The 101,973-nt window shown below is 31.7% G+C and overlaps 1 protein-coding gene across 1 annotated transcript; it reads left to right on the top strand.

The window, feature by feature from the left end:
* Positions 1-1,886: 1,886 nt before the first annotated feature.
* Positions 1,887-96,994, top strand: eIF5B (eukaryotic translation initiation factor 5B). The gene is made up of 22 exons (XM_035367311.2): positions 1,887-2,208; positions 12,448-12,499; positions 22,951-23,613; positions 34,852-34,957; positions 35,067-35,167; positions 45,170-45,286; positions 45,371-45,521; positions 47,163-47,258; positions 47,375-47,742; positions 52,331-52,438; positions 54,658-54,768; positions 56,130-56,197; positions 64,698-64,839; positions 66,661-66,792; positions 67,279-67,461; positions 70,625-70,786; positions 76,586-76,717; positions 85,105-85,236; positions 88,908-88,984; positions 94,435-94,738; positions 96,450-96,611; positions 96,741-96,994. The coding sequence occupies exons 1-22, from the start codon at positions 2,159-2,161 to the stop codon at positions 96,846-96,848; spliced, it is 3,525 nt and encodes a 1,174-aa protein (XP_035223202.1). The 5' UTR covers positions 1,887-2,158; the 3' UTR covers positions 96,849-96,994.
* Positions 96,995-101,973: the final 4,979 nt, after the last annotated feature.

Genomic DNA, 101,973 nt, shown 5'->3' with positions numbered 1-101,973 from the left:
AAAGTCTATTTTAAAGATATTTTAAAACTCTTTCACACTAGCGAAACTTTTCCCTTAAGAACCGCACTCTAACTCGATAACTTCTCTTAACCTAAACCAAGCAGCTAGTTTGAAAGAAAATTTAAGCTATTTTACGTATGACTACAAGTTGGAGAAATTTAATTCCAAATAAATGAGCTGAAATGTTTTGTTGTTCCTAGTATTGGAAACTAGCACAAGAATCGCACGGAATCTCGTGACTTTCATCTTTTTCAGGTAGCCAACTTTCATTCCTCTTCATCATTACTTTTGTCTGCTAGAATTGTGAAACCATTTTTAGTTTTCAGAGATGAATCAGAAATGATGTCAGTCGGGAGCAAGGCCAACTAGATATCTAGTTGGAGGCTGTCAACTTTTATCTGTTTCTTCCAGTCATTGGGAAAGTAGCACTTTACCTTGCATGGGTATTTAATCTGAGGATAAAACACTTTACATGTCTTTCACGTATAGAATCCTTAAATGCGGATCAATAGATCTGCACTTTTGCGACACAAAATTTTATCTTTTCAAGCTCTGAATTTCAGCTTCCAGCATACCATATATAATTTTTAAATGAAATTCCGACCGAATGCCAGTACAACTCTTCCAAAAAAGCTCGCCATAGAAGTTCCTCCTAAATAAGGAGCTACTAAAGCTCCAATAGAGGTAATCTCAGGTAGCTCTAGGAGCTACTAGCCATGGCCTTTGTAAATTCAAGGAGTACTGATGAAATAGGGCGAATTCAGCTCAATTTGTTATCGAATTTGAAACAGAAACTGCCAGTGTTCAGTGTTTTTAATCTTTTAATCCCTTTGCTGTTTATTAATTAATTATCTCTGAGCCGCCTTAGCCATAGTTGTTACTTATTTAGCACCACCCAGGAAGCAAGTGTGAATTAAGGATATCACGGAGAAATTAATGGATACTCTTAAATCTGACCAGGCAGCAAAATCAACAAGCAAATCCTGGGCTAACATTCAAGACACATAGGAAATTCAAAAACCTGGTAAAGAGTCTGTGGCAAACTTCAGGCTGCAAACAAGTCACAATTGCATGGCATATCATCTTAATAAAATTGGCATCCTTCCGTCTAATGTATGTCAAAATCTCAGAAACGGTAACTGGAGTCGTGAAATTTAGCGAGCGTCCGCTAAGATAAGATAGTTATTTACGCTGCTTGTCGTGAAAGGGCCCTTTATTGGAATGCTAAAGCTTTCATGAACTCTTCTTGTGGAACGGTGTTTGATCACCACCGACTCTACTTAGAGATGGTGTTGGTTTGATACACCTGGATGCCTAAGCTGTCGTTTTACTCCAAACAGAACATAGTTGAAAGTTGCGAAATATTTCAGAAAGTAACTTGAAAGTAACTTTCAGACTTTGAAAATAACTTTTAGAAAGTAACTCTATTTCAAAGTTTCAAAGTTAGGATTTTTTTTTAATTTTAAATTTTGAAGAGATTCACGCACTATAAATTCAAGCCTCAAAGCTGTCTAACTGAATCTCTTTAATGAACTCCTTATAAAGACTACATCTCATATGTTTCTTTCTTTGTTGTTGAAATTTTTAACTTTTTACTTTTGTTCCTATGCTCATTTATTCTGATTCTTAATTTATAAATATATATTTTTTTTATTATTTATCAGTGTTCTTGTGTGATACTTGAGCTGTTTTACATGTTTGCATTGATCTTTCCATTAAAGCCATATGCAACAACATTTACTTGACTATTATTTAATCTCTTCGCTGGTTATTAGTCTTCTCATGATGAATAATGTAGAAAATAATGATATAACAGGTTTTTTTATTTCTGGAGATTTTAGAAAAATAATAACTTTAACTTTTTCGTGTTTCCGTAAGGAATCGTAATCGATAGGTTTCATATAAGTTTGCAGAGTGAACGACGTGTGGCCGTAGTGTTTTAAATGAATGTGTTTGTCGGTGTCGATGTTTGTAAATGTTTCCATCTGTTCATTTTATTACGAATTGAAATTTCTCACTTGAATGCTGAATCATATGAAGTATCTTAATATTTAGTGCATAACTTGTACTAGACCATTATATTCAAAGCACCTGATTGTATAATTTTTGTGAATACTCATATGTACATATGTGAATTTTAGAATTGATGTAAGAAATTATGGGTAAAGATAAAAAGCAAAAGAAGAACCCCCAGGAAGAAAAAGAAAAGTGAGTTATCAGAATTGTAACGTATGCTGTATTGTGAAATTGATCACATTAGACACAATATGTTAATCCGATTGTCACTCTTTTCCTATTTAACCAGATTTTTCTTTATTGTATCACAATTTTGTTAATGTCTGGCTTTTTTTTTACTTATAAGTATGTATCTTTTTCATGTGGGTTGCTGTGAATTTCTAAATTGGAATTTCGCTGTTACAATGACAATTTCAAACGCGTGCTATTGATGTGCAGTTGATCCCTGAAAGATCATGTTTAAGCTGCGCGGGTCCGCTTTTATGTTGATGGAATATTAATGAATTATATTTATAAGCTTTGGAGAATAGGAAAAAACCACCTAGTCTACCAAAATTTAAAAAAATTAAGAAATAATGAATTAGCTATGCCGTAAATGTATAATGTGAGCATAGCTAGTAATCTGTTTTGTAATTTACATCTTTAGAATTATTATAAAAAGGTTTTCAAAATCCTAACATGCGAATACGTGCCTATTTTATCTGGTATAATTTGTAGTGCTAGGAAATGTGATGAAATATAAAACTATAACATTAAGACATATGGGTACATAAAAATATACTTATGGGTACTACTTGGCGGTACATGGACACCAAGTTTGTGCAATTCTTTGACTGTGCCAAAGTAACAAGTCAAAGACTTGCACAAACTCGCACATCGACCTAGTTTCACTTGAAAAGAATCATCAGAGAATTGCACAAACTAGGCATTGCACACTCCCTTGACGTTACCCATGTACGTATCGATCTATACTCACTTAAAAAGTCAAAGGAGCAGCCAACAAAAAATATATCTCAATAAACTACATTTTAAATCAAACAATGAAATGACATAAAAAAGGAAAGTTATCGGTTAATCTTTGGACTATAGTAACAGGTAGTTTAGCGACATTTTGGTAAGGCGATAAAAGTTACTAGATAGGACTTTAGCAGTATACATGGATAAAGTCAAGAGTGTGTGCAATGCAATTCTGGGATGTTTTTTTAAGTGAAAATGGGTCGACGTGTACATGGATACTGTGTATGTGCAATTCTTAAAAACGTGGCAAGCAGTGGGCGATTCTGCACTTTCTCCCAATTTCGCACCTAATCTTCGTCATGGTTAAGCACTTTTGTTCCATAAAAGTTCTATCATAAGCGTAATTCGGCTAGCAGATTGTTAGAAAAAATGTTGAGTTAAAAAAAAAATGCCTTTACTTTGTGAAAACAAAATGGCGTCCAAAAAAAACTAGCAAGTTGCTGTAGCAGGGTTGGTTGCCAAATTTTCGCCAAAAAATCGCCAAGTTACCATAATCCAAAGATTAACCAAGTTATCATAACACTACACAAAGGAAATATCCATTTACCTTATTTACAGATTTTCGTGTCTTTAGTCAAAAAAAAAAAAAAAAAATTCCTTAACAGCATCCAAAAACTTTCTAAAATTATCTCAACTAGAATCTGTATACTGGCACCACCACAGAAATTCACAAAAATAAGAGTGAAAAATATCCTCCGTAGTGCTGGTATCCTCCGACGTTCGACTACACGCATTTCCTTCCTACAAGCAGGACACTTATAATGACTACCAAGTAAACCTTCATTTACACACCAGTCAAGTAATGCTTTTTTTTCCCTTTCATTCCAAATTGTACAGAAACTTCAAATTAATCTTACCACAGTTAGCCATTTTACTTAGGAAATTACAAATTAATTATGTACTTCTTATTGAGTCTGACACACAAACAAGCCTTTCCAAATCTTTTCCCATCATTCAAATTCACTGCAATCATGTAACCAATTAACATCATAATAGGGTTTTCATAGCATTCAACTACTCAGGTTACCATAAATAAAACAGCGATAATCCAAGGGGCACCCTTAAATCTACTCTAACCCACTGTTGTAATAATTTTGCAGTAATTTTCTGGTACTATCATTGTAGTGAATGTATGTATTGCAAATCTTTGTTTACAATACTGATCTTCTCCACATTAGTAGTCACATAGCCTTAAGTTGGGTGTTGCTGTAAAATGCAATTTTTATTCGAGGGATATTTTTATTATGTTGCTTCAGAACTGTAAATCTCGCACTACTACATGGTACATAACACACTGTCATTATTGGGCTAGATTCCAAGATTCATAGGAAAGTTGTTTCAAGAAAAAGATGAATTTTGCTTGATATAGTTTTACAGATTATTAAATATAAATTCATAGATACATTTAGTTGAGTTTTGATTGATATTTATGTATATATTTCATACATATATTTAGAATATTTGAACAATCTAATTTTATAGATGTATTTAATGTGTATAATTTAATAAATGTATTTTAATGAAGCAGTATTTCAACTATGTTGTTATAAATAGGACTTAATACTGTATACCTTAAAAAATTGATTTTAATTGTTACTACATAAAAGCGTGTACTTTTCTGATTATCTGCACCTCGTCTCAAAATTGTAAATGTTTAAATTAAATGTAAAAAGTGGTAAATGTTTAAAGAAATCTTTATGGCTATTATTTTTACAATTGATAGATATTATTCAGTGAAATGATGGTTAAATATAATGCATGCCAATTCACATATATTCAACATATTTGTGGTATGCTGATGTATGGGTTGGCTATTTGTTTCTTACATGTAATTCAAAGATATGCCAAAAATTTAAAAAATCCTTTCACATATTAGAACCAGAGATGCATATAGTCAAAAAAACATTTCCAAATTGAATTTAGGCAAGAATTCCCTTATGCTTTGTATAATATATGGAACACATAGTTTTAGTTTAATGCATAACATATAAATACGTGCACCAAACAAAAATGTTCATTTAGGATCTCGTAAATTGGTAGTTACATTAATAACCCTTTAAATTGGTAGTTACGTTTTTTAAGGGAAGAAAACTACATGTTTTTGCCCTCTTTGACTGTCCCAGAAATAAACGAATCTGCCTTCTGTGTTAGTCCGTGGCCTTCGAGATAACATGGCCTGGTTAGCTACGAGTGACGTCACGAAAGGCGTCTGATCCTTCCGTGACTTTCTTTGCTTCAGATTTAAATACGAGCGTTTCGTTCGATGTTTAGAGTGTTTTGTTTTTAATAATGCATAATAATTAAATTTCCAGAGACTTGACTGGAAAACGTATATAAAAGGTCGTATATTCATTTGCAGTTAAGATTAATAACTTAATAAATATTATTTTTTAAGAAATATTAACGAAATTTTCTATGCCATGTTTTAGGTTATCTTGTGCATTTTTTTTACACTGTATTGTAATAATTTGTTAGGATACACTCAAAAAAGAAAGTTTTGAAATAAGTAAATAAAAAGGCTGTTATTTATGAACATAAAAATGTCTTTACAGTTTGAGAAGGAGAGGAATGAAAGGAATGAAAAGATTTAGAAATATAAATAATTCACTAACAAAAGTAAATATAATTTAGCAAATTAAAAGACATAAAAAATTATTTTTCCTTAAAACTATAAATATTTCAGAGCTTCCAAACATTATGCAAATGCATTTTTAATTCATTTAAATTACTATCTAGTAAAATGAATAGCAGTTCAAAAGCCACAGAAAAAATTTAAATCCCCAATTTTTAAATTAAATAAATTACAATTTTGCTGCACCATTACAGAAAACGAATAATTTTCATATATTTATATGTTATCTATAGCAATAATTATAATAATATTTACATTATTACTTATATGTAGATGCATAATAAATAATATATTTACAAATAAAAGCCATCCATATAATGTTTTGCGAAAGCGTAAAATCAATAAATTTGCCAACGAAAACCGCAAAACAACTATACATAGAACAAACCATCATTTCTGTCTAATTAGCAAATACTGTGCAAGCTGTACTAGTATACTGAAGCAATAATTAATCGCAATTGATAATTTATTTTGAAAAATTATGAAGTATTATCAAATAATAAGGAAACAGCAAAAGGATTAATAAATTTAAATGTAAAAGATACATTATTGAAAATATATTTGAACTGCATCATACACTATTTTTAAAAAATAAAACAATGTCATTTACATACTCATATCGTTTCACCACGTATTCTTGACTTTTTAAAGTTTCCTTTCATCGATTTTTGTATGCATATTATTTTGAAGAACTTTAGTATAATTGTTTAAACAAATATTTGAAATGGTGCTCATTATTTTTTTTAATCTGCTAGAAAAGGGAATTCCACACATTAAACAAGTTTCATGAACATCAAACATGTTAATGTTTTGTACATGTATCTCGGTAAGTTTGACCAGTAAAGAATGCTGTTCAACTTCTTTACTGGTTCTTCTTTACTTTTAACTGGAACAACTTCATCTCCTAGATAAACTGCTATATTCATATGAAGTGATACAAAGATACTTTTCTCAATTTTAGGATGTGGATGAAAACTGAGCAATAAAATATAAATACCAGCAGCAGATTTGTGTAAAATAATATTTGAAGTATCTGAAATATTTAACTTATTCGGTAACATAGAAGAAAAATCCTCAAATGATGCTATTTTGTCCTTTCTCAAAAATTCATTAAAAATATGCTTCTCCATCTTAGTTCTTTTTTCCTCCCTGCTCATCCTCTGAGGGGTTGGACTTTCAGATAAGTATTTTGGACAACCAGAAAAACTGCATGGGTAAGCATCGTTATTTAATTTAGGATGCCTTCTGCACATCTGAATAAAAGTACCTTTGTTTGTTGGTAAATAATCATAGCGAATAATATCATCTTTTCGAAAATGTTTTTCACACACAACGCTGCGATCACTTGGAATAAAAATTTTCCTTGGAATTTTTTTGATCCATAAATCCCGTTTTACCGTATCTTTTTGAAATTTGAATACTTATTCATTGGTGAAATCGTAATTGGATTTGCATGCTGGAACGCAACATCGTGCAGGTATGATGAAGACAGCTCTACATAGACGTCAATCGTTATTCTTGTTAACAAATAAGTTAACTAGTAATCTCAATTTAAAAATGAAAATATCCTTAACAACATTACTTAAATTTAGCAATAAAAAAGACATGAATAATAAAAAAATACAGCACGCAATCAACGTAATAAGAAGTCTTCGCTTGCAATGTCCACACAATGCAGTGCGAAGGGTGAAAGTTCAGACGCCTTGCGTGACGTCAAATCACGTGATTCTGCAGCTGACCAGGCCATCTAATCTCAGACCAAAAGTGGGAACATATTTTTTTAACTTGATGTATGAATTTATGATGAACTTAAATGTCAATAATTTAAAGCTTGTGCCATGAGGTTAAACTTATTTGCAAAGTAGATACACTGCTCAACACTGAAAATGCAACACCCAGAATGAGTGGTCAGAAATTTATGCAAATTTTAGAGTAGACGCACGTCACTGAGTTATGCGAATGATGTGAAATGCACAGCTGTCCGACACATGTAAAGTAAGGTATAAGGGAAGGAACGTGCAGAATGAGCGATATTCGTGTTGTTATTTCTGCCAGACAAATTATCGAAGAAAGTTAGTTTTTGTTCCGGAGGATATGTGTAATAGGAGAGAATGCCAGGCCGCCGTCAATGAAGGCACTTCCAACAGATAGATGATTTTACGAGGGGTATGGTGATCAGACTGAGAAGGGCGGGTTGGTCCTTACGTCAAATCACAGCTGATACCCACATGGATGCGAGCACGGTGCATCAGCTATGGCGAACATGGTTGGAACAAGGAAATGTGGGAAGAAGGAGGGGTGCAGGTGCAGCCAGAGTGATGTCAACACGCGTGGATCAACGCATTTGCCGACAAGCTGTGGCGGTCCTGCAAGTCACTTGTACCGTGATTCTGCAGCATGGGCAAGATACCCTGGATGTTCCTGTGTCGGCCAGAGCTATTTCCTGTTGATTGGTTAAACGTTGCCTGCACTCACGCCGTCCGTTAAGAAGACTGCCATTGACTCCACGGCATAGACGTCAATGTTTACAATGGTGCCGGACTGGAGCGATGTGGATGACAGAATAGCGAAACATCGTGTTCTCAGATAAGTCATGCTTCTGTTTATCCAATGACAGTTGCCGCATACGTGTGTGGTTTCTACGTGGAGGCAGATCTAATCCGGCAGTAACTGTGGAACGCCCCACCGCGCGACAACATGACAATGGTTTGGGGCACTGTTGCCGACGATTCCAGGTCACCCCTAGTTCGTATTCAGGGCACTATGACGGCCCAACGATACTTGGAAAATGTACTGCGGCCAGTGGCAATTGCTAATGCAATTTTTCAGCAGGATAATGCCCGACCACACAATGCTCGCATCTGCTGACATGCTCTGCAAGGTATACAGATGCTTCCCTGGTCACCATACTCTCCTGAATTGTCAACAATTGAACATGTGTGGGATATGATTGGATGCCGTTTGCAGACTCTGCTCTGCTTCTTTCAGAAGACGAACTGTGGCAAATGGTTGAAAGGAAATGGAGAGCCATCCCTCAGGATACCATCCGCACTCTTATTGACTCTATGCCTAGACGTGTTTCTTCGTGCATCTCTGTCCGTGGTGGTCCTACATCCTACTGAGCCGACACTGTTTTCGATCTGTATTCTGACTATCATTTTGAAATAAAGATCACTTATTGCTGCTTGCTGTCTCTGTCTTTTTTCCAAATTTCATCACTTTCTGACCACTCCTTCTTGATGTTGCATTTTCAATGTCGAGCGGTGTATTTGAATTATAGCCTGGCACCCTGCCCCTAGGGATTATATCAGGAGACTAGTCCTCCAGGTTAGAGGTTGGGCATGGGGCCAACTACCCCACCCTGTAAAAAATCTCTTAAGAAATCCAGAGAATTATCAGGACTGCTTCTACTGTAAAATGACTTAGAAATGGTCTGAGGACCCTTCGCTTTGGAACCTGGAATGTCCAAACATTGTACTACAGTAGGGGACTGCAATTTCTTATGAAAGAATTTGACAAATATAATATGGATCTACTTGCCATTCAGGAAATGTGATGGCTTGGGGAAGGTACCATTGAGAAAAGAAACCACATGGTTTACTATAGCTGTGATGTGAAAAAACATGTTTTTAATACTGGTTTCTTATTGAACAAAAGTTTCAACACTTAGATATTGATTTTGTTCCTAAATCACCCCAACTTTGCAAAATCCGGCTAAGGGGAAAGTTTTTTAATAATAGTATTATCAATGGGCATGTACCTACAGAGGAAGAGGAAGAGAAGGACATTTTTTATGACGAACTTTCTATGTTATATGGATTTTGACCCAAGCATGACATTAAAATTTTTATTGGAGATATGAATGCTAAATTGGGTAAAGAGAATGAATTTAGACCAACAATTGGAAAGCATGGCTTACATGATAGTACTAATGACAATGGTCAATGACCAGTACTTTTTGCTGCTGAACACAACATAATAATTTCAAGCACTGTGTTCAGCCACAAGAGAATACATAAGATGACTTCGCGCTCACCTGATGGAAAAACCTGGAATCAAATTCATCATGCACTCATCGATTCTAGGCATTCTTCAGATATCCAAGATGTTAGAATTTATCAAGGCAATACTTGTGATTACGACCACTTTTTGGTTATTGCTAAACTAATTGTCAAAATTTCAAACGCTGAAAGGTACAGGGAGAGGCAAAAAAAGTTTGATTGTGAAAAGCTGAAAAATGAGGCAATTGAACGAAATTCCCAGTCCTCCCTCAGGGAAGAACTAAGATCTAAAAACATGGCCGAATTGGAAACTGTGGAAAATAAATGGAGTTTGCTCAAAGACTTGATCATCCGCTCAGCTGGTGATATGCTGGGATATATGGAGAAACCCTACCTAAGGGATTGGCTCGCTTATGAATGCTTCCTTGTAATGCAAGCAAAAAGAGCTGCTTATAAAAATATGAGCCAAAAGCGACATTCCAGACACTCTGTTGAGGAATATAAGAGATCTAGAAAACAGAAGATCCATCTGCTTAAGAAAAGACTTTTTCACAACTATCTATTTAAGGATGTTGAACATCTGAGGGGATCATCTGAATTTTTTTAAATTTTTTCAAAATCTGTTCTAGTTTTATTATTTTAAACATGAAATTCATTTTTTTATAAGCTGTGCAGTTTTTGTAAAAGTGCCAGAATTTGCACTAATTTGGATTTGACACTAAACCCATACGCAAAATGTCACAAAAAATGTATATAGTATTGAGTTTTAACAAACATGTATATACGTAAAAAGCAAATTTAAAGTTAAAATAATTAAAAAATGTGCAAATGGTTTCTGGCATATGCTTAGATGCCATTTGTATTTGCCCTCAAAAACGATTTCTTTACTTTTTCTAATATGAATTCGGTTAATCTTTGGATTATGGTAACTTGGCGATTTTTTGGAGACCAACCCTGCTACAACAACCTGCTAGTTATTGTTTGGACGCCATTTTGTTTTCATGAAGTAAAGGCGTTTTTTTTTTTTTTTTTTTTTTTTTTTTTTTTTTTTTTTTTAAATCAACATTTTTTTCCAACAATCTGCTAGCTGAATTACGCTTATGCATGAACTTTTATGAAACAAAAGTGCTTAATCATGACGAAGATTAGGTGCGAAATTGGGAGAAAGTGCAGAATCGCAAACTGCTTGCCGCGTTTTTAAGAATTGCACATACACGGTATCATCCATGTACATGTCGACCTATTTTCACTTTAAAAAACATCCCAGAATTTCACAAAAATGACATTACGCACACTCTTGACTTTATCCATGTACACTGCTAAATTCGTAGCTGGTAACCTTTATCGCCTTACCAAAATGTCGCCAAACTACCTGTTACCATATTCCAAAGATTAGCCATGAATTCTTTTGTTATGTTCAGTCATTTATCAACATTTTAGCAATTTTAATATTTTTGATTTTAATTAATTTGATGATTTTTGATTTTAATATATATGTATTTCATGATAATTTTTTAATATTGAGTAATTTTTGGGTTAGAGTAGAGAGAAGGGTACCCCTTGTATTTTCGCCAAGTGGTAGTTTATTTAGCTTGAGTAGTTGAATGTTATGAAAACCCTACTATGACGTAATCAAATGCATGATTGCAGTGAATTTGTAAGAGCTTGTTGTGTGTGTTGGTTAGGAAGTACATTGCTTGTTTTCTGGTTTATACTGTAAAATGGCTGAATGTGGTAAGATTAATTTGAAGTTTCTGTATGATTTGGAAAGAAAGGGAAAAAGAGCATTACTTGACTGGTGTGTAAATGAATTTTTACTTAGTAGCCATTATTCAGTGTCTTGTTTGTAGAAAGGAAATGCGTATGGTCGGACGATACGCCGCTACGGAGGATATTAGATAATTTTAGGAAGTTTTTGGATGCTGTTAAGGAATTCTGTTTGACTGAAGATGTGTTAATTCGTAAACAAGGTAAGTGGATATTTCCTTTATGTAGTGCAAATATGAATTTACTTCTTTATGTTATTTCATTGTTTGATTTAAAATGTAGTTTATTGAGATTATATATATATATATATATATATATTTTTTTTTTTTTTTGTTGGCTGCTCCTTTGACTTTTTAAGTGAATATAGTTCGATGTGTACATGGACAAAGTCAAGAGAGTGCACAGTGCCTAGTTTGTGCAATTCTGTGATGGTTTTTTAAGTGAAAATAGGTCAGTGTGTACATGGATACCGAGTTTGTGCAAATCTTTGTTTTGTTATTTTGGTTTTGTGTAGTGGCTGCTACGCAAGCTAAAATGATAAGTTGAAGAATTGCACAGACTTGGTATCCACGTGCCACCAATTTTTGCCAAGGGTACCTGTAAATATACTTTTACCATTTTTTTAATATTTGAATTTCATTAAAATTATGTTTTTTGCAAAAATAATATATAAGTGAAATATATTGATTTTTCACTGCAGCATTTAAAAGCATCTTTACTTTTCCTTTTAGAATGGAAAATTAGTGAAAAACAGAAAGTTAGACAATTTCATTTCTCTAATTTTCTGTTTTAGTGGTAAGTAAATGTCCCCATGTAAATATTTCAAAATATTCAGATATGTGTTAGTTTTTTTCTTCAAATTTCACTTTATGCTTTCCCCCCCCTTTTTTTTTTCAAAAACCTGATTTTTACTCTTACATATGTACACTTATGCTGACACCATAATTCTTTTCATTATAAGAACCAGTGTAAAATCTCTCTTTTTTTTTAATGAAAAAATATTTATATCTGCAGGTCCGATTTGAAAAAGGATGCACTGGATTTGCCAGATCTAGCAGAATCTAAAGTACGTATTTGGTGACGTGTAATTTAATTATGTATATATTTAATCGTGTAGTACTCAAGCCTGGAATATGTTTCGGATGACTTTAAAATGCGTACTCCTCAAATTACAGTGGCTTACAAAAGTGTTCATACACTAATAAGTTTCAGTGAAATATTGCTTTATTCCGTACTTTTCCGTTTCGCCCGCGCAAATCTCGCAAAGCAGACTTTGTTGGCGACAACATACAATATACACATAAAAAATGTCAACTAATGTTAGGTCTAAGAATTTTTTATTTTGAAGGCATAGACATGTTAATATGGTTTAACATTTTGTAAAAAGACAATAAATTTGTAAAAAGACATTAATTTAAGAATTTACTATGCTATCATGGTTCAACATCCTGATTCGCCAGTTCATATCACGTGACCCCAACTGAGCTCATCCCATGTAAACTATGCTACAAAAATCTAATTCTCTCAGTAATTATCTACATCAATTTTAAATTTGCAAGTTTAAATGCTAGAATTACTTCAATTCATAAATAGCTTATGTAAAACTGCAGTGCTTTATTTCGCTAGTGCATTCTCATTAGAATTGATGAACTTAACCCTTGACATTGCCTTTTCTATATTTTCGCTTTCGGGTGAGTAATGTGATGACATCTTAATTGACTTAATTACCGTGAGTGGCCTTAGGGCATAAAATTGAACTATCTGCTAAAGATTCTATCTAATTGTATGCCGGTATTGAAAGAAACAATCAATCTAATAAGAAATGGCTGGGCCTTGTTTTGAAAATGAGGTGTAAAAGATTACCAGTGAGGATATTCCGTTTGGCATCAGTTGTACCATTATTGGCGACTTTATCGCCTGCGCCGGCAAAATGGAAAAAGTACCCATTATTTGTTAATAAAAATTATTATTTTAGAAAGAAAATTTTTTAATAACATCTATACGTTTCTCTTAGCAAAACTACATTAATTATATAATGGACAGATTAAAACTTTTTTTTTTTTTTTTTTTTTAAATCAATGATAAAAATGTAACAAAAAAGTTACCTCATGAAAGTCTTCCTATGCTTTAAAGAAATCTGCACATGTTGGTAAATATAATAGTATTTATGTTAATATTTTGTTGTATATCCTGCAGTACTTAATGACAGCTTTCAAACATCTAGGCATAGCTAGCCAGTTTTTGTATAATATCTGCATCAATATTCCTCCATTCTTCCATCATTACAGTTTTTAGTTTGATTTTTGTTTTAATGTTGTTTCTTCGTATTCTAAACTTTAATTCTCTCTAAATGTGTTTTGTTGGGTTTAAATCTAGTTACTAAGGTGGTGTTTTCAGAACTTGTGAACAATTATAGACATCCAAAAGGCGAACGCTGAGGGCCATGTGCTTAGGATCGTTACTGTGATAAAAAATAAAGTTCTTTTCAGTATCCAAATTTTAGGCAGATAATTTTAAATCATCTTTTAAAATATTTAAATAAAGAGCATGGCTCATTGTACCATCAATAAATACTAAATTATTTAATCCTTATGCTGACATGCACCTTTACACTAGAACATTTTCAACCAAGGTTTTAGAATTAAGCTCCTCTTTGTTTTTCCCTCTCCATACAATTATACACTTATCTGAACCAAAAATGTTAAATTTATTTTCATTTGCATATTCAGATATGATTCCAATACACTTTGGGCTTATTTACCATTGATTTTGAGAAGAAAAGCCTAAGCCTTTCTATTTTTTGCACTTTCAAAAAGTTTTCTTTGAGCAGAGTGTCCATGTAATCCAGCTGATCTGAGCACTTGTCAAATTGTTTTAAGTGAAATTGAAGTAGAAAATTTTTTAATAAATTCTGTAGAAATCTTTACAACACTGATGGGGGTTTTTCACAGATTTTCTAACTATAAATCTCGATCACATCGAGTCATGTCAAATTCTCTTTGCTGGACAACCTCTTTTTACTTTATTTTGGATTCCATTTTCTTCTTTATAATGTTTTATCACATACTGCACTGTAAAATGGGATAAATTTACTATTTTAACGATATCCCGAATCAAATTTCCAATCTTGTGATAAAAAATGATCCATTTTCAAATGTTGTTTGTTGCTTTTTTATGACTATGAGCCATTTTTAAACATTAAATAAAATATAACAAAGTAAGCAAATAGCTGATCGTACACCAGAAATGTTTGGATTTATTTAAAATCACATCGAGATATGAAAAATATTGGGCTAGATATTCATATTCCATTCCAGGTTACAGCCCTTTTTCTGCAAATTCTCAAAGTGTGCGAGACACTTTAAATGAACATGTACTGCACCTGTTGTTTGTTTTCAGAAACTTATCAAGATTGCTAAAGCAAAAAATATTCATTTTTTTTTAATTTTTAAAAAATTGTTCAAATTTTTGTAAAATTCTATTAAAAGAAAAATTATTACTATGAACCTTTTTCTCAAAATAAAATGGATTGTGAGAAATCCATTTACAAGTATTAATTTAATTGGTAAATATTAAGATATTCTGCAGTTTTTATTGGATATGTGGAGGGAGGGAAAGGATTTTCAATTTCAAATGTTATGTACTATTTTTAATTTGAATGCTCATCAGTTTTCAAGTTTTTAATTATTAATTTCAAATGTTTCTACTAACATTATAACCAATTTTTGTATGGGAAGAAAGAAATTTATATCCAGGAGATGCAAAGTTTATAGTTAAAATAATAATATCTTTGAGGAAAGAAAACCCTAGCATTCAAATGAAGTGAAATTCCCTCAGTATAAATAGAAACTGTCTAAAATCACCCAGTTAATGTTTTGTACTTTTATTTTAATAGGGCAAAGAGTTGATTTTTTATGATCTGCAAAAATTTCAATAGAAAAACCATAGATTTTCTGATGTCAAGTTTTAAAAGTATTGGATATATAAGGCCCATATCACACGGCGTTTGTTTCACACGAACAACTTTTTCGGACAATTTTTCTGCCTGGTTTACTATTGAAAGAAAGATGTGCAACTTTTTTCTGCCTTTTCAAAAAAAATTGCAATTTGTTCATTTTCAACCAATCAGCTATCAGCTTGTTTTTAATGACGAACCAGTTTCCCTTTGTGTTAACCCTAAAGCGATTGATGGTGATTGGCTGTTGTGACAAAGCAGAAAAATTGTTCCAAACAGTTGTTCTTCTGAAACAAAACGACGTGTGATCGCAGCCTTATGAATAAAAAAATGGATATGTATTAGAAAAATTGTATAAAATGAAAAGCTACCTTAGAAACTGATTGAATTTATTTGGATTGTTGTTTTTCGAGCTATCTAATAGTGCAAAGATTGTTATCAAAATATAATTCCATTAACACAGCCATAACTTCAAAATACAAATCAATATCATCATTCGTTCTTATCATCATCACAATCATCACAGTGCTTTAATTTGTCAAAAATTGTACAGTGTCAAAATCCTTTATAGCATCTGTGTTATACCTGTAACAAAATTTTATACTTCACAAAACCTCTGTAAAATGTAGCATTCTTTGTAAAAGTGTAAAAAAAAAAATCTCTATAACATTTATATCACCACTATGTCAAAATTTTATATCCAAAGATTTTTTTTTTTAAATAAAAGCCACTAAATGAGCAGAAAAAGCTAAAAAATCTTTCAAGCGTAACAGCTGACTGAAGAAAATTTTATTTTAAATTAGAAAATAAAGAAAAGCACAGTTATTAATATAAGAAAATCTGTTAAATTGTGAGATATCTCATCAAGTCAATACTGCATTAAGTCATTAACTTGCTATTAATGAGATATCTGATTATAAATATTCTCGGATCATTCATTAAAATTTGGCTGATATTCTAACATGCAGCATGTCAGTACCTTGTTGTTTTTCACTTGCTCTGGAATGAACATGTTTCTGTATTTGCTTTTTATTATTTTAAGTTGTAAAGAAGGTTGCATATTGAGGTATGTTGACCCAAAACATGCTTTCATGTTTTTGTGTTTAATAGTGTCCATTAGTTTAAAAACTTTATCAATTTTATTTTCTGTGATTTTGAGTTCAAAAAATAATAATCTTTAATTCAGTCTCTGATTTGTTAATAAAACAAAATTTTTCCATTGACAAAGTCACTTCTGTTATGTCAAATTCCAACAAAGGATTTTTTTGTGAACAATCAAATGAGCTCCATAGAAAACATATCTTAAAATCTTCTTTTAAATTCTGAGCAGAACTGAAGATTTTCAGCATGCTTAGGTAGATCATACTCCAGAATAAGTTCCAGAGAGGTTGAAGGATGGAAATTGTTCATAGTCCTTCTCCAGTAAGTTGTTCTTCCTCCAGTTCTTGTAAATTGATTTTAGCAAAAAAACAGTTATTGAGCTCTTCATTTCAGATATGTGTTTTGCTTTTCCTTATAACATGATATTTGAGCCATTGATTTTTGCAGTGATATTGGTTAAAAATGCCAAGTTAGCAAGTCACTCCATGTTATCTAATTTTTTTATCATAATTGTCTTTGGATATGAAAAAAAATTTAATCTTCATTAACAATCCAGCAAATCTTATTAAAACTTTTCCTTACTTCAGCCACCTTACTTCTACATGGTAAATTATATCACCATACTCGTAGTTCAGCTCATCAAGCAAAACTTTAAAAAGTAGATGAATCAAAGGCCATCCTCATATAAAATTTCCAGTGTGTACAGTAACAATCATTATGATATTGAGGTTGAGCTTTAGTGGTCTCATTTTCTTGATGAATAATGCAAAGGTATGAATTAAATTTGTAAAATGTATCGTCCTGCTTATAGACCCCAATAAATAGTACAGTACAAAATCTGAGATCTGGACTCATCGGGACTTTCAGGATTTGGTATTTTTCTGGATATTAGATCATCAGTTTAAATCTAGTAAGATGGCATATAGAAATTATAAAATTAAATATATGAAATCGTGATTTATGAAATAGTGAAGTATTTATGATCTAAAGGGTATCAAAATTAACAAAAAAAAAAAAAAAAAAAAGCTTAATATTTATTTGTTTACCTTATTAACCATTTCTTTCAATGTAAGTTAAGTTGCTTCGTTTTTTGTGCTAACACTTTCTCTTTAATTCTGTAGATAGACATAATCTCCTGTTTAGTTACATTGTTAAGTCCTGTAACTGCTGTTTCGAGAATTCCGACTAACTTTTCAATTGAAATTTTTTCGTTTTCAGTAACTTCTCTGTCATCTTCACTATCGGTAGCAGTATTTTATGGATCTAGAACCGTACTACAGATTTCACCATTAATTAATTGGTTGATGATTGAGAAGCATTGTCAATGCAATGAAAAACTTCTTTCATATCATCTTCATTTATTACCACTTTTCCACATTTATTTACAAAATCCGTTAATTTGAAAATTTCACCTTTGTTATCCGAAAACCTTAAAATTAGCTGCTATCATCATCAAATTTAGTTATCCTTCACTGTATATATTTGGCTTTGCATCATGATCTTGGCAACTAATGACAAGTTGTTCCGTTAAATTTTATCTTGCTTCTTTCGTGCACTGAGACAATTAAGCTGGAATTGTATTAGTTATTTATTATACTTATGTCTATTTCTTGTGTATGCTTAAGGCTTATCCTAGTCGTGAATAAATAAATTCTCACTTAAGGCTTATTGAGGACCGGCGCTAGGTATATTACCACGTGATGCGTTCTCTGTGGGTCCTAAATTCTGCGGCCATACGAGCCCAGGTGCTGATTCTGGGTTTATGTGAATAACAAATCAGTTATTCTTAATTCAAATAGCCCTAAATGTAATCTTTAGGTCTATGAGTATCATCAACAAAATGTATTTTTAACATATGGAAAGAAATTTTTGGCAAACTTTTTCTCGTCAACATTTTTTAGTGCATTTAACTTAAATCTGTAATCATCGCCAAGTGTAGTGCCAACATAAAATGTTACATACTCCTTTTTTATTCAATTATTAACTTAAAAAAATTGTTTAGGCATCACTGTATGAGTCATTACTTAAGTTGTCATGGTTTGATAAATATACGGTGATGAAAGGAAAATTTAATAAATAATGAATGATTCACCAGGTTGCCGTGAAATCAACGATGTATCTATGTGGAATGTTTCGGATTCCAATGTGTGCCAAGCAGATATGCAGCAACTGAGGCAAATCACTGGTCGTTCAAATTTATGCTAAAATGATTGTTTCTTTAATAACAAGGTACAGTCAAAAGTCGTTAATTCGGATACCCATAATCCGGAATGATCTATAATCCGGACCTCAAAGCTACAAACTTTCTGCATCGTGTTGACGCATGCGCGTAAGACCTTTACGCGCGTTGGCTACGCGCATTACGCTAATCTTCAAATTGGATTCGGCTTATTATTTTTTGCAGACTGTTAGAGCAATTTTATAAAAGTAAGCTTGAACTTTTGATTATGTCAAATAGAATTTCTGATATACATTTACTAATATGTAAAGGATCTACAAAGTATGTTTCGAAGTCCATTAAACAAAAAGTGGAATTGATGCAAAAAATGGATAAAGCCATATCCTTTGTTTATCTAAACTTTAACGTTTGTTTATCTTTAACGCCACGGTGCGCAGTGAATTGGAAGTTGATCTGTCAGCACTATCCTTATCTTCAGAGCAGATGTTTTTATTTTATTTGGCTTATAATTCCTTACTAAATGTAGTATTTCATCTCGATGTACTCCGTCTTTGATATGATTTAAATCAAATTCCTCGTCATTATAATTCACTTCCGATAGCGAAGAAAGTGACACAGAGGTTATTGAAAACGAAAAAATTCTGTTTGACAAATTAGTCGGTATTCTCGACACAGCAATTATAGGACTTAAACAGCGGAACTTTGTAACTAAACAAGAAATTATATCTGTTTATAGAATTAAAGAGAATGTATTATCACATAAAAAACGAAACAACTTATATTGAAAGAAATGTTTAATAAAGTAAACAAATAAATATTAAGCTCTTTTTTTTTTTTGTAAATTTTGATACCCTTTAGATCATAATTGTTCTTTATTTCATAAATTACGGTTTCATATTTTTAATTTTATAATTTCTGCATGCCATCTTACCAGATTTAAACTGATGATCTATAATCCAGAAAAATCGATAATTCGGAATCGAAGTCAGAGTCCGGATTAACGACTTTTGACTGTATTTTATTTAGTGTCAATGTGAAATTAGGAATCGGGACTCTCCAGATGTTTTATTATGTGCAGAGGGGATAATCAAATGTACATGCGTAAAGGCTACGAGAAAACGTTGTTGGTGGTTTTGAGGTCCGGATTTTAGATCGTTCCGAATAATGGACGTCTGGATTTCGGACTTTGTACTGTATTATTCCCAATCATAGCCGGCGCACCACTGATTGTGATTGAATTTTTTTTCATTGGCACTTCTCTTCAGTAATATATTTTTTAACTGCATCATATATATTTTGCCCTCAAGTGAGTTTTGCCAAAGTCGGCATGATTCACGGAGAAGTGAGAAAACACTTTTATCATGAATATTAGAAGTTGCGGTCAGTCACTAACATCAGTGGATTCATCAAATTGCTGCGAAAAACATATTTTTCAAAATCAGATCTCATGTTGATGCTATTCTTCATATCGTCCACTCGTTATGCGACAGTTTTGTGATGGAGGCATATCTTTTGTAGCTGAGATTATTAGCTTCTTTCACAATGCCCTGTCTGAATATGCTTTTTTATGTGATGCAAGAATATAACTTAAGGATGCTTCTGTGTGATTCTTTGCTTCATTTTTTTAGGGTAAAAAGACTGCTTTGTCGAGTTCCCGGAAGAGATTTTAATAATTGAACTTTACATAAAGTAGAGCTGAGTGGATATATTATTGTTGAAATCCTTATGAACAGTTTTGTGATGATGTTCAGCATTCAGTCACTTTGATACTACTATTGAAGCATTGTATAATTTGCAAACTGCCTTTTGGCCCATGTTTGTAAATAACAGCTCTTCTAATTCATCGAAGTGGTAGGTTCTCTTTGTCATTCATATCAACAAGCACAACACAAAATATAGGAAATAATTAAAGTGGTGCTTTAAAACTTGCCAAAAACAACACATTTTTATAGCCTGTACTGTGAACTTTATATCAACTTATTTGACTGATAACTTATGACTGTGTGTCTGGACAGAATTTATTATTTTTGCAGACATGCAGTAACACTAGCATCTTATGAAAACAGACATGCTAATTCTAATTCATCATGCAGATAAAAAACATGGAAAGATTGTAGGTGGTAATGCACAAATAGGTGAACACAAATGTTATACCTGTGTATGTAGTGTGTAATTGACCATTTTTATGGTGTTTTTTATTTATTTATTTATTTATTTTATGTGGTTTTTGTCTTATGGGGATATTGGGATTCACGGACACCTAAAGATGGGATTGGGAGCTAGCAGGCATACACGAGCCACCAGTTGAACACCACTGTGGTAGAGTTTCAAGAACTTTTTGTATCTAAAAATGTTGGCAAATATAGTGTTGAAATTCAGCTAGATAAATGGCTAAAGGTCATCAAAAATGACTGAACTTACATCATTGATTAAAAGTATCAATTGCTTAAAATGTAGTTGTACTTCTTAATTCTTCAGAAAAGTAGAACTTTCGTATGTGCTCAGGGTACAATGTTTGAAGGTATGTTCCTGTTTGAAATCAAATCAAATACATTAAAAAAAGTGTATTCTGTACCTTTTACCATTAAAAGGTTTTGGAATTGGTTCTTTATATAAAGTTTTAGTAATAATATTTCATACCTTGCTTGTAAATTTCTCATAGGTGTAATTTAGTCTCCTTTGTGTAATGCATCAAGGATAATGTTCTCAGTCATGAGAGGCTAGACTGTTGCATTAAACCATTCCTTGAAATACTTAAATAATAAAATATCTGGCTGTTTAAAAGAGAGTATGTATAATTTTAAGTAATTTAGTACCTAGAATTAACTGTAATATATCTGCAACTTTAAGCAATTTGTTAATTTTTGAGTGTTTACATTATAGGAAAGTAACATTAATGAAAGGTTTTCTCTTAATTTAAAATAAAAATAAAACTTTTTTAAACTTCAGTTTTTTTGACACCAATAGTTATTTCCTTCCCAACATAAAATGGGAAAAACCAATTGTGCATTTGCTGGGATTTAAATGATAGGTCGCTAGCTGGATGTGCTTAACCATGTACCCCAGTAAGAGAGCACGCTCAGGGAAATTTGATAATTCCTTGCAAGTTAAGGATTTAAATATTATTATTGTATACAAATAGAAATTTTTATCATTTGTACATGCCAGTTATTTTCTATTTATTATTATTTTTTTATTATGGCATAACATACAATGGTATTCGTCAAAAGGGAAGATGCCTTGTGGAGGACTTCTAAGAGAAACTAGCTCATATCCATAGGGAAAACCAGAAAAACACCCATACAGCTAGTCCGTTCGCTAAGATTAGAATCCCGGGCTGAACTACCAATATTTAGCAACTTTAGTACTCGGCCACTGGTGGGCTGCATTATTTTCTATTGTTGACCTATTAGTAAATTCCTGCCTGTGAAGACTTCAGGGAGGTTTAACTTTAAAATTATTTTGTTACCATTTCAAACAAGAGAAGATATTTAGAGATCAGTAATTTGAAAATCAGAAAATTTCAATGAATAAATAGATTTGGATGTTTGGAGAAGTGAAGTAAGTTGATGGCCTGTCTTTTAGTACCTGTCAGTATCTTCAAGAAATATTATTCAAATAAAATGTTTTTTAAGTGAAGCTAATCTGTTGCAATAAAGGATCACTAAAAAGTCATACTAAATTATTATGTTAAATTACTAGCAAAAAAGGTAAGTATTTTTGTCATGAGTGAAAAGTTATAGACATCTAAATTGTCTCCTGGTTTAAAAAAGAATGTCTTTTCAGGGCCTGTCTTCTTCTTTTTCTTTTTTCTTGAATAGTGAACAGTTTTCCTATTCTTGTAACGTGTACTGTACATACATTGGTTGCATCAACAGAGAACTTTTTTTTTTTTTTTTTTTTTCAAATTTGTGACACAGTAGTAAAGGAGTAGTTGTAATTAATTGTAATTTCACCAACTGATAATTATATATATATATATATATATATATATATATTATAACGCTAATAAAATGCTGTTTTTCATTACTCCCAGTTTACTTATTTATGATTCCCTAAAAGAAACTGATTACTTTGCTGTATGTCTGAAAAATGTGGTATGTTTCCGTATTTTAAATTAATATCAAACAAAGGATGAATTTACCATTTATTAAAATTCAAATTGGCATAGATATCTCTTGCTTCTTTGATTAATCTATATATTAATATATACTTTTATTTTTTAATCATATATATATTGTCATAAACGTATTTATAAAATTTTAAATAAATTATTTTCTAGGATCACCAGGAGGATACTGGACACTCTAAACGTTCTAAAAAGGCTAAAGATAAAAAGAAAAGTTTTTCACCTCCTCTTTTAGAAAATTTCAGTGATGAAGAAATTGAAATCATAACATTAGAACAACAGCGCAAAAACAAGAAAAAACTTCCAAAAGCTAGTTTTAATATTTTAGAAGTGGAAGATTTTGAAACAAAAGACAATAGTGAAGATGAAGATTCTTTGCGGACTAAGATACAAGACAGCTCTGAAGCTGTTGAAAATACTGCCGAAGAAAAAAACAAATCAAAATCAGATGCTAAGGCAGGGAAAAAATCAAAGAAGAGAGAGCGCAAGAAGAAAGGGGATGATGATGATGATGATGAAATTCAAAAAATGTTGGAGGAACTAGCCATAGAAAATAAAATAAAACAACCTGAAGATAAAGTCAAGGATACAGTTGCAGTTGTACCTGATGCTAAACCTGAAGCTGCTGATAATGTTTCTGAAAAACAGTCAAAGAAGAAGAACAAAGAACCAGCTGCCAAAGATGAAACAATCAAAGAACCAACTGCTAAAGATAAAAATGAGCCTTCTGAACTTTCCACAGTTAAAACGGCTGCTCAGAAAAAGAAAGAAAAAAAAGAAAGGGAGAAAGAGAAAAAGGCTGCACAGTTTGAAAAGGTATATATAGCTGTAATTTTTGTTTCCTTAATTTCTGTTAAATAATTTTCCTACGAGAGATATTTTTAACCCTCTCACTGCGTACTTTTTTTTTTTTATCAAAATAGGTTCAAAAATTGCATATTTGTTTATTACATATTTCAAATCTGCATATATTTTAGAGTTAAAATACACATTTTAGAGTTAAAATATACAAAAATTTTGTGTAAAAGAGTTTTTTTTAATATAGAATTAGATCATAGAAAAAGGTTGTCAGAATACTGAAATTGAAGAAGAATGATATAAAAGGAAAATTTTGAAAATTAATATTGGTTAAATTATGATTTATTTTATAGAATACAAAGGTAAAACATGTACAGTGGTGGCCAAAATTGTGGATACTTTTGGAAATTTTTTTGTTTTTGAACTTTGTATGCTTATAGAAAATGTTCCGTTTTGCAAAATGCAAACTTGTATATATCATTTTAAAGAGAATTTATTACTGAATTCAATACAAAACACAAAATTCAATTATTTTCAATACAAAAAAGTTATATGTACTTTAATATAAATAAAAAACACAGTTATGAAGTGGTTTGTAATGTTTGTAATGTCTGGCCAATCACTGTTCTTGTTCTGAGAACCAATCAAATGTTAGTAACTGCCAGTAGAAGCTGACATCATGTTTACACTTGAAACAATTCATTATTTTGCTTTGTTCTGTAGAAGGAGGACTTGTTTCTTATACACTGCAATTACAAGTAGGAATTTTTGTAAAAATTTTTAATATTTAGTCAAGAAGCAATGACATCAAATAAAAGAGTAGATTAGACACCTAGAAAGAGATGTAATATTATTGTGTTACGAGAAAGTGGTCTTTCCTATGCTGAAATCGCAAGACAGGTGGGTGGTTCAGCGACTACATCTGGAGTCCAAAAGTTTTGTTTACGATATCAGGAGACAAATTCAATAAAAAAACAAAGAAGGAAAAGGCCGACAAAAGGTGCACCACATCTATTGATGACAGAAGAATAAAAAGACTGTGTCTCCAAGATAGAAAAATATTATCAGTGGCCATCAGAAGTGATCTGAACGATGCTGGTGTTTCTGTCAGTTCAAGAACAATCAAGAGACGATTAACAGATGTTGGACTGAGAGGTAGAATTCCACGAAAAAAGCCTTATCTTAATTTTCAGCAAGGAAAAAGAAGACTACAGTGGGCAAAGGAACACGTTAATTGGACAGAAGATCAGTGGTCACAAGTTATATGGAGTGATGAAACTAAGATATCGTTATTCAGTAGTGATGAGCGAAAATATGTAAGACGTAGAATAGAAGAAGAGCTACATCCTGACTGCATTTCAAGCAACTGTGAAGAACCCAGTTAGTGTTATGATTTGGTCATGCATGTCAGCAGATGCTATTGGTCGCCTTCATGTCATCGATGGGACACTGAATGCCAGAAAATGCATTGACACTATTCTAGAACCAAAACTTCTACCTTCCATCAAAGATCTCTTTCCCAACAATGCTTCGTTTATTTTTCAGCAGGATTCTGCTCCTTGCCACACAGCCAAAATATCAAAAGAGTGGTTTCGTACAAAGAGCATTAAATTGTTGTCATGGCCAAGAAACAGTCCTGACCTCAATCCTATCAAAAATTTGTGGCACTGTTTGAAAACTCTTGTCCGAATGAGGCGCTCATCAAATAAAAGCGAACTAATTGAGGCTATAATTGTTTCCTAGCATCATGTAATAACGAAAGAAGAGCTTAAAACTCTTGTTAGCTCAATGAAATGTCGATGTGAAGCTGTAATCCAAAATAAAGCGTACCCTACTAAGTACTGATAACTCACTGCAATCATCACTATCTAATGTATATGGATAACTATTATCGTTTAACTTTTTTTGTATTGAAAATAATTGAATTTTGTGTTTTGTATTGAATTCAGTAATAAATTATCTTTAAAATGATATATACAAGTTCGTATTTTGTGAAACATAACGTTTTCTATAAGCATGCAAATTTCAAAAACATAAGTTTTCTAAAAGTGTCTACAATTTTAGCCACCACTGTATACTAATAAAAATATTTGCATATCAATTTTGCACCTCTGTCAAACCTTTTCAATAGAAACTGAATTTTCAGATTCATTACTATCTGCAGAGGAATCCAAGAAATTCTCATCAATTTCGCTATAACTATCTTCAATATACTTGAAATCAGTGTCGGAAATATTGTCAGGAATATAGGTTATATCACTCACGAAACGCTTCCTGCCAGACATCTTTGAGCTCTGAAAAGCACGTGCAGAATGCTACATTACATATTCTTGTATATTTGGCAGAAATGTGAACAACTAATGGCATCTGTTATCCCACATCTAAATAAATAATTAAACATCACAGAAAAGCCGAAAGGAAACCTTGAATGGAGAAAAAGCGGGTTGCACAGTTAAATAGATGGCAAAAAGTTATCCCCGCAGAAATTGGAGGGTTGCGTAAATTTTGCTACTTCTATGTTGCCCGTGGAAATCGTGGGATGCGCAGCGAGAGGGTTAATGTGTACTAAGCAATATCAGGTAGGTAAAACTTTTTGCATCAGTTACATAATCTTACTAATTTTTACCTGTAAAAGAAAGGCATGTCTTTTTCTCTTATTCAAAGCAATTTTTAAATCATGCATTGTTTAGTCACTTAACTATTTGGATTTCACAACCCTTTTACCATATGCACTGAAAAATTTATATCCTTAATAACAACAACAAAAAAAAAAAAAAAAAAAAAAAAAAAATTCTTATTTAACTGGACATAATAGGAATGGGATTTGGTTGGTGGTTCAGTTTTTTCATTCTGTAATAAAGGCTTTCTGATGTTTTTCTTAAGATATCTCATGTTATTAATATAATTCAGCTTTTCAGATTTATTTCTGTAAGAGTTTTAAAATTAATTATTTTTGCAAGAGTATATAGTTAAAAACAGTCCTTCAACCTTCTATGATGTTGAACTTGCAAACAAAAAGCTTATTAAATCAGATGGTATCAAAGCTGTGCCAGATGGTATCAAGGCTGAGCTATTAAATATTAATGAAATGAAACTAATTAAAGCAATCTATTTCATTATTCATTATACAATGATATGGGAAAATGATATGGGAACAAATGCCTACTGATTGGAAAAGGGGTCTGTTTGTCATATTTATTAAAAAAAGGAGAGAAGTTGGAATGTTGTAATTACAGAGGAATTAATGTATTGAATATAGCATATGAAATCTTCTCCACCATTCTGTATAAAAGATTGCAGAGATATACTTCTAATATTATTGGGAGCTATGAATGTGGTTTTCAGAAAGGGAAAACAACAATTGATTAAATATACTCTATCAGAGAAATTTTGGAATGAACAAAGGAATATAACATTGACACCTATCACGTTATTGATTGATTTTAAAGCTGCGTATGACAGTTTAAATAGAGGAAGATTACTTGAGGCTGCGTATGACAGTTTAAATAGAGGAAGATTACTTGAGGCTACGTTGAAATTTAACATCCCTAGGAAACTGATCAGCCTTACGAGAATGACACTTAAGAGTGTGAAATGCAGAATAAAAATTTTGTCTTTTTTCTTAGAGCTTTTTATATGAAGAAAAGTCTGTGACAGGGAGACTCATTTTCTTGTCTATTGTTTAACTTGGCACTGGAAAAGGCAGTGCGAGACTCTCAACTAAGCACAAGTGGAACTGTTCCACAATGAACAATTCAACTGCTAGCTTTTGCAGATGACATTGATATCATTGAGTGGTCTGAATGGGCTGTTTTTGAGGCATTTTTCTTGCTTGAATATGCAGCAGGGAAGATGGGTCATAACCATCAACGAGGATAAGACCAAATTTATGATGATAACAAATAAAATCATGGACCTACTCCCCCTTCAAAGATCTTAATTATATTTTTGAGACTGTTAAACAAGTACAATAATTTAAAGTTTCAATGACATTAAAATTGAAATTAAAAATAGGATACCTGTGGCCAAACAGATACCACATTAAGTCCAAATTTAATAGCATAAAAACCAAAATAAGTTTATACTAGCCTGATAAGACCTGTGGCCCTATATGGAAGTGAATGCTGGACAGTTAACAAGGCAGAGGAAGATGTGTTGATATTTGAAAGAAAAATTCTAATGAGGATTTTTGGACTGGTGACCAAAATGAATGGAGAATGTAAGAAATATAACGAGCCTGATATCGTCAAAATTGTAAAAGCATCTCGTATTAGATGGCTAGGCCATATTTATAGATATGATGATGCTTTTCCTACTAAAAAGATGATTTTCTCAAAAATAGAGGAAAAGTGACAAAAAGGAAGGCTACCTTCTAAATGGCTAGATAGCATGGAAAAGAATTTGAAACTGATAGGGGTAAACCGATGGGAAGCTGTGGTGTCAGATAGAGAAAATTGGAAGAGGTATGTTCTAGAGCTCAAGAAGAGTATAGTTAAAATTCAGTTTAAATTTAGTATTTATTATATTTAATTAAAAATTCCATGTAAATTATGTTTGATATTAGAGAATGCATTTAAAAAATAATAAGGAACTTTATGTATTTGCAGCCATTTTATAAGCATAAAAGTACTTTTTGATTAGCAGGATGCCATTTTGCAGCAGATGTAAATGTTAGAATCATGAAAGGAATGACATCTTACTAAAGTTAAAGACAACTATTGAAATTTACAAGCGTGAACACATTTATTTTAATTGGGATTTGTAAAGTGATTTAAGATTGTCACAGTTGAGCAGAATTTTGCCAGTATAAGCTCTTGGTGTCAAAATAAAAAAAAAAAAAAAAAAAAAAAGGTTAACCCACAAGAATCATAAGTTCTCAATCATATGGACCTCTATAAGCTTTCAAACACTTTTTAATTCTTAACAGCTTAAGGTAACAAGTAAAGATACATTTTTTGGTACTTTTCTGATTATCTGTACCACTGTCTTGAAAAGCTGGTAAACACTGATGTTAATTTTTCACCAAGCTAAGACACAGAGGACAAAAATGGCAGCATACTAAAAATTAAACAAAACAGCAAGCAATTAACAAAATTAAAAATGCAAAAACATCCATAATAAAACACTTAATTTTTTATTCACTGTTCTCTCCATGAACACAGCAATCTGTGTTAGCCTTAAAAAAATCAGAGAATTTACAAACTTGGCTCTGCACACACTGTTGTTCTCTCCAAGTACCTGACAATCTGTTTTCCCTTAAAGAAACATCAGGGAATCGATCACATTTTGAGCTATAACATTTCAATAGTACAACTTAATGAAATGTGAATTTTTACATTTTCTGTTGTTAAATAAAATGCCATAGTTTTGAAAAAATTGACTGCTTCCTTTTTCATTAGCTGGCAAACTGTACAATACCTTGCAAAGGAAAAAAATGTATTTGAATAAAAAAAATCCTAATAAAGAAATGGCTATTGAATTTGAAAGCAGAAAATAGTACATTTTGTGTGTTGACATAGTGTGTTGCCTCTTGTATACTTTTTTTTGGGGGGGGGGCTGTTAATCAGAAAGAATTCTTCTTTTGGCAAAAATAATTCACACTGAATAAGATAGAAGTTTTGAAAAAACTTTCTTTAGAGAGTAAACCTTTTGGGTTTGGAGCTGGAAAGCATTACTTATGTGACATGTGTATAGTAGTAAAAGGTAAATCAGCTTATTAGCTTTAGGAAAATAAACTCATTTTAATATTCTCAAAACATTAATTGTATAATGATGGTTCCCAGACATAAATCATAAAATTCTTTGTTTTGGCTGTTTGAACTGCAGAGGTTGAAGAAAGTACTAGATTTACTTGAACATTTCTCGCTTTCACGTATTTTCTTAATTTTTTCAGCCTGTGATCTATAAATTTTTAATTTATGGTAACAGCATAGAAAGTATGAATAATTAGCAAAGTATCATACAGAAATTTAAAAAATAGCCAGTTACTGTAATTTGTTAATCAGCATGAAATATAGAATGCAGTAATATTTGTACATTTATGTAGATCTACTTTTTATTCTGCCAGAAGTGAAATACACCATGTAATTTTCTTCTTTCGATTTTTCAGGTGGTCAAATTAATAAAATTAAGTGAAAATATATGAGTAAATATGGTAACAGGAAAACCTTGAAATTAGTAATATTTCTTATTGTTTAAACTTGAGAATATTGATGTATTTGCTAACCTTAACTCACATGTCAGTCTCTTTTGACAAGTAGTTGCTTAAAATAGAGATGCTTGTTTGTGTATCAGAATCATGAGGTATTTTATTAGAAACAAAAATTGTGTATTAAGGGTTCCCACTAAGACAAGAAATTGTGTAACAGTTTTTGTTATGATTAATGTACTGGTTGTTTTGTAAGACTGATTGGCTAATATATCCTAATTTCTTTTGTACTCACAGTTATAGAAATTTGATAATTATGTTGAGAATTTCACTGTCAAGTCACTTTCCCAGCCACAGTTCCTTACAAACTAAACATGACATGGAAGGATTTTAAATGCTTTATTCTACTCAATTTGCTGGTGCTACAATACAAATTGAAATTATCATCGAGAGCTAAAAAATCTGCATTTTATGATAATGAATAATATTTAATTTACAGGAATACTTTATAGAAATAAATATGGTGATGAAATTTAGAAAACTCTTTTGTCAATAAAATTTCTGAAATTAGCAATGAATTCTAGCAGCTTATTATTAGACTTAAAAAAATCCCAAAATTTACTGTTTCAATTGCATGAAATAACTGGTATTTCAGAATTAGCTCAATTACTAGTGTACATCAGATACATTTATTAAGAAAACATAGGTAAAGAATTGCTACTTTGTCATCCTTGAAGAAATATGCAAGAGGCAAAGACATCTATAGGAACAGATCATATATAGTAATAGAATAGTTGATGAATTTTTTTAAAAAACTGAAGGTTTAAAATAGAAGAATTGCATTGTAATGTGCACAGATAGTTCAAAAATGATGATAGGGGGAAATACTGGTTCTAGGTCATTTGTTAAAGTTGTTGGTAATCATCGAGTAACTTTTACACACTGCCTAATCCATCAAGAGGACCTTAAAGTTGGGGAAAGAGCAATGGAATTGAATGATGTGCTTCAGGATGCTATTTTATTAGAAGCTATGCCTTTAACAGTCATTTTATAGAGTTAAGCTTTTCTTTAGGGTCATAAACTAGATCAAACTCTTAACAGATGTTAAGGAAATTATTGCTGTGTCTGAAATGAATTACAGCATCTTGAAAAGGTTAAAATAACTATTTTATTAAAATCAGAACTTAAACATAAATGCACATCTCATGCTCACAACATCAGCCACCACTTGTGTACTGCAATTTAAAGTAACAGTAATTTCAGAATTTAAACTAAGACTAGTTTTTGAAAGTACACAATTAAATATAATTCTAAATTGGCTCAGAACTTCTCAATAGTGTACAATTTAAATGACAGGAGATATACGGTAAAGCTGGCTAATTTCAATCTTAGAGTTGGCTAAACCTAGTAACGTGGCCTTAACAGCCAGAAACTCGTTCTGTCTTGCAAAATCAATCCAAACTACCACTGTTCAATAACTTTACCTCTCGGCTGCTGGTGAGCCTATTTTTTTAATGTAGAATTCATACATTAGGGATTACTGCCTAATGTATGATTTAAACATTAAAAAAAATAGAAGAACTGATCCAATAAGCCTTTCTGAAGGGGGGGGGGAAAATGAAGAACTGAACCAATAAACCTTTCTGTCAGCCATGAAAAGGAAAGGTTGTACAATGATTTTCCGAACTAAGCGGTATTATGAAGCTGGAATCTGCCAATTATTTCCTGAAACAAATCCAGGCAGATCATGAAGCAAGTTTTGTGAGGGCAGTTATAACAAAAAAATTTTCTGATTGAGATAAGGGATGCTTTGCAATTATTAAGATTATGGATATAGAATCAGGAAAATAATTTCCAGAAACATAATGAACAGTTCATAAATGAATTTTTCTGTAACACTTGAAAACATTCCACTAGTAACAACTTTATTCCTAATTAAAATGTTGTAAAAATATGTATTTAATACATATATAATTTAATTCCTTTGCTGTTTTCAAGAAACTGTTCTTATCATTTAATGTTATCAGAATAGCCATGGAAAAACATGATCACAATCGAGTTTCCCCATGTGTAACACGTATGCGAGCACACTATAATTGTTTATGAAATAATGTAGCATTTATGATCTTAAAAGATTCAAAATTTAGCAAAAAAAGCTTAATATTTATTTGTTTTAATAATATTTCTTTCAATGTAAGCTGTTTAATTTGTTTCATTTTTGTGCTAATACTTTCTCTGTAATTTTATCAACAGACATAATTTATTGTTCAATTACAAAGTTTCATTGTTCAGTTCTTGTAATTGTTGTGTCAGTAATTTCTACTAAACTTTGAATCAAAATCTTTTCAGTCTTAAAAATCTCTCTGTCACTTTCTTTCTTTACTATTAGTAGAGTTATTTTCTGTTTTTAAAAACATGGTCATCACAATGGAAAACTTCTTTTCTTTCCTCTACATTTCTTCACAAATTCCGTTAATTGGAAAATTTTGCTTTCTATAGCATTCTAAATATATGCCAAAATAAGGTTGTTATTTTGCCTGCTTTTGAAATCAAACTTTCTTAAGCACGAATTACATCAGCGCTGCTACATAGAGCGAATACCAAATATGCTTTTGCTTTGCAGATCCTGCTACATCTCCAGAATTGTACTTTTTATATAAAATACTGTAAGTCAAATTCAAATGATAATTGTGATGAGTGCTGTAATAACAGTAGCCTGAAGAAAATAATAATCTGGATCAAATCACAACCACTGAAGGGCTTAATGTGTGATTAGAATACTATCATTTAGTGTTTCCTAGCTAGCAGGTATTTAAAAATGATATATAGGAATCTCAATTAATCAAGAAAAGAAATCGCAACCGGGCTTCAACTGTTTTTTCAGTGAGCAGTTGTTCCATATTTTAGATTTCTGCAGCCGCCTTTTAGAATTAAAAGTTTTGCAAAGCATTTCTAGAGTAGATATTGATTTGACAGAATATTCTGAGAAAGTTTTTGTGAAAAGAGGATTCACAGATTAATTTGCTGTGGTGTTTGCTGGATTATTCATTTATTGTTTTCATACAGTTCTTGGAAGTATGAATTACAAATTTATGTGTAATTTCCCCCCGCCACCACCACCACAACCTTCATAGCTCCTAACTTTAACATTAGTTAGCATGAAAGTTAAGAATCTGGAAATATTTTTAATTATATGTTAATGTTAAAAATAAATTGCAGATTACAAGTACATGGAGGTCTCTTAGATAATTATTTTATATGGAAGAGAAGAAATTGAAGTTTATTATAATTAGTAAAGAAAATGCATCAATTGCAGTTACAATTTATAGCAAAAAGAACTGCTGTAAATAATTCAAAACAGGTTTGGCAAATCCTTCTTAACATAAGAGAAATATTGTAGATTACTAGTATTATTCGCATAATAAATTCTAAAATGCAGTTTGCCTAACTGTTTTAAAGTGCAGTTTCTCTGAAATTACTTAATCCTGACCGTCGAAACCATATTTATATGGTGTTGCTAAGCCTTCTGGATGCTTTGGAAAAAATCATTTCTATAACTTTGAAAATGCATCTTCCTGAAGCTTCCAGAAATTGTTAATCCAGAAATTCCAGAATCACAAGCTATGCAGTTTATATATAAAATACGTAATCACAAATTCAGTTCTACAGAAATACATGATTAGGTACTTTTTAGTATCTAAGTTTAAATACTTATGTTAGAAGAAGTCATCAAATTTTCAGAATTCAATAAACTCTGGCAACCATGCCATAACAATTCTTCAGTATTAAAAATAATGGAGCATTTTTCTTCTGTATTCTAAATACCATTGATCTTCATAGATAAATCTTGTTAATTTGTGTTTTAAATTAAATTTTAAGATTTATGGGATTGCAACATAACAAATTGTGATAAATTTTCTGCAGTAATCTAGTAATTTGCCTTAAAATTCTTAACGGAAATAGTTGTTTTGAAATCTTAAAGTGATCCCCATAAAATTTCCAACAGGGGAAAAAAAAAGAAAAAACTTGTTTGTAAATAGGTTTATTGATTGATTTTCAAGATAAATAAGGAATTAAACTGCAAAATATGCAAGTAGAATACCCCCAACTCCTTCCAGTTGTAAGTCATCATTCTTTTTCTTCTATAAAAAAAATCGCTAAATTGTGCTAAGATAGTTGCACTAATTAATTACAGTTACCAACTCTCCTGGTTTTTCATCACATCACTTGATCTCCGGATAGATTGCAAAATCTCCTGGTTTAAAATTTTTATCCTTTAATAATACAAATATTTCCTAGCAATAAATGAAATGAATTAGGTAAATTTCATTCCTCCACCTCTGGTGAGTTTCAGAGTAAATTTTATTAAATTTTATTTCATGTGACTTTTATTTGTTATTGCATTTTATTGATCTTATTAAATTTTATTTGATTTGAATTGTCTTAATCTACTATGGACAATTGCAGATTTTTATATGAAGATTCAAGCAATGTTTAATTAGTCAATATTTGAATTTGTTTGCTTCATATGTGGTACTTTAATAAGTTTATCCACACAAATACGTGATACATTAATTATTAATTCTATTTTCATTGTATTTATACTTTTGTAAATGTAAAAGCTTTCCTTCACTACTCGGGGGTTTTCTCAGTATAAAAGTATAAGAAAATAAAAAAATTTAGCCAAAGAACATAAAATTTAGAATTTTTAATCAGCGTTATTACATTTTATATCAGAATTGTTATTACAGATAGTTCATTAAATTATAAATTCAGTTTGGAGTTTATTTGAAATGGTGCTACCACACAGTGGGAAAAAATCCCAGTTTTTAAAATTTCAAGGTTGGCAGATATGCATTATATGCAAGTATCTAAATTTTTTATTTAAAATGGAACCATAAAAAAAAAATAAGTAATACAATATATAATATTACAATAATACACAAAAATAATAGTGGAATCTAATCAATTCTAATATTAATAGAGGTTTATAGCAATATATTTATGTCTATTCTTTAATTCCTTGTTAATTTATTCTGTTAAAGTATTTTTAATTCACTTTAAAATAAATTGGCTTTACTTGTTTTTAAAAATCAATTTAATTGTAGAATGCAGCCAAAAAGAAACCCGATAGCTCTGAGCAAAAAGTTTCACCACCACCTACTACACCACAGACGGAAGATACAGCTTCTGTTCTTGAAAAAGACGATAATGGTATTTAAAAAATTTTATTTTATTACTTTCTATGCAGTTAAGTGTTTGAAATGCTAAATTAGGTTCTTAACATCTAAATTGTATATTTTCGTAATTGCATTATTTGCAGAAGAGGAAGAGGTAGAAGTTAAGAAAAAGGAAACTAAAGGGAAGAAGAAAAAAGGTGAAGAAGATGATAAAAAGGATAAAAAGAGACCTGGGAAGAAACAGGTAACTAACTATATTTTATATTCATTCTTCAATAGAGTGATTGATGTATTTTGCAGTAGAGTAAACTTATGATACATAATGGTATTTTTAAAAGTGAGAAGAATAAATAAATGAGAAAATTTTAATAATTTTTCTTTTAACCACTCTAGCTGTTAATAAAATTCTGTGTATGTAACATTAGTATTTTTTGGAAAAAGAAAGTGTTTATCATATATTATTTTGTTCTTTTATAAAACAAATCATTATATTTTTCATATTGCATTGAAAGTTCACTAGTTGTTGCTTAACATCCTGGTACAGTATTGTTACAAAATCTACAGGTACAGTGAGATAGCTTCCCCTGAAAGCAGTTTTAGGGTTGCCATAAAATGGCAAGGGAAGGCAGGGCTGCCACATTTGGTGACAAAATTGGGGATATGCCATGGATGGATGGAGAACCTTCTGGAACAAATTCTTACCAGTTTAGCCCAGAATGTTCTCAAACACAAGCTGAAAGCTATATAAACCCTGCTGATCCACAATCAGAGTGTCTCAGATTATGTGCCTCGTCTAACGAGCTGATAGTCAGTCATTGAGCGAGTGTCTCGAAGTCTAGCACCAAGTTGGTAGTCGAGTGCATCGAAGAGTCTCTTAGTGTATTGCGGTTAGTGCATCATCGAGAGAGTGTAAGTTCCGGGAATGACTGAACCGAAGAGTCAGGAGCTGTGCTCTGTGTGTCATTAAGTGCATCGCGAGTTGTAGTGGGGAGAGTCTCGAGAGTACGTGGAGTTCCCAGAACGACCAAGGAGAGCCGGGAGCTGTACTCTGGTGCTTTGTAGTGAAGCTGTCTCCACCATGATAGCTTGATAACCTGAAAGCTGTGTTGCTGATCGTGTCAGCGTGTTTCTAACAGTTCGATGACTGGGAATGAGATTTTGAAATTGTCGTGATTAATACCGGCCAATAAAGTGTGTTTCGATACTTCATCAAGTGTCATCGTTATTCACTCCAAATTCACACGAACCCGGTACGAACGTGAAGGAAGAAAATAACGTAACATTTGGTGTCAGAAAAGAAAAACGTAACAATTGATGTCAGAAGTGGGATTTGTCAGTGAATGCCAGTGACCCGCCTGCAGAGGAAACAAAGACTTTGGTGGACTTCCTAGCCGAGATGAAAGCTGGACAAGAAGAGGTGAAAGCTGGAATGGAAGCCCAACAGGAAGAGATGAAAACTGAAATGAAAGCCGGACAGGAAGAGATGAAAGCTGAACTGAAAGAGATGAAAGCCGAACCGGAGGAGATAAAGGTTGAGATCAAGAGTAAATACAAGCCATACAAGAAAAGATACAAGAGAAATTTGAACAGATGGAAGTGGAACAAGAAAAGATTAAAAGCGAGATCGTGGAGCTTAGAGAGGATACTGGAGCAAAAGTAGCAGCTGTGGAAGAACAATTTTAAGAAAAATTGAGAAAATTCTGGAAAGAAGTAGATGTTTCGAAAGAAAACCAGACTGAGCCCAAGAACGAAGCTGAAGATTTCAAGATTCCCCCAGTGTACTCTCATAATTTGATCAAACTAAGCACATACGATGGAAAATCATCATGGAGTGTCTATAAGACCCAGTTTTCCATCGTGGTGGAAAATAACAAGTGGGATTCCCACATGAAGGCTTCGCAGTTGGCTGCGTCACTGTGAGGAGATGCTGCAGACATATTAGGGGTCCTCTCCAAAGACTAGATTTCAAACTTCAACGCCCTCTCGAATGTGCTGGAAATGAGATTAGGGGAAAAGTGCACAAAGGACTGTAGCTCTCTTCAGTTGAAATCTCGTCAGCAGAAAATCACGGAAAGCCTTCAAGAACTGGCGACTGACATCGAGAGGTTGGCGCATCAAGCATATCCAGACTGTCAACCTGATGTCCGAGAAAATCTGGCCTTGATGCATTTTGTCAATCCCATTAAGGATGCGGAAATTCAGAAAGCTCTCAGATTGGCAGATCTGAAAGACCTAAAATCTACCTTGGTCTACGCTATGAAGTAGCGCAACAAGCGATTCGAAGAGATCACCATCCTATTAGAGCGGCTGAAATAGAAGATCCAAATTTTGATATTTCGAAACTAAAAAAAGAAATAAGATAGATTCGGGAGGCGTTAACAAGACCTAATAAAAACAATACTGGGAGGAAAATCATCAAGTGCTGGAACTGCGAATTGGAGGGACATCTCAGCAAGAACTGTTACGTGAATCAAGACTGAAAGAGAGCTCCTGCGAAACAAAACTAGGGAAACTAAAATGCGGCAATCTCATGGGGCGGTGGTTGCCAGGCAAAGATGCAGCCCCTCTGAAAGTTCTTCAAATCTCCTCAATGAGTGGCGGAGATAATGGACTGTTTGTTGAAGGATACGTGAATAAGCATCCTTGTAAGATGATCATAGATATGGGAGAAAATGTAACCATCGTGAGAACAGATGTAGCTCGAGAATTCAGCGAAACGTTGTGTTAGACTCCGCCCTGTGTTACTTTAGAAACAGTGACAGGTGATAAGATTCCCATTGAAAGTAAAATTAACATCGCCATTACCTTCGGAAATGAGACCTACCAGCACTTAGCTTTCGTCGCTAACATCGCGGACGAATTAATACTTGGACTGGACTTTTTGCGGAAGTACGACTTCACGCTGGACTTCAAACGTAACGAAATGCACTCTGCGAAAGAAGATATAACTGTGTTTGAAATGAAGAGCAGCATTTCATCAGCTCACCAAGTAATAACAAAAACAGTTGTCACCATCCCTCTGATGACAGAATTATTAATAGCCAGCTTCACAGAAAAGAATAGCCTCAGATTCGGACTAATTGAATGCCCTGAAAATAGCCCAAGAGAAGTATTAGTGGCCTCCTCATTAGTAGACTTTTTGAAAGATTTCATCCCTGTGAGAGTGGCGAATGTTAGCCACAGACCGAGAAACATCCAAAAGGGTAAAGTGCTAGCAGCATGCACTCCAGTTACTTGCATTTACAAAGCCCCACTTGAAATTCTGACTGAGGCAACTAGTAATTTAATGGAAGAACTTCTGCAGAGTGCAAATTTAACCCACGAACAAAGACGTGTGGCAGAGAAAACAATTAAAGAATTTGAAGATCTATTTTCTAGGCCAGAGATGTTGGCCGCACAAAACTAACGCAACAGTATTATAAAGCCTTTTGTATTTGATTACTTTGTAAATTCTACATTCATATGTATTCTTTAGAATAATGGTTGTTGTTTTCCTTTAGAATGCAGTTGTGTACCTTGCCTTTTGATCAATTTTTTGCTCATTTCTGTGTTTTCATCAGTGTATGCCAAACATTAAAGTCGCCAGTGCTCATGTGAATTCTGCTTCTTTCTAAAGTTTAAGATCAGAAAATGTTTCAGTTTCTGTAAAAAATCCTTCTTTTAACCCTCTGAAAGGCCAGGGTTTCCACTAAGAAAGCACAAATTTCCCAAAACTTCTATGAGAAAAAATTATTTTCTTGGTTTTTAATGTAAAAATTATCCTGGTATTTTATACCTGGATATGTGTACTTTTAGTATATTGCCTTAATTTCTTTGATGTAGCTTAATATGCATGTATATATATATATTCTTAATAAATAAAATTTTAATCTATTAACAATTTTTGGAATTTTTTTAATTGTGTATATAAATGTTTTTTTTAAATTATCATTTTTCCAAAGCAGGAAAGTAAATTATTGACATAAGTTTGTTAAAATCATATTAAAGCTTTTTGCAGTTGTTCACATTTTAAATTTGGAATTCCGTTTGGGCTTCCTACTAAAAGCAATTTCACTAGAAAACTTATAAGTTATAGTAATTCTCATTTTCCAATTCTTCTTTTTCAGTGTTGCATATATGAGATGCACATTAATATCAGACATAAAATTTGACAAAAAATCAATCTTTAATTTAAATTAGTTTTTTGTAGAAAACTTTCAGTTCTCAGGATATGAAGTGAAGGTGTTCTTTTTCAAGAACTGAAGCTGTTCTGGCAATTTTAGTAATAGTTATTGAAACAGTTTTAATAATATTGCATTTAAAGTACAGTCTCTTGGTCTAAAGCTGTTTAGAATTGTGAATAATAGGAAACTGACTGTAGTTTTTCCCTTATTTTTCATTTTATTTATTTAGTTTGAGGGAGTAAAATTTTATTACAAAAAATATTTAATCTTTTTTCATTTGTTGTTAAAACTTGTTGAAAACATAACTGTGTTTTATAAAATTTTGGTGAATTTTTGATACTATAATGAAAGTTAACACGTAAAAGTATTGTTATATCCATTTATTTCATTAATTATTCATATTGTGCAATGAATTGAATTGGTTGGTTTATTTTGAAGCTCTATGTTGAGGAATGTTTTGCGGAAGACAGTAAAATTTCTATATGCTTACATTTACTTAAGATATGGAAAACTCCATGCAGCCAATCTGTTAAGTTGCTGGAAATACAGCTCAAATATAATTTTGTTTTGCTCAAGATAAACTAATACAATACAAAGTTCGTAATCCGGACTCGTGTGGACTTCGATGATTCCAGATTAAGAGTTTTTCCGGATTATAGATCATCAATTTAAATCTGGTAAGATGGCATGCAGAAATTATACAATTAAAAATATGAAACCAAAATTTATGAAATAAAGAGCAATTTTGATCTAAAGGGTATCAAAATTTACAAAAAAGGCACAATATTTATTTGTTTACCTTATTAAGCATTTCTTTCAATGTAAGTTGTTTAAGTTGCTTCATTTTTTGTGCTAATACTTTCTCTTTAATTCTATAAACAGACATAATTTCTTGTTCAGTTTAAAAGTTCCACTGTTCAAGTCCTGTAATTGCTGTGTCATGAATACCGACTAACTTGTCAATCGAATTTTTTTCATTTTCAGTAACCTTTGTCACTTTCTATCAGAAGTGCGCATGGGTAAACGCTTTACGCACATGCATAGCGGATGCGGACATGCATAAGTTTGTGGCTTTGAGGTCCAGATTATAGATCATTCCGGATAATGGACGTCCGGATTATGGACTTTGCACTGTATAATTTTGCATGTTTAACTACTTGATCATCTCGATGTTACGCAGGTCAGTCAGAAAGTTTGTTGCACTACTGCATAAATATGTTCCATCCAAAACTATTTGGATGACACTGTGTGGCAACACTTCAGACATGTACCTTTATTATGTGAAGTAGTGGTTTTCCCGTGGCAAGTTTAGTTTTTCTGATAATCAGTCGCAAACATGTCTCAACAGCTGCAAATAGCGTCCAAATTGAAATGCGTGCAGTGATTTGTTTTTTTTGTGGGGAAAAAGGGGCAACTGCACTGAAATTTATGGGCAGTTGCATGAAGTGTATGGTGAAAATGCAATCCTGTCAAGCTATCGTGAAATGTTGCAACATGTTTGAGAATGGACGTACAGATATTTACGATGCTGAGCGCGAGGGAAGACCATCAATTGCAACAAATTCGGAAATCGCTGCTCCCGTGAATGAATGCATCCTTGCAAACAGACGCATAACGATAGACGAAATCTCAAATGAACTGGATATTTCTCATGGAAGTGTGCATAAAATTATTGCCGATCACCGTAAATTTCATAAAGTTTGTGCTCGATGGGTGCCACGTCTATTGACGGAGGAATATAAAGGAAGGTGTTTTGAAAGTGCATTTGCATTTCTGCAACATTACCAAATGGAAGAATAGGAGTTTTGGGACAAAATTGTGACTGGAGATGAAACTTGGATTAACTACTTCTCACCTGAAACGAAACGTAGCTCGCTCGAGTGGAAACATTGCACTTCCCCAACACGAACAAAGTCTCAAACTGTTCCGCCTGATGGAAAGGTGATGATGACGCTGTTTTTCGACAGAGAAGGCGTGGTGGATGCAGAGTTCATGCTGAAGGGAGCCTCAAATAATGCATCTTCTTATTGTGAAACACTAAAACGACTGCAACAATCACTTAAAATTTGGTGGCCAGGCAAACTGTTGAACAGCATTGTGCTCCTGCATGACAAGGCAAGACCACATGCAACAAAACAAACGTCGGACCTTCTGAAAACGTTTAGGTGGGAAGTGTGGAATCACCCTCCATATAGCCCAGACCTTTCACCTCCTGACTCACATGTGTTTGGCTCCATGAAACAAGAACTTTCAAAGTGACGGTACCATTCGGATGCCGAAGTGAAAGCTGCAACCCAACAATGGTTATCGGACATTGGATGGGATTGAGAAACTTGTACCATGCCTCGGCAGATGCTTAAATAACGGAGGTAATTACATTGAAAAGTAGATTTTGAATGGAACTTTTAAGATATAAACAAAGTTATTGTAAAATTTTGCTCCTGTTTTGTTTTCTTAGGCTGTGCAACTTTCTTTTTGACTGACCCTCGTACAATACACTATATATATATATATATATATAATCTTAAATTAACTTAGTGCGAAATCGAGTTATTCTACTACTTGCACAATAGCTGCAAAGTAAATTAATAATAATTTATTTACTAAAGAAATATTGATTATATTATCTCCTAAGATTAATTTTAGTAGAATTATCTAAAAAGAGTGAATTCATAGTTAGTAAGTTTAATTCCGAAAATGGTTTTAAAGTAACTTGAATATAATATTTTTTAAATGTTTAACGGGGACTTGAATTAAATCATGAATAACAAAATTTCAATTGTAAAAAGAAATCAAATTAAAAGCAAGTAATCATTGCCATTGATCGGAAATTAGTTGACTTTTCAAGGGAAACAAACCAACTCCCGTTCAATGAACAATAATTAAGAAATAAGTACGAAGGTGTTTCGTCCTTTACTCAAGTAATAAGGCAATGCTAAACTGGCAATCTAAGTTAGGCCAAATATTTTCATGAATTGAAGGGATCAAGAACCAATGCAAAGCACTAAAGAGCTCATTCTCATTTTCGCTAATTCAATTTTGAGTGAAAAGCAATTTTGCAGTAAAATTGATAAAATACTTGAGTAATTGACCCCCGACACCCTCGTGTTTATGTATTTTAATTCAAAATTTTTTGTAAAAAATTAAACATTGGAAATTGGCACTATGGAATAGAACTCAAAGTAATTGAAATAAACATTAGAAAATTACGAAATATAATGCAATCTTTGCAAAAACAAATCGAAAAATAAAAATTTAAATTTAAAATATATATAATAAGAAAAGGGAATGTACATGAAGATATAAAAGACCAGAAAACGCATTAATTAACTTACGTTCTTTCTAGTGGGAAGTGGGCAATATGTTCTCTTTGTGTCTTACTCAGAAGGGTTGTGTTTCCGAAATTCTTTATCGGCAGCAGGGGCTTTCAATTATTTCAGTCGGCGAAACTTGTGTGAAGTAATTTATGGGAGAGGGAGTGACTAGGAATGTTTGAGGGACGTATGTTGTGGCGTTCTTATTTGAGTGAAACTGTCTGCTAAATTTTTTTTAATTTCTGGCTAATTGTCCTCTTGTAATGAGGAAGAAATTAAAAAAAGGAATTTTTCACTGTCAAAGTGCTATTTGACAGGCTAAAGATTATGAAATAGGCCCATTTTTTTAATAACAGCATAAGTCTGAAGACAGCTTTTCACATTATATACAGCTTGTAATTACACTATGTACAAATCCTTCAACTGATAGTCATCCAACTTATACCACCTTCTCAGGTTTAGGAACAAATTATCATATCCCTATCAGTTAAATGATTTAGAGTGAGTATTTAACACCTGCTTCTTTTAAGGCAATGGTTAATAAATTGATTAGGTATTAGATTATTATTATTATTATTATTTTTTTTTTTTGAGAATTTTAATAAGGAGCAAAGTTTCGCATTGTAGATCTATCGTATCTGTGCAAATATTTTTAATTCGTTGTATTTGATTTATTATTGTATTATTAATTACTTTTTTGGATGTGTTGGAATTCCAATTTATTAATTTGTTAGTATTGAAACTGAAGTTTCTTGTTTTGTCAAAAAGTAAAATTTATATATATATATATACACACACACACATATATATACAGTATATATATATATACACACACACACACATATATATATACAGTATATATACACACACATATATATATATATACAGTATATATATACACACAATAAACCTTTACTGACAGGAGTGGTTACATCATTAACTTATTGCACATACAACAAAATTGTGTTTCTTTAAGTTAACTTTCTGTGGAAATAAAACAAGTTAGGTATAGTTCAGATTAAGAAAGTATGCATAATTTATGCAAATCTAAATATTATTGTAATTAAAAGGGGAAAATGAAACAAATTTTAATTGAAAGGATTTCTATTACTGCTTGATAAGTAGGTACATAATACAAATATTTTTTTAAATAGCTAGTGATTTTTGCTTAGGACAGTGCCTGATGCAACTCATTAAATGTATCACAGTAAGGAATGCAAAGTTTCTTGATACCTATCATAAAGTGCCCTCTTCTTTCTTCATATGAATCAACCTTCATTGCAAAATCAGGCACTTCCTTTTTTAATGATAATTTAACTTCTTTTATGTTGAAAGCTGTTGATCATATTCACAATCATTGGTTTTACTATCAGCTGGTGTTATAAGATCATCCAGTTCTTCATTTGTCATTTCATGATCATCATTCTTGACAAATTTTTTTATTTCTCCTTCTTCCATACCTGAAAATCCTTTGCTGTCTGTTGCTTTTGCAGTTTGTAAGATTTCCTTGTTTTCGTTTTCAATTGATGAAAATCTTTTAACATTTGTCGATAACTTCTTGCTTTTAGAGCTGATATCAGCAAGCATTTATTGTTGATGAAGTCTCTTGTTTCCATGGGAGTTTAATTATTTCTGCGCAGTGTCTTATGATGTTGAATTGCTCCCAAAATGCTATTAGTATGCTGTGTCCTTTGTTTAGTGCTTTATTTTCAGAGATGTAAACATGCCTAACATGACTTTAAATTTTTTTATGATTTTTTGATCCATTGGCTGCATTAAAGAAGTTTGTGCGATAAAAGAAATAAAAACTCTACATTTAAATGCAGTGTTGTGAGGGCTTCAGTACCATGCTCTGGAGCATTATTCTGAATTAGGAGAACTTTAAAGCTCAAATTTTACTTTTCTAAGTAATATGTGACTTATTTAATGAGTGAATTTCTAAACCAGTCATTAAAGAGGACTATTCCAACACAGTCTACGCTCTGTGATGTACCATGTGTAATTGAAATTCTCTCATAGGACAGATAAAATGGGGACAGTTAAGAATACAAAATCATGTTTCGGAAGTCTGCGTTCAGCCAGGGTTTACTATATATGCATATATGTGTGAGCAGATAAATGCTTCAGTCAATCAAAATATTAGAATTTGCAAGCTGAAACATAAATTAATCAATTAGAATGATACCAAACTGATTTATTCTGAACTAGGCTTTCATTGAAGCTGCTGCTCTTTTGTTCTTCAAATATCTTACAACAATGTTAAAAATATGAATGCAATTATTCAAGAACTTGTGTACTTTATTTGTGCTTGTTTAGCATGTTTAATTCAAGTGTAGTGCCTGGTTCTCATAATTGTTAAACAGAAAAGTAAATAGAGCCCTCTATATGAATGAGATAGAGTCTGGCTTTCGAAGAGAGAGGTCAGAGCTTGAGTCTGGTGAGCTTGCATTTCTATTCTAATTAATATAGATTTTGTAAAAAATATAAATGCACTCATTGTGTTGTGAATAAAATCAAAAAGATTACTTTGGATGTCATTAATTATGAACAAGCTACATTCACGAATGGATCCTGAATTAAGAAATTCTTTTAATAACAGTAAAAGAAAGTATGCAGTCAGCCATTGCTGCTACATCTTTATAATATCATCAAAATCTAAATTTTATGTGCACATATACACATATTATTATCATTATTATTATATCAAAATGTATATTGTGAATAAATGTGTTTGGGAAAATTAAACATTTTGTTGATTGTGTTTCTTAGATTGCTGCTATGCAAGAGGCTCTTAGAAAAGTAAAAGAAGAAGAGGAAAGGTTAAGACTAGAAGAAGAAGCAAGAATAAGAGCAGCTGAAGAAGCAGAAAGATTACGTCAAGAAAAGGCATGTTAAATACAGTTATCAGGAATTTTTAAACTAATATATTTTGCTGTTTATAGTTTGCTTATTGACAGGTTTTTATTTCAGTTGCGGTTAGAACAAGAGAAAAAGGAAAAAAAGAAGAAAAAAGAAAAAGAAAGACGTGAGAGACTTAAAGCAGAAGGAAAATTATTAACTAAAACCCAGAAACAAAATCGAGCTCGTATGGAAGCCACTCTTGCAGTTCTGCGACAACAAGGTAACAAATGCATAAATTATTAAAGTTTGGAAAACTAATTTATTGTTTTCTTGCTTCCCAAAAAATTTTGTATTTTATTCTAAAGAAAATAATGTGCTTGTTGGTTATCTGATACCTGCCAGTGCTTTACAAAAAATCTGTTAGTTCCTTTTAGCAATGAAATCAAGTTTTTTTTTTATTACCAGTGGATATAGCAGCAGCATTCAAAATGGCATCAAATAGGCTTTTGTTACTCTCAACAGTCTGTTTCTGCCTCCATGTGAACTCTGATAAGTAAGCAGACAAGTGATGATGAACTAATTGTTACTTACCCTTTTATTCTTCTACTTTTCCACATATATTGTATTATTTGCATGTAGATGCCAGTCTATGAATCAAAATTGATGCTTAAGGGAAGGAAGCCATCTTCCTCCTTTCTCATTCCCTCACATCTGAGGGTAAAAAAAAAAAAAAAAAAAAAAAAGGAAGGAAGGAAGGAAAGAGATAACATTAACAAGAAAAGCAAAAAGCAAAATATATAAAAAAATAAAAATTGTCTGTGTAAAAGAACCAAAAACAGTTTTCTAGGATAACTGAACACTCATGGGACTCAGAGTCACAAGGAGTGTTTTTGCTGATTTATCAGCAGATACTGAATAACCAATATATACCATAATAGGTTTTCAATGGAATCTTTCACATATTGCTATACATGATCTAAACTTATGCAAAGTCCTTGAAAAAGTAGCTGCGGACTTCATTTTCTCAAATAGTGATTCTAGAAGAGTGCTTCTCTTTTCAGACCTTCGCAAAATAAGGTAGATTGAATATGATTGGATAGGTAGGCTGTTAGGATGTATGGCATCCCATAATTTAAACAGAGCATAATATGCTTGCTTTAGTTTCAGCATATTTTTTGTTGAAAAGAAATTTTTTTAAATGGCTCATAACTGGAGATGAGAAGTGGATACTATACAATAATATTACAAGGAAAAGATGTGAAGTAAGCTGAAAGAACCACTTTTTAGCAATATGAAAGAGAGCTACATCTAAAAGAAGTAGTGCGTTTTGTATGGAGGGACTACAAAGGAATTGTACACTAAGAATTCTTTCCACCAAATCAAACAATATATTCGAAAAAATACTCTTCCCAGATTGCAGTTTTAAAAGCAGAAATTGAAAAATAGAACTAACATTTGTTGAGGTTTTTGTCTTCTATCATGAGAATGCTCAGCTCCACATTTTGACGAATATCAGGCAAAAACTTATTGAATATAATTGAGATGTTTTGTGTCACTACCCACATTGACCAAATTTTACTGTCTCAAGATTTCATCTCTTTAGCATCATTTTTGGCGATCTATTCATCACTTCTTTAGAGACTGCAAATTGCAGCTTAATAATTCCATTATGAATAAACCTAAGAACTTTTTTAAAAAAAGAATTTCCCAGCTGTTGGAGATAAGGCAAAATGTCATAGAGAAAAGGATACTTTTATAATTCAATGAAATTTGTTTGCAATTTTGAACTACTCCAATTTTATTTATCATATAAAAAAACATGGAATAATGTATTCAGTAAATAATAACTAAATTTTTTTTCTGTTAGAAACTGAAAAATAATTTTTTGCTTTTGAAAATAAAATCATATTTCTTTCTGTAGGTGTTGAAATTCCTGAAGTTGGAGAGAAAAAAGAAAAGCTTCCAAGACTTGGGGATCGTAAAAAGTTTCAAAAAAAAGAGAAGAAAGTTCAAGATGGTGTGTAAAGAATTTACATCCTTTATCTTCGTAAATATATATAATCATATAAATTTAAATTATTTCTTTACCTGTAATTATATTTAATCTTTTTAACTGAATTTGAATGCATTTAGAAACTTCAACAGAAATGCCTAAAATTGAAGAACTGCCCTCACCAGAAGTACATGAATCATCTCCCGAAATTGAAGAGCCTGCAGAAGAAAAAGCAGAATCTCCTATTGATGAAGATGAAAATATTAAAGATGCTTGGTATGAAACATCTGATGAGGAGAGCAGTGAAGAACAGGGTCTTGCAGATAAAAAATCTGAACAGCAAGTTGCAGACTTAACATCTAAAAACTTTAAAAAACATAGCGAAAGTGAGGGTAGTTCCTCTGAATCTGAAAATGCATCATCAGATGAGTCTGACTCTGAAGACGAAAGTGATAGCAGTAGCAGTTCTGAAATTTCACAGACTGAAAAAATAAGGATGCGAATTGAAGTAAGTTTTATAATATAATTAAAAGTATAAATTTATATCTTTTTTGCCATATTTCTTTTGCTTTATATTTAGCTTGAGTTGTTTATGTGCTTTTGTAAAGTTAATATCAATTATTGACAATATGTATATAGTACAAAGTCTGAAATACGGATGTCCGGCTGAACCTCCTGCACCAGGAATTTTTTTGTGAAGAGGCAGAGAGAATTAGATTTCTAGAGTAGCATATGCTTCTTACATGAACGTGACTTTTTCCTAATAAAGCAAGGGAGTGTCCTGATTCTTAATTTCACTGCAGCACTAAATAAAAAAATTTCAAAAAAAAAAAAAAAAAACCCTCCATATTCAAGAAATAGTCATTTATTTTGCATAAATTTGTATGATCAATAATTGAGCTCTATGGCTGACTTATTGCTCGACATTCATCTCAAGCCAAAACATTCTACACTGGTTATCATAAATTAAACGAAAATCATAAAAATAGTGATAACTCCCTCAAAAATAAGCCAAACCGTGTAAAATTTGAATATGTTGCCAAGTAAGAGGAGCCGAGTAAAACTGCAATATGCAAATTAGTGGCACTGCACTCAGAATGCGTCATCTGTGAGGAGAATAAAAGTCCATGTTTGAGAGCAAGCCCACATATTTCACTGTGATAGTCACATCAGAAATCTGAGATAGCCAATGACCTCCAGGCATCATTTACCTGCATAACTACGATGGAGAGCCATTGGGAGACTAGAGGCAGGATAAAGTCGAACAGAAGGGGCCAGATGGCTAAATGTGACTCCTCCTGAGGTTCATAGACTTTGCAGGCAATTTCAAACCACAGATTCGGCCTCTAGGAGGTTCAGCCAAGGATGGCCATTTGCTATGACGAGCGCCGATGACCGATATGTGACATTATGTGCACGCAGGAATAGAACCGCTACTCCGACTCTTCTTAGATCCTCCCTTGCTACAGCCACCGGAAGGTTGGTGTTAACGTCAACTATGCGTAGAAGGCTTCACGAGACGACCAGCCATTTGTGTGTCGCTCACGTCACGCCATAGGAGGGACCGTTTCCAGTAGGCATGACAATATATCCACTGGACGTTTGATCAGTGGAGGGCTGTTCTCTTTATGGATGAGTCCAGGTTTAGTCTAGAAAGCGATAGTATGTGTTATTTGATATGGAGAGAACCTGGAACCCGTTATCCTCCGTCAAACATCTGTTAAAGAGGCAGTGTCTGTGTTTGGGGTGACATCTCTTTGGGTGGACGCACAGACCTCCATGTCTATCCAACGGAAACCGTGAATACTCCGGCTTATAGAGATGACATCCTTGATGCTTATGTGCGTCCATGTGCTGGGGCAATAGGTGATGCTTTCCTGTTACAGGATGATAACTCAAGACGACACAGGGCTTGCATCGTAGATAATTATCTTCAACAGAAAACAATTATGCACATGGAGTGGCCAGCTCGATCCCCGGACTTGAATTCTATCGAGCACGTTTGAGAATGATTTAGAGAGACGTCTAGCTGCTCTCAGTCTGCCCCCTCAGACCCTTGCCTCGCTTGCAACAGCTTTGCAAGACAATGGCTCTCACTTCCTATGGAACTGATAGACCGCATAATTGAAAGCATCATGCATCACTGTATATGCTGTATTGCTTCTAGAGGTGACCATATTCCCCATTGAAGGTACTTTTTCTATGGCATACTGACACCTTCAATTTGTTCATTTTATACATGTTCTAATTTCTATATTACCATATTTGTCATGTAATTTCTTTTTATGTTATTTGATAGCTTACTATTTGTTGTAGTATATTGTGGGTAAGTTTCATAAAATTCTACATGTAACTTTTTCAGTAATCGTGATTTTTCCTTAATTTATGATAACCAGTGTATTAAGGTTTATCAATGATTTTTATGCATGCTGAATATCATATAACTCTTATGCCAACTTAGTGAATCATTTTGTATTATATTTTGCTTTCATCCCCACATGACTACTCAGAGTAGCTTGAAAAATGAATCACACAGCAAGTCTAAAACAATTACTGTTTTCAATATCAGTCATTGAATATCATGTAACATGGTAACCTTTTATGCAACATTACACTTATTGACGATTATCAGCCAACTGTTTTGCAAAGTGCTAAGTGTGTTGAAGAGGAAAAATTTAACAATTTCTTAAAATAGATTTTATAAATGGTGTTCATAGACCGAAATTCATAATCCATTTCGTGCTATTTGACTTTAAAATAACTGATTTGTTGTTCTGATAAATTCTGATTTATTGTTAAGGGTATTTTTTGGTTATGCACTCTGCCTTTTGGTGCATGGCAGTTGATAATCTGTTGGCCATCACCTGTTATGTCATGTGTGTTTGCTATCTATAAACTACGCTTATTGACTCGAAATTGTTTACAATTCCTGCCAGAAAGGGCCACCTTAAGTACATGTTTGAATTTATTTCATTGGGACTCAGATGAGCCATAAGCATATACCAGAAATAGCTATTTTAATTAAACACATCCCCGCTTCAAAGATACATTTTGCACAATTTTGCATCCCTCTCCCACATGCTACGTCATTCTTTCTCTGCAGTTTCTTTCTTTAACCTAATCGCTGCTCAGGATTAAAACAGAGACTTTTTGGCTGTAAATACGACCAAAGTTAGTATCTATTGCTTTTTTTTGCCTGATGCTGCTTGACCATATCCTTTGCTTCACCTTCCTTCTCTGCTGTTGAACATGTAAACTTTGTATATAGAAATCGTGGGGCATGTGTAGCAGCCCTAGTGTTGTACCAGTTTTAAGCAAAAATATATTTCTGAACAATTGTTTCTGTGTACAATAGAAGTGGTGTTTTAACCATCAAGCCAATTGTAATTTTCACACCAGTCATCATCTAAGCAACAGTCTTCTCAGCCATAACGAGAGAGGATATTGGTTTTATATTCTAAAAAAACCACAGCATCGCATGGCTATATTTTTCTCTTGGCCAAATTAAGGTCCTGTTGTACAGACATTTTTTGGAAGCAGGAGTCATGAAAAGTGTGCAACGCCTTCGCCGGGAATTAAACCATGGACCTCTGGAAAATGCACCCAGCGTGCAGACCAACACACCACGAAGGCATGCTAGGAAGGTGGGAGAAATACCTTATATACTCCCCCTTTTAAAGGGCTGAGTTTGGGGTTTTTAGGGGACCCAATTGCCATATCCTGGGTGTGGAGAATCATCATCCACCATCCTTTTAGTTTGGATGCCACTGTAGAGATATTAGGTATTTTTTGGAAGCAGGAGAGATGAAAAATGAGCAACCGCTTCGCCGGAAATCGAACCATGGACCTCTAGAATATGCGCCCAGCATGCGGACCACCAAACCATGAAGGTATGCTAGGAAGGTGGGAGAAATACCTTATACTGTAAGTAACTTGATACCATGCCTTGTTTGGTAAGTGGAATTAAGCAATAGAAAATACCGAAGTCCAAGGAGTAATGTGCGTTATTAAGTGTTTATTCTGTGCCATAGGTTACCTCGAAGCACCCGAAATTCATTTGTTGTAATCTGAGATAGTATTTGTCAATTAATGCATTTCTTTCTCAAATAATCTGTTCATGATCTGAAGTTCTATTGTTTACGTATGAATAGGAAAGTATCTTTTATGTTAGAAATGTAGCAAATTCATCTTCCAAAGAAACAGATTCTCGTATCTGTGTGTGCAAACATACCTCATAAACATTAGCTGTCATGTTACCTGTCATAGTAGATAAAATAAAGATTAGGTGGTAAAAAATTAACAATAAAATGTAAACTAAGGCCAAATTGATTGTTGTTGCATGCTGAAAGCTGCTATATTCATATATACTCTCACTTTTAGTACTTACAAATGAAATCAAAGTAAAAAAAAAAGTATTTTTTAACTGTTCCTAACATCCATTTTATAAAAAATCGCTTGACATGATTTCGATGGGCTCTAGATATCTTCCACTGTGCTATTAAATACAAGAATAATGATTCATATGTGGCTTCAACATTTTATTTAGCAACTGATTGATGTTTAAAAGTAATTCTTTTCTGTTCAATTTTCTATACATAGTATTTAGAATGGAGCTGATGTTTAGGTTGATTAATAACCATTCTTGATGCAACCCACTCTTAACCTATTTGTAAAATTTTCAATTGATCTGCCATTTACTCTTTGCATAAGTGAAAAATAAAAATGCTAACTTCTTAGTTTTATTTATCTTTCGAATTTTATCTATATTAATTTTAATAAGATTACAGAAATCATAAATTGAAATCTAATACTTTTATCCATTTATTGTAATGCTTCATAATGCAGTCTGTACTTTGCAGCATCAGAAGGGGGAAAAATTATATTTTTTTATTGAGAGAAAAGGTTTTTGTTATTGCTTTATGTAATAAATGTTTACTCTTTCAGATTTTAAATTTTGTGCTAGTTTGTTTAATTTTCTTTTTCCTTATTCAAATATATCAGTATTTCCTTTTTCTCTTTAACTAACTATATATAGAATTTGTACTCATGTGTTAAGGATTGAAGTTTATACATTCTTCATGTTTTCATTTTTATAGAAACGAAGACAACTGGCTGAGAATAATAGAAGCATATCCAAATTACGATCTCCTGTTGTGTGTGTTCTAGGTCATGTAGATACTGGAAAGACAAAGATACTTGATAAAGTAAGTCTGGAATAAAATGTGCAATATGATATCAGTTTGAAAAACTATCCCTATAACAATTCTTTAGTTTTAACAAGCAGTATCACCATTTTTATGTGCGTTGTGTTGGCTGTAATTTAATTTCAAGTGTTTTTTTTTTTTTTTTTTTAAATATATATACAAACCGTGTTGTTAATACATTGCATGTACAGCAAAATCAGGATCTGCAAAGTTAACACTCTGTGAAAAAAATGTTTTAGGTTTAGTTCAAACTAAGAAAGTATGTATAATTTAAATATTGTTGTAATTAAAAGGGAAAAATTAAATAAATGTTAATTGAAAAGTGTTTTGTTACTGCTTAAATAAGTAGATGTATGGTAATTTTTTTTTTTTTTTTTTTTTTTTTTTTAATAGTTTGTGATTTTTTCTAGGGACAATATTTTGCACTAAGGAGCATAAGGTTATTCAATGCACTGTAAACAGTGTCCTTTTCTTTCTTCGTTTGAGTCAGTATCCACTTTACAAACATCTGTCAGCTCCTGTGCTTTTATTAACAATTTGTTTAACTCCTTGTAAGTTAAAGGCACTTGGTCATCTTCACTATTGCTGCTTTCATTTTCAGCTGCTGTTATGAGATCATCCAATTTTTCATGTATCATTTCTTGATCATCATTTGTGATTAATTTTTTAACTTCTCCTTCCTTCCATGTTTGAAAATCTGTTGTGCAGATTGCTTTTGCAATTTGCATGATTTCTTTAGTTTCATTTTTAACTGATGTAAATCCTTTAAAATTTTTGACAACTTCTTGGCCTGAGCTGATGGCAGCAAGCATTCAATGATGATGAATTCACTTATTCTTATGAACGTTTAATCATTTTTACCTAAGCTTTTGTATTCCACTTCTGTGCAACAGGTAATGGCTCAAAATATTTTTCCTGTAATACATGTGGGGTTTTAGTTCGATAAAATAACTCTTGAAGTCACCTGATGCATTTCTACAAAAAAACAAAGTGAGTCTATCCTTAAAAGCTTTAAAACCTGGGATAATCTTTTTGCTTCTTTGTGATATAAGCTGTTTTTCCATTCACTTATGAAATAAACCTTTCGTAACTTCATTGGGAGTATGTTGCAGAACAAATGTCATCTTTAATGAATTTCTAAAATTGAATTTTTCTGCCACTTCTTTACCTGCAGAACCAGCATACCCTTGAAACTTTACATCATGCAAGTTAAAATGACAGCCAAAGTTATCCATCTATTTTACTAGCAGAATTCTTGAAATTTGAGCAGCCTTTGCCCAAAGTATTAGTGAAGCTTTGACACCAATTGAATCTTTTCTGCATATTCGCATATTGTTCTCATGCTTGATTCATTTCTTGCTAGTTTTCTGGAGAGCATTGAAACATGTGTACTATTTTTCAGCTTATCTAAAATTTAAATTTTATGAGGTAATGTCAAAGTTTTGTGTCTTTTTGCTGCATTATTATTTTCATTCCGTCTCTTAGATATCATATTGAGTTTTTGAAATAGCTGTTGTAAGTGATTGCAACATGGCCTGGGTCATTCAGCCAAACAGGGTTGCCAGATATGCATGTGAGTGGTCTCTTATAATAAATATATTGCTATGGCATTGTAGCCAATGCTGTGCAGCATATCACATTTGAATGAAATTCAAGAGTTAGACATATTAAATGGAAACATTTAAGATAACTTATATGTGCAAAATCGCATTCTGCAAATCTGTGCTTGGCAAATGTTTATTGTATAACCTCACAAAATTAATGATAGATGTAAGGTTTCATTGAATATCTATTCTGTATGTTGTATTATATGCTGATAAAGTGTATCATTTTTATTACATCTTCTGTTTTTGTTCTTAATTTTGACTTCTTAATTATCATTTTACATTTTATTCTTTCTTGTTAAAATTCATTTAGAAAATGTACATGAATGTCACAAAAATAGCTTCAAAAATTTTAAAAAGCAGTGTAGTTCTTTTTTTTGGGGGGGGGGGAATCTTGTATGCATGCATTGAGAGACAGATTGCAATTAAAAAAAAATACACAAGAATTATGAAAATTTCTTAGTTAAATATAATATTAAATATGAAGAAATTGCAGAAACATGAAATAATAGCATTTAGTATTCTCATTATATATTTTAAGTTTGTAGAACTTTCGGTAAGATTTCATCAATACAGAGAAATGGTTATAAAACAAATAACATTTTCTTTATGCAGATTCGTAGCACACATGTTCAAGACAGTGAAGCTGGTGGTATAACTCAGCAAATAGGCGCTACAATGGTACCACGTGAAGCACTTCAACAACAATGTAAATCTGTAAAAAATGTAAGTATTTTATATATATATATATATATATATATATATTCTGTTGAAGGACTAAGGAAACAGCAACCTTTGTATAAATTTGAAATCCAAAATTTTTCGTTCGTGTGTGAAATTATTTGGCTACCGATATTTTTAACAGATAATTGTTTTGACCATCAAATAGATAAATAGATTAGAATATACTTATATTGTTATAATAATGTTTGTTAAGTAATTATTTCTAAAAGAATCTTTAGCAATTTCTTTATTATAATGGTCTGTAGCTTGAAAATTATAGGATAGGTATTCAAGCATTCAGATTTCAGTAAAATGAACAAAAGGGGTTTTATCTTCTGAACTACATAACTTATTAATCTGCCTGTAATCAAAGGGTTGTTGTTAACTAGATTTGTAATATTGCTTATTTCTTCTTCATTTTCATAACTTTCCATTCATTTAGGATGATTTCAAACTATTAAAATAAAGTAAGAAAACAATAGTTTGATAATTTATAACAGGTGGTAATAAATCTGATGATCAAATAAAAGTGGTAATGCTGCTCAGAAAGTTAATGAAGAAATACTTTTTGTAAATGTAGAAACTTAAAAAGAGTTTTAAATTTATATTATAAATAATTTTTATAGTGTTTGCAGGATTTAAAACTTACTGTGCAGTGAATAATTAACATGTTTTTGGTCACTGATTTTTTACGAACATATCATCATGGTTTAATAAACTATAGTTGAAATCATATTTTGCTTTTTTAATATCCAAAAATGTGTAATGTGAGGCAAAATTTAGTTTGAATTATTTTATAAATATATTACAAAGTTTATTTATAAGTTGGATAACTGAACTAAAAGTTAAAAATGAAAGTGTAAAATTTGGGGGGGGGGGACAACCTTAATTTTTTTACAGGAGCAAAAAATATTTTTGCTCCTGCTTTTTGCTCTTAAAGAAGAGGGACCTGTATCTGACCACCCTTGAAATCAATAGTTTTATCCAAGTCTGCCCAAACTTTGCTTCCTTTTTTGCCTAATTTGAAATGTTGAATAACTTAATGATATGAAAAATTACATTTATAGGAGTAAAGGCAATTATTGCAATCAATGCTAATCTTAATTAAATGTCATACCAAGTCTGTATATAGTGTTTTCTATTTTATTTTGCTAATTTGAATGAATGACAGTGCATTGAAAAGCAGTTTTATAAATAATTATATAGTGACTTAAATGATAACAATAAAATACTAGTTCAGTATTCAGTTGTTAATGACTCATTACATACTCTGCATCTCTCTCTCTCTTTTTTTTTTTTTTTTAAGTTTTAGGTCTGTTTTACCTAAAGATGATAAATATTAAAATATTCTTTTTGATTTTCAGTTTTCAGATCTTGAACTGAAGGTTCCTGGCCTTCTTATCATAGATACTCCTGGTCATGAATCTTTTAGGTATGCATCTTCCATGTTGATTGGTAGCAAAACTTTTTGTATTGATACATAGTATCAAAATCTCAGAAAATTGTTTGTGACTTTATATAAATGAAATGCATGTATATTTCTTGAAATTTCATAGTTTGAAAATTTACCCATTTTTATATTTTTGATAATTTTATCAAGCTGTTCTCCATTTTTCGAGTCTTGGATGCATTTATTCTGAAAACCATTTAGTGTCAAAAGCTGTTATGCTGATGTTAAAATCAATATAAGTGTTCAGACGACTGTGGCTTCTAATCCTTTATAATCATTGCTAATAATTAAGTCAAATTTAAGGCATTCATAATCAGTATTTCTGAGAATACGTTTTTGTGATTTTTCAACCTTAATTCATTATGCTTTGATGAAATAATTCCAAATTTTCTCAAAAACATTTTATTGGACTTTTCTGTATAAGCCATTCCATGCATTTCCATTACTATACCTATGTATTTTTCCTTATTTCTTTCCCCATACCTTTGCTTTGATGCAAGGTGAAATAAATAATAAATCTTTGTGCAATGTATTAAAAATTAGTAATGATAAAAATTGCATTATTAATTACAGTGGTGCATCAATATATGTCATTAATTCCATTCCAGATTCTTGGATGTATACCAAATGAACCCTTCCAATAGGAACAACAAGAAGAATTTCTCCAATAGGAGAAAATAATTAAACCATTCTTATAAAAACCCTATTGTTATTATTATAATATTGTGTAATTCTAAAATAGAAATAGAGTGTGTGAAATTACATACTACATATAAATGAAGCATACTATACTTTATACTGTACATATATGCTTTTCATTAACTTTCCTAAAGCTCATTGTTAATGAATTTACAAAACATTAAGGAAAAAAACTCAAAATCACTTGAAAATTCTGAGTTATAGCGAGGGTTGTTTACTAAATAGTAGCAACAAGCATACTTATGCTCATGGACAGTCATAGAGTTGAGTTGTCAAAAAAGAGGTAAACAAGTGTATTGTGCGCAGTTGCCACTTACTAAACTCGAGTCATGTACGAAGGGGAAAATTTTACATTAAAACTAGATGTACAAGAAGTTGGGCATATTTCAAAGTGGGTGTGTACTGAGGTACCTCTATATTTTCATAATTAAAAATATGGTAACTGATACACAGAGGATACTTATGTACAATAAAAAATTAAGATGACAATCCACAGTTCGACAGTTTTCATTTTCTGTAGGGAGAAGGTTGCCATTGAGATTATGTCTGTTAGTGATCTTTAAAATTGATGTTCTCAGAAATACTAATCATTTTCACAAGTGATTGCATCAAAGATTTCACTGCGTATGTATGTATATATATTTCTTATACATACATACATGCACATATATGTATACACACAGCACACATTAATATCAAGTTAAGAACTTGAAATTTCTTATAATGCAGCTTCCTTTAATTAAAGATTTTATTTTCAGGACTAATTCATGCATTTTCATAAATTATTAATCTGAATAATGTTTTTGAATGTTTTGTATTCAGTTTTTCTAGATTTTCTCTTTTTACAAGTCTTTTTTTTTGGGGGGGTATAAATTTTGCATTTCAATTAATATTGTGAAATGACGGGACGAATAAAACGTTTATTCAACACTCATTAATTATCCAGGTTAATTTTAAATACTTATGCCTTGAAAAGTTCTATTTAAAGCATTAAGCAAAGTATGATTAATAGTTTTTATTTGTTTATCCTATTATATATTTTTGACATTTTAATTATGTTTCATATTTCCCTCTTAAGAATCAAATTTGTCAAGTATTTTCCATCTTTAATAATATAAATAATAACAGCAAATAGTAAAGCATTCTCACTCTCGGTCGTCTTTTATAACTTTTAGTTCCTATACCAGTGGTTCCCAAACTGTGCACCACATCCTCTTCACAGAGGTGCAGTGAAATATTGTAAAAGCTTCATAATTAATTGAAGCATGACATTTGGCCTAACTAAACAAGAAACAAAATGAGAAACTAAAAATATCAAGATTTTTTTTGTATATAGTTTGTCTTGACTCTGCATAAAAGTAAGGTCCTGGCTCAGAATATTCTTGCAAATGTGAGCCAGCTACGCTGTGCCTCCTCCTCGGTAGTGCCGTATGATTGCCCTATACCTCATGGCAATCAAACCTTAGAACAATCCTTTCACAGCTCATTCTGTAAAGAGAAACTGTTAACTTTTCTTTATATTGTTGCTAAAGTTAGCTCATTGTGTCCTTTGATTTAAGTTTGCACTTAACGACTTTCAGAGGTCGTTTTTTCCACAGAGTCATAAATCTATCATTTTCGTTCAGATCAAATTTTATGCAATTTATGCTTATCACAGAAATGCCAGTCAAACCACCAGCAAAAGTAACAATTTCCTCACCGTATTTATTAGGAAAATGCTCCTGCAGTTTCACGAAAACATTCAGAACAATAATCTTAGTGGGACCGCATTCTGGTTTTCCAGCCTTATGAGGTTTTGCAATTATATACATATATCAAAGAAGAAGCAGATGCCATAACAATTGCTTTCTTTTTCTCCTGGTCAGCAAATGAATGAATGCTTAAATTGCTTTCCTCATTGAAAGTGGAGTGAGCTTGAGATTGCTGGAATTTGCTGTTTCGCCAATGCCAGAAAAAGGGGATGTCTTCATTTTGGTCATCGAACAATTGACATGGTATTAAATATTAAGAAATTTTTAAATGAAAAGTTGAATATATTTTTTTTTTTTCTTCCATTCTCTTGTTCAACTATATTTATATTTCACACTCCATGTCTGGCTGCTATGGAGAATTACAAGCCCTTATTTGAAGCAGATCATCAATTGCATAGTGGACCTGCTGCATTATGCATAGAGAAGCACTTCAAAGCATCGGAATCTTGCACTGAATAAGGTGCATCTGTGAATGTGGTAAATTTTATAAAATCTCATCTATTGAAAGGAAGTTTTTTTTAAAAAAAACTGTGATGAGGGTATTGGAGCTGAACACTTGTCTTTGTTGTACTATGGCAGTGCACTTTGTTGTACTATGGCAGTAGCTTTTTCATTGTAATGTTTTAGCATGCACTTTTGAATTGCGGAATGAAATGTTTATTTTTATCAAAGACGAAGGATAAAGACCCAGAAGATTTTGCATTGCCAATTTTTTAAAGAAACTGGCATATTTATGCAACATTTTTGAAAGCTGAATTCCTTTAGTCTCTCTCTGAAAAGAAAAAAAATATGCAAAAATATTTTTGAAGACAACAGAAAAAAATATCAGCTTTTATCTAAAAAAGAAAAAAGCTCGGACTATGGAGAAGAAAAATGAATGAAGATACTGTCAAGGATTTTTCTTTTTAATGTTCCAACGCTTTTTGATGTAAAATGAACTTGATCTTGCCCAAGATATAAAAACAATTTTTGAAGGGCACTTATCACAGCTAATTATCTGGCTTGAGAAATACTTTCACAATGAAAATTTCTTTAGTTATGCATTTTTTTAATTTTGCATTTATTTAAGATCCATTTAACACTAGTGCTCCATCTGATTTACTTCTGCTGAAGAAGAGAATTTTATCAAGTTATCTTGTGACAACAGTTGAAATCAAAATTTGGCAGTATAGTATTGACAAAATTTTGGATTTCAATAAAAGATAAAAATCTCCATCTAATTGATAAAGCTCGGCAGATTTTAATTCATATTTGAAGTTGTATGTGGATGAAACTGGTTTTTCAGTGGTCACTGTAGTAAAAAGCAGGTACAGAGCAAAAACCAACTTGGAAAAGGAAATAAGAGTCACCTTGTCCAATTTAATTCCATCATTTGAGAAAATGTGTAGTGATTTTCAGGCTGATTTATCACACTGATTATTAGTTTAATGTTAATAAAGTTAAAAAAAAAAAGTTAACGAAGATACAGGAGTTTTGTTTATTTTTATCCATTACTTACAGTTAGTCATAGTTAGGATAGGGCGCCATGGAAAATTTTAAATTGAAAATAAGTGCCTCAATTCAGAAAAGTTTGGAAACCACTACCTTATACAATTTTGGTACTGTTCTATTATCAGGACCGAGTTCAGAAATGTGTGTGTGCATATATATGTTCATGTATGCATTTATATAAGTTAAAATGTATGTGCGTGTATACATATACACAAATATGCACATACATACAAACACATGTTCATACATTTCTGAGTTCAGTTCTGATATTAGAACAGTACTCAGTTTTTCCCATGAGAGAGTAATCTCTTTTTTTTTAAAAAAATTTAAACAATGTTAATAATTTCTTTTACATAAATGAATGTATACAAAGTAAAAAACAGTTGAAAACCTAATCCAGTTGCACATTGGTAGCAGCAACAGGTGATGTTAATAATGCAAAGTAAATTAAAATAAAAAAATACATTTAAAGTTCATCCCATATTAAATTTGGAATAAACTACATGTAGAATAAAAAAAAAAAAAAAAAAAAAAAAGAAGCATAGTGGCAGACTGCTAGAAATAGGAGGGTGAAATATGCCCAAACCAAAAATGACGACGAAATTTACATTCTTCACTGCATCATCACCAAGGGATGGGTGCAGCAAAAGAAGTAAACAAATAAAACAGCCTGTTTCTGAACTAACAAAAACGCAGAGTTTAAAATTTTAAAATAATCATAGAAAAACAATCAAAGTCATCTGTGTCTTTATCAGTCCAACCCCTACAGGCTGAAGTAAGCAGTTCCAAGAGTTCGAAATTATAGCATCAAAAACGTTATATTAAAAAAGAATTTTTAAATAATAGACAAATTTAAAAATATATATTTTGAGTAAATCAAGTCCAAAAACAAACATGGAAAAAATAATAATCCATTACTTAATAAAACAAAACCATATGCAAATTTCATAATCCAAAATTATAAATATAAAAATATATATATATATATGCAAATTTTCAAATTACAAGTTGAAAACATAAGGCCAAGTTAAAAAATTATAGCAAATCATAAACATGCAAAAAAAGCTTAAAAATCCAGTAAATATTTTTCACTATTAGTGGATTGATTCCAAAAACATGTAAAATGGAAGAAATCCAATATGCAAAAATTAAAGAAATAAGTGAACATTTGATCTAAAAAAAATAAAATAAGGATAAGTTCTTGAAATCTATTACACAAAAGCAACAGTAGTTTTGAAATGAAAAAATATGTATATACCTGTATAGTAGCAACACTAAAATGTGTTAAGTAATGAAGTTTGATAATGTATGAATTTCAAACTGATTAAATTCTAAAAAAAATTAGAAAAAACTTCTCTTACAACATAAATGTAAGTAAAAATAAATAATTTGTAAAAGGGAAAAACATCGAATTACCTGGATTATAAATGGCAACAAGAGCACCTATTTGAATGAAATATTAATTTGCTTCAGTTCAACAAATGGAAAAAGTTAGGGATAAGTTGTAATGCAAACTACAACTTATGATGTAGTCAGAGCTGTTCCTATTAAATTGTAGGCAGAGTTGTGAGCATTTTCTTAGTTTGCTTACAGTTTATTAGAAACAAGCTTAACTACATCACAACTTTAATTATTTAACTTATTAATTTTTTTTTATTTTTCAAAAGACTTTTATTTTTTCAAAAAAAATCACAATGCATTACAATTTTTAAAAAAAAATTATTATTTTATTATTAAACACTATAACATTTTCCATCCATTTACATTCGAACTGAAGCAAATTAATATTTCACTTAAACTCAGATTGGCAGCCTTCATAGGATTCATTAACCAGGTAGTTTGATGATTTTTCCTTTTTCAAACTATTCATTTTTATGTCTACACATTTTTTGTTACAACAGAAGTTTTTTATAATTATTTTTTTCAACTTTAATCAATTTAAAATTCCTAATTTCTACTACAATTTATTCTTAAGCTATCTACTATACTTCTTAACTATCTATTTCTATTATAATAAGCTATTACTATACTATACTTCTTAACTATCTATTATAATAAGCTATAATTTTAATCTTTGTAACTATACAGGCATATATGAGTGTGTTTGTGTACATATATATATGCACACACACACACCAAAGTGCCATTACATCATGACTACCCCCCGTCTATAACAATGAGCTCACCCAGGAACAAAACCACTGCATATGTGTGGCTGATGTTGGAGTATATAAAGCGATTATGCATTGTCTTTCCAAACGGGGCATGATTAGTGACATAATGGGAAAAGCAGCTGATTTATCAGACTTCAATAAAGGTTAAATCATTATGGCTCGGCGACCAGGACCATCTATATCAGAAATGGTGCATTTAGTGGACTGTTCATGTGCAGCTTTGCGAACATATATCAAAAGTGGTGTATGGATGGTGAAACGACAAATCGGCGGGAGATTGCTATGCATTGTTTACTGTGACCAATGAACTGCAATAGCCGAAATTACTACCAGCTGCAACAGTGGCGAACCAGACAGTGTTTCTCAACACACTGTGCAACATACATTGTTGTATATGGGCCTGTGCAGCTGGAAGTCGAAGCATGTCCCTGCACTGATAGCACGGAATTGGACATTAGAAGACAAGAAACATCGGAATTGGACATTAGAAGACAAGAAACATCGGAATTGGACATTAGAAGAATGGAAGAAAGTTGTATGGTCCAACGAATCATGTTTTCTCGTCCATCACATAAAAGGGCGTGTGGTAATACGCTGGTTTCCAAACGAAACCCTGGCTCCTGGGTCCAAAGTTGAATGTAGACTAGCCGGTGGCAGGAGTATTATAGTGTGGACAATGTTTTCATGGGGTGCATTAGAACCCAATATGCCCATAGAACAATCTCTAACATCTGTGCACTACACGAACGTCATTGAGAACCAGGTTCACACATTCATAACAATGGTATTTCCGGCAAGAGATGCTATTTACCAACAGGATAATGCACCATGTCTTAAGGATCGAATCGTCAGGGAGTGGTTCGAGGAACATTTCAATGACTTTAGAATCATGTCTTGGCCTCCAAATTCACCTGATATTAATCCAATAGAGCATTTGTGGTCCTATCTGGAAAACCGAATTCATGCTGCCATGCTACTCCCTCACAATGTGCAGGAATTGCAGGAGCATTTGGTGAGTGCTTGGTACCAGATACTTAAGACTACATATCAGCACCTTGTTTGGTCAATGCCATGCCGGATGCTGGCAGTTTTGAGGGCTAAAGGTGGTCATACTGTAATGGCTCTTCGGTGTATATTTTTTCATTTCAAAATTTCTTTTGCTTTTGTGTAACAGATGTCAAGAACTTACTGTTATTTTTTATTAATATTATTGTATTTTATATTTTTCAGACATTTTTATATTTTCACTTTTTTTTTTCATATGTTAGATTACTTCTGTTGTACATGTTTTTGGACTTCATCCACTAATATCAGTTTTTTTTTTTTTTTTTTTTAATTTAATTTTATTTTTTAAGAATTTTAAGCTAGTTTTCTCATTTATGATTTGCTATTATTTTTTAAACCGAGCCTATATGTTTTCAAACTTTGCATATAGTTTTGTTATTTCCAGTTTCGCATTAAAGATTTGCATATGGTTTTGTTTCTTTGTATTATATCTCCAAATTTTTTTTTTAATTTGTCTATTTTTATGCAATTTTTTTAATAATTCTGTAATTTTGCATTTTTGGCACTGCTTACTGTGTCTTCTAGGGATTTGTCTGATAAAGACACAGATTACTTTGATTGTTTTTCTAAGATTGTGTCTTAATCAGTTCAGAAATAGGCTCTTTTATCTCTTTATTTCATTGCACCAACCCTTTAATGATGATGCAGCGAAGGATGTAAATTTCATTTTCATTTTTGGTTGTGGCATATTTTGCCCTCCCCACATTTCTTGCAGTTTACCACTGTGCCTCTTATCTTTTTACATGCAATTTATTCCATATTAAATATGGGATGCATTAAAAAAAATTTTGTTTTAATTTTGTTTTATTTCATTCGGCATTTTATGTATATAGATATACTATGTAATAAATGTAAACTGTCTGTTCAATGAATATTTGAAACTATTTTAAACATTTAATTTAAATTTAAGATTATAAATGTAAAATCTAAAAGTGCACAGAAAACGCATAGTGTTATTTGAAAAAAGGAGAACAGCTTCTGATAAACTTGATAACTATCAGTCACAAAATTTTTAAGCATTCCTATTTGATGTTATGTGTGCAGTTTTTTATTTATATGGATATGAAGTTCAATTATAATTAAGTTTCAGCTTATCTAAATTTTTTTTAATGAATGCTTTCAATATATAAGGCTTCCAGTGAATGTTTTACTTAAAGGATTATAGTTATTGCAAAGTGAGTAATTATAAATGCTAAGGAAGCAGATTTAATTTTTTTTTAGAAAAAATGATTTGATTTAAATTATTGCATAAATAATGAAATCTGCTGTAGACTAATTGAGTAATTTTTTTCACTTTTTTAGCAATTTACGCTCCCGAGGGTCTAGTCTTTGTGACATAGCAATTCTTGTTGTTGACATCACTCATGGATTAGAACCACAAACAATAGAATCAATAAACATATTGAAGCAAAGGAAAACTCCATTTATTGTTGCATTAAACAAGGTGCTGTTCTTTTACAATTTGCATACAAAAAAAAAAAAAATCTTTTTTATGTAACAGCTGAGAATTATATCAGTTTTTCTTCATTTTTCTATGTGTTTGAGCAAAATCTGTCCAAAAAAGAAATCAAACTGTAAAATTAAAAAACTTACATGTCAGTGTTGCAAACCTGCTTTAATGATGCTGTTGAGCATTAATCTTGATCTTCAACTTGCTTTTTCTTCAGAATTCCACATCGTTTTGTCATTGTTTTATGTATGGTGGAATGACCCAATATTTTGTGTGCAGCAGTTATGTACATTTTGTCAGTGAAAAGTCTTGAAAAGCAGCGAGCATATGTGAAATTTTGTATAAATTTTGTAGAAACCTTTATTGAAACATTTAAGGTATGGCAACAAGCTTATAAAGAGGATTATTTTATCCAGTCCCAATGCTGTGAATAATACCAACATTTCAAACTTTACCAGCAAGGACCATCTGAAAACTAGGCATCCTTCTTTCTATGTCAGCAGCTGATCTTCATGTCAAAAAAATGCATCCTTTGGTTCATGCAAATTGTTGTTTCATTGTCTTTGAATTTGCTGAAGATCTAGACATGAACAGAAGCTCATGTTACACAGTTTTGGCTGAAAAATATGTAGATGCATCCTATTATAGCAAAATTGTCTTGTCTCTTGACTGGTGGGCAAAAAAGGAATCATCACAGCTAGTCAGGAATGATTAGATCTTTCAAATGCAGATAAGAATTTTCTAAAATATGTTAAAACAGGTGAGAAGCATGAGTTTAAGAATATAAAATTGAAACAAAAATGTGTTAATGTAACAGGTAGGCAGTTGTTGCAATGGATAGGAACAACATCCCAAAGCCAGAACAAATATATCTGAGTTGAATGAATGTGAAAGTGATGTTAATTGGCAAGGAATTATTGTCTTTAATTTGTTAAAGAAGTCAAACAATCAAAGCACACTTTTATTTGGATGCTAGGAGACGTTTAAGAGAAAGATAGTGATAGAAAATGCTAGAAGTTTCTAGGAACAGTACCTGGATGTTTCACCATGCTAGCACTCATTTCTCTTTCCATAACCATGATTTTTCGACAAACAAAAGATGCTGTCATTCCACAAAGTTTGGTTTCTTTCTGGACAGATCTTGTGTGTTTACGATTGGTTTTTGTTGTGAAATTAAATGTTTGCAGTTTCTTGAATTTAAATGTAATCACTCTTTGATATAAACAGTAGTGAACTTTTAGAATGTAAAAGCCATAATTTTCAGTATTAAATCTTCTAAAATGTTTTTATATTTGCAAGTTCTCTATAAAAAATAATATTAGTATTTAACTTATTTATTAAAGCAAGATATGGTCTTAATTTTTATTGCCTTTGTATATTGCAAAAATCTTTGTTATACTTTTTAAAAGAATTTGGTAATTTTTTAAATTTTAATTTTATTTATTAATTTTTATTGTTTGTCTTCTTATGTGATAAGCTTATTTTGTGCTTATACATATTTATAAGAATTTTTTTTTTTTAATTTAGTTACGTTTTTCATGAAAGAACTGGTGATGCAAATTTAAATAGCTTTTGTTGCAGAAATAAATCTATCAATTAAAAAAAGTCTAATTATTCATTTTAATGTTGTTAGTTTTATTGCTCCATAAAAATGTTCTTATATGTCTGTAAATGAGATAGCTTTAATGTAATTATGTAAATTAATAATTGATTGAACTTTATATAAATGTGTATCATACTTTAAAATTTGTTCATCTCCCCTTCATGCTCTGCCACATGTTGGGCAGTATATTTACTTACTTATTTTCATTATAGGTTGATAGATTATATGAATGGAAATCGAAGCCTCATTCAGATATTCAAGATCTTATCAAAAGCCAATCTCGATCAACAAAACAGCTTTTTGATGACAGAGTAAAACAAATTATCCTGGAATTTGCTCTTCAGGTAATTTTACTTTGTTATTTAGAAAAATTGATAGTTACAGTTTAAATCAGCTTTTTATCAAGAAAATTTCTTTTTGGAAGAGATTGTGCTTAATCTTTGAGTGGCATATGAAAATTTCACTTTTTAAGCTCTGTTACAATCATAACTGAATGGGCACAATCTTGTGTGTCTGGGCATGACATTCAAAATATTTGTAATAGTTCAAATTCTTTGAACCATGAAAATTATTTTTTCCTAAAGAGAAAGTGCTTTGGAAAACTCAGTTATTCTGTTATAGTCATGGAGATTAAGTAAATTAATGTATTTTTGTCTTTAGCTATTCTAGAGAAATGCAAATGAAGATTAATTGTGTTATATATGGAATAGGCATCATCGATATTTTATTAATAATAATGTGGTGTAATTAGATTGAAAATAAGTGAATTATCAGTTATTTGTTTATAATTCTCCCCCACTTTTTTTTTTTTTTTTTTTTTTAATGAATAGTCTTTGAATGCTGTTCTGTATTATGAAAACCAAGACCCTCGCTCATATATATCAATGGTACCTACATCTGCTGTGACAGGTGATGGAATGGGAAATTTAATGTCTTTAATTGTGGAATACACACAAAACATGATGGCTAAACGATTAATGTTTTCCGAAGAATTGCAAGCAACTGTATTAGAGGTAAGTATTCTGACTTTCAAATTGTATTTAAGTATTGAATTAATTTATGTAAAATGAAATTTTGGTTGTATTATTTTATAGATTATTTTAAATAATTTTCATTTTATTCCAAATATCCTACATCCTGTACTAAATGCTGTATATAGTTACATATATTTCTTGTAATTTTATTGTGAGTTATCTTATATTTTGAGAAAATTCTAAAAATTTAGGTCAGATTGTAATCAAAATGGAAGTTGAAATGAGTTATTTAAAAAATAGTTTAAGGAATATTTTACAAAATTAAAGTAAGGGAAAAGATTTAATTTTAATTTTTTAAATAGTGATAACAAAAATATTGAGTTGATATCATGATTTATGTAAATATTTCTGTCCGTTTATTTATAATTTGATTATGTAATTTAGTATTGTTTTTGTTTATTTAGTGCCTTTTTGCTTTTTTAGATAATTTATGTTTTAAAAACAAATAAAACCTTTTTTTTTTTCTCATTTTAGACCACTTAGTGTGTTTTTTATGTATACAAATTGTTTTACTCAAATTTTAATTCGATGGAATCTGAAAATCCCTTCTTGGGCCTAAATAATTTCGATGGGGGTTTCATAAAGTTTTTTTGAATAATACCTTCAAATATGTACATCATTTTAACTCTTATAAAGACAAAATTTCAAATAATCCTATGTGATACATTTGGCCAACAGGTTGCCTGGAATCTGGCTATGCATAATTCAACTATTATATATTTCAAGCATGATAATATATGTTGTAAATGCTCATTTGACAAGCAGAGTGATGAAAATGTTCCATATGCAATATTTCAGCAAGAAAGGAATCATTACAAAACTATCATTTTGCTTCAATTTTTTTCTAATGTATACATAATTTTATCTGCTTCCTAACTGTTTCAAATTTTTGACCTGTCCACATAATTGAAAAAAAAAAAAAATTATAAATTTCTACATATGTTAAGCATGCAGTATATCTTATTTATAACTTTCATGAAAGTAAATCCTCATGAAAAAATATTTTTGGCCAATTTAATAAAAAAAAAAACTTTTTAAATTAACATTTACAGTTTTTCAAAATATTTTCAGTTGTTTGGGGGAGGTATAAGTGTGTTAAAGCTATAGTATTACATTGGTGGAAAAATTTATTTCTGCAGATTTATTTAAAATAAAATCTTACAGAAGGTGAACTTTATTATTTAAATAAAGTTTAAAATTTTTATAAAATTGAAAATCCAGTGATATTTTTATATTTACATCATGGTGCTGTTGAAGTATAAATATCTAGAAACCTATACAGTCATTCAAAATCATAGTGAAATATGGACAATTTTTGCCAACTGCCCTTCCCCCTAAAAAGAGATTTATTTTACTGTTATAGACTACTAATACAGGAAGAAAATATTTATCACTGCAAATTTACTCAAGCACAAGTATCATTTTTTAAATTAAATATTATGTAGCATTGTACTTTTTCAAGCTTTTCAATAAAATAGTCATGTTTTGAAACATATGAAAGTGTATAAAGAAAACATAAAAAGCTCCCCAGTTTATGTCAGATTGTGTAATTTTATTATTTTGTATTGAATTATTCGAACTGTTTTATACTTTTAAATTTGTATTTAATTTAAATTTTAGTAAACATTAGTGATTTTTATAAAACTTTTAAAAGTTGCATTGCAATGTACAAGAATCTACAAATATTCTTTCTAATTTTGATAGTTTATTAATTAACAACATTCTGATGGTATGGGATTTATGAAATAAATTTAAAGAATAACTTGAAAAGTTTTCTATGCTTATAATCAATTAATTGAGTTCAGTTGGGCATTTTATCAGAAAATCTTTGAAGCCTGTATTCCATTCTTAAGGAAAGTTTTTGCAATGGTAGTTCTTACAACTGCAGGGAAATGTAGATAGCTGCTATCTTGTTTAAAGATGACTATTAGGATGTCTTCTTCCTTTATTCAGAGAATATATCCAAGCAAGCATTTCCTTCAAAAATGAATTCCTATAAAAAAAATGGTGCATGCAGTTTATCCACAAAAACATCTTTTTTTACAATATCTCTTTCATGTCAATCACATATTGAGATTTTCAACTGTCCCAGAGTGTCAAATTAGAACAATTTATGAGTCTGGTGTATGGAATGTCCCCTCACCATTGAGAGTTGGCTGTAAACATCATGTAACATGTCTAGATATTAGTAACAGAAATGGTGACACTTTACACTGCATGTGAGTTTCAGCTTTTGCAAGAGCTTTATCTGATATGACAGGTGTTTTTAAGGAGTTTTCCAGGAAACTAATTTGTGAATATTGAGTTTCCAGCTGGTATATATAACAGGTGTTTTTAAAGAGTTTTCCAGAAAATTAATTTTTGAATATTAAGTTTCCTGCTGATATGGCATAGGAAAGACTTCCCTATGTACGCCTAGAGATTTGTCTAATTACTTTTCAATGCATTCTTGACTTACAGAAAACTTTCAGCGCTTTTTTCTTTTGGGAGTGAGTAGCTTGTTTTTTATCCACAGTGTCTGTTGTAACAAATTACTCATGTCAAGCACAAATAGATGATTTCCTGAGGAGTCCACGTGTTTCTTTCAAAATATCCATTTTACTCTGATAATTCACGTAATCTCGTGAAGTGTTCACACACGAAACATTTCTTCTGGTCTCTTAATCATTTTGTCTTGGTACCTAATGAAACTCAAAGCATTGACACTCCAATAATGATAGAAAATTTTTATGCATTCTTCTTTCATATTGCCTGTATTAAAGCAGTTATTTTATACGCCTGTGAATAATAGAATACTGAGATTCAATAAAATATATCTGGACAGCTAATATATCTATCAATACATGTAATTTAAAATTGAAAAGGCAATTGAAATTTTCTTTAAGTGACCTAGAATTACCCTTATATAAGAAAAGAATGTTATACTATACGAAAATGTAAAGATAAGCATATTAAATTTTATGCTTAAAATGGTCTTAAAAATTATGATTGCATGTTTAATATGTAAGGGAAAAGACAAAACGTTATTCTTTTTTGCTTTGTAATTTTACCAAATTGCCTGTTTTGTCTTTTTATTATTATTATTATTATTATTATTATACTCATTTCATAGTTATAGATTGAATTTGTTTTCCTTTTTTAGATTAAATCTATAGGTGGTTTAGGCCATACTATGGATGTAATTTTAGTGAATGGCCGTTTGCGGGAAGGTGATACGATTGTCTTTGCTGGATATGATGGTCCAGTTAGTTCTCAGATAAGATCTCTTTTAACACCTCAACCACTGAAAGAACTGCGAATTAAGGTTAGTATATTATTTTAATATTTAAGGGAAAAGATGATCAGTCAGGAAACATTTTAATGATAAAGGTTTTAAAAATATTAAAAAATATATGCATAACATTATAGTTTTTCATAAACACCGTGAAATACACAAAACTCAAAACATTTCTGTGATTTATCCAAATTAAACGCTTGTGGAATAGATACATCAGTTGTGAATGTTATCCCCATCTGCAATGAGGATACAAATATGAGAATTCAATATATTGATTCAACATCCAAAAAATTATCAATACGAATTGCCAAGCATAAGAAAGACATTTAAGAACTCTTTGCCAGCTGTATTATCAACAGAGTAACAAAAATAAATAAATAAATAAATAAATAAACAGTATAAAAGCAGCTTAAAAATTACATAAATGTTAGAAACTGGATTGTATTGCAACAGAGTCTACCGTAGATCTGGATGTTGATCTTCAGAAATATAACAGCCCTACAGAAGAAAACAATAAAAGAATGGAAACATTGTCAAATCGTTCATTCCATTTGTAGCTGACAAAGCAGATGGGTTGCCTGTGAGACCTTGACTTACTAATATTTAAACTTGGGTTTAGCATGTTAACCTGTAACATCTTATTTTATTTAAACCACATTTGCCTGTTGATTTTTCAATTTTTTAAATACTGTATAAATCAAAATTTTAGTGTTTGAGTTAAAATTTATAGCAAGTATCAGTATTATTTTAATGATTTTTAACAATGTTTGTCATATTTTATCCTTTGCAACAATAGTGCCAACAATAGCATTCATAAAACTCTATTTTACAATGTGGTTCAAATATTATCAGGATGTTTTTTTAAACCAGAACCTTTATTGCAAATGAAAGAATTGAAAATATCCCATCCAGAGTCAGTACATTTTTGCTAACATTCTGGAAGCATTCTTATGCCCTTTTCATAGAAATTTTCAGTTGGCTGTGCATCCTCTCCTGAACACTGAATACAATAACATCATTTACCACGAATTGCATGCCTTCCGAAGGGGATTTAAACCTGGACTCAGAATTGAAGTATTGGACCCACATTTCATTGCAATCACTATGGATTTCTAAAATGCATCCCCTTGATCTTCCAACTGCCATTTGAAAGAACTGGTGGTTTGCATGCTTCTCTGTTCTTGTATGCCATTGTGTAAGGAATCCCGTTGGGTATATACCTTGCCGTAGTCATATTTTTTCAAGGTGGTTTCTACACTACCAAGACTGCCTAAAACCATCGAAGTTTTTTAATAGTGATGTGCTCACTCTCACGAATAACTGCATTCACATGATCAGTGCATGTCGAGGGGGGGATAGATGTTTTTCATGTACTCTTATTCCTGAATGAAGCACTTGCACTACTATTATTTTCGTCTTGTGCTTGCAATCTATGCCAAATTTCAGGTGATGACATTTTTTTGTACCAGAGATTAGATCACAGTGCATTGCTGCATGCTCCAAGGCAGCTATTACTCATCACTCCTGCTACTGCCAGACTTGACTGAGTAAGTTCTAACCTGCATAGGAGGTAAGATGGTAGTGGCTATATTCATGCAAGGGCACACAGCACTGCATAGCAATGATTTGTTACAGCAGCTATCCTGGCCATTTTTGAATCCTTTTGTACATAGAGTATTGCATTTCAAGAAAATACAAGTTCTGTACTGGGTTAAGTTCTAGAGATTTTGCTGACCATGGTATTCTCTCATAGGAATTCATGAACAAGGTTCTTGATGTGGAGGAGCATTATCATCCATAAATAAAAAGTCAGATTGATATGCACCTCTAAAAATTCTTGGGACCTCATCCCAATATTTCTGGCCAGTCACAAATCTACTGTTGAAAATGTAGGGATATACATTCATCGATTATTATTCCTACCCGTATTATCACATTCTCATTACCGAAGTGGCTATATTCCATAATATTCAACAGAAGATTTTTCATTCCCAACTCCTTCCAGACGTAAATGTATTTAGAATCGGATGTTAATCTAAACCTCAACTGGAGCTCTCCTAATGCATGGGCCTGCTGAGCATTTGCCGGGGGCCTCTATGAAAATATCAATCCATTCCATTTGCATTAACATAGGGGATCCACATTGGTTTGCCTGGGAAACCATAATGCTGTTAAGATGGCACTGATTTTAGCTCATCACTAAAAAGAACAGGGGACCACTCCAGTTCTGATGTTCATTAGACTAAGTAAAGCAATCCTCCTTTTATCGTGAAGATAATAAAACACATACCGTTGGCTTTCTTGCATAAAGTCCTTTTTCACTAAGCCTTCTGTATACAGTTTGCTATGATACAACAGTTCTAGTGGCGACTGCAAGCTTTGAACTCAATACCGATCAGTAGATTTCCGGTTATGAATGCCAGCTGTTGTCATATATCAATCTTGAGAAGAAGTAGATATTCGTTTGTGACCTTATCCAGGCCTCTTACAATAGTTCCATGATTGTCTGCCTTGTTTTGAAACAGCCAATGATATGCCACTTCTCAAATTCTTCCAAATGATACTTCAGAGCCATAGCAAACTGTTTTGAGTCCTTACACACTGAAATCAAATGCTGTATTGCAGAAGTTAACTCAGATTTTCACTTTGTGCAAAGTGCTGAATTCACTATCAGATTATTATCAAGTTATTACATTAAGAAAACAATTAATTCTATAGACATGCCTAGATTTGCATATCAGAAACTGTTTGACTTGCATTTAATTGGATAATGCTAATTAGGCTGCTGTAACTGCAAAAATGGGTTACATCAATTGGATATTTCATAGAATATCATTATTTTGGGAGTTGTAAAAGTGAATAATTCATTTACATTTAGTCTGAATTCATTTACATTTACCCTACATTCTTTCATTTTCATTTACATCTAGTCATTTAATACATTTTAGTGTGAATTTGACTGTTTCTGTTTAACCACATCACCTTGATATGTAGTTTATTTTGTTAGCATAAAAATGTGTCTTTATATTCTAATTTTTTTTTTTTTTTTTAATAAGAGGTTTATTTAAACCTTTATCTGACTTTGTAGTTACTTTCAGACATATTGATAATTTGCTTCATGTCTGTTAGAGGTTTTGGACTATTTAACTTTCACCAGCTCATGCGAAACTTCATAGGTACATTGTCGAAAGATTGACAGGTTAGGAGAAAAAGCATGCAGAAATTAGTGTGAACATTGTTTTTCATATTGAAACCAAATTCTGATTGTTAGAAAATGTGCTCAGAGAGAAGGAAATTGATATAAATCAGCTAAAATGTCTGGGAAAGCTTCAAATTAAGAAGATACATAAATATTTTGTTGTGTGTTGTTGTTACAAAACACAAATATTTCATGGATTTTAATGTGTAATGATCCTAATATTGTTTAAGAGTCAATGTCATAAATTACTTGCATTTTAAGCTGTGAAATGTTATTAGATTGTGATTTTAATGGTGCTTTTTTAACAAACATTTTTAAATTATAGCGGCTGTATAAATTTATATTAACTAAGAGTATCTAACTACCTAGTTAAATTATTTGTAATAGCTTTGTAATGATCAAAGCAATTTATTGCCTTTCATTAATCCTTACAGTGATTATAAGACACAGCACAAGAATGAAAAAAATTATCTAAAATTTATTCTTTGCATCTAGTGAGACTTAAAATAATACAAAACAACTTGTCACCTCTGATGCTTTAGTGGCACTTTAAATTGTATTACAACCCCACAAGCTTTATACGAAGCTACGGCACTATCTGTGTCAGACAGGCAAAGCACAACTAACTTTCAAACCTTGCAAACTGTACATACATCAGGCTTTCAGGTTTGATCTGATCAACAAGTTTCTCTCTTTGGAAGCAGCAGCGGTAGCAACACCAAGCTTTTGTTACGAATCATGCTGATTATAATTTTATTTCTCACTTTAACATATGCCATTTGACATAAAATCTACCTATTATTTACTAAACCTCTAGGCTGAGGAAGTATGTGACAAACTGAGACAAAAGAAAAAAAACATGAAGCTAAATGTTAGTAAAACATAAATAAAATGTCACTAATCTTCTTTCAAATATGTCCAACTATTGTAAGTGTAAAATATTCAATGCTACTCGATAGATTTGATTTAAAGTTGATTTTATGTTCAATTTTGTTTCATAATTATGTTTAATAATAATGCATCCTACTTAAGGTTCATTTTATTCTTAGGATGGCATTATAAAAGTGAAGTTCAGGCATAGATAATATCTTTAACTGAATTTATTCAGCTTCCATTTACCAATAGGTCCTTAATTTTTTCGTTAATGGTCTTAAAAGTATTTAATTTCTGCTTGCAGAAATGTGTACAAACCCTGGAATTTGTACATGAATGTACATAAAATTAAAAGCAAAGTAAGAATGAAGTTAAACTTCATATGTTTCTGTAAAAATGATTTGACCGTTGCTGCATAAACAAGAATTGTAAATAGTTCTTCTAATATTCCTACTTTATCAACTTAATCATGTGTTGTATGTGATTGGTACTAAACCATTATTCTGTCTCATTCTATGGATGGAGCCCACCAGCGGCCGAGCGGTAAAGTCGCTGAACACTGGTAGTTCGGTCTGAGGTTCGAATGCCGCGAACGGGCTGGCTGCATGGGCATTTTCCTGGTTTTCCCCATGTGTAACGTGTATACGAGCCAGTTTTCCTTAGAAAGTCCTCCACAAAGGCATCCCTCCTCTTAGGCAGATAGCCCTCGTATGCTTTGCCATAATTAAATACACCACACCATTCTATGGATGTCTTTAATAAAAACAAAATAATTTTTTTAAGAAATTTTCTTCTTTACTGGGGACCTTCATGATGTAGTTAGAAACACATCCAGTTATCTGTTAAGAGTTCGAATCTCATTGAAGGCATCTCTGATTCTTCGTAGTCATTCATCCATTCTTGTATTTCTCTTCCCCCCCCCAAAAAAAAATTTAATGATTCTACAAGCAGTAGACAATAATTTCTCACCACCAAAATGTGGTGTCTAATTCTTCTCTTTCCTAGTCACTCTTTAAGTGGTGCAGAATGTAAAAAATTTTCTCCTTCCTTACTCGATGCCTTCAGGCTATAAGTGAAAGCACATACAGCTTAGCAATTGGGAATTCTGGAGTTTGAGTATGAGTAAGGGCATCGCTTATTCTTTATGTTTCCTTCTTCAAAATAAATTTAATGACTCTACAAATTAAATGTATTGCACAAATTGAATATATTTTATGTTGAGTATTTAAGTTTTTATGTGAATAAATTAATATTTTTCAGTGACCACTGATAATATCTTTCTAATGGTGTCACTTTTTTCTTCTTTTTTTTAATATTATAAGGAAAAGAGGTTTCTTTTTGCTACAAAAATATAATATATAATGATAACTGGATGCAACATTAATACATTAATTATGCATTAAATTTTTATTAGTTTAATTTACTTAAGGTGATATAAACACCATTGCATTTTTAAGATCCAGTTATTATTTTATAATATGAACATACAAAGCTCTGTTTTTTGCTTAATTTGATCTTACAGCTGCATTGATCAAAGCAAAATGACATCAAGAAATCAAGCTTTGGATTAAAAATTTGAGAAGTAATCAACTAAAAGATCTTTGTTCTGGACGTCTGAGTTGTTTCTGACTCATGTTTATCATTTTTTATAAATGAATCTGTATAATTTATTTGAATACTTTTTTAAATTGTTTTCAATACATATTGATTTTCTTTTTTTACTCCAATTAATAGCATATCTTTATTTTTAACAGACGCAATACATTGAACACAGAGAAATAGAAGGAGCTCTAGGGGTAAAAATATGCGGTAAAGATTTTGAAAAAGCTATTGCTGGTCTTCCCTTACTTGTCCCTAAACGTTCTGATGAAACCAAGGTCTTAATGGTAAGTGTAAAGATCATGGAACTTTGATTAAAGAATTTACTTGTTTTTGTGCTCTGTGAAAAATTAAACATTCCTTTTCTTTTGTTTTGATTTTTTGGGTGGGGAAGATAAATATGTTTTGAATAATAAGCTGTGCTTGAAGCTGTTGGCATATTTAATTCTATCAGATTTTTTTCTACATGCGACATCTATTCATCAACTGGAACTTAAATAATCACTTATAGAAAGAAATTTTTATATATCAACTAATAAGACATGAAAACTATTAGGATTAACAAAAAAAAAACTGAAAACTTCAATGTAGCTAAGCTGGCTAACATAGTTTTAGGCATGTGAATTGAATCTTTTATTCCACCTATAATACATACATAACATAACATGTACCCAATAAAAGTTCAGAAAGTGGGATTTTCCATCAGTTTTTTTAATTCCTTATTTTTTAATTCAAAACTGTAGTAGATATATACTGTTGTACTTAAATCAGAAAAAATATTCTTGAACGTATTTATGCGGGTGCATGGAAATGATTTAGTTAGGTGTACTGAGCTAACTCTCTTGAGTGCATTAAAAAGATAATTTGATGTTTGTGCTATAGTTTGACCATCTCAAGTGCAGCCTTGGCTGGCATTCTGCCAAAACAGATAGACTCGTCCAAAAGGGGCGTTATTATTTGCTGCGATGTGAAAGGTCATGTGAAAGTCTTCTTTTCTCTGGAAAGAGATAATTTATATGCTCAAAGGAAAGTCTGCATTCTTCCACCCTATTTTGAGAATAATTCGGCCTGAATGGCGCATGCGTTTTTGTGCTCATGGTCGTGGATGAGGAGGTCAAACAATGACCTCAAAAAGAAAAATATGTTAATTAGCAATTTTGTTTCATTAACACGTGTAAAATTTGGTTTTCTGCTGAAAGGACACAACTATGCAAAATGGTAGATGCTGTTAAATATGATATGAATTTTTTTAATACACTGCTGGCCATTAAAATTGCAACACCAGGGAGGAATAATCTGACGAACGTCAAAATCTCATGAAAGGAAGACGAGGTTGCGATATGCAAATGATTAGTATTTCAGCGCATTATTGGTGATGCAGGAGGGAGAAATGATATCTGAAGAACTGCATAAAAGAAAAGTTGTATAGTGGGTTGCGCATTCTGTAAGTGCTTTGTAACGTCAGAGTTTGCTCAGAATGTCATGTTATGCCTCGAATAAGAGGAAGAAATGCTTACCAGCAAGTGTCAGAATTCGATAGAGGCAGGATCGTTGGCTATCGAGAGTGTTGATTATCTAACTGTGATACCGCCCGTCGCACTGGTTGATAATCAACCATTGTCATGCGAATATGGAATCAGTGGGTTGCTGAGAGTCATACTGATCAACACCCTCTCATGGCTAACGCCCGTGAGATCACCTCTGCAAAACCGTATAAACACATAACAGACCATTAGTCATGAAATCACTATGATTACAACACGCCCAGTATCCGCTCACACGGGTCGTCAAAGTTTGCAGCAGTGTGGACTATCAGCATGGCGACCATTACTTCGGCTTCCTTTGATAATGCCGGCATAGAGAGAGACAGCGACTCTGGTGCACCGAAGGACAAGGTTGGATACAAGAGTGACACAATGTCATCTTTTCAGACAAGTTCCGGTTCTGCGTTCAGTATTCTAATGGCCGTATATGTGTCTGGGGGCTCCGAGGAGACTGTACGTCTCCTGCTTGTATTCGATATCAACATACGGACCCTGCACCTGGTGTGATGGATTGGGCAGCCATTGTATACACGACACGTATATCTCTAGTTCGGATCGGCAGTAATTTGAAGGCAGATGGGTTCATTTCTGACATCTTACATCTAGTGCTTGTGCCGTATCTTCGAGGCCTGTCAAACGCCATCTTTTAACAAGATAATGCAAGACCACATGTCGCACGTTGTGTTCTGACCTTCCTCGATACACCGGGTAGTCGATTGCTGCCCTGGCCTGCATGGTCTCCGCATCTGTCACCCATAGAAAACGTCTTGTCATGGGTTGCTGAGAGACTGGCCTGCCATCTCTCTCCAGCTAATACGGTTGATGAAGTGTGCCATGAAATTGAAGAACTATGGAATGAATTGGTCGTTTCTGTCATCCAAGCCCAGTTCGGCTACATGCTAAGTGGATAAGGGCTATTTTAGCTGCCAGAAGTGGTAGCTGTTTCTGCTGATTTCGAACCCCTGTAAACCCCAAAACTACTTACAGTAGTTTCTTACAAATTTAAACATTTTGTCTTCATGCCATGCTGCTTACGTACAATAAAGATCTTTTTTGTATTTGCTTTCCTTCATGATGTTGCAACTTTAATGGCCAGCAGCGTAGCTAGATCATTATGTTGTGTGCATGTGACATCAGAATTGCATTAAAAAAAAAAAAAAAAAAAAAAATTTCTTTTTTCTCTCAATCCTTTTTTGAGTAGTTTTTTTTTTAAGTTATTCTGCAGTAAATCCTTCCAAAAATGAGTCATTAGAGATTGTTTTATCGTGGTGTATATGGATTTCATTTATATTTATGATAAATTTTACTACTTTCTTTTATCTTAATTTGATGGATTCTTCTCTTTAAATAAATTTCAAATGAGAAAAGTAATTTAGCTTTTGGCTTTTTTGGCTTGCTCAATTTATGCAGTTGTAATTTGAATAAAATAAACTTTTTACTTCCTTCTACGAAGTAAAAAGGAAGTATTGTAATCGCGAAAAGTCTCAGGCAGCATATTTCAACAAAAGTATCCATTTTTACCCTTTAAAACGCAATTTAACAATGTTTTTGCGTGATATCTATGCGTAAGGACAGAATAAAAGACTCTTTTCCTCCAAAAAAATTATAAAACTGCTTCAAAATGAATTCTGAAGAGAATTTTTCATGGCGTCTGTACGAAAGTATGTACAAGTTATGCGAGATACATACGTACGTATCTCGCATAACTCAAAAACGAGTAGCCTCAGAACATTGAAATTTTGTATATAGGACAACTGTAACATGTAGATGTGCAACTCGTATTTTGTTTGCAATCGGCCGCACCAAACGTATATAAATATATTTATAAATTTATCCACTCTGTTACCCATCTCAGTGATCTCAATTTCTTTACTCTTATATGTTTGTAAATTGTACATTTTTTGCTTTAAAAATGTTTGAATTATGTTGCTCTTATCTTTCGGTTAACGTTTTTATGCCTTTAGTAAATCTGTATGCAATATTTTAAGAATTATCAACAATTTAAAAGTTGTTTAAGTGCCGCTAAGCCTAATAAATTTTTTGATGGCGGCCATTGCTTGTTTGCATTTGAAACAGCAGAGTAGTGGATTTGTTGCCAATCTAGAGAAACGTAGCTTCACAACAACAAAGATAACGCCTTCATTTATTATTGCAAATTTAATCATGCTTAATCCTTTCTTGAATTTTTTCGAGGAAATAAGCATTAAAGATTTACTTAATTTTAATAATTTAGTTTTTAATAATTAGTAATTTAATTTTTAATAGTTAGTAATTTTTAATACTGATATTTTGAGTTTTTATATATTTTTGGCTTGTTGCGAAGTGAGAACTGAATTAATTAAATGAGAAATACTCAATCGTCTGTGAAAAACTTTCTTTTTTGTTTTGTTTGCTTAATTTCTTTTATACATCGTTCTAACTTTATTATAGTATTTCAATAGAACATGTGGCAACGATTAGATAATTCTTTAAATGATATAAATTTTGTGCATTCTGAGTTATAACATGAATGAAATATAATACTGTTAAGTGAACCTAGTGCCAGAGTGTCGCTATGGTAAACAAATAGAATGAATTTTAAAGAATGCATTTATTCCTTTGTGGTTTATGCGCTGTCGGCTAAGTAGATTTAATTAAATCCAATAAATTAAAACGAAATGCAAGAAAATGCGTATAATTTAATATTCCGTACAAGGAAGTCATGTGGTGTACACATCAGATTTTTTTAATAATACTCAATTCCTTTATTATATAAATTGCATCACTAGTAACGAATTTCTGAGGCTACCCACTGCAGCAGTTAACCCTCAGAATTCTCAAGCTTCTTGAATATGCTGATGAAGTTCTCAACTGCCTTTTTGTAGTAAACTGTTCTCAACTGCCTTTTTGTAGTATTTTGTATTTTTTAAAGTAATTTTAGCAGTTAACTCTCAGAATTCTCAAGCTTCTTGAATATGCTGATGAAGTTCTCAACTGCCTTTTTGTAGTAAACTGTTCTCAACTGCCTTTTTGTAGTATTTTGTATTTTTTAAAGTAATTTTAGCAGAAAAATTATGTAAGTAAAACTTTTAAAATAATTATTTAGCAGCGACTTGTTTAAATAATTGTCTCTGCATTATTGTGTTTCAGTCCGTGTAAAGAAGTATTGAATTGAAGTTATGCTTTCTGCTACTTCTAGAGAGAAATATTTTTATTCTTTAATTAAACATTATAATGTTACAGAATTAGCAGTCTTAAATACAAAATAAACATTATTAATAATAAGGGATAAGCAGTTAAGTTATGCTTTTTATACATAAAGCAATCTTTGAGTTGGTTTTCACAGTTTTTTATTAGAAATTAATTTTTATTAGAAATTAATTTACATATATTTATTTAATTTAAGTTAGAATGTAAAATCTAAATGCCTTTGCTTTTTAAATGCAGTGGAACCCCACTTAAAGAACATAATTCGTTCCCGAATCATATTCATTATGCTAAACACTTGTTAAGTGAAAGAATTTTTTTGATAGGAATCGCTGTAAAATAGGATGTGTTCCATTCTAAAAGACAAGACTCAAACAAATTTATAGTAATGTAATTTATTACTTATAATACATCCTTAAAAAAAGGAAAATTGCCTAAAGACATGTTTTAACCTATGCTTCAAAATTTGGCAAAAGTCAGACACATCATTATCGTTAAATAAATTTGTAGTGCACATAGCTGCTGCTTTATAAGAGTGTTGTTTCTCAAATTATGACACAACAGTTTTTGATGCTTTCAACATCTCTTATTTTACTGGAAAGTTGTTTCTTCTTCGTCCCCATCCCTGATGAAATCTCTTCCACAATATCTTGCTGGGACACAGAATGCAGCTCCATAAGCTCTTTGGTGTTCGGTTCCTGGCTATTCTTCAACCAGCTCCTCGACATCCTTGCTATCTACCTTTAGTCCCATAATCTTGGCCAAAGATGTAAATTTGTCAATAACAGACTCTATAAGCACTTGCTCAAACACTTCATTATTATGTTTGTTAAAGCTATCAGGCCAAAGCTTCTTCCATGTAGAAATAAGGGTTCTCTTGGTGTGATCCCCTCCCATGTATTGTGGATCATCTTGAAGCAGGTAACAATGTGAAAGGTGGCCTTTTCAAAACTCTCTGAAAGTAAGATTGGTTCCTTCAGTTACCTCAAAACAGTGCTCAAAGAAGACTTTTGCGCAGAGCTTCCCGAGTATTTAAATGATCTGTTGGTCCATAAGCTGCAGTGAGTGGTATTGGGAGGCAGGAACTGGATTTTGATGAACTTAAATTTTTCAAGGTTGGTTCTGGAGGATGTGCTGAAGCATTATCCTTAACAAGCAAAGCACAGAGTGGCAATTTCATTACAAGCAGATATTTTTTTACAGATGGACCAATCACTTCATTAATCAAGTCTGTAAAAATGTGTCATCTAAGACTTTTTGGAACTCCACATGACATTTAACCTGCTCTTCTATACTTCATATACTTCTTGAAGGCTCATGGATTGTCTGAATAATAAATGAGCACCGGTTTAATTTTCAAATCGCTGCTTGATTTGTACAAAACGACGACGTTAGACAGTCTTTCACTAGTTTACATCCAACAGTGCCTTCTCCTCCACTGTAATAGTTTCAGCATCTTTTTTTCTAGAAGAAACCTATCTCATCATAATTAAAAATCTGCTGCAGCAGTTACCCTCAGAATTCTCAAGCTTCTTGAATATGCTGATGAAGTTCTGAACTGCCTTTTTGTCTGAACTTGCTGCTTCTGAGTGCCTCACACTGCTGTGGTGCTGGTGCCACAGCAATTCTTTTAAACTTTTTGATCTACCCCTAGCTTTCCCCGAATGCTTCTTCATACATTGAGGATCCTGGCTTCGTCTTGATAAAGTCGGCAAAAATTAGTTTCGCCTCCCTTCAAATTATGCTTTTGCTAAAAGCGTTATCTTGCATTTATTTTTTGTTGATCCACACTAGAAGCAATCTTTCAACATCATTGAGAATACATAACCATTGTTCAAAAATACTTGTGGCACCCTTTGAAGCATCAGTCCTTAATCTTATCATTGTTTTTTAGGATAGTGCAAACTGTTAATGTAGACTGATTATATGTGTATGTTAGGTCAATCCCACTCACACCTCATTTTCACTTCTCTGTGATCTGCCATTTGAAATCTCTGCAGTTATTCTTCTCTTACCCCTATCTTCCTACGACATTTTCTTTGGGAACAATCATGTAAGTCTGGCTAAACTTTGCACTAAAAATGTGTTGGGAGGCAAAAAGTATTGGGAGACACAATAATGTGTCTGAATACAACTTTCACAAGTGACTAAGATATTTGCTAAATGAGAAGTAAACACTGACTGATAGGTGAATGCATGCAGGATCCTGCTTATAATGTTATGATGTCTCCACATCACTTATTCTGGGAAACATTGCTCGTTAAACTAGTTTTTCTTTCTCTTTCTTTCTCTCTCTTTTTTTTTTTTTTTTTTTTTTTGATTTTGTTTTGCTCATTGTGGAAGGTGCTCATTAAGGGAGGTTTGACTGTATTTAACTAAACTTTGAATACCAGTTCATTTTCATATTAAAAAGTAAAGAATTTGAACTGAAGTATATTCAGAAACTTTCCTTTTCCCCCCTCATTTTACACATTATGCAGAGAGTTACCAGGTATTCGTGTTCAGCCTGAACAACTGAGAAAAGGAGTTTAGTTTTAAGTCGCTAAGAAAGAGTTTCAACTATTGCAACTATCGTAATCTGAAAATATTTTATTTTTAGAAAAGGGTCTCCTTGTAGTCTTCACCAGATTAATCCCATGAGGCTTTGTGAGTTCTGCCTTCAGAAGAATGGTTAAGTGCTGTGCAGTAATTTGGATTCATGTAATTTGTGTAAATTTGATGTACAAAGTGTGATCCCCCCCCCCAAAAAAAATAGAGACTAGCTTGAAAAAAGAGTAGAGTTGGCAGCAACTGTTTTGGTGGCGTCATCACCTCCTCTATCCATGTAGCCAGTTTTGACTTAACCGATCACACCAGTTGGGAGTACTACATCATTGAGTGAACATGTGCAACTGCATTCTGCTGGAAAAAATATCTAATGTAGAAACTGAACAGCGAATCAACAAGAAGTTTCTTGTGAAACTTCAGAAATCAGCCACAAAAACATTTCAAATATTAACTGAGGCTTATGGAGATGAAACTTTGTCTCGTGTACATGTGTTTGAATGGAATAAGCGATTTTCAGGTGGAAGGGACACATGTCAAAATCAAAATTCAAATCAATGTTATTTGTCTTCTTCGACAGTGGAATTGTAATGATCGAGTGGGTTCATCAACACTACACTGAAGTACTAAAAAGACTGGAAAAAAATTAGGGAAAATAGGAACAGTTGTGGAGTGATGGATGGCTGTTGCACCAGGACAACTATCTGTCAAGCAGTTTCTGAGCAGCAAAAACATTACTGTGATGGAGTAACCTCCTTATTCATCTGATTTGGCTCCATGTGACGTTTTTTTAATTTTAAGTTAAATCTTGCTTAAAGGGAAGCCATTTTACCTCAGTTGAAGAGGTTCAAGCAAAAACGGAGAAACTCCTGAAGGGCCTTCAAAAACCTCATTCCAGAACTGTTACCAGCAATAGCAGCCCCAAATGCAGAAGTGTGTGAATGCTGAAAAGGACTACTTTGAAGGTGATAATGTCACGGAGAACTGATTCTATAAGTACAATGATTTAATGGACCTGTCCTTTTGGGGGGAGAAGGGGGGTCACACCTCGTATTTGTTGAAGACAGTTTTCTGGCTGTATTTGTGAATCTATATCTCCATCCAAAGCATTTGATCATCATTCAGAAAAATTGAAGTAGGTTGGGTATATAATTTTGTAGACTATACAAATAATATCATATATCAAATTTCACAAACATATGCATTTCAATGAAAAATGCAAAATGTTTAATATATAAAAAATATTATGGACTTAAGTATTTTATTTTATTTTTTACATTCTTTGTTAGGACGGGATGTGAAAAGTCACAATACTTTTGTTTATTGGTTGTAATGTAATAAAAAGGCATGTTAATTTTTTTCTGCAGTTGAAAGCGTTTTTTCCCCCTCTTTTTTCCCAGGAAGAAATAGCTGCATTGTTAAAAGATGCAATGAATTCTATTAAAGTCACTGCTGTTGGAGTGTATGTACAGACATCAACATTAGGTTCTCTGGAGGCATTGATGGAATTTTTAACAGAATCAAAAATACCAGTAAATATATCTTTCTGTCTCTCAGTTTTATATATCTTTTAAAGAGTATGCTTAGACATAACTATAACTAAAGAGCAGTTTTATAAGAGATATGTACATTTGTTCCTTATTTTTGGAGGTAGGGGATTTATATGGAGTTGATGTTCAAAGAACTTTTAAGAATATATATATATTTATCTATCTCTCACCATATCTTTATTACTTATAATCGTGAATTATATTCAACTTTGGTATATTTTCAATATGTATTTAAACTTCCAGAATATAAAACAGTTCTTGTGATAGTTATCATTCTGTAACTGATTTTGGGTGGTTTATTTTTAAACTTATTTTGTATCAATGTGCTTAATTTAGTGAAGAAATTTGGAATTTTTTAAATTATTTAATTAAACTTCCTACTGTTCATATATTTATAGAAACTTGAAAGCATTAATGAGCTTAATAAAACCTGTCAGAGGTCATTAAGAATAAGTTTTAAAATGTTGTTGAACTACTGTTAAAATTGTTAACAAAATAAGTGTAAAATGATAAATAATAAATGAATTTCAACCCATATAATAAAACATTATATGGGTTGAAAAAACTTCATACGAAATTTTTTTCAAATTATTTAATATGATGAATATATTTATTGTAATATTATTGGAAACAATATTAAAAACTTAATGCAGTTGGTATTCACTATAATAACCTGGTGTTAAATAAAAAAAAGGATGTTGTAAAGTGACTTTTCAGCCAAAAATGGATTTTAATATATTCTTTTCTGCTAGACACAGTTTTAGGAGCCCATTATAATGGAATAGTCACTATATCAAGCATTGTCTGCTCTTTAAAAAATGGCAAGAGCTGTGAATCAATAGAGTTGAATTTGAAAAATTATAATTAACAAATCGAACATTTTATTTTTGTGTTCTGTACTTTATTGAAATATTGCACATATTACATGTAATTTTCTGCAGTAAGAAAGTAAGCTATTATTATGTAATTGTATTTCATAATGTCAACAACCATTTATTCACACATAATCCTTATTATTTCCTATTATAAACAGAAGCTACTTATAGGATTATCATTTCATTCATTAATATTGCCATTTGAAATCAAATTTTTTTAAACAAGTTTCTCTTAAAATAGGAATTGGAGTACAGATAATAAGAGCAGTTGAGTCTGTAATAATACTTACTCATTATTCTTAATGTTAGTTTTTATCATAATCTAAGAACTCGGGTAATTTTAAAATGTTTAAATAGGCCAAAAATGTTAAACATGTCAAATGTAACTAACTAGTTTATGATTAAGACACAATAACACGCCGAATAAATACTAATTCAGAAGTCAAACAACAAAAATCACCGTTATATTTACCAAATTTTCACAGGACTAGTTTCGATGGTTTTACCGAACCATCCTGGCTGATATCTACATGCATTATTATGAATCAAAATTGTTTGAAACTTTAAACTTCCCGGCATGGTTCCGCTATGTAGACGATACTTTTACTCTGTTTGAAGGTAATAAAGATGATTTAAATAAAGTTCTTTCAACAATGAATTCTATTGATTGTGCTATTCAGTTCACTTTTGAACTTGAGACTTGCAATTCTCTTCCGTTTCTCGACATTCTGGTCACACGTAACACATCCAACTTCAGTACTACGGTTTACCGTAAACCTTCATCGGTTTGCCTTCCACCACACTTTAAATCATGTCATCCGACTAAACAAAAGTTAGCTTCATTTTATTCCTATGTTTTCCGTGCTCTTCAAGTTTGCTCCTCCAAACTAGCCCTTGATGAAGAACTAAATTATTTAAAAGCAATAGCTATTGACAGGGGCTTTCCACCCAACATTATTAATCAAGCAATTAAAAAATTCTCATCTCAACACACTAAAAGGCACACTCTTGTTTTAGGAGATTATAAAAATTCTGTTGTCATTCCCTTCTTTCCATCAATTAGCTATAAAGTTGCACATATTTTGCAGAAATTTAACTTTCGGGTTGTTTATTCTCCCATCAATAAAATTCCGAGTTCCATACTCAAGGACCCCATTCCGGATATGAATTCCTGGGGTATTTATAGGATTCCTTGCCAGTGTGGTTTAATTTACATTGGCCAAACTAAGAGAGCCTTAAAATTTCGCGTCAAGGAACATGAGGCATATGTTAGAAAAAAGGAAACACAGAAGTCTTCTGTTGCTCAACATTGTTGGTCCGAAAACCACACTTTCAATTTTTCTGCTGCCAAAATTATTCAAAAAACATCTTCCATTGGAGAACTGGATTTTCTAGAGGCATTTCACATTCATAAAAATCTTTCTGTTCTAGTTAACGATCCTAATTCCAATCCAAATTTGCCTTCGGCCTTTAAAGAAATTATGTTTTAGTTCTGGTTTCACCAACAGATGGTGCCACTTGCTTATTCTTGTACAGGCTTTCTTATCTTATCTAATCATTATTTCCTATCTGGTTCATTTGCGGTTTTGCAGCTGAAGATGGTGGTTCGGTAAAACCATCGAAACTAGTCCTGTGAAAATTTGGTAAATATAACGCTGATTTTTGTTGTTTGACTTCTGAATTAGTTTATGATTGCAAAATTTTGTATATTTATTTTGCTGTATTTGGTTTTTTACTTTTATGTGTCAAGTATTAAAGTATTAAAATATATTTAATAAAATTAAAGTACCTTCTTTATCATTTATATAAAATTGTATTGTGCATTGTATCAGCATTATAGATAAACAAATCACAATCTATCAGTCCCCCCCCCCAAATTAAAAAAAAATTATAATTAAAATGCTTACTCTAATAAATAATATTTTCATTAAAAAATTTGTTTCTTATTTTTAAGACATTCAAATCTCAACTATTTTTAAGATAAAATAAAAGGTAATTCTAAAATTTTTCTGTAAGAAGCATAATAATTGGTCATTTTGAACTCATTTCAGATTTTTTACAATTGATTCAATTTCTAGAAATTCTGATCAACAATTTTCAAAGAAATCATATACACAAGCAAGAAAATTATTCTTTTGAAGAGTCTTTTAATAAATTTTTATATATATTAATAAGTTTGTAGATATGCATAATTGTTTTTAAACAATATTGCATTCATAATCAATATAATTTTAATTTAAACAATGAAAAGTCACAAGTAAATATTTTCATGTGTTTCCAAATTTAATTCCAAAATAATGATTCTAAAAGTTCTTATGTCAGAAACACAATAATTGGCCATTTTATACAGATATAATATTTACAGAATGTCAGATGAAATCTAACATGTTAATCAAAATTTCTTGAAATTCTAGTCAGCCAGTTGAGAGAAATGCATGCATGCGAGGTAGAAAATCACATTTTTCTGAAATTAATTGAAAAATAAAATTATCTTAAAAGCTTATAAATATTTTTTAATTAATAAATATAAAGAACAGATATGCTAACAAATTAACTTTTGTGTCATATGCAATTATATATTTGTATAAAATTGAATACAGAAGTATTCTATGTACAGTTTAGCAATTTAATGAGGAGTTAGCTGAAATGTAAATGTAAACAATCCATTGGGCTCCTTCAATTGCATAAGCTTGGAACTAGTTTTTACTTTAATAAGTATAATTTTTAAATTCTGGATATTTTTCCTTGATACACACATTGATGCCTGACTGTACTTAGGTGTCTGGTGTGAGAATAGGACCAGTAACTAAGAAGGATGTCATGAAAGCATCAGCAATGCTGGAGCATGATCCTACGTGAGTATTTAATGCTTTATGTTTTCCATTACAATTCTATAATTCATTAAATTTAAATGTTGAAAAAATTTCTTTATTTCTGTCTGTTTTATTCATAGGATATTTTTCTAAATAGCATCAGCAGATTTTTATCAGGCTTGCAATTTTACCTATTTTGACCTCTAAACAACTTATTTACATTATGTAGATGACCTCATGCATTTTCATGATAACAAAGATTTAACATTGATTTGATCTATTGTGAATTACATCATTACAGCCAGAATTTTCATTATGTATAAATTAGTACATCAAAATCATCACCTTTGCATGTAACTTCATATTTATCAGCCATATCTTTGACTTACAAATCTATTTTCGTACCATCTGGTATATGGAGTAATATAAGAGAAAATTATCACTGTATCAGCCATTTTTATTTATTTATTAAAAGAATAGCTAATTTTTCTTATTTTTTGATTATATTGTCCTTATCATTTTAGTTGTCTAAAAATAAAATAGCAGATTTGTTTAGAAGACTAAATCAAATACGTCCAACAAAAGTTAACAGTAACAGAAGTTAATTTTAAAAAAAGATAACAGATTTTGTCCAGCAACAGAAATTAATTTGAAAAAACATAAAAATATTTTATGTTGATTCTCATTGCTAATTTTCATAACTTTAGAGATTAATGTCATTATTGCATTTTATAGGTACAAAATGTTTTCCAATTTAATATTTAATTTTGCAAACAAAAAACACATTAGTATTGAACCGAATTTTAAGTGTCATCACTAATCATATATATTAACATGAGACTGGTATTTAAATATAGTATGTGTAAGCACTTATTATCATTTGGCTACTATACATGAAAATCAGTTTCAGTATTTTGTAGGGCAGTTTTAATATGATTTCTTATTTATATGACTTTTGAATGATTTCATTAGTTGTTATGGATCAATGAGTAATTGTTGTGTTTAGTCTGTGTTTACTCTGTATAGTCACTATCATTTTCTATAAGTGTGTTAAAATTTGTGTAAATTTTGGAATTCCTGTCCATAAAAACCATGTGGTTTTTTACAAGTCTGAAGGTTTTAAGTCTGTTAATTTTTTACAACATTGTTTGGGCAACATGTATTTTGGCATAATCAACTGGCAAAAACCAAATATCTAGTTGTAACAAAAGTTTCTGCCAAAAAACGTTCTTAATAAAGTTTAAAAAAAAAAAAAAAAAAAAAAGATGAAAACAGTACTTTTAGTGTGGGTAGTAATCACCACGCAAATCTATGATTTTCTGACAATGTTTTGGCAGTTTTTCAAAGCCTTCGGCCCAGAAACTTGGTGGCCACTAGTCCAAAAACAGATCTACCTCATTTCAGATTTCCTATGCAGACTGGAATATAGCACCAGCAAGATATAGTTGCAGGTGTTAGAAAAAAGGTAGAATTCCAAAGGAGTGATCCCGAGGCTGTATATTGGGTGGGGCAAATGATACTATTCGAGTCTGTACAGAGTTCAGCCAATGAATGCAGACACATATGGTCTTACTATATATATGTACTATATTAATATATACAGCTTTATATATATACTATATACAGCTACATATACTATATTACTTTATATAGAAAGAGAGATAGCTAGATTGTAGATTATTGAAACTTATGTATACTATGTATATTATAGCAAATTTATGTCATATAATTTAAGAAATTAATTATAACATTTTGTAAATTTTATGCATATTATTTACAATACTATTCTTAAACAAAGTGAATAGTTTCAAATTTATTTTCATTAAAAATAAACCAAATTAATTATTATAGTAAGATGAAAATTTAATTAATTTTAACACATCTTAAATGGGAAATGGTTAACAATATGAACACATTTTCTCTATATTGTTATTAAAGTGTAGGAGATGACCAAATTTGTTTTCTACAAAATATCAGTGGATTATTGTTATTGATGGTTTTTTTGGTGACAAAGGGCTTTCTTTTACAATAACTTGACTTTTTCACAATAAATTCCTAAAAATGGACCACTATAGAATAGAATGTGATGATGAATTGTGTACAGATAGCTTTTTGAATTATTCCTGCAAGAATGACCTTACAGATGATGATTCTAGTGACGATGAAATTATACATCCAAGGGCTTTTCTCTTAACAAGAATTTCAAACAGTTCAGACACAAGCCGGGATTTGAATGTTTCTGATTCTGAAAAAGAATGGTAATCAGTAAATAAGCTACCAGTCTTGAAAGAGGCTTGGCTGCTCAGAAATAAATACAAGAAACATTCTAGATAGTATAGCAGATACTATATCTTTATTTTTTTAGGTAATTTTTTTACATTTTTTATACAAGAGTCAAATAGATATTATTACCAAAATGTTGATAAATTCACAGCTGTCAAGAAAGCTCTGAAATGGAAGGACATTACAGTACAAGACACGAAGAAATTTGGGGAACTTTTTCTTATGGAATAAGTGCAAAAGGGCCAAAAAGAGGACTATTGGAGCATGGAAATCTGTGTATAGAAACACCTGATTTCCCCAAAATAATGACAAGAGACAGATTTTGTTAATTATGAAAGGCCTTCAGTAGCAATGAAAACTTGGATGACAGATCAGATAGGCTTTTGGAAGTCAGACCATGACTAAATTACTTTATTTGCAAATTTATAAATGTTTATAAGCCTATTCAGCAGCTGTCTGTAGAGGAAGACGTAATGCCTTAAGGGGGAGATTATTTTTTAGAGTTACAATGCTGCGAAGATTGTAAAGTATGGAATTCTCACTTGTATACTGTGCGAAAATACTACTGGCTACATATGTAATTTAGAAATATATTGTGCTCAAGGGAAGTGATTTTAGAAACAATTCAAATGCTTATATTACTTTATCCAGAGTTGTGGAATTTAGCGGCATCTACATGGATAACTGTCACAATAGTGTGGGAAACAGCCAAAAGCTGTCACAAAATAAAAGTGGAATTTGCAGCACTGTTTTTTGAAAAAAAGGGGGGAGAGGACTTCCGCATTGTTTGAAAACCATTTCATTGAAAAGAGGATGAAATGTTCTTCAGAAAAAGGGAAAAAAAGAGGTCTTTTAATATAAGTACTGCAATCAAAGAAAACAGTATCTGTAATATCTATAATACATTCATCTAAAGAGAAAGAGGAGCCTTGATTGTAACACATTCTGAATTTTTTTTCCCTTCTTTCCTTTATCCCCTCCTTTTCTGGGGGTGATTTAAACATTTGTGTATTTTGTAGGTATAACGCTGATTTTTGTTGTTTGACTTCTGAATTAGTATTTGTGTATGTTTTTTGGTATTCTAGATACTTATGAACACACCTTCTGAAAGCTTTTCTTTTTCTAGGTTGTTTAAACATTTATTGTTTCATGCATTTGTTTAACTTAATATGAGTAAGAGTTGTTCAGTTTGGGAAAGCTGTCTCACACTCAAATCAAATTTATCTTATGGCATCAGCCACCAAAATGGCTTTATCAATGAAAATCATCATTTCATGATTGGCCTGGAAATAAACATTAATACTAATCTGCACCTGTGTTTCTACCATTTATGAAAATCAGACATAAACTTTTGTTGTCATCTAATATAGGGTTTCCCAATGATTTCAGTATTGACAGCCTTAGGGGCTTGAGAAGAGGTTATATACGAGGACCATCCAGGAAGTAGATTACGTTTCCGTCTGTGTCCGCTAGGGGCGGGGCTAGCGCGGCCATCTTGGGGTCAGAGCGTTGCGCAGCTCAGTCTGCATCTAGCCGTGCTAGTGAGAGGTTCGTGCTGTGCTCCGTTCAGATACTGTGACGGTTTGAAATGTCTGCGTTAATTGAAAATCCCGCGAGCTGCGAGGTGCGCTCAGTAATAAGGTTTCTGACTGCAAAAAACTGTAAACCGATAGAAATCTATCGGCAGCCTCGTGAAGTGTATGGGGACAACATTATCACTGAAGGTGGAGTGCGTCAGTGGGTCATAAGATTTCAAAATGGCCGAACCAATGTTCACGACGAAGATCGAAGTGGGAGACCCAGCATAGTGACCGCCGAACTTCTCGAAAAAGTCGATGCTAAAGTCCGTGAAAATCAAAATTTCACAATAACGGAACTTTCTTTGAGTTTTCCACAAATTTCGCGAAGTTTGTTGCACGAAATCATCAGCGAAAAGCTTGGTTACCACAAGTTTTGTGCAAGATGGATTCCAAAAATCTTGACAGAGGACCACAAAAATCAGCGAATGGCTGCAGCGTTGAACTTTTTGGACGCTTACCATAAGGATGGTGACTCTTTACTCGATCGCATCGTTACTGGTGACGAAACATGGGTGAAACATGTGAACTGTGAAACGAAATTGCAATCAATGCAGTGGGGGCACACAAGTTCTCCCCAAAAACCCAAGAAATGCATGCAAACAATGTCGGCAAGGAAGATGATGGCGACTGTTTTTTGGGACAGAAAAGGTGTAATTTTGGTGGACTTCCTGGAAAGAGGCACTACAATAAACTCTCAAAGGTATTGCCAAACTCTCCAAAAACTCAGAAGAGCAATTCAAAACAAGCGCAGAGGAATGTTGAGCTCTAAGATCTTGTTGATTCACGACAAAGCCCGGCCCCACACGGCAAATGTCACTCATAAAGTTCTTGAATCTTTTAAGTGGGAGTTGTTTCCTCATCCGCCGTACAGTCCCGACCTGGCACCGAGCGACTTCCACCTATTCCCAGCAATGAAGAAGTGGCTGGCTATGCAGCGTTTCGATGACGACGCACAGCTGCAAGAAGAGGTAACGAAGTGGTTGAAGGCGCAGGCGGCCGAATTTTTCGACGAAGGAATTTCCAAGCTCGTACATCGCTACGATAAATGCCTTAATTTGTATGGTGACTATGTAGAAAAGTAGTATTTGAGTGTGGCTTTCATCTGTATATAATAAAATTTGTTTCCTATACTTTGTTTACTTTTTTATTCCAAAACGTAATCTACTTTCTGGATAGCCCTCGTATGATTATAGATGATTTTAAAGAGGTTTGATGCAAACCATATGAATACACTAAGTTTTGGATTTAAAAGTTATCTAAAAGAAACATACTAAAATAAAATATGTTACCAAACCAACATTGACTTTTGCTTCTTAACTATTGGAAGAAGGTTTAATTAAGTCAGTAATTTACTATGTAAAAAAGAAACAGCTTGAATGTTTTTGAATCGGTTCTAATCTAATTTTTATTATGATTATACTGTATATTATAGAGAAAAATGTAAGGGTGTCAACGAAGGTCATTCTTTTTTAAAAGATTTGGGAATCCTTGGCCTAGTCAATGAATATGAATTTATTTTTCTCAATTCTTAAGAAATTTTCTGTTGAAATTTTGTAATTTATATTTTTTATTTGTTTAGAATCTCAAGGCAGTATATAAGTAAGATATCATTTCTTTCTTTATTTTCAGATATGCTGTGATTTTAGCATTTGATGTAAAAATAGAAAAAGAAGCTCAAGAACTGGCAGAGTCTCTTAGTATTAAAATATTCCATGCTAACATTATTTATCATCTTTTTGACATGTTCACGAATTATCAAGCCGAGCTGAAAGAAAGAAACCGAAACTTATATAAAAACGAAGCAGTTTTCCCTTGTAAATTAAAAATACTTCCTCAGTTTGTTTTTAATTCACGAGATCCAATAGTTGTTGGAGTATCTATTGAGGCTGGTATCCTAAAAGAAGGAACACCATTATGCGTACCATCTAAAGAAGTAAGCATATTTTGGTTAATGTAAACTTCTTCTTTTTTTTATATGTTAGGGCTAATTATTATTTTTTATGGTTTTAAGCATTTGAAAATCTATAAACCTTTATAAATATTTTTGGTACTTTTCCGTTTTGCCGGCACAAGCGATAAAGTCGCCAATAATGGTACAACCGATGTCAAACGGAATATTCTCGCTGGTAACCTTTTTTGCCTCATTTTCAGAACAAGTTGCAGCTTTTTCTTATCAGATTGATTGTTTCTTTCAATACTGGCATATCATTACATAGAATTTTTATCAGATAGTTCAGTTTTATGTCTAAGGCAATTTTCGGTAATTAAGTTAATTAGGATGCAATCACAGCGCTTACCCGAAGCCGAATATATAGAAAAGGTAAAGTCAGGGGTTAAATTCATCAATTCTAATGAGAATGCATTAGCGAAGTAAAGTACTGCAGTTTTACATGGTTTCTGAGTAAGCTATTCGTACGAATTGAAATATTTCTTGCATTTAAACTTGTGTTCCAAATTAAGATTTAACTTGAAATTAATGTAGATAATTACTGAGAGCATTAGATTTTTGTAAAGTAGTTTACGTGAGATGAGATTGCTTGGGGTCACGTGATATGAACCAGCGAATCAGGATGTTGAACCATGAAAGCATAGTAAATTCTTAAATAAATGTCTTTTTACAAATTTCTTGTCTTTATTTATTGGCTTTTTATAAAATTTTAAGCGATATTAAAATGTTTATGCCTTCTTTTTTAAAAAGAATTCTTAGAACTAACATTTTTTTAATATTTTTTATGTGTATACTGTATGTTGTTGCCAATAAAGTCTGCTTGGCGAGATTTGCACCGGCGAAATGGAAAAGTACCATATTTTTAAATATCCATATAATTCTCATAATCTCTCATCTGTTTATATTAGCTTGATGTAAACAGATCCATTATATTTTATATATTGATGTTATAAAAATTAGTCATGCTTTCTAAAAAAAAAGTAATCTGAAAATTTCAATGTAGCATCCCAAAAAAAATTTTTCCTTTGAAAATTTTACAAAAAAATTCCAGTTTGAAAAAAATTCAGATTACATCCTAACAAAGAACAGTATACCATTAAAATTTACTAAAAATATTTTGATTTGATTTTTTATTTAGATTTCTCTTGAATACGTATTAAAGTTTAAAATTGTGTTATTCGGCTTTTAAGAAAAATTCAAAATAGTTTTGAAGAATATAAAATAAATATTATTGCTGCTTTATAAATAATTAAAAGCACCTTAAAGTTGCCTAGGTAACATGATGAAATATGTAGATAAATGTATAGAACTGGAGAGGTTGTCATCCCCAGCATATTCTGCAAACAGAATGTGTGTTATTAAAAATATTATAATTGCTTTAAAAAGTACTTTTTAGCACATGAAACTTAAATTCTTGAGTTAATCAAGAATTTAAGTTTCATGTACCAGACCAATGTTTTTCATTTCAATGTGCATTTCATATACTAGACCATTAAAGTTTGTAATGTATTTTTTCACACATTTTGTATCAATTCTTCCCTCCCCCCTTTTTTTAAAGCTATCTTATCTTCTGTTTTGCTGACTTTATAAAAATTTATAATGATTATTCGAACTAAATTTGTCCTCCACTCCACATTTTTTTAAATATATAATCAAATACTCTCTTCAACAATAAAAATAAAATTTATTATTTCAGTTTCTAGAAATTGGAACTGTTACTACTATTGAAGTAAATCATAAACAAATTGAAACTGCTCGTAAAGGACAAGAAGTTTGCATCAAAATAGAGCCATCAGGAGGAGAAGCACCAAAAATGTATGGACGGCATTTTGACCACACTGATCTGCTTGTTAGCAAGGTAAGATTTATTTTAAGTAAAAGTATTGAACCATTTTAGCAATTAATTCTTAGTAGTTATTGTATAATTAACATGTAATTTCACATCTCTTTATTTTATTTACTTTTGTCATTTGAAATTTTGTTATAGATATCAAGACGTTCAATTGATATGTGCAAAGAACATTTTCGGGATGATCTGCTTAAGACTGACTGGCAGTTGATAGTTGAATTAAAAAAACTCTTCCAAATTTTGTGATCAAAATATTACTTAGTTATTTTAAAGTCATTTATATTTTCTGGTCTTGAGAGCACTTATAAGATAATGCAATTTGTTACTGACAATAAACTGAGCATTCTGTTTTTAATATATAATGTTAATAAAAGTGTTTAAGGAATCCTGCACTTTATATGATAATATTCTTCAGTACTTTATTTTTAAATACTTCTTTATCATTTCCTTAATATACCACAAGAATTTGATTATTATTTAAAGACAATCAGCATTTAAAGCAAAATGTATATTGTATCATAACATATAGCATAATATCTGGAACATGGAAGTTTCGATTTACTTAAAAATATTACTCAACTGGAAAGAGAAAAAAAGAAAAGAAAAAGACATCTTTCTTCTTATATTTTTATTTCTGTGACGAGAAAAGGAGGGAAAGGAAACTGTGTAAAATTAATTTTTATATGCTTTTACATTTATTTCTCATGAACAGTAAGTTTTGTTATATTTTCAAGTATTTCTTTTATATGTGTAATACAGTTTTTAATCGTAAACTCATGAAAGCTCTCTTATGTGGTTTTATTCATAAAAATAATCAAGGTTTATTTTCAAGGAATCCATCATGGTTTTTAATTTAGGCTTTAATAAAGAAAGGTAAAGATGTAATTGTTTAGAAAAGTATCAAATGAGTAATTTTTATAACTAATGCTCCTTCCAAAAAAGGTATAGCTAAGAAATGTGCTAGAATGCCAAATAAATTTTTAAAAAATTGCTTTGAATAACTTTTCTCTCTCTCTTTTTATTTGTTTGTTTTCAACTTTATGTATTTTCCTATAAATTATATTTGCTTTTAAATATATGCAGCTTAAATCATACCGTCAAGAATTCTGAATATCAAAAATTATTTTTAATATTTATCTAAAGGTAGGAGGACCACTCTGTTGCTTTGTATTATTTGTGTGTATTACATGGCTGCGATTTATTCCAATTTTGCCGGGAGATCCCCACTTATAATTTTACTCTTTGCTGAGGAAACTGTTTCCCGGCAATAAATATAGCTTATTGGATTGATGAAACTTAAGTTTTAAATATTCAGTACCCTGTCTGTAGTGATTTTAGCATAATATTTCTTATAAAATTTTAATTGATCTGAAACGTCTTAATTTACTGTAGACATTGGTTGAACTTTATATTAAGATTCAACCAGTGTTCATTCAGTTTTTGTTTTACATTTTTATATCGTACTTTTAAGTTTATTCACACAGTTGTGTGTGCATTAATTATCAGTTTTATTTGCATCATACTTGATATAAGGACTTTGATAAATAAAAGCTGTCATTACAGAGATTTCAAGATTTTCTCAGTATAAAAATGTAAGAAAATTGTAAAATGAAATTAACCAGAAACATAAAATTTTAAATATCTAAGTAAATATGCAAATATTTTACACCAGAATCATATTATAAGTACTTAAATAACCCAAGACATGCATCATAAAGTGAATTTAAATCAGTTTCAATACCTCCATGCAATGCAGAAATCTCCTGGGAATTCATGATGATGAGCATGACAACCTCCCAATTTTTCATATTTCAAGGTTGGTAACTATGACATTATTAAGAGAAATGTGAATATTACATCCAAAGAAAACTTACATGGTTATAGGCTGGATATGATGATTAAATTTTTGTACAGCATTATTTATAATTTGAGATATAAAAGAATAGTGGATTGTAGCCATACAGACAAGATAAAAGTATTTATTTTTACAATTTTGTATGCTGTTCATTGTATTGTATGAAAAACTATTTGATTGGATGAAAGATGTAAAAAAATCTTATTTGAATGGACAGGATGGATTGTAGAAGACTTCCTTCTGTAAAAAAACACCACTAAAGAAATTTAATTATGTTTATTTTTATCATAAATATTAAAGCAACTACTTATCTGAATTTTTTTTTATGTTGAGTCTCTCTCGTTTAACAAATTTAGTCAGTCAGAAGATTTCTTGCTGTTTTGTGTATTTTACTTTGTTATTTAAAATATTTTGCATTCTTATTTTCTTTAATGTTCCAGATATATTTTCCTAATGAATGAAAGGTTGTACAAACAAATGGTAAAGTAGTTAATTATACAAATCTAGCTGACAGCTGCTCTGTAAATAACTTCTCATGAGAAAATCCAAAAAGCATGATCACTCGGCTGTTCTTTAAAAAGCTGAATGAGTTATGCTTATGTTTTATCAAATATATATCACCTTTCAATTGTTAAGACAGTTGTTAACACCATGCAAGAAATACTACAACCTTTTGAAAGTAATAATTGTTTTCTCAGCTTTATTTGAATAGTTTGGAATGGGTATTAAAACTGTGAAACGGGACAGGATGTCTGCAATACAAATGGCAGGAATTGTTGAAGCATCATAATGCGTTTTATGGCTTCTTCCTTCCTGCGGTATAACATTGTAGTAATTCATTATTAATTTAAAGTCTATTTTTCAAATTCAGCATGTGTGTATACTAGCAGGAAAAATAAGGAATAACAACTATGAAAAGCTACTTTGTTATATTAAGTAAAGAGTAATGAAAGGTAGTTGGCTGGTTGTTAAAGGCCAATATTATTACATAGTCCTTCATTACACATTCATTATTATATAGTATTTCTGTAATATGTATAATCTTTGTTTTTCTGTTGCTCTTCTAATGTTTGCCTTCGTCCTGCACATCTCTGTACTGTCAGATATTGTCAGTATGCTTGAAATTGTTTAACAGTGAGTGTAACTGTATTGGCATTTGTGGTATTACCAACATCCATATTGTTAACAGTGTTTGCTTAAGTACAGGTAATGTGCAAGTTCATGATTTTGTATAATTGAAAGAAAAAGGCACAAGGATTTCATCATCACCTTTCTTTCAATGTTGCCTTCTAAATTCTGTGATTGCACATAAACACATGTATATACATACGTCTATACAGACACACAAAGAAAGTAACTACTGTCAAAAGTCGTTAATCCGGACTCGTCGGGACTTCGGGGATTCCGGATTATCGATTTTTCCGGATTTTAGATCATCAGTTTAAATCTCGTAAGATGGCATGCAGAAATTCTAAAATTAAAAATATAAAACCGTAATTTATGAAATAAAGAAGAATTATGATCTAAAGGGTATCAAAATTTACAAAAAAAAAGCTTAATATTTATTTGTTTACTTTATTAAACATTTCTTTCAATGTAAGTTGCTTCGTTTTATGTGATAATACTTTCTCTTTAATTCTATAAACAGACATAATTTCTTGTTCAGTTACAAAGCTCCGCTGTTCAAGTCCTGTTAATTGCTGTGCCGAGAATACCGACTAACTTGTCAATCGAAATTTTTCGTTTTCACTAACCTCTCTGTCACATTCTTCATGTCTTTAACCATTTTTTGCAGCAATTCTACTTTTTGTTTGATGAACATCGAAACATACTTTCGTTTTGTACGATCCTTTGGGAGCTCCAGAATCGGAAATTCTATTTGACATAATCGAAAGTTCAAGTTTACTTTTATAGTATTGCTCTTACAGTCTGCAAAAAATAATAAGCCGGATCCAATTCGAAAATTAAGGAACAACGCAATCATCAACATTAACTGAAATCGATAATTAGATAATTTTAGCTTATACCGTCCGTTATACATAAAACGCGCACGCGAAAACGTATTCTGCGCTTGCGCACACTCATATGCGCAGTCGTAAAAGGTCTTACGCACACGCGTAAACGCCTATGCGCATGTGTCAACGCGGCGCATGCGCAGAAAGTTTTTAGCTTTGAGGTTCGAATTATGGATCATTCCGAATTATGGGTGTCCGAATTAACGACTTTTGACTGTATTTCCAGTTTACCTTACAGTTTTGATAAAATTGGCAGTTGGATGTTTCTTTTATTATGATGTATATTCTTTATTTATATATTATGCAGTAGTAGCTCCTTGATTCAGAATCTGTGACTGACTGCAATTCTGAAATTTCTGGAAATTAATGAATTAGATGTTTTATGTTACAAAACAAGCAGTAAGTGAAAGCAACATATTGAAATACAGATCTAGACATGCTTAATATAGTTTTCTCACTGCCATCTCAAATATGAAAACAAACAAGCATGGGCAGTTGAAACCAATGTTTCATTCCTTATGTACTGCTTTCATGGAAGGATCATTTTTATTGTTCTCTCATTTCTTAATACTGCATGATACAGATGCAGTATTTTTTCATTGCTGTATTTATTGCTTGAGGATTAGGCTGATGTATCAGAGCATTTTCCTTTCTTTGTATGTAGAGAGAGGGAGTATGCTGAAAATGTAAAATGCATTGTGGAAGGTATTATTAATTTATCAATTAAACTTTGAAATGTTTCTGTGTGTTATATAAATAGCACATTTTGTGTGGCATTTAATTATTATCCATGAGTTCATGCTACTGTGGTAAGTCTAGGAACATGCAAGTATTAACTACAACAATGAAAGCACTACTTTAAAGATATTTATATATGAATTAGTCAAGAAAATTAATTGTGCAAAATAGAATTTTTTTATTATATGCATGTAAGTTTGGTTTGGTTTATATGATTACGGAAAAGGCAAACTACCAAACTGCAAAGTTAAGTCAAACTAGCAGTATTCAGCAGTCTTAACCACTGGACCACTTGCAGCAAGTTACTAATTGAAGAAATGTTAGTAACAGATTTAATTGTTAAATCCACACCACAAGTAAAGAGTGGAATTTTTTTTAATGTCTCAAAATTTTGTAATGTATTATTTGCACTTAAAATAATCACGACTTTTTATTTTAGGAATGGTTGTTACGTTAAATGTAAGAAACTTTTCAAAACATATCAGGTTTTCTTAATGCTCTTGCTTTCACTTAAAATAATCAGTATTTTCATTTAATATGTGTTTTTATTAACATAACACATGGACAATAATAAAGCATGTTCTTTTTCACAACATACCTTGCAATCAATCCCTTATGCGCGTGTAATTTCCTGCAAAATTGACCTTAAAGATTTTTTAATTTTATTTTAAAGTTATAAACACTTCTAAATAAATTTTATAGGATCCTGGCAAACTTACCCTTTTCTCAGGTTAGTATGCTTTTTCTCCACAAGTTTTCAAAT

Source organism: Stegodyphus dumicola, chromosome 1 (assembly GCF_044657685.1).
Source record: "Stegodyphus dumicola isolate Sdum_Otavi_A_Nest chromosome 1, ASM4465768v1".
In the NCBI taxonomy this organism is placed as follows: domain Eukaryota; kingdom Metazoa; phylum Arthropoda; class Arachnida; order Araneae; family Eresidae; genus Stegodyphus; species Stegodyphus dumicola.
This window is presented reverse-complemented; position numbering and strand designations above follow the sequence as displayed.

Coding starts and splice junctions, on each gene's coding strand:
- eIF5B (XM_035367311.2), top strand. CDS start 2,159: ATGGGTAAAGATAAAAAGCAAAAGAAGAACCCCCAGGAAGAAAAAGAA. Junction 12,500..22,950: donor CAGATCTAGCAGAATCTAAA/GTACGTATTTGG, acceptor ATTATTTTCTAG/GATCACCAGGAGGATACTGG. Junction 70,787..76,585: donor TGAAAGAACTGCGAATTAAG/GTTAGTATATTA, acceptor TATTTTTAACAG/ACGCAATACATTGAACACAG.